Source organism: Harpia harpyja, chromosome 11 (assembly GCF_026419915.1).
Source record: "Harpia harpyja isolate bHarHar1 chromosome 11, bHarHar1 primary haplotype, whole genome shotgun sequence".
In the NCBI taxonomy this organism is placed as follows: Eukaryota; Metazoa; Chordata; class Aves; order Accipitriformes; family Accipitridae; genus Harpia; species Harpia harpyja.
Genome location: NC_068950.1, coordinates 8,991,353 through 9,121,578, shown reverse-complemented (window position 1 = coordinate 9,121,578; position 130,226 = coordinate 8,991,353). Strand labels below are relative to the sequence as shown.

General features: G+C 48.2%; 6 protein-coding genes across 9 annotated transcripts; 3 read left to right on the top strand and 3 right to left on the bottom strand.

The window, feature by feature from the left end:
• Positions 1-11,164: 11,164 nt before the first annotated feature.
• On the bottom strand, positions 11,165-31,163 carry UCK2 (uridine-cytidine kinase 2). Its single transcript, XM_052801727.1, has 7 exons — positions 30,840-31,163; positions 20,270-20,429; positions 19,235-19,331; positions 18,234-18,376; positions 14,286-14,383; positions 12,180-12,228; positions 11,165-11,613 (listed from the first exon to the last, which is right to left on the bottom strand). Exons 1-7 carry the CDS (start codon positions 31,104-31,106, stop codon positions 11,474-11,476), a joined length of 954 nt encoding a protein of 317 aa, XP_052657687.1. The 5' UTR covers positions 31,107-31,163; the 3' UTR covers positions 11,165-11,473.
• A 4,434-nt stretch (positions 31,164-35,597) lies between these two features.
• On the top strand, positions 35,598-54,461 carry TMCO1 (transmembrane and coiled-coil domains 1). 3 transcript variants are annotated; one of them, XM_052800607.1, is made up of 7 exons: positions 35,598-35,674; positions 37,058-37,135; positions 40,629-40,688; positions 44,249-44,295; positions 44,912-44,979; positions 48,556-48,700; positions 54,108-54,461. In XM_052800607.1, the coding sequence occupies exons 1-7, from the start codon at positions 35,605-35,607 to the stop codon at positions 54,204-54,206; spliced, it is 567 nt and encodes a 188-aa protein (XP_052656567.1). In that variant the 5' UTR covers positions 35,598-35,604; the 3' UTR covers positions 54,207-54,461. The 3 variants fall into 3 exon arrangements, with proteins under 3 accessions (XP_052656567.1, XP_052656569.1, XP_052656568.1); XM_052800609.1 differs by lacking the exon at positions 54,108-54,461 and adding an exon at positions 52,898-53,239; XM_052800608.1 differs by lacking the exon at positions 54,108-54,461 and adding an exon at positions 49,260-52,883.
• Positions 54,462-56,571: 2,110 nt separating this feature from the next.
• Positions 56,572-66,393, top strand: ALDH9A1 (aldehyde dehydrogenase 9 family member A1). The gene is made up of 11 exons (XM_052800606.1): positions 56,572-56,863; positions 57,569-57,714; positions 58,764-58,893; positions 59,218-59,352; positions 59,849-60,045; positions 60,890-61,030; positions 61,770-61,958; positions 64,104-64,191; positions 64,570-64,711; positions 65,268-65,380; positions 65,491-66,393. The coding sequence occupies exons 1-11, from the start codon at positions 56,683-56,685 to the stop codon at positions 65,583-65,585; spliced, it is 1,557 nt and encodes a 518-aa protein (XP_052656566.1). The 5' UTR covers positions 56,572-56,682; the 3' UTR covers positions 65,586-66,393.
• A 219-nt stretch (positions 66,394-66,612) lies between these two features.
• On the bottom strand, positions 66,613-73,926 carry MGST3 (microsomal glutathione S-transferase 3). Its single transcript, XM_052800611.1, has 6 exons — positions 73,838-73,926; positions 70,491-70,614; positions 69,194-69,267; positions 68,447-68,504; positions 67,199-67,271; positions 66,613-66,840 (listed from the first exon to the last, which is right to left on the bottom strand). Exons 2-6 carry the CDS (start codon positions 70,605-70,607, stop codon positions 66,731-66,733), a joined length of 432 nt encoding a protein of 143 aa, XP_052656571.1. The 5' UTR covers positions 70,608-70,614; positions 73,838-73,926; the 3' UTR covers positions 66,613-66,730.
• A 1,168-nt stretch (positions 73,927-75,094) lies between these two features.
• Positions 75,095-80,254, bottom strand: LRRC52 (leucine rich repeat containing 52). The gene is made up of 2 exons (XM_052802442.1): positions 78,878-80,254; positions 75,095-75,521 (listed from the first exon to the last, which is right to left on the bottom strand). Exons 1-2 carry the CDS (start codon positions 79,500-79,502, stop codon positions 75,268-75,270), a joined length of 879 nt encoding a protein of 292 aa, XP_052658402.1. The 5' UTR covers positions 79,503-80,254; the 3' UTR covers positions 75,095-75,267.
• Positions 80,255-80,570: 316 nt separating this feature from the next.
• On the top strand, positions 80,571-97,184 carry NUF2 (NUF2 component of NDC80 kinetochore complex). Of its 2 annotated transcripts, XM_052802334.1 has the most exons (13): positions 80,571-80,766; positions 81,890-81,964; positions 83,459-83,535; positions 84,223-84,284; positions 85,025-85,122; positions 85,726-85,799; positions 87,637-87,733; positions 88,664-88,726; positions 89,505-89,642; positions 90,611-90,751; positions 91,561-91,736; positions 93,583-93,718; positions 94,744-97,184. In XM_052802334.1, the coding sequence occupies exons 1-13, from the start codon at positions 80,644-80,646 to the stop codon at positions 94,891-94,893; spliced, it is 1,410 nt and encodes a 469-aa protein (XP_052658294.1). In that variant the 5' UTR covers positions 80,571-80,643; the 3' UTR covers positions 94,894-97,184. The 2 variants fall into 2 exon arrangements, with proteins under 2 accessions (XP_052658294.1, XP_052658296.1); XM_052802336.1 differs by lacking the exon at positions 83,459-83,535 and having other exon boundaries at positions 80,651-80,766.
• The last annotated feature ends 33,042 nt before the right edge of the window (positions 97,185-130,226 follow it).

Genomic DNA, 130,226 nt, shown 5'->3' with positions numbered 1-130,226 from the left:
GCAAGGAAGGTGCTGGGCCTTCTTTTAAGATTCTCGGCTGGTGAGGCACACGGCCATTTCTGTCTCGGTACCCAGCAGTAGCGCAAGGGAGAAAACAGCAGGCCTCTACAGGGTGAGAGTTAAGTTGGGTCAATCGCGAGAGAGAAATAATGAAACGCCTTGTTGCAAAGCGTGGCGTTTTGGCCCGTGCAGTTCTCTCTTTTGAGCAGAGGTGACTGTGGCTGCAGATGTACACGATTCTCTGATCTGACAGCTGGACGGCAGCCAGGTGACCAGGGGAGAAAGCCAGCCTCGTAAGGACCGTCGGGGAGCCCTGCGGACGCTGGTCTCAGCTTTAATCCCCTGCAACGGTCAGATCCGAGTAGCATTTCAATGTTCAACACAGGAGAAGGGATCAAGCTGGCACCAACTCACCTCCCAGCTGGACCTGGAGCACAGTGGCCCACCGGTGCCATCTACCAAGGCCTTCCAGGAGCCCAGTGTGGGCACAGGAGGGTCGTGCTTGTGACTAAGGAGGCCAACAGCAGGAAAGCCTTTGCATTTCTTAATGCTGAAAACACTTCACAATTCACGGAATGGCTGAGGTTGGGAGGCACCTCTGGAGGTCAGTTTGTCCAACCCCCTGCTCCGGCAGGGTTAGGATTTTTCTCAAAGTGAGTGCCTTTTTGGCTCTCCTCTTAACATGGGCTGCCACTTAGCCCCCAAGAGGATTTTGAGCTGAACCGTGTCACGGCTGCCCGGCTGCTGAACGCAGCTTGGATAGAGCTCTGGGCACAGCTCCTTCTCACTGACAAGTTCAGGGCATAGCCCCAACCACGTGGGACACAGTCCTGCTCCACTGCTGGGCTCAGTGTCCACCAATGGGCACAGCAGTGGGAGCAGCAGGCTTCAAAATCCCCCTACGCAGGTCCTCCCCAGCTCTGCCTCAGCCTTCCTCGCCTGCCAGGTGGGCGGGGAAAGGCTTTGTGACATCACAGAGCCTTGCGTGACATCAGCCCGTGACTCGTCACGTCAGCAACCCTTGCAAGCGCAGACACACAGGGTGGCCACTCGGTTCTGGTGGTCACTGCCTGCACTCTGCTCGGGGTGACAGCCCAAGCCAGATTGCGCGTTGAGATTTTTTTCCTCAGCAGAGACCACGATGAGGCTCAGTCCAGTTCAGTCCCTCACCATGGCTCTCTGCACGTTCTTTCTGTTCCCTGGTGGCCTTCGCCTTTGCAGCCACCCCGACAGCTTCATATTCAGGACAGAATTGCTTCCTGAAGACCTGAAGCAGCCACCCGTTGTCGCTGAGAGCGTGGCCTCCGAATGGACCAGCAGCATTGGCCTTCGCAGCCCCCGCGGCTGGGCCAGGGTCAGGATGGACGTCGCTCCTGAGGGCCTGAAGCAACCGCCCGCTGTTGCCGACAGCATGGCCTCCGAATGGACCAGCAGCATTGGCCTTCGCAGCCCCCGCGGCTGGGCCAGGGTCAGGATGGACGTCGCTCCTGAGGGCCTGAAGCAACTGCCCGTTGGCACAGAGAGCATAGCCTCTGAGCTGCGCTGCGCTCTGCACCGGCTTTGGGACCACCTTGTCCAGCTGGACAGGACCTGGCAGCTTCACAGGGCCTGGCAAACCATGTGGCTGCTCCACACGGTTTGGACTGCGCTTCGCCTCTGGAGAAATGCGAAGAGACTCCAGGGACAGGTGAGCAGTCGAGATCAGTCACACAGGAAGGGACCGGGCTGTGGGGAGCAGGGACCCACAACAGCCTTGGCCAAGAAGGCTTGCAATATAAAACCAAAACCCAGCGCGGGCAAGAAAGCCTCAGCAGGCCCCAAGAGGTCCTCTGCCTCTTCCCCAGGGACCCGCCAAGCCGCGGGGCTGAAACCCTCCGGTAGCCCCCAGCACAACACGGGGCCTGCCAGAGGTTTCCTCAGCCCAACGTGCTGCCCGGAGCAGTCCTGCGAGGCTGGAGTTCTTCCAGAGGAAGCCAAGCCCAGCAGGACACTTCTCGGCCCCCCAGGCCCCCACCTGCTTCATTGTGCCCCTGTCGCTCTCATTTCCAGGGAAGTGGACAGACGGCCTCAACTTCCATGGGGACAGGCCGCCTGGGAAAGCACGCCGTCTCCAAATACGAATTGCTCTGCCTACTGGAGGCCAAAATCCCCTTGCTGGTCAGGTGCCTGAGGCATACCTACCGCCTCCGCCTGAAAGAGCTCCGGCACCAGTACTCCAGGAAGGTGGCACAAGAAAAAGGTAATTAGAGGAGAGCCTTCTCTAGCTCCCCGTGCAACTCCAGCTAGAGCGTGCGCCCGGCAGATGGGCAACACGAAAGGCAGTGGTGCAAGTGGGTGCTGCTGTCCATGAAGGGTGGGACCTGCGGCAGGAGAGAACAGGCATCTGTGGCTGTGAGGTGACCCATGGGTGCCCACAGCCCAGGAGTAGGGGCCCATGGCCTGGCAGGGTGCCCACATCCCTGTGAGGTTCCCGGTGGGTGCCTGTGTCCCACTGAGGTGCCTGGTGCCTGCCCATGCCCCGGTGAGGTGTGTGGTGCTTGCTCCCCATGTCCCTGTAAGGTGGCAGTGGCCAGTGCCTGCCCATGACCCATTGGGTTCCTTAGGCTTTAGGAAGAGGGGCAGGTGTTAGGAAGTGGGTGGATAACAATTCCAACTGTAGCATTTTCATCCAGCTAACAGTGAATTCTCTTCAGGGTGGCAGCCAGCCGAAGGCTCGTCGGGTGAGGGCACCTCCACTGACTGCAACCTCTTCTACTAGCTGGAGGCCATCATCGCCCTGATGATCATGTTCCTGCATGGTGGCCATGGCCAACGGGTGGGTGGCCACGGCCTGGCGGGTTGCCCGTGCCCACCTGGCACAACAGCCAACAGGCATTTGGCAACTCTCTGATGAAGACCCCTGGGGAGGGTCCCCTTTTCCACCCTCCCAAAGGTGCTGCCAGGGTCCACCGGCATCCAGAAGGCCAGGGCTCATCCCCGTGTCTCCAAAGGGGACAGCCAGACCATGCCCGTGCAGCAGAGCCATCCGGGAAACTCGGCAAAACTCCTGCTGGGAGAAGCCTACTTTCTCCACCTTCCAGCACTCTTCAGACCAATAAAGTTTACTGTTCCTGTAGCACATGTCGTTTTGGTACCGAGGGGATCCAGGGAAGCGGGAACATGAAAGGCAGTGGTGGGAGCCAGGCTGCTGCGTGCGGGCTTGTGGAGCAGGCGCTCCAGGAGAAGCGGGAAAGCTGGGGTGAGAGGGAACGGGCATCCGTGGCTGTGAGGTGCCCTGCGGGTGCCCATGTTCCAGGGGGAGGGCCCCGCATCCCGGCAGGGTGCTCATGTCCCAGTGAGGTTCCCAGGGGGTGCCCGTGTCTCAGTGAGATCCCTGGTGGATGCCCATGTCCCAGTAAGGTGGCAGTGGCAGCTGCATGCCCGGGGCCCCGTGGGTCCTGTCCCTCCAGGAATAATCCTAGACTAATCGCACTCCTCACTCTCGACGGTTAAGAGCACCCGCGTGCAGCAGTGCTGGCTGGGAAACACGGCAAAACTCCTGCTGAAGAGCACCCCACCATCTTCATTTACTAGCACGCTCCAGACCAACAAAATGTAGGCATGCGTCACGTGAAAAGCGAGACGTTTTCCTACTGACCCACGTACTGCCCATCTCTGGGCAAGGAAGGTGCTGGGCTTTCTTTTAAGATTCTCGGCTGGTGAGGCACACGGCCATTTCTGTCTCGGTACCCAGCAGTAGCGCAAGGGAGAAAACAGCAGGCCTCTACAGGGTGAGAGTTAAGTTGGGTCAATCGCGAGAGAGAAATAATGAAACGCCTTGTTGCAAAGCGTGGCGTTTTGGCCCGTGCAGTTCTCTCTTTTGAGCAGAGGTGACTGTGGCTGCAGATGTACACGATTCTCTGATCTGACAGCTGGACGGCAGCCAGGTGACCAGGGGAGAAAGCCAGCCTCGTAAGGACCGTCGGGGAGCCCTGCGGACGCTGGTCTCAGCTTTAATCCCCTGCAACGGTCAGATCCGAGTAGCATTTCAATGTTCAACACAGGAGAAGGGATCAAGCTGGCACCAACTCACCTCCCAGCTGGACCTGGAGCACAGTGGCCCACCGGTGCCATCTACCAAGGCCTTCCAGGAGCCCAGTGTGGGCACAGGAGGGTCGTGCTTGTGACTAAGGAGGCCAACAGCAGGAAAGCCTTTGCATTTCTTAATGCTGAAAACACTTCACAATTCACGGAATGGCTGAGGTTGGGAGGCACCTCTGGAGGTCAGTTTGTCCAACCCCCTGCTCCGGCAGGGTTAGGATTTTTCTCAAAGTGAGTGCCTTTTTGGCTCTCCTCTTAACATGGGCTGCCACTTAGCCCCCAAGAGGATTTTGAGCTGAACCGTGTCACGGCTGCCCGGCTGCTGAACGCAGCTTGGATAGAGCTCTGGGCACAGCTCCTTCTCACTGACAAGTTCAGGGCATAGCCCCAACCACGTGGGACACAGTCCTGCTCCACTGCTGGGCTCAGTGTCCACCAATGGGCACAGCAGTGGGAGCAGCAGGCTTCAAAATCCCCCTACGCAGGTCCTCCCCAGCTCTGCCTCAGCCTTCCTCGCCTGCCAGGTGGGCGGGGAAAGGCTTTGTGACATCACAGAGCCTTGCGTGACATCAGCCCGTGACTCGTCACGTCAGCAACCCTTGCAAGCGCAGACACACAGGGTGGCCACTCGGTTCTGGTGGTCACTGCCTGCACTCTGCTCGGGGTGACAGCCCAAGCCAGATTGCGCGTTGAGATTTTTTTCCTCAGCAGAGACCACGATGAGGCTCAGTCCAGTTCAGTCCCTCACCATGGCTCTCTGCACGTTCTTTCTGTTCCCTGGTGGCCTTCGCCTTCGCAGCCACCCCGACTGCTTCATATTCAGGATAGAATTGCTTCCTGAAGACCTGAAGCAGCCACCCGTTGTCGCTGAGAGCGTGGCCTCCGAATGGACCAGCAGCATTGGCCTTCGCAGCCCCCGCGGCTGGGCCAGGGTCAGGATGGACGTCGCTCCTGAGGGCCTGAAGCAACCGCCCGCTGTTGCCGACAGCATGGCCTCCGAATGGACCAGCAGCATTGGCCTTCGCAGCCCCCGCGGCTGGGCCAGGGTCAGGATGGATGTCGCTCCTGAGGGCCTGAAGCAACTGCCCGTTGGCACAGAGAGCATAGCCTCTGAGTTGCGCTGCGCTCTGCACCGGCTTTGGGACCACCTTGTCCAGCTGGACAGGACCTGGCAGCTTCACAGGGCCTGGCAAACCATGTGGCTGCTCCACATGGTTTGGACTGCGCTTCGCCTCTGGAGAAATGCGAAGAGACCCCAGGGACAGGTGAGCAATCGAGATCAGTCACACAGGAAGGGACCGGGCTGTGGGGAGCAGGGACCCACAACAGCCTTGGCCAAGAAGGCTTGCAATATAAAACCAAAACCCAGCGCGGGCAAGAAAGCCTCAGCAGGCCCCAAGAGGTCCTCTGCCTCTTCCCCAGGGACCCGCCAAGCCGCGGGGCTGAAACCCTCCGGTAGCCCCCAGCACAACACGGGGCCTGCCAGAGGTTTCCTCAGCCCAACGTGCTGCCCGGAGCAGTCCTGCGAGGCTGGAGTTCTTCCAGAGGAAGCCAAGCCCAGCAGGACACTTCTCGGCCCCCCAGGCCCCCACCTGCTTCATTGTGCCCCTGTCGCTCTCATTTCCAGGGAAGTGGACAGACGGCCTCAACTTCCATGGGGACAGGCCGCCTGGGAAAGCACGCCGTCTCCAAATACGAATTGCTCTGCCTACTGGAGGCCAAAATCCCCTTGCTGGTCAGGTGCCTGAGGCATACCTACCGCCTCCGCCTGAAAGAGCTCCGGCACCAGTACTCCAGGAAGGTGGCACAAGAAAAAGGTAATTAGAGGAGAGCCTTCTCTAGCTCCCCGTGCAACTCCAGCTAGAGCGTGCGCCCGGCGGATGGGCAACACGAAAGGCAGTGGTGCAAGTGGGTGCTGCTGTCCATGAAGGGTGGGACCTGCGGCAGGAGAGAACAGGCATCTGTGGCTGTGAGGTGACCCATGGGTGCCCACAGCCCAGGAGTAGGGGCCCATGGCCTGGCAGGGTGCCCACATCCCTGTGAGGTTCCCGGTGGGTGCCTGTGTCCCACTGAGGTGCCTGGTGCCTGCCCATGCCCCGGTGAGGTGTGTGGTGCTTGCTCCCCATGTCCCTGTAAGGTGGCAGTGGCCAGTGCCTGCCCATGACCCATTGGGTTCCTTAGGCTTTAGGAAGAGGGGCAGGTGTTAGGAAGTGGGTGGATAACAATTCCAACTGTAGCATTTTCATCCAGCTAACAGTGAATTCTCTTCAGGGTGGCAGCCAGCCGAAGGCTCGTCGGGTGAGGGCACCTCCACTGACTGCAACCTCTTCTACTAGCTGGAGGCCATCATCGCCCTGATGATCATGTTCCTGCATGGTGGCCATGGCCAACGGGTGGGTGGCCACGGCCTGGCGGGTTGCCCGTGCCCACCTGGCACAACAGCCAACAGGCATTTGGCAACTCTCTGATGAAGACCCCTGGGGAGGGTCCCCTTTTCCACCCTCCCAAAGGTGCTGCCAGGGTCCACCGGCATCCAGAAGGCCAGGGCTCATCCCCGTGTCTCCAAAGGGGACAGCCAGACCATGCCCGTGCAGCAGAGCCATCCGGGAAACTCGGCAAAACTCCTGCTGGGAGAAGCCTACTTTCTCCACCTTCCAGCACTCTTCAGACCAATAAAGTTTACTGTTCCTGTAGCACATGTCGTTTTGGTACCGAGGGGATCCAGGGAAGCGGGAACATGAAAGGCAGTGGTGGGAGCCAGGCTGCTGCGTGCGGGCGTGTGGAGCAGGCGCTCCAGGAGAAGCGGGAAAGCTGGGGTGAGAGGGAACGGGCATCCGTGGCTGTGAGGTGCCCTGCGGGTGCCCATGTTCCAGGGGGAGGGCCCCGCATCCCGGCAGGGTGCTCATGTCCCAGTGAGGTTCCCAGGGGGTGCCCGTGTCTCAGTGAGATCCCTGGTGGATGCCCATGTCCCAGTAAGGTGGCAGTGGCAGCTGCATGCCCGGGGCCCCGTGGGTCCTGTCCCTCCAGGAATAATCCTAGACTAATCGCACTCCTCACTCTCGACGGTTAAGAGCACCCGCGTGCAGCAGTGCTGGCTGGGAAACACGGCAAAACTCCTGCTGAAGAGCACCCCACCATCTTCATTTACTAGCACGCTCCAGACCAACAAAATGTAGGCATGCGTCACGTGAAAAGCGAGACGTTTTCCTACTGACCCACGTACTGCCCATCTCTGGGCAAGGAAGGTGCTGGGCTTTCTTTTAAGATTCTCGGCTGGTGAGGCACACGGCCATTTCTGTCTCGGTACCCAGCAGTAGCGCAAGGGAGAAAACAGCAGGCCTCTACAGGGTGAGAGTTAAGTTGGGTCAATCGCGAGAGAGAAATAATGAAACGCCTTGTTGCAAAGCGTGGCGTTTTGGCCCGTGCAGTTCTCTCTTTTGAGCAGAGGTGACTGTGGCTGCAGATGTACACGATTCTCTGATCTGACAGCTGGACGGCAGCCAGGTGACCAGGGGAGAAAGCCAGCCTCGTAAGGACCGTCGGGGAGCCCTGCGGACGCTGGTCTCAGCTTTAATCCCCTGCAACGGTCAGATCCGAGTAGCATTTCAATGTTCAACACAGGAGAAGGGATCAAGCTGGCACCAACTCACCTCCCAGCTGGACCTGGAGCACAGTGGCCCACCGGTGCCATCTACCAAGGCCTTCCAGGAGCCCAGTGTGGGCACAGGAGGGTCGTGCTTGTGACTAAGGAGGCCAACAGCAGGAAAGCCTTTGCATTTCTTAATGCTGAAAACACTTCACAATTCACGGAATGGCTGAGGTTGGGAGGCACCTCTTGAGGTCAGTTTGTCCAACCCCCTGCTCAGGCAGGGCTGCATAGAGCCACTTGCTTAGGACCTTATCCAGATGGCTTTTGAGTATCTCCAAGGCTGGAGACTCCACAACATCTCTGGGCAACCTGTGCCAGTGCTCAGGTATCTTCACAGCTAAAAAGTGTTTCCTCATGTTCAGAGGGAACCTCCCGTGTTTGAGTTTGTGCCCATTGACTGGCTCTGTCCTCTTTCCCCTCTCCCTTCTGGTATTTATATATATTAATAAAATTCCCCCTCAGCCTTCTATTCTCCAGTCTGAACAGTCCTAGCTCTCTCAGCCTTTCCTCACAGGAGATGCTCCAGTCCCTTCATCACCTTCATGACCCTTCACTGGACTCTCACCAGTAGCTCCATCTCTCTCTTTTACTGAGGAACCCAGTTGTAGCCTCACCTGAGCAGAGAAGGATCACCTCCCTCGACATGCTGACAACACTCCCTCTAATGCAGCCCAGGATACCATTACCCCTCTTTGCTGCAAGGGCACATTGCTGGCTTGTGGTAAACCAGGGCCTTCAAGGCCTTTTGTGCAAGGTGCTTTCCAGATGGGTGGCCCCCAGCAGGTACTGGTGCGTGGGATTGTTCCTCCTCAAGTGCAGGACTTTGCCCTTCCCTTTGTTGAACATCCCAAGGTTTCTGTAAGCCCATTTCTCCAACCTGTCAAGGTCCCTCTGGATGGCAGCACAACCCTCTGGTGTACCAGCTACTCCTCCCAGTTTTGTGTCATCAGTGGACTTGCTGAGGCTACACTCTGCCCCATCATCCAGACCTTTAATGAAGATGTTGAACAGGACTGAACCTCATATTGACCCCTGGGGTACATCAGTAATTAATGGTCTTCAACCAGATTTCATACCACTGATCACCACACTCTTGGGCCCAGCCCTTCAGCAAGTTTTCAATGTATCTCACCATATGCTCATCCAGCCCATACAACAGCTTTGCTGTGAGGATCTTATGGGAGACCATATCAAAAGTCTGACAGAAGTCAAGGTAGACAATATGCACTGCTCTTTCTTCATCTACCAAGCCAGTCATTTCATCATAGAGGGTTATCAGATTGTTTACGCATGACTTTCCCTTTGTGAATCCATGCTGACATAAAGTGATTTGCCACAAAGATATTTACCCCTTTGCTAAAAGCAGTCTCACCCTTGACTAATACTCCACCATGCCTGTAAGGTCTTGATGAAATTCACTTGACTGTCATCTGTCCAAGAGATTTAATGGGAAGGGCTGAACTTGTCCATCTCTGTCTTGTCCTGAGAGCACAGAGGGGTTTCACAAAAGCACCCCAAGCCATGTGTGCAGCAGGACTTGCTGACAGCTGCCTGGCCAGCCAAAAGCCAGAGCCACTGCCTTAAGCACCTCCTTCTTCACCAAAGCAATTTGTGCTAGGAGCTTTGTTCCGGGTCTGGCTTTGACTTGCAGAACTACGACCATGTTGGTCAAGTCTCCTTCCACACTGGGACCACAGCCAGCAACATGCAGCACCGAACAGGAGACAAGAAACAGCAGCATCCATGTGTTTTGTCTTTATTCACAGGGGACAGGAGGCCACTGTTTCATCTTGAGATCTATCTTGGCTGCTTAAGCTGAGAGGCCTCACCAGTTCTGCAGGGCTTCAGTCCCTCTTACCTATGGCTGTTACCTAGAATTAGCCAGTGCTAGCCCTTGATTATGGCAGAGCTGACATGCCTTGTGGAGTGTCTGCAGACAGGGAACGGGATAAAGGGCTGCTATATGCTCCCATCACATATCAAGAGGGAATGAGTTTGCCCCAGCAGTGGTCACTGGGAGAGGCACTTCCTTTCTTGTTCTCTTTGTTAAAAAAAAAAAAAAAAAAAAAAAAAAATCAAAGCTTGTCTCAGCTCACATGGGGCTGGAGCATGATGGAGAATTGAGTGTCTAGGGTGTTCAGCTTTTAACCACGCAGAGCAAAACCAATGCTCTGGAAAGACTGAAGAATCATCAGAGGGAGCAAGGCTAAGGGTCCCTACTCCAGGCTTCGTGGGATGCCTATGAAACTTTGTTTTCAGTGGGGTGAGTCAGCCCAGCAGCATGGGCCAAAGGATCTTTCCTGGCTACCATCCCACCACATCCCCTTCCCTGGCTCCCACCAAGTCCCTGCCCCAGTCCAGCTGCCCCACCTTGCTCTCCAGGCATTCCCAGACCTGCAGTACAACCCCACCAGGCTCTCCTGGGACACGGCTGTTGCAGCACTACCACGCCAGGGGAGACTAATTCTCACCCTGGGCAAGGGAGGGCACTCCATGGGCAGCCCCGGGGACAACATACTGCAGGGACACAGTGTCCTCCACCAGGACACAATGAAAGGGACAGAGGCCAGGCAAGAGCATGCTCTGAAAAAAGGGGAGCAGAGGACTCCAGGGCATCCACTTTAATGCTACCCAGCTGGGACCTGTGGATGCCCCATATGGGGATGGTAGGCAGCCCAGGAACCACTACACACTGCTGCCCTGCCTCAGACAGGCTGCTCAGGAGCTGCCTTTCATCATCCATTGCTCATTTCTTTCAGAAGAGGCTGGTTCTCCCTTAACCTTATCTTACAGACCCAAAATCACCCATCCAAGAGCAAAACCGTTCCAAGTAAGATATGACAGACACACCTCTGACCTTCTGCAAGCCAACCTCCAGGCTTAGGGTTGAGCCAAAGGCTCAGCTAGGAGTCCCACCACACACAGGGCCACTGAGCACCAGAGGGGCTCCCCACCCAAGCCAGGCAGTGAGACTGCCAATAGATGCCAGCTGCTATGTTTATATAATCACATACCCAGTATCACCTACCAGGTCCTTGCTGACCCCCACCTGTGGTGGGAAGGGGTGTCAGACACAGAAAGGGATGCTGTTGAGGGACTGAGACCTGGAGGTGCAGAGACAATCAGGGGAGGTATTACACACCATTCTCCCAACTCCCAGTGGCACTGTGCAGTGCCTGCCAGAAAACCAGGCTGCTCAGACCTGAATAGCAATGGCAGGAGGAGGCAACCCCACCCCAGTCACAAAATCCATGCCACACTCAAGCTGCCACCTCCACCACAGCCCATCCCTTCCCTGGGATGGAGACCACTGTGATACTAAATCAGCTGTTGAATGCTCTTCCTTCCTTACCACCTTTGAGGTGAAGATCCTGACACCAACATCTCTCAGGACCCTCTTCCCAGCCCCCTCCCAGCAACACTGAGCCTGGCAAATACCTTATGGCAAGTAATTTTACGTTATTCTGCATTTACACAAAAATAGAGCAATTCTATATTTATAGAGATTTATAGCCGGTTCCGTGCTGGAGGAGTTACTGAGCAAGGCCAGGAGCTGTGGGCGGTCCAGGCTCCCGAGCAGCCGGCTGCTTCTCATTCAGCATTTCCAACATACAAAATTAAAGGCATTCGTCTCCGTCTGGTTTCTTAAATAGATAAGGGGGGAATGAACGGACAGTATGTACAGAAGGGCAGTGGCAGGGCCTGAGCGCCCTCTGCCCCCAGCCTCACGCCTGCCGCCTGGGGTCAGTGAGGCCGGCTGCTGGACTCTGAGGGCTGCCGCTGCCGAGGAGGAGTGTAGCCATTCAGGTAGCCGTTGCTCTGGCGTTTGCTGAGTCCTCCGTTAAGAATGTCCTGGATGTGCTGCACTATCAGATTTATGGCCACTGTGAGCAAAAGGGAGGGAAAGACATGGGGGAGAGATTGCATTAGGATCACTGCAGATAAACTAGAGCCAAGCCAGAGACGATGACCCTGCTGTCTCCCCTGCTCCTATCCTCTCCTATCATGTGGTGGGGAGCTGCAGCCCTGCAGGGAGAAGCTGCCCTGCTGGGACTTCATCCCTCTGCCCCAGCTGAGCACAGCCCTCAAGCCAGTATGGTCAGGCTGATTCCAGCCAGGAAGAGACCTGGCTGTCCCAGTTGCACATCTGGCCTTGGAGAAGCACATTTCCCTTTGTGTGGGATGAACCAGGAGTTTGCCTGGAAGCACTGCACATAGATGGGCTCCCAGGCTTTATCAGAGGAGCACAAACTCCCAGTCACTAATGCTCCAGGCAGCAGCAAAGGGGAGAGGCTCATCTCAGCATGTGTGTAGTAACAGTGCTCTCTCGGGTGGCAGTGGCTTGAGTCACGTCCATGGCAGGTCCTGCTACCTCCTACGTAACTCTGCCGCAACCGCAACAGCCCAAAGTTGGCTCCAGGATGTAATGGCAGGGTCTGGGTCCACTCACCTTCATTATCTGCTCCTCTGGGAATGATCACGTCAGCATACTTCTTGGTCTGGGAGGAGAGAAAGCACTGCGTTATGGGGAAAGTGGAAAGCCACCAGGCTGGGGTACTGTTCCTGTTTCCTGGGGCAGGTCCTTCCCCTCACCAAACCCAAACCCCATAGGAGGTATGTCATTGTTGATAATACATTTTGGATGCTCTTATTTGTCTTCTGCTCTGTGTTTTGAGGGCCATGCTTTGCATCTTTACTCCATCTTCAGGAGCTCATACAGATTCCAGTAAGAGGCAGTAAGAGATATCCTAACAAAACCTGAAATTAAAAAGCCTCATGATCGCAAGACTCCAGCAGCTGATGCTTTTGGGAACAACCTCCTCCCTGAATCCAGCCAGACTTGGTACAAGAGCAAGAGTTGGCATGCCTGGGCTGTGTAGACATGCAGGGTACAGCCATATGATCTGCTTGGGCTGCAGGGAGAATTTTCTGTGAGCATCGCTTGCAAAAAAGGTCTGATTCGGGACACCAGTCCTGACCCATTTTCACCTGCAGGTGCCAGTCTTAGTTTCCTCCCCTTTTTGTGTCAGCTTTTACAGCTGATCAGCTTCCTGACAGCCAAGCTCTACCAGCAGTAAACAAACCAGCCTGCTGGGTGAAGGGTGTCATCTGACACCTCCAGGTGCTTCCAGCCATATCAAAAATCACCAGGACATGCTGGACCATTTCAGTGCTGGACCAGCTGACCCAGAGCTGATTTAGGAGTCAATAGTGGGTGCTGAGCCTGCCCAACACCCACATGCAATTGCTCTGCAGCTGAGTGCACCAGCACATTGGAAGTGGGAGCAGACCACTGCAAAGCTGGTGGGTAGGGACAAAGCAGTTGTTTTCTACCCTCCTTGTTTCACATTTCATTCTCCTACAGACTCTTCAACAGAAGAGACTGATGCAGCATCTGCTGCTTTGCAAAGCTGCGGATTTACCTTGCTGGGGACTTGCAAGGAAGGGAGCCACCAAGCTGGACCTGCCTATCAGGAAAAGACTTTCTGGGATAACACTGGAATTGGACCTCGGTCCCCAGAGCCACAACCAAGTGAGACAGAGAAAAGGGTGCTGCCCAGAAACCAGGAAAACATCTTGTACCACAGAAAGAATCAGCCCCTCTTATGGGAAAGGGCAGAGCTGGCCACACAGACAGGCACAGAGATGTTCCTGAGGCTGGAGGCACAGGTTCAATTCCTGCCTGTGGTGCTGGCCAGCAGTTCCCAGGTTGCAGGACTCTGCTGGCTCAGTTCTTCCAGAATTAGAAGAAATTCCTCATATAACTACATCTGCTTGAAAAGCCTTGAGAACCAAGGCATGGGCTCCTCTCCATGACAGCCAGGAGAGGTATGCAATGGCTAGTCCTGCAAACGTACTATTTCGCCTGCAAGTTCTGCAGGACCGCAGTGGTCTCCCACATGCAAAGTCCCTGTTTGCTAGGGAGCCTTGCCTCTGTTATCAGCTCCCAAAGTAGCTTCCTTTCTCGAGGAAGACCTTGCAACCCTGGCCCCGAGCAAGGTCTGTCTACTCTACACCTTGGCCTCTCACCAGCCAGGAAATGCAATCTGCAAGGCCACATCCCACACCACAGAGTGAAGGAAGAAGCTCCCCTGCTCTCCCAAGCATCCAGCCAGCAAGAAGCCAGCAGCACTGCAGGGTGAAAAGGGCAGGCAAGACAGCTCAAAACAGGAGGCAGACACAGCAGACACTGCCTGGGGGCAGGGATCTCTCCTCCGGCTACATGCAGCCAAGGATCTTCCCTCCAGGGCTGCCATCTGCTGAGCTGCCTGGTGTTGGTTTGTCAGACTCTGTGCAGGGAAGGGTTTCTCTTGCCATGTCGGCCTTCCCATAGGGGAAGGTGACCTCACCAGGAAGGCAGTGGCCGTATAAATAGTCCCCATCTCACTCTGCCCGGCCAGCACTAGCACCCCCATTTTCGCCAGTGCCTGCAGGGAGGGAGCAAGGCAAGGCAGGCTGACCTGAGTTCTGGGGCACTAAATGCTCCTTTCTGAGGAACTGGGCAGGGTATGAGGCATTTTTGGCAGACCCCGTGGGTGTCACTCCCCTTACTTACTGGCAAACAGAACTCCTCGAAGGCAGGCTTGACGAAGGTGATGTACTGAGATAAGATCTGCTCGAGGTCCCTGCCTCGCTCACTGATGTCTCGTAGCACTATGGGGAAGACGCAAGGCACAGTCAGGAGCTGAGACATGAATCACTCCCTCCCCCTTCCCTTCAGTACAGCCTTTGGCCAGCCACCTGGGTATTTTGCCTGAGGTCTCTGTTCCTGGAAGCTGCTGCCCACATGTCCCAGCACACCCCAGCCCAGCTACATGCTTTTAACCCGCTTCCAAGCTTTCCCAGGAACCAGGGGCTGGCTGACCTGACCAAGGGCTTTTCTTGGCCTCCCTCCCTTCTCAGCTCTGCAAGCACATTCCAGCTGTCCCCAGTCCTGACTGTTCCCAGCCTCAACCCTCGCATCCCTCCTGTCACTCTGCCTAGCCCTTGGCCTAAGGATGGGGCTTTCTCTCAGTTATCCCAGTGCAGAGGTGCCCAAGAACAGAAAAGCAATGCGGTTCACCCATACACACATTAAGGCGCAGTTTAACTCAGGTCTGCAGAGGTGATGAGAGTTAAAGTCACCCACCTACCCAGCTCTGCCAGGCTCCTTGTGCTGTCCCCAGCTGAGTGGGATGGAAAGGCAAAGCAGGCTCCCACAACCAGAGGCTGAGGAGATGCTTGGAGGAGATCAGCTCAGGAGGAAGCCAGGAGGCAGGAGAGCAAGCTGGCCTCCTGCTTGTTCTGCCGTTCAGGCCTTGCACCCAGTTTGCATGAGGTATTTGGGCCATTGCCATCTCCAGTCCAAAGCCACTTCAGCGTGGACAAGTGCCCCAGTTCAGCAGGAATTCAATCTACGGGTAAGAGCCAAAACAGCCCTGTGGCTGAGCAGACAGCTCTTGGCTCTCCCCAAGGGGCTGGCTGGCTGGCTTCTCCCCAGCATGCTAGCACCTGGCACTGCATTCAGAGTGAGCTTTCTCCCCATGCCAAGCAGAGCCAAGCCAGAGCACTGCCAGCCTGCATGACCTGCTCGGCAGCCACTGCCCGTGTGCTTGCAGGGCCAGGACAGTGCTGTTCTCCCAGTGCTGGTTTGGCACCATCCCCGCAGCTCTGTTTGCCCTCAGCCAGCAGCTTCGCAGCATGCCCTTTCGCAGTCCCGTGCAGGGGAGGCGATGGGGGGAAGAAGGGGCAGGCAGCAGGATTTGTCCCAGCTCCCTGCCTGTTCCAGGAATGGCTCAGTCTGGCCCAGGCTGCTCTAGCCAGCTCCATGCCTTCTTCAGAGAGCAGGAGCAAGCCCCAGCTCAAACAATACAGAAAAACAGGCAAGGAAAATAAAACAGAGAGACTTTTCTTTCCCAGGTCCCACACCCTGTTTGTTGGCTGCTCTGGGGTGGGGACAGAGCACAGCGAGGGTGTATTTACAGCACACCCGGCCTGGGATGGCATGCAGGAGGCCTGCGAGCTGCACGGGGTGAGTGCCCAGGCTGCAGGGGCTGGTCCTGACAGGGCAAAACTCTCTTGCCTGCTCCCAGGGCAGACCACAGCAGGGCAATCACCCCACACACAAACACGAGTCAAGCACCCACTGTCTTGTACCTGGCCCCAAAGCAATGAGTCCCAGCAACCCAGACTAAGACCACACACCCTATCTGGAGGTATCACCCTCTACTTGCAGGGCAGGAAAATGTCCCAAGGACAGATCTGCACCCATCCAGAGCCAGCAGGCAGACATCACTCAAATTAGTCCCGAAACACGCACGTGACACCTGACTTGGTCTTTGTTTTACAGAAGCTGGCCGAGGACAGGGCAGCGAGGGACCTCAGCCAGAATAAGCTTTGCATGGATCAGGCTGTTTGAGGCACCTGACAGACCTTGCCCCTTGCACTCTGGTAGCAGCATTTTTCTTGGGAGAGGTGCTGAGATGGGGACAGCGTGAGTTGCATGTACTGAACCCCAGCACTATTGATTAACTGAGCTGTCAGCTACATTTCCAGGAACCTCATCTCCCACTGCTGCTCAGCTGGGAAGCCCATTGCTGCAACTCTTCAGGACTTTTGGGAGAGCAAGATGACTCAGGGCCATGTCACAATGCAAGATCCTGACTTTTGCTACAAGCTGCCTCCAGCTACATTCCAGGGACATGATTGTACCTTCAGCACCTCACACACAGGCTCTCCTTTCCCAGAAATGCCAGGGAGACATACAGTAAACAGATTTACTGCTGCAGTGGTCCTACCAACTCCTGACCACAGGCCAGGAGACTGCCAAATGGTCAGCTCCCTATCAGGAGGCTGATGAGTTGCCCTAAGTAGGAGACACCAGCACCTCAACCAGCCTAGCTACCCCTTTGCAAGGCTTTAGCGATTGATGGTGGGTGGGAGAAATACCCCAAGAATGGCCTGGGCCCACGCGGCTCAGGACTCCGTTCAACAGCTGCAGCACAACAGGGTTTAGCTGTGTATTGCGGTTGGCAGCTGGATGGTCTTGGTTCTTAGTCAATGGGATCTCAACCAGTTCTCAAGCTCTGAGCTCACAGTTCTGTACTAAGTCCGAAGGGACTGAACCACACACTCCAGAGTATGATAGGGATGCACACACAGTCATGCGGCACTGCAAATGCACAAGGCAACGCCTTGCCTTTAGACAGCTGATACAAGGCACTGCCAAAAATGTATTCTACCCCATGGCTGGGTGTGAACCCAAGTTCTTGCACAGCACAGTCTGCTTAAGGGATAAGGCTCACATTGCAGGATCTTGCAGATGCAAATCTGTGACCTGCTAATACATCTCCCTGCAATGACTGTGCTGTCACCTCCCTGGATGAGTCATGCAAGAACAGTGGGCAGGGTCAAGAAGGATGCATAAAAAGGAGATTTTAATCAGCACTGATGACATTCCAACAGAGGAGGAGGCTGTGTATCCATCTGACAGCAGGAGGGCAGGCAAGACCAGTTCTGTCGCAGCGTGGAACGGTCCCATGCACACGAGCAGTCCCAGGCTGATGCACTGAGACACAGAGGTCTGGACAGGACCTCTCCTCTAAGTCACCATCTGCATCCCCAGACACCCTATGAAGGCTGTCAGAGCCAGGCAGGGGTAGGGACAGTAGAACAGTAGGGGTAGAACTGAATTCTGCCCCAAGAGTCCCCAAAGGCTTTCTTAATCATCCAGGAGGCTCAGGTGCTACATCAGTGACCCCAATCCTAAAGGCTGCTTTGAAATGAATGGCATCTCAAGCCATGCAGACCCTGCAGAGCTGGAGTCCCTCCTATGTCAGCTGGCAACCCACAGCCAAGCCAGCTGGACATGGGGAGTCCTAGAGAGGGATATTCTGGTTTCTAGGGCTCTTTGTCCCCGAAGCCATCCAGTGCCAAGTACCACAAAGAGGCTCCACGCTGTGCTGGCTGTGCTTGCACAGACCAAGAGGTACAACCAGACTCCTTATCCGCACCATCCACAATGGACACCCTCACACCCAAATGCCATCCTCAGAGCACACCTATACTCCAAGTCCTGAGCAGATCCATCAGGCACTGCCTTCTGATTGAACTGTCGAGATGCTTTGCCTTACCCATTGCACCCTTCCCCTGCTGGTACCTGCTGACTGTCAGTAGCTGCCATTCAGCTGATGGCACAGGGCTGGTGCCACAGGGTCATGTGGGAACACAGCATGCTCAGTAGTCACACTGCTGCATGCATCAAAGGAGGAATCCCAGACAAGGTAGCAAAAACCCCACTGAATCCTAAGAGACATGGAGCAAGGTGCTCTCCACTGCCATAAGCTGCCCTATGTGACATTCTGCACTGGGGAGGAAAAACTCCCTGGCTCTTTGCTAGCAGCAGCACAACTTTGCGCCAATTCCAGTTCTGCTCTGGTCACTGTCACCTGCCTCTGCAACCAGCTTCCCAGATCAGTTAAGTAACATTTCTGTCCCTGCTGCACAAGGCATGTTCAGGCCTCACCTCTGCGGGACAGCCGAGTGTCTGCATCCGTGTCCACAAACAGCTTCATGCGGAAGAGATCCCGCACCTCCTGGCTGTAGAAGGCCAGGATGCCTTCAAAGAGCACCACGTCGGCAGGGTAGACAGTCACCGTCTCCTCTTTCCTAGCAGAGGGAAGGAGAGTCAGAATATGCTGATGGTGGGAAACAAGCCAAGAAGAGGTGGGGGGAAACAGCGGTGCTCCTAGGCACTGCTCCAACCCTGGGACATCACTGCTGCACCAGGGGGGCAACCAAGGAGAGAGCAGACCTACCCCACCGCGGTGAAGGGAATCCAAGGCATACGTACGCTTCCTAGAAGGACAAACAGCAGAGCAGGAAGCAGACTAGCCCTTGTCCCCCCACCTTGGCCAGCTGCTGCTTGCAAGTGTTATGTGCCAAGCTGTAAAGCCCAGAAAGCCTATGTATGGGGCTTGACCCATGGGAACCTGCAAGGGCCAACTCTGCTCCCCTGGGAACCAGGCAGCACTCCCCTGACACTGCAGCACTTCTGTGGGAAATGGAGCAGGGTCACACCATCCATGACCAACACAAGCATGCAAAAACAAGCCAAACACATGCAAGGGAAGAGTTACAGGAGCAAGAACTGTCATCCTCCTCCTTTCCTGGCAGTGCCAGGCCATTTGAGCCTGGAAAACTTGTTAAAGCTGCAAACACAGAGTTTATGGGGGGAGGAAGTGTGGATGGGGGAAGAAAAGGGGGGCCATAACCCCCCCTCCACTGATGCCTGTATGTTGCTGGATGCCACTGCATGGCTGCACAGCTTTCCAGACCCTCAGACTGTGCCTGTATCTGCACTGGATCCTCTAACCAAGGGGTCTGGCATAGTTAGGATTGAAACTTTCAGTTGGCACGTTAGGCGCCTAAGAGTGGTGCAAGTGGAGGGACAGGCGGTTTGGGCTGGCAGGTACTGCGCCGCAGGGCGTTAGCAGAGGCACAGCAAGGCAGGAGCAGCTGTTAGACCTGGAGTGGGAGACAAAGTCATAGACAGGAATCTGGACCGTCTTCCCTTCCGTGATCTCTTTGAGCGTTTTCACGATCAGCTCATTGTCAAAGGCATCTGAGGAGAGAGGAAACATTACCCGAGGCAGCCTTGCAACCTCTCCCACCCACCAGACACTGAGCTTAGCCCAGCCAGAGCCACTGGCACCCTGCACTGGGGACAGACAGGCACACAGACTTGGGAGGAAAGCCCTGCATGTCCCCATAGGCATAGCAAGGCCCAGCTCTCCTGGAACCCCCGGGGTTTCACTGCTTTGCACCAGCCTGGGATCTGGCCTGCAGAGATCAATACTGCCCTTGTATGGTGATGCTGACAGCCCAGGCTCGGGAAGGCATCTTCCTCCAGGGCTCCAGCCCTTGGAGAGACTGCAGCAGTGTTTCAGTCTCGAGTCACTGGACAGACAGGGCTCTGTTTGATCGGTGCTCACTGCCTCCAGTCATTGTCCTCGTGGGGACGAAGGGACAGCAGCTCTGGAATTTCCCCACCAAGCCCGGAGACAGTCCAAAGAGCCCCTGTTGTAGCAACAGGGCACAGCCCCCTCGGTAGAGGGGTTTGCAGAGCAGCTGCACAAGACGGTTCCCTCCTTGAATGAGGGACACAGAGCTGCTGGCTCCAGGGGGCTGTGACAGGCCAGATCTCCCTGGTCCCGACCCAGCTGCACCAGAAAGGTTTTCAAACTGGGGGATGCTTTTGCAGGGAGAAGAGGAGCGTCTTAAGGAGTTTGAGGGTTCACAACCTGCCCTTTCTCATCCCAAACCCTCCACCTGAGGCAGTTTCTCTCCCAAGAGAGACAGAGGCTGTACTGCAGGGGACACAGGTGGCTTGCCAGGGATGCACCCTGCTCCACAAGAGCTTAACTAAGCCACCCGCTCCTGCCCCATGAGGAGACAGAGTCCCAGTGTCCATGCAAGGCTCTCCACTGGTGGAACAGGGGGTCCCACTCCAGCCCTCACCCCCCACTGCATGGCAGAGCCCTGGTGCTGTTCTCCATTCACCTGGGTGGTCAAAATTGAACTGGCCTTTGAGTGCTTTGGATTTCTGCTCTGAGGTGAGGACCCTGTAGAAGCTGTCTTGACTCACGATCACCACCTGCTTCTGGCGGTAGTCCACCTCGTTCTGGCCCAGCAGCTGGACGATCTTGGAGCATACTGAGGACTGGGAAAGGAACAGCAAAGGAGGCAAGTCAGCAGCGAGTGGTGTCTGAGCCACACAGGGAGGATGTCCACAGGTAACAGCCATTCCTGGGTGCATGGGGCACTGCTTGCTGGATCTAACAGATGCTAACAGTGGCACAGCCACTGAGGGAAAAGTGCTCCAGAGGCATCACCATGGGGCCCTTCAGTGTGAAAGCAGCACCAAGCTTGCTCCCTGCCTTCCTCTTCTCCATCCCTATGGCCTGCCCACAGCTCCTATTCTGGGCACAAATGGCAGCAAGAAACCAGCTGGCTGCTGCCTGGGTTCAGCTGCATCCCCAGGGCCCCCGTGGCCAGCTCCAGCCTGCCCAGCAGCTCCGCAGGGAGCAGAGCTGCGTGTGGTACCAGGGCTGAGCCTCCTCCCTGGGAGGCGGCCTCAGTGCCTTGGTTCCCCCAGCTCTGGTCCAGCCCAGAAACCCCACCACATCATGGGCAGGGAGGGAGAGCGCCCTCAGAGAGGGAGAGCCAGGTTGTTTTCATACCCTAAACAAAGCCCAGGATGAAAAGACACTGGGAAGAGAGCCCTGGGACTTTATCAGCGATGCCTGCCACAGCTGCCAGGGCTGGGAGGAGCAGCCGCAAGCATATCCTGGTGCTTCTTGGCACAGAGAGGCTAAGGGCACTGCAGAGCCAGCGGCTGAAGAGCCACGTGGCTCTGGCTGCTGGTACAAGGTCCCCACAAGCACTGCTGGCACAGGGATCGGCACCTCACACACCACATGGAGCGGGCTGGGTGCCGGTGGCCAGCATCGACTCTCTGCTGGCACTGCAGCAGGCACCAGCTGCACAGCCGAGGGTCATGCCAGACCCCACCATCATGACTTGAATCAGAGTACAGCTTGGGGGACAAATCCCAACGCCTGCTTCAGTCCCTTCTCCTTAGTCATACGAGTCCTTGGCCGCTGCACAGCACAGCGGCGTTAACTGCATCACTAACTGGCAGCTGGCACGCCTGCCCCAGCCAGCGAAAGCCAAGGTCAAGCCGGCGGGGGAGTGCGCTGCTGCCTGCAGGAGCCATATCCATCAGCCCCGCTCCTGCCCCGCTGCATCCACTGTTCAGGGAGAAGCGGGTGCTCCTGGTGCCAAACTAAGCTGCTTTGTCTCCTGCGAATCATGCTTGCTGCAGATGCCCAGCTGAGCTGATCCTGGCCTCAGTTACCACAAATACTCCTCACTGAGCGCTCTGCTTTGCAAAGAGAGGTTTGCTTGCTCCAGCCTGCCTCCCACAGCCTGCCCGTGGTTCTTTCCATGCTCCCACCTCCCTGCTGGCTCAACCACCTGCTCTGTACCTGGCTGGCAACCTCCAGATACAGAGCTGAAAACAGTGGTGAGAGGGACAGGGAGGGGAACACATGCCTGGCAGAGGAGGTCACCCCAGCAGGCAGAGGGCAAGGCTGTTTGCCGGAGAAGCTGGAAGATTTGACGGCATTCCCGTCCCCAGAGACTGTCTCTTCCCCTCCAGGCCAGGCTGACCTGACTTGGCTGCGCTGTGAGTCAGCCCCAGCCCAGCTGGAGAGCCTCCGCACACAGCACTGCTGCAGAGCAAACTGGCTTGGGCTGCCTGACAGCAGTCCTTGTGGCCCTGGGCACAAGTTTGGGTTTCAGGTCAGGGATGGGGTCTCCCTGAGCATCCCACCTTCTTCTCCTGCCTCTCATGGCTGGCAAGTTGTGCTTCCCAAGCCACGTCGGCAGTCCTGCCCTGCAGCAAGCTGCTACCACCCAGAACAAAGCACTTCAAATCTGTGCCAGTCACTCACCCTTCAGCAGGCGCAGACACAAAGCCAGAGCCCATTCTCTGTTTCCTCTGTTTTCCCACTCCCCACATACTTCTCCAGCATGGTTCAGCCCTATTGCTTATCCAGCTGTATCCCATAGGTTTCACAAAAACAGGGCGCACACAGTGCCTCTCCTCCACTTTTCCTCCCTGCTCTCTCCCCCAGACGCTGCTGCCTTCCCGTGCTGCCTGTGCAGCGAGGAGATGCAGCGCAGCAGGGTTCAGCCTTGGCCACAGCTGCCAAGGACACCAAACTTCCCAGGCTCTTTGCAGTTAGGAGTAAACCACCTCCCAGCACAGCCACCCAGAGAGACCTCCAGCCTGTAGATCAGCAGGGTCCACATGGATCTGCACCAGAAACAGCTTTCCCCAGCCCAGGAGAGGGAGTAGGGCTGCTTTACTCTGGATCAGTGAAAGGAACACAACAGTTGCCTTCACACTCTCCCCTTGGACCTCAGCATGTAGATAGACAATAAAATAATTTGAGGGCATCAGACAGTTCCTGTCAGTCTTTCTTCTGCCTTACGCACACTAATCTCTGGTCTACTGATCCTGGAAAGCTGAGAAAAGAGTCCCCATCAGCTCTGAAAATCACCCTCCTGTTCCATACCCCACAACTTGAGACACCTGATGGTGAGAAAAACCCAAGGAGAAAGTAGCCTTCAGCAGCTGGAGACCAGAACACGTTCTCCCACCTGGGCCCAGGATGAGGATTGGAGCATATCCTGGCTGCATTTACCATCCAATGCTCTGGGGTGGCAAGTGCCTCTTGCAAAAGCATCCAGGCAGATGCTACGGACCCTTCCCTTTTCTCTGGTGGGCTTTGGAGAGCTATCAGAAGTGGTGGAGAAGGATGATCACAAGGACATCCTGCTCTCAGGACTGAGCTCAGGTTCAGCATACCATGTTGCCCAGGTGGGCAGGAATGTCACCTCTGGGTTCTAGGAAAAGGCACACCTGTCACCTTGGTCCCGCAGGTGTGGGCCACTGCACTGCTCACACATTATACCTGCATAAGTGCAGCAGGACACAGGGACAGTGGAGAACATGGCATGTTCCTCCAACCCAAGGGTTGCATTCAGCTTGCTTTACTGGGGCAGCAAACCTTGGCAAGGTCTAAGTGAAGAAGGTTTTTCCTTTCCTCAAGATCATTTGTGATGGAAACAAGAACGGTTCATGAGGGGCATTCTCTGATGCCAGTCTGAATACCTCCTACAGCTGGACAGGCAGTTTTTCCCCTTGGTTGATAAACACCCTATGTTAAGGAGGAAGAAAAACCAGAAACACAGAGGTTACAAATTCCCCTATGCAGTGGGAACAGAAACTCCCAGCCTCAGGAAGCGTCCCTCCAAATGAATGACGCATGTCCCCTGCTTAAACCCCCTTTCCTAAACCAGCACTGCATACATGCACGTGACTGATATTAATCAGAAATGTGAAAAATCCACTAATAACTGGAAATTATAGTAGTTAGGCTCTGGGGAGGCCTGCAGATGCCCAGAAAGACCAAGACCAAAGCATGACTGTGAAGTACTGTGCCAGGGTGCAACCAGCCTGGATGCATGGTAACCCAGGGGACACATGGTGCTGACAGATGCACTTGGCACCCACTTGAAGGGACAACCTGGGCTCAAATTCCTTCCTTTGCCAATTCCTAACTGCTTCTCCCAGCAGAGAAGATGACAATTGTTTCTTCTCTGAGAAGCCCAGGACTGCAGAGGCAAATGGAGGATGACTTGAGGAAGATGACATGATGCTATAGATGAATCCCAATACGGAAACCCTGGGATTTGAGCCTCATCCCTAGCTCTGCCCTGTGTGACACATCTCATCTACAGGAAGATGAGAGGCATGACAGGGCTCCTTGCCTCTGCTCAGCCCCTTCCCCAGACCTCCATTGTCCACACACCTCGCCATGACCTAAAGCAAACACTGATGGTGATTCAGCCGCAGCGCACTCCTGGCAACAGGAGGCTTTCTCAAGCAAAAGCCTTCCCCTCCTCCAGAACTTGTTTAAAACTAAATATAGACAGGACACAGCAGCCTCTGAGCCTCCATGGTTGCCAAGCAGACCTTTCCCATGTTAGCCACATGAAACCGATGCAGGACTTTCCAAGCATGCAGGCAGGGAGCCCCGGGCTCTCTGCTATTGTTCATGACCTTCCACAAGCTGCAAGGGGAACTCAGCTCCAGGTTTGAGCAAACTGGCTGCGACCCACTGAGCTACACTCCCCCAGATTTTGTGCTTGAGCTGCTCCCTGGGAAAGCTGTGCAAACCAACCCACACCACACACAGACGGTTGACAGGGAGGTATCTGCACATCACAGCACAAGAAGCAAACTCAGAGATGTTATTCTTGAACAGAAGCAGCTGCAGCTCCCCTTGCAGGATTCCTCCTCTGAACCAAGCACACAAATAACCAGTGTTTAAGGAAGAAGTACAGCTTTATTCTGCTGGGAGGGGAAGATGCAGAGGGCACCTGGGGAAGAACTCCAGCATATTTTCCCAAAAGGAGAGAGGTGGTGCACAAGGGAAGAAACTCAATGAATGGGTGTTTGGAGCCCTACCCCTGACATTTATTTGAAAGATATTAATTACATTACATATTTAATTCACATTCACTCATGGCCTATAGCCAGCTGCTCAGATATTCTTCAGGAGTTAACTAATTCCCCAATATTATTATGCAGATTATCCCACAATCCCTCTTGGGTAGCTCTGATCAGCCAGTGAATTCCAACTTCAGACAGGTATTAGAGACAAAGCTGATGGACAGTGCTACAGTTAACCATCATGTGAAGGTACCAGGCAGGACACAGCTGATGCTTTCAGCCCCATGTTTGCTGCGGCAGACAGGGCAGTATGGGTACTTCTGCCCCTGGCTAGTAAGGCCCGTCCTGGGCTAGGAGGAATCCATAAACCTTGTGCATATTGATATGCTAAAACCCACTTGCTGAGAGCAGTCCATCCCTCCCCAGGGAGCCTGGCACTGCAGAAGGACATCTACACCGAGCTGCTCGCTAGGCTCCCAATACAGCAGCATGGAGGACCTCCCATCTTCCCAAGGACTCTAGACTAGACACCTAGCAAAAGGGACTTATGCCAGATAAAGTGATTCCAGCACTAAATAAATACTGAAGCTGCCAGTCCCCTCAGGAGCAGCTAAAGGGACAAGGGCTGTGCCAGAAGCAAGACCTACCAAGAGAGGCACGTGCTGGGCTCCAGTGTGGAAGGAAGAGAGGCACAGACTCCCACCACTGCTGCAGGCTGCTCGCTCTGAGCCAAGACACTGCTCACCACGAGGACAGTCCTCCCCAAGAAAGCAATGCCCTTGGCCCACAACAAATGGTACAGCCAGGAGCAAGGACAGACTGCAGCGGTCACATCCCACTTCCCACCAGGGAGAGAAGCCCAGAGGTTGTATCTAGGGACACCACTGCCATAACCCCCCTCCTGTAGGATCTGGATGTGAGCAGGCTTGGCAGAGGCTGTCAATGGCTTTGCATTGGCAGGAGCCTGATTGGGGTATCCTCATCACATGCCTGTGGATAAAACAGTCTCCAGTTTGGGATCTGGCAGGATCTTCCCTAAGGTCACATCAGGGACCACTGGGTCCCTGTTGCGTTTCTCTGATGTCCCCTGTAGCATGGTTCCCTTTCCAGGCATCACAGGGGACTTTTACTCAACTGGGTCCCTGAAATCAGGAGCCATGGTAATGCTGCCCTTCCGTCCAGCTTATCTCCTCCAGCACACTAGTTACAATTTTGGTCTCTTTTTGTAAGGTTATGTTAATTATAGAGTATTAGGAAGTGTTTGGTGGACTGGGGTGGCACACAGAACAGATACCAAATTGGGAAGGGTCCCAGAGCATCTATTAAATGTCTGCCTGTGACTGCAGAGAGCTAGTTCATGACCCACGCAATCCTTTCCAGTCCTAATGGAGCACATCCGTATGGCAGCACTGGGACTGGAAACTTGCTATTCTTGTACCAAAAGCCTGAGCCTCCACCCAGAGCTTTCCCAGGCAGGTTCACCATTCCTGCCTTTCCCTTTGTGAGCCACAAGCCAACCAGTCCAGGACTGGGATAGCCAGGTTTCTGTTCACTCACCCTGGGATGCTGCACACATGGTCAGCAGTCCCGGGCTGGAGCATAAACAGGCACACACAAACACACAGGATCTGAACACAGATTACACGCAGAGAGGGAAGCAAACCCCCTAACACAATCCCTCCCAATCCACCAGTTTTGGACACAGGATATTCTTCTCAAGCCTCTGCTGCAAACTCCACAGCCTGGAGCTGGCTGAGCCCACAGGACTATGGTAAGCAGGCTCCATAACAAACTCACACATATTCAATCAGTAACAGGAAAGGGCTGACCCATCAAAACGTCCTGTGTATCAGTCTGATCAGGGGCTGGCACAGAATAATGTTCTAGTAGAAAGTTTGACGAGTCTCTAGCACACGTTGACACCAGCGTTTAACAAGTCAGACCTTGTGATTCAGGGTTCCTGCCAGCCACAGAACAAGCGTCACCAGGAAATGGTGCTGAACCCACACAGGACTACTGCAATCCCTGCTAGTCCCCCTCCCACGGCTCTCCCCTGGGTTTCTTTGCCTGGCATCCAGGTGGTGACATGGTGGCAGTGACCAACAGGCTGCTGTGGGGGACCTCAGGCCTTGCTAGTGTAGGGGACTGAGCTCTATCATGCAAGAAGCCCCATGTGGAGAGGGAACTGCCTCATGCAGAGATGCACTGCAGCTGGGGCCACTGCTTCCCTGAGGACCAACACACTGGCTGTCCCACCCTGGCTGGGTAATACCAGCCTTCTTCAGCCTCCTGGCTAGCTGACTCCTCTAGGCAGCCAGCTCAGCCTCAGACAGCATTTTTGGTGTTTAAAGCAGAAGTGTCTAATGGATTAACAGTGAAGAATACATCCGGCTGAAAACACACTGCAATTTTGGTGCTCTGCAGCCTGGAAACTCTCAGTCTGCATGTTCAAACAGACATTTCCAATGTTATGTGCTAACTCAAGATCCAAATGATGCAGCCACTGGGCCACAGTGGTACCCATATTCAGCCCTCACTAGTTTGGGGGCTGGGCAGCCAACAAAAGCTTTCAGCCCTTTGTAAATCCATCTTTTCTTACAACCTCCTGTTGGAAGGTAGCAATCAGCATCTCACTTTGCAGCACGTGGGGACAAGCAATTAATGCTTCAGCCTGAGTTCGAAGAGCTCTCCCCACCCCTGCAACCACCCCAGCACCAGATGGAGTGAGCCACTCCAGCCAGCAGAGCTGCAAGGTCCCAGGAGCTAAGCTGAAGTGAGGACACGTGAAGCGCTTAAGGAGGTATCCCAACACTTTCCAGCTCATCTCAGTAGTCAGTTTGCTGAACTTTCCTCCAGCCCGCAGCCTGGCTGCCTGCCTTGCATGCTGCAGTCCTTGGTAGTCAGGAATCTCTTGTGGGAGGGAGGGAAAAAGCTGTTAGCACAAAGACCATGGGTATAAGAAGGTAACAAGAACTTGAGCAAGGCACTTGAAAGCATATAGGATGAAAGAAAAGGCTACAACCAGCCTTGGGAATCCCTCTGAGTAAATAAGGCAGTTGCAGTCCTCTCCAGCTTTGACACAGGAGCAGGTCTTAATGCCATGTCATCTCCTCCACATCAGGAGACTGCAGCAAACTTTGCCCAGGCTGCACAGTGGTTGGATTTTGGGGGACAGTGAGAGAAATGCTGCCTCCCAGCAAGCTTTTGTGAAGAGCGTGTCCCAGCTGAGCCAACACAAAACAGCTACCATGCAGCTGGCACTGCCCTCATACAGGCTGCAGCGTCACAGCCTGCCCAGGACCTCTGCGGCTCCCCACTTTTGCTCCCAACACAGTCCAGATTTCCTTTAAGATCGAAAACCAGGAGAGTGCTCAGGTTTCTACCTCCTATTGAGTACAAAAAGTTACTCAAGCCTCTTTCGCTCACTAGGGAACAGCAGTCAGCCTTTGAATTTGAGTTCTCACCAGTCTGCCTTTAAGAAATACCAGCCAAACACTCCCCCCAGCTCTTTGGGGAAGGCTGGCCACTTCGGATGCCAGCTTCCCCAGGGCACCACACGACACAACAAGTCATGGCAAGCTACAAACAGGATCCCTTCCTTCCACAGCCTGACTGTGCTGGTACATCAAGAGGGATAGGGGGGGACTGTGGAGCCTTTTTCCCCCCATCAGCAGTGGGAGGAGCTGGGGGGGGCCCTTGGAAGGCAAATGCCCTCCGTTATCTTCAGACTGGTGTGCTGCCAAAGGGGTGTGTTATGACAACAACCCTCAATTGGCGTGAAGGCGAGTCGGATAGCTTTGTCGCTTTCCCAGTGGGAAAGGTGCCTGCTTTGCTTTCCCTCTAGGAGCATTTTGTTTTCACCCAGCGCCAGCACACGGGCACAGCAGACCATGGGCTGGATTTTAGCTGCAGGCAAGCCCTTAGCTGAGCAAACCACACCAGCCCCACCACTACTTTCCTGGTGCATGCTGAGGCACTCAGCATCACCTGGCACCAGGCACTGTCACTAGCCGGATGGGGACAACCCTGCTGCACCCCTGCCTTGCAGCTGCAACAAATGTGAATTTGAGGGTCTGTGTGCACAAGCCCCAGGTCCTTTTTTCCTACTACTTCTCCTCGAGCAAGCTTTTTTTGCCAGCATATTTCTTGCAGTCTTTTCCCACAAACTTTGTACTGATCTACTGGATTCCCTTCAACGGGCAGCACTGCACAGAGGTTTTTAGCAGCCAGCAGTCACCGGAGGGGGGGAAATCAAAGCTGAGAGACAGGAAAAGCCAGTCAGTATATCTCCCTCGCTAGAAAGAACCATTTCCCTATTTTTTTCTACGGCAGCCTGCCTAAGCATTTTCACTTTGAAGTTGAGAACAACTGTGGCATATTGTACTGTAATCACTGCTTTTACCTTGTGGGCCAGAGACACAGTGTTCAGAGACATAACAGTTCAGCAGCGCCAGACACGATGCTGTTGGGACAGCTAGAGAGGCAGACCCACGCATCAGAGAGCAGACAAACCGAGTGCGTTTGAGTCACCAGGAGCTGTACTGCAGGAACAATCCAGCTTTGGTTCCCAGTGGAGGAGATTGCATCCTCTCTCACCATCCCTCCCCTGTTATATCTGGATTTTTCCCCCTTGCAGTAGCAACAGCAGTCCAAGAATCAATAGGGTACTCAGAGATGCATTCTTAAAACACTGTTATTATGGGCTGAGGTACAGCAGTTGGTTAATGCCATCCTTTCAAGAGAAAAAGGGGCCCCCCTCCAAACACAAATCAACCCAGAGATACAAGGCTCTATCTTCCTCCTGTGGTGGCCCACATTCAGCTTCCTTAACACGAAATATTTCAAAGGTATTGCTACTTCCAAATCTATGAATGGTCTCTGAAACACCTCTTAAAAATGCAGGTAGAATGTCTTGTGCTGCCCTGCATAGGAGGGCTGATTAGCTGTGGATCTGGTTTTACTGCTCTTAAACAAGAAAACCAAGTAATTTTTCTTTTCATATTAAGATAGAAAGCAACCTACCTCAGGTTAAACAAATAAAGAAAAACCCACCGTATGAAATAACTGGGGGGGAGCCATAACGTTGCCGAAGTTGCCCTGCGCTGTAGTTTGGGTGTAGCAGCCCTCCAGAGAAAACCCGCATTAACCCCGGCCGGAGCGGCTCTCCCCAGCGCGGCTGGCCCCGCAGCCCTCCGCCCCGCTCCTACCTGCCGCTGCCAAGGACCATCCCCTCCCGGGCGCAGCAAGGAGGTCGTTCTGCCGCTGTGAGTCAGCATTTACTGCAGAATTTCCACTCCTGCTACCCCAAAGTTGGCCAGAAAAGGGCACCCCCATGCACGACCGACACCATTTAAAAAAAAAAAAAAATTAAATAATCGCATCGCACCCAGCGCGCCCTACGGGTCTGCTGCGGGGCGAGCAGCCCTTGGGGACACTGCAAGTGAAAGGGTGACGGAGGGGAAGCGCTCATTAAAGCCACGGGAGCGAGGATTTTGCAGGGGGGATGCCGCCTGCATCCCGGCCGGGCCGGGGCCGCCCAAGCCCCGCGCAGCCCCCAGCCCTGCCCGCTGCCCTCCGGCAGCCCGCCCGCCCCCCCCCCGCCCCGCGGCGAGGCGGAGGGGAGCAGGGTCCCAGCCGGAGCGGGGTAAAACCTGCACCCACCTCACACCCCCCTCCCTCCACGCGTCCCCGGGGCTGCCGGCCGCCGAGCTCCCGCAGCCGCCGCCCGGGCAGAGGCCTCGGCGGCCCCGCTCTCGCCGCCGCCGGCTCGTCCATCCCCGGGCCGTAGCGTGCACCGCCGGGGCGGTGAGCGAGCCCGCCCGACCCCGCCGCCGCCTCCCCCGGCCCGGCGGGGCCCCGGGGCAGCTGCACGTGGCGGGGCGGCCGCTCGGAGCCGCCGTGCTGCCATGTGGCCGCCGCGCCCGGCGGGAGGCGCGGGGAGGGGAGGGGAGTGTGGGGGGGAGAAGGCTGCGCCGCGGAGCTCCCCTTCGCGCCATCCCACCCCACCGGCGCTGCCCCCGGACCCCGCCGCGAAGCCCCCCGCACCTTGCCGCTGGCCGTGCCGCCGCTGACCCCGATGAGGAAGGGCTCGCCGCCGCTGGGCTGCCCGTGCTCCTCCAGCCTCTGCTCGCTGTCCCCCGCCATCCTCCCCTGCTCACAGCAGCAGCAGCAGCAGCGCCGCCGCCTCGCCTCCTCCGCCTTCGCTCTCCGTGCGGGGCTGGATTTATCTGATGAGTCAAGGGCCTTCCTCCCCGCCTGGTTCACATCCCCGGCGCTGCGGCTCCCTGCCAGGTGCCTGCTGCAGCTGCACATGCTCCGGCCCAGCCTGCCGGCGGGCTGCGCGCCGCAGAACGGCGCAGAACGGCACGGCACGGCGGCCACATGGGCCCGCACCTCGCCGCCGCCTTCCCCCGCCCGGGGACAAAGGTGATGCGACCACCCGGTGCACCGGCCCTCGCTCCCTCTCCCCGCCGGCTTGGTTTGCCCCTCTGCCCGATGAGTCCTGCCGCCCACTCGCCATCAGCCCCCGGCGAGCGCTGGGACCACACCAAGGTGGTCCCCAACAGGACCCCCGTTGTATGTCCCCCACCCGGGCCCTGGTCCGTGAGAACTTAGGAACGCTTATTAACGGCCCCAAACCAGGAAGAAAAACTACGCTTATGTCTTTGGCAAATGGGACCCGTCCGGGAGGAGCCGCGAGCGCTCTGGAGGCCAGGATTCAAAGTCAAAATGCTCTTGACAAAATGGAAAAAGGCTCAGCAAAATGTAGGGTGCAAGTCCACGCGGGCAAGTGCCAAGTACTGTACTTAGGTTGGGGTAATTATCCGTGAAAATGCAAGATGGGAACCTGCTGGCTAGCCAGCCCTTTTACAGATAAAGATCCAGGAGTACAGTGGATCAAAGAGTCAATGCCAATGCCCTGCTGCTGTGAAAAAGGCAAACATCCCACCGGGACTTATAAACGTAGGTAGGATGCGGTAGCTAACCCTCTGCCAGGTACCAATGCCACTGGGTACCGTGTTTCAAGAAAGGTAAGACCTGATGGAGAGTCTCCAGTGGGGTCTCGGGAACACCTTGAGGTCTGGCTTTGCGCTAAACTGTGTGTGTTTAGTCTGGGGAAGAGACGGCTGCGGGGACACATGATAACCGTTTCCAAATACATAAAAGGCTGCCACAAACAGGAAGGGAATACATTTCTCTTACCCATGGGGATTGGAACAAAATGTTGCCAGCTCAAATTGCAACAAGGGCAATTCAGGATAGACATTCAGGGACATTTTCTAAGTGTGAGAATGGTTAAGGCCTGGAATAGGTTGTTTAGGGAGAGTAAGGACTCTCCATTCCTGAGGATTTAAAAAAAATGCACTAGGCAAGCTCCCGTATAAAAAGTTTTTAGTAAAGTCGATCCTGCGTTGGGGCAGGAGATGGCTTAAGCAATGCCCTAAGGTTCCTCCTGCCCCTGTTCACAGGACCATAAGCTTCAGCAAGGTTTTTAACTTCACACTTCAATACAGCGAAACAGGTGTGGAAATGTTTGCCAGATGGGTCCCACGTCCCAGCCCTCATCATGCAGGATGTGAGAAAGGATCTTCTTGGGAAAGCATGGCCCCTCTCTTCCCACCGCTCCCAATTCTCCTCCAGCCGTGCCCCCGCGGACTGCGGCTTGTGGCATTGGAGCATGGCACTGCGCACGGCCAGTGCCAGGGGAGGAAGTGCTATATGCGGACGAGAACTTCCTGCGGGGATGAATTCCAGCGGATTCCCACGGCCTCATGCCAGTTTCCAAGCGCTGACTGTGGGCACGGCTCCTGCGCACACCGCCGGGCCCCAGCAGCTATTCACAGCTCTTCTTTCTTACCCCCACACCAACACACCCATATCTGAATGGCAAAACCCCCTCAGCGTGTTGTGACCTCCGGGTTATTTGGTTCTCAAGAGAGGCTCACTGCTGCCAGACTCTCTGCTGCCCTGCTTGGAGGCAGATCAAAACCTCTGCTGTGCTGAAGCTGTTTTGGACTGTGCTGTTCGTCCACCTCAGAGCTGAGCATCTCTGCAGGATGCCCATTGTGGCATTTCATCACCAGTTCCCCTTCTAAACCAGACGCTTGACACGTGGCAGGAGCAGACACACTTGTAGAGGGAAGGATAAGTGAATGCCTCTTGACGGGCCCTCGAGGGGTACGAGCTAAGGATATTCAGGGCTTATTTATACAGAACACAAGGAGAATTTGCAAGATCAGATTAACGGCTCTTTCAAAACCAGGCCAGGGCTGTAAACTGGAAGTGAATCAAATCCAAGTCCCAGTTAGTTTTAGATGGCATCTTTCCTCAAAACTTATCTGAGAATTTTACACACTCTTCATCTTAGCTGCCGGTCACTAACATACCGTGCAAAGCAACTTAATCTTTTGTTCGGTTTAAGTCTGGAGACTTCTGTATATGAAATGTGTTTGGACATGTCTCTCTCTAATCTGGTTTCAAGGTTACCTCTATAAATATTACCTCTGCTGTGTCTAGAATGTTTTTAGACTGCACTGGTCCCTAGCTCATGCATCCAGAGCTATGTATCATGCAAATGCTTTCCTTTTTCTTATATCTCAGGCTTGTTAGGTCGACTCAAACTGCACCCAACTCTTCATCTGTCCTTTACACGTTGATCAAAGCACAGAATGCTGTTTTAAAAAGGAAATGCCATTGAGAGTAATATGCCTTCTGTTGTCTGAAAAAAACCTGCTGATAAGGATCCTGGTGTGATTCAAAATGACGGCATGAAATTACAAAGAGCCCGTGTCACCTCTACCTCCAGCTCAAAGCACAGACACTAGAGAGGAAAGAGGTTCATGTCATTGACCATCTCCTCCTAGCCTGGCTTCTGCCGCACAAGTGTTCTGTGAAAGACCATGTTCAGTGTTGATAACTGATATCGTGGGAATCGTTTCCCATATTGGTATCAGAGAAACTATTTCCAAATATTGCCTTGATTGATACTGATACATCTCACAGCCAGTAAAGCCAGGGAGCTCTAAAGAGAGGGAGAGAGGGTGGAGGATGGCATATAGCACAGCAAAGTGCATGAGGTGGCACACAGCAGGGCATAGAATATTATCATGGGTCCTGCCACATCATCAGCTCTTAATATCTTCCTGCCGCACACCCTAAACTGAAATATCCACCCTTAATTTCATCCCTGTCTCCCTGGTGGCTCTCACTCCCATTGGACTCCCGTTGCTTACTGCCAGGTTCTACTCTCAGTTCTCCCCCAACGCTGCAGAAAGCTCCCCGTGCCTGGAGGCAACGCTGGAACCTTCCTTGGGGCACAGAGGGTCCTTAGCTGCAACTTTCAGTAATGCCTGACTCATTGCACAAGTCACCTGCACACATGTGGTTTTCATGTTTCCTTGTATGCAAATGTCACCAGGCTCCAGAGGATTTGTTTGCTGTCTAATCTCACACCCTCACTTATTACTTGTGCTGCTTTCTCTGAACAACGGTTTTGTCCCTGTCTTTCTGAATGGAGCGTTTAAGGGTGATGGTGGGGCTTTTTACCTTCCTTATTTTTCACTCAGCTCTGCGCATGTAATCCCACAGGGCATCGCTCTTCACTGATGGCAGACTCCTCTGTTCCGCAAGGACAGGCACAAACCTGCCCTTCCCTGCCTGCCCTGTTTCCTTTTCTGTATTTCTGCTTTCTAGGTCTCCTTACCCCATTACAACTTGTGGATTTGGTCTAGTTCTGTTGCTCCAGGTGTAACTGCCGGAGCCTCAATAAAAGTCAATTAGTCTCTCTGCTAAATCCTTGCCATTATTTCACTGTCCTCGTTAGCGTTCCTTCTTAGTCCCATCCCATCTGCAAATATTTTACGCACGCGCAGCAATGTACAATTTACTTCCCTGCTTCCAGCCCTTTGAATCACTGAATGCAGTACTCCGCTGCTGGCCATACGAGGAGCACATGGGCCAGCAACACATCCTGGTAAAGGGCAGGCAACAGTATTTATAAATATTTGACCCCAGAAAACGCCACCTGCTGCTATGCACTAACAGGACATTCATGCCATTGGCAAATTAACCCAGGGCACAATTTTAGAAACCAGGAAGGCTGCTCCAAGCCAACCCCTTCATGACTGCGAGGGGTATGGCCAACAAAAGCAAGCGCCACGTGCGTTTTCCCCTGGAAAGGGCCTCGGAGCGACTCAAGAGGGAGCCGTGTGGGGCACCACGGCCCTGCAAGACGCGGGGAGAGTGGTGCGGGCAGCAGGAACCCCACCCCAGGCCCTGCGCAAGGCCTGGGCACCCCCAGGCCCAGGTGTGAGGGTCTCGGGGGTGCTGGGGCAGGAGGACGGCCCCTCCGGCCGCAGGGAAGGCGTCTGGTCCCGGTCCCGGTGCCCGAAGAGCGCCGTTCCCGCGGACCCCCACCACCATTACAGGCTGCACGGCGGCACCAGGCCACACTACCCCAGGCCAGCGGGAGGGAGTAGGCTCCGCCGCCAGCATTGACAGCAGCCTCGCCCAATCAGAGCGGCGCCTCCTCGCGCTTTCCCCGCCCCTCGCTCTTCCCGCGGCTTCTGTCCCAGAGCCGCGTCGATTGGCTGGCGTCGTCTCCCGGAAGCGTGGGTGCTCGCTTCCGGCCGTTGCTAGGCGACGTGGCCCTCCGGTAGCTTCCGGGTGGCGGGGTCTATTTCCGGGAGCGCGGCGGCGTTACTGGGGGGGGAGTGTGTGTGGGGGGGGTGGTGGTGGCGGCGGCGGCATCATCATCATCATCATCATCATCATCATCATCATCATCATCACCACCACCACCACCACCACCATGAGCACTATGTTCGCCGATACCCTCCTCATCGTCTTCATCTCCGTGTGCACCGCGCTGCTGGCTGAGGGTGAGTGCCGGGCGGGTTGCGGCGTCCCCGCCTCAGCGGGCCGGTGGGGCCTGTCCCGGCTGGGCTCTGGCGGAGTGGGGAGGCCTTGGGGCCTCCGCGGGGAGGGCCCGGGGTGGCCGGGAGGGGGCTGGCAGGAGGTTGCTCCTCGCCTGTGCCGCGTCGCCGCTGAAGGCTGGGGGGTGAGCTTGAGTAACAGCAGTGAATAACTCTTGAGCAAAACTGGCCTATGATGCAAAGCGGTGGGGATTGGGTTTGTTTCCTCTAGAAAGAGGAAGGCTATGGGAGGATGAGCTAACAGTTTTCAGTGTGCCTGAAAGAGGACACCGGTGGCTTTCTGTAGCTGTTGGGAGAAAGATGTGAGGAAATCGCCTGAACTTGCAATGATGATGACTTAGGCTGCTTGAAAAGGCTTTTTAAATGGTAGGGTGTTGAAATAGGTGCAGCTTTTTAAGGATGGGTTGGATAGATGCCTTTTGGGGTAGTCAAAGTAAGAGGCTGCTCCCTGTTCCTGGCACTGCGCTATATCCCCAAATCTCCATCATCCCAGAGCTGCAAGACACTGTCTTTGGGCATTCAAGTTGAGAGAGAGTCCCAGGTACAATATGATACTTGCTTTTTAGGAGCCCTACTTCATTGCATTTGGGGTTAGATGGTGTACACATCCATTGCCTTTCACAGCATAAAGCTGTGTTGACCTCAGAAGCATCTACAGGGTTCCCTTCTCTGCAGCTGGTGATCCCTGGGACTCAGCAGCACAGCCCTGTTGTCAAGCCAAAACAAAAAAAAGAAGGGCCAAAAGCTTTGTGTAGGAGCTCAGATTAAACTGTTAAGAAACCACTGGTTCTGCATTTGTGGCACAACTCATTTTGATCATGTTTGAGTGCAAGGATTTAGACTGGAGAATCTCTTGAGGTCTCTTCTAGCCTAATATCTCTATTTGCCTTTTCAAAATGTGCTACTGCTAATGGGCAGGTCCTGGTAGGAGCAGGAGTTATTCCTCGGGCCTTAACTAGGTGCTATGAAGATGCAGAACACAAAGATGTTTATTGCCTTAATCAGCTTCTGGTTTTAAGGTGAGCAACAGCTGGTAAATATGAGCATGAAGGAACTGAATGGGTCCCACAAAACAACAGTGCTCAGTGAGATAGCTGGTAACTTCTAAAGACGTTTATTTTATAGGCACCATTGCTACATGGAACTTGAGAAGGGGATTTGAAGGAAAGTGATGATACAGCTTGCTGGTGCTTTGTGGTACCTTTGCCATATTATTATGTGGTTTTGTAGACATGACATGTATTTTTTGCATATGTATTTGCTAACTTGTATCCCTGTTATTGCAAGAGGTCTTTACTTATCTAGTTACTTGCTGATTATTTGTTTCAGGCATAACTTGGGTGCTGGTATACCGAACAGACAAATACAAGAGATTAAAGGCTGAAGTGGAAAAACAGAGCAAGAAATGTAAGTACTTTTCAGATATTAGAGAATGTGTCTTGCTGCTCCTGTTACATCCTGCTTTAGCAGATGTCAAATTGAATAGAGTCTGTGCTCTGAGAAATTCCTGCTGCCTTTTCTGCTGAGGGAGAGAACTTTCTTCAGCTTGGATTTCGTAGGAGCCTAATTTTACAAGTTACACAAATCTGTACTGAGGGGACTTATTTCTGTCCTTAATTCTTGCCTTTTGCTGGAGGGAAGGTTGGTACAAAAACCTGTTGTGTTGTCTGAATTGCCCCTCCTCTTAATGGAGGACAGGAGGGAGTAAGAGATCAGTACTGGCATATTTTTTCTGAACATGAGTAGCCAGTCTCTGTAGATTCCTTTAGGTGCCTGAAGTAAGTTGAAAGATGTAGTTTCTGCTTTTCAAGGGCAGTGGAGAATTTGAGGCCTGCAGTAAGAAAGAACTAGGGTCGAATAATGAATACCGTGAGAGGAAAGCATTAGACGTAAGGAGTAAAAGTGATGAATAATGGTGGGGTATGAGTAAAGACAAAGTCATGATAGAAAGGTCTGAGCTATTAGCTGATATAAAAATAAATTATACTAGTGTAAACTGGAAACAAATAGAATTGATTAGAAAAAAAAGTCCCAGGTTACTTCCATAGAGATGAGATCTGAGAGGCCTGGGAGGTGTTGAACAGAGGATGAGGGAGGAAAGGAAAAGAGAACTGAGGGTGAGCAGTCAGAAGGTATGCATCAGATGTTAAGAGGAATGGTAAACAGGAGGGCCTGGGCGTGGAGTGTTTCAATGGACCTGTCTATCGGAAGCCAAGGAGCAGAGGAGAAATTCAGCTGATCTTTCAAACTCAATTGTATGTACCCTACACAAGTTGCAGCAGTAAGAGACAGCACACAACTGGGGCCAAACGTGAGCTGGCTTTACCTTAAAAATATTTCACCATGATGTCAGCGCTCTTAGTGTGTGAAACAACAATATTATCAAATTGTGCTCTTTCCAGTCTAGCTTATGCCAGCCTTCCCCTGGGCAAAATAAACTGAAGAGTTGAAGTATAGTCATGCTTGTGTCACAGCTCATAAATTAGGGGCTTTTGTCATCACAGCAGAATCGGATGGGGGATTGCATCTCTGCCTGCCTGACTTTAATCCCACTTGGCTGACAAAAATGTGTAGGGTAGAATTACTCCCAGAAGAGCAAGTTAGGGAAGGAGTTGGAACCCAGCTGAAAAATTAGAGTTAATGTCCTAGTATGTTTGTGCTATGGAGCTCTGAGAGCAGTTAGCAGGGTTTAATCTCTGGGGCTTAATGATTGCTGTAAGAGTTTAATGCTGTTTGTTTTTATAGCTCTCCTCATACCTAGGCTATAATCTGTGAAGGGAAAGATGTGAGGTTCATGCATCTCAACTAGTTTCTAACCTCCTTGTTTGATTCTCCACCCCCAACAAAAAAAAGTAAAACAGAATAAGGAATCACTAAAAATTCAGCTTTGATTTTTGTTTTGTTGTGGGGTGGGGTTTTCCCCCCTTCCTGTGCTAAGGACAGCTGGCTGACCTGATGGCTTACAGAAAACTTGCAAAGTAGACCACTTGAGCCACACCGTTCAACTGTTATCTAACACATCTGAAACAGGAAAAAACACATTTGAGATATTTAAGCTCTCCCATGAGAGTCCTAGCAATCCTTAGGATTTGTAAAAACAAATGGGCCAAGTAGTGTGCTTGAGCTGACACTGTTACTCACAGTCCTTAGTTTCATCTCTTCCTGTCCTCTTGTTTCTATTGAGAGGCACAGCATTGTCCGAGACTGCTGCAGAGATTGTAGTAAGTTTTCTGGGGTAAGTGTAGTGGTAAATTTGCAAGGCTGAAGGCTATCTCTAGAATTGCTGCTGTTTTGTTGTGTATGTTCCCATGGACAGGCTTGCTAGACTGCCTGACAGTAGTTTGTTCTGCTCAAACCGTAAGGGAATTAGGGCTGTAGAGTTCCTCACTGTTGGCATAAGGCTCAATAGCTCTGTCTAGAGTGAAGCTATGGTTTGGAGGAGCCATCTTGTTAGGGCTGAGAGCAATAGGTAGGCCTGAGGAGAGTCAGTGTTCTCCAGTTGGGTTTAGAGTTGGGGGCCATGGGGCTATGTGGACTAGGGTTGGGATGGATTGATAGGGATCCCCCAGCTGGATTTGGCAAAAGGAAGGTTATGGAGAGAGCATTCTGTGAACACTGGGTGTGTTGTGTCATCTGGCACCTCTCTCCAGCATTCCCTCTGAGAAAGACTTCCATGTTTTTTCCCCTTGTGCTACCCTGCTCATCAGAGAGATGCTTGTTCTTTGGGAAAAACAATTGTGTCTTACTACATTGCCATGGAAGAGATGATGTTTCATTATCTTGTCTGGGCTAGTGTGGTTTTCTCAGCAGTTGTGACTGACTTGCATGTCACAGGCATTTTGGAAGGCAGCACTACAAATCCTTGTGTGACTTGGAAGGTTGGCTGTCTTTATTTCACCTGTGCTTTGAAATCAAGGCTAGAAGATCTTTGCTGAGGTAGTACTTCATGTGGGAGAGGAATCCTAATGCTCATGTCTCTAAGCTGATTCTGTGAGCTAACAAGGAGCCAAGTCTATTTGTTGGTAGAGTAGATATGGTACAGATACGTAGAGTTTAGAGTAAAAAAGGGCTGCTATCTGTTGTTAGACCATAGTCATGCTTTATCATCCTCACTTCTCGTAGTACTCTTGTTATAGGTCTTCAATTAAGATGTCTCTTACTTCTGGAAAAGCTGCTCTTGCTGTCAGCAGAAGAGTGTTTTCAGATGAGCAGCCCATTTACTGTGTTATAAATTCACTATGCTGGCTTTATGTTAGCTTTTTTTGCTGCAGTGGTAGTTGTTTGCAGATGCTTGGTGAGTGTCTGATTTGGGGTTTTTAGTAACTTTGAGCTTGGGCTCCTACTTTAAAATATTGGAAATGCTTCAGTACTAATTAATTGAAGAATGGAGAGGCTGTAGCTGACTGCTTGGACAGCATTTCCCCTGAGAATGCCTGCCTGTGAAGAAGGGATGTATGAGAACACAAGCTTTCCCTGTATTCTGCTTCCCACTGCAGATAATCGGGAGCAGAGCTTGCCACAAAGCTCTTTTCATTACACTTGCTGAATCAAAAGTACTGTCTAGTACTAATGACAAATCAGCAAGGGTCATTTGAGCCAAAATTGTCCCCAGACTGCTCAGTTAACAATGTAATGGGCTCTTGACAGACTTTAAAATTAACCCTTTAAATATTCTGATATCCAGGGGTTTGAAATTTTTTTTTTTATTGTTTTTAAGTGTTTGGTGGAGTCAGCCTTGGTGGTTTATAACTTGTAGATTCTGAATACGTTCTTAGTCATACCTGGCTTCCTTTTGTGCCCCTGTTCTCTAAAGGAATAAAATGTTTTGTATGGTGTGTGGAAAAGGAATGGTGGTATCCCTATGCAGAAATAATGGAATATGTTTCTTTTCGCTTGGCAGTGGAAAAGAAGAAGGAAACAATAACTGAATCGGCAGGCCGACAGCAGAAAAAGAAAATAGGTAAGACTGGGAGAGGAGTGCGGTGCCCTAAGAATGGGGGAAAGTTGAGAAACTTATGGAAGTGATTATCCTTTCCTTCTGTTCAAAACTATTTATTTAAAGTGGTACTAGAGCTGATTCCTGGCCTGATGACTGGAATGTGAACACTTCTGCCTTACTCTTCCAAGACAGGAGACATCTAGCTTCCTGATGGTTTTAGTCAAATGCAGAGAAGGGCAGCATCACTGAGAGGAGCAGCACTTCTTGCTGAACTGGTTGCCTTTCTCTCCAATTTGAGCTTTTATATCCATGACTGTTATTAACTTCTGTTGTCAAAGCTGCAGTGCACTGTCAGCTTGCAATACCTATATGACTGTATGATTTTTGGATCATGTGGTTTTCTCCTAATTTGAACACTTCAGAGCTGAAAGTGATTGCATGTTAACTGTGCTTGGGTTTATTTCAAGTTTGATAAATTAGTTTTGCTTGTAAGTAGCATTTTATTTTTCCATTCTTTTTCATTGTCAGTCAGCTTAAGTCTGGGTAAAGGTAACTCTTTAACTACTGAATTATGTAAGAACAATGTGGTAGATGTTTAATGGACATGAGCTTTAGAAAGTTCTGTTATCTGCAGGACTCTAAAACCTGCAGCAAAGCTCAGTTGAATTATTACAGAAATCATGGCAGGAACACTTCTGAGAGCTCCTGGGAGTTGGTTTCCTCATTCCTCTGTAACACCAGGTAGCTGGATTAGTCATTTGATCTGTACAAAGCTTGGGAATAATTATAAACATATCTTCAAAGAGTTCTTCCTAGGTATAAAACCTGTTATCTCTAGACTCTTGAAGGGACAGGAGCCAAAATTATTCTTCTTGTGCATTTTCAGTTCTTAATCTTGAATAATCCATGCATGGGATGAATACTACTTGGTGGATAAGACAACTTTTTAATGTTACATGCTGTCGTTACATGTCACTTTTTAATGTGTGGCAGTGACTTTTCTGCAGGGCACCATCCAAGCTATGTTCCTAGTAGAGAATATTTTACTTGTGCTTGGACTAAACCAATAAACAGTAGAATCTGAGGAATTCAGATGCTCCACCAATTTTTTTATACACTGAAATAATCTTGTTTTGCAAATTTAAAACAAAGCACAAAGGGACTAAGAACAGAACTTAGGAAATGACCACTGATTTTGTTTGCTGTGATGCTTGCTGGCCAAGCCTAAGATACTGAGAGTGATTTTTTTTTTTTTTTTTTGCAAGTGCTGCATAACTTAAGTGTCTCATTTGTTTTCAGGCAAAGAGGCAAAGCTGAATTCTTAGTGTTTCTGAAAAATCAGTCCCTAAATGTCAAGCTGGACGTCCAGAAAATGACTCACAGCTGTTAACTGCTTTTGAAATCTGATCCCAGTAACTTACGGGATATCAAATCATTCTGCAAGATGTAGCATTGTTGTAACAGCAAATTTACTTGTGCTGGAGTTCCTTTAAATACTACCATTCTAGTTAAAAAAAGAAAAAAAAAAAAAGAGCTAGGCATTACAGATAAGTCACAGGTGTGGTACAGACCTGCCTCAGCTGCCGTCTGTTTTGTGCACAGAGTAAGGCAGGAGGTGTGTGTATGATATTACTTGGTTACGTAAGGGATGAATCATGCATATGCACAAGGAGATAGGGTGAAAGTTGCATGGGAAGGCTTAATTTGATGTTTCCTACTTACAAAACTTTTTAAGTGTAAAGTGAACCAACTTCAGTCACATTGTGTCTGAATCACCTTTCACACTGCTGGAACAGGACACCTTTAACATCATGGTGCAGCCTTCTGTCACTTCAGCTTAAGGAGTGCATTTGTTAGCTTAAACTTTGCTACTGCTTTCTGCGTCCATGTGCCCCTAGAAGAAAAGACAGTGATGTTCCTAGGACTCCACATGAGTGCTGAGTAAACAGCAAAACAAAATCAAACAAAAACCAAAACACCAGTGCTGGCAAATAATATTGCTGTATCCCTGTATCCTTGTGGTTTGTGTTCCAATGAGCAGAATAAGAAGATTTTGGACTCCAGGGTGCTGCTTGTTGACCCAGTTCTCTTTCTCTGTGCCTCTACCCGGCTGTATAGCAAAGTACTTAAATGCTGCTTATGATGACTTGGACAGGAACAGAACATTTATGGAAGGCGATAGGACACCCAGAGCCTGTTTGTTTTGAATTTGTAGAAATGGGTGAGAAACAGATCAGGTCTATCAGGGGATCAGGGCTGTATTCTTTATCCCTATGTAACCTTTAACCCACCTAAATAGATGGTTAGTTATACAGCAGAGGGAAAAAACAAGTATTTGTGCCAAATGTGATTCCTAAAGAGCTGGCCTGTGGTTGCTTAAATGTCCCAGAACAAAACTCTCCACCTGGGTCAGGAAGCAGGTGTCTGGAAAGTTCCTGCCAGAGGGGATGGTTTGTAGTTAGGAGCAATTGAAAATAGCAGTGAGGATTCTAAGGAATTGGATAGAGGCATTGCTATTGCTTTTCATAACACTTACTGTGAGTCCCTGTATTTAGCAGGGGCTTGAAAGATAACTGTTGAGCTTCTGTGCCATGGGCCTCTTGTACTGAAACTTCAGCAGAGATCCACTGGACAACTCATGTGCTGGATAGCCCTTGACAGTTCTTTTGCATCCCCCCCTCTCTTCACTCACACTGTTCTCTGGATATTTCTTCATCATCCACATCCTTACTTCAGCTAGGTGTTGCTTCCAAGCCCTGGCTGCCCCTCTGGATCCTCAGTCTGAGAGGAGCACAGTGGACAGGGGACGATGGGGACGTGGGACAAGAAAGGTGACAAGTGGTGGATAATGCCTGAGGCCAGAGCAGTCCTCCAATGAGGGGCGTGGAAAATGCCCTCCCAGAAAACTGGGCGTCTTTGAAGTTTGTGATGACTTAAGGACAGACTAAATTTCCAAAGTAGTATTTTAAAATATTCTCTGCAAACCATAGTAATACACACATTACTGAAATTAATGTAGAAAACATCTTTCGTCTTTGGAGAATCTTTTAGGTGTGACAAGGGTCCAAGAGTCATTACTAAGACCATCAGGATCTTAGCCTTGCTGAGGTGCAGCTCCCAGCTCTGTGTACAGTTTCAGAGTCCCTTCTGACACCTCCAAAATAAAATCCTTACATAATGTATTTGTAATGGTGAGCCTGGTGTGCAGCAAATTGAGACTGCTCTCTTTCGGAAGTGTGCTATAGAGGCACTGTCTTTGTTTTCTGGCAACATTGCTCATGCTACTGTGTCGGTTGAGTTAGCAAATTTGGGATTCTGTGCATTTCTTTCAAAAGTGCTGAATGTGTGATTCTAGCCTCCTCCTCTTTTGTGCCTGCTTTGCTGCATGTTGCTGTGATGGAGAAGCAGTTGGCTCTGTACAGTTTTTCACTTTATACTCTCTGGCATAGAGAGCTGGAGTTGGTTTTGGAAGTGTTATTTGTTTGGAGAGCCAAGAAGGTTAAGTCTTCCTGGAAATGAAAACACTGTGGTTTCTAGGTTGTTATAACTGATTATAACTGTTGTTGGTTTTGTCTTTCCAGAGAGACAAGAAGAGAAACTGAAGAATAACAACAGGGACTTGTCAATGGTAAGAAAATTAAAGCCAGTTCCTAACTGCTGAAGATTTCAGTCAGACTTCCGACATAAAGACTTTGTTCAATTGGCAGATACAGCGGTTTTTCCTCCTGACAGGTTCTTTGGGATTATCTCTCATAGCTACAGATTTTAGTATGAGCCACAGAGTTCTCCAGCAGTTACTGCCTCATCTCATGCCCAACCTTAGCTATTGTCATCTTTATAAGCCTCCCATGATGTTTTCAAAGTAGAATTAATTTGTCTTACTTCCTCTGGTAAGTTCTGTCTTCATAATGATTGCCTGCTGATTGGTTGTATAGGCTTAAGGAAAAAACTAACCTGTGGAAGGTAACAGGACAATTCTTGAGCACTTTTTTTTTTTTTTTTCCCCCCTGAAGCAGCTCTTCACATCAGTGGTCCACTCTGTGGCTGCCTTTGTACCCACCTGTTGACCGAACTCCTCTTTGGGAGTTCTCCAGTCACTTTTACAATCCCTTTGGCCTTCTGGGTCATCTTATTTCCTTCTAGATTCCAGTGATGCTGTACAAAGCCTGTTCTTAAGGGTGTGAGCCCATAATCCCTCAGTGTAGAGATAATCAAAACAACAGGCCTGACCTTTCTGCTTGCAGGTTCGGATGAAATCCATGTTTGCCATTGGCTTCTGCTTCACTGCCTTGATGGGAATGTTTAACTCCATGTAAGTATCAACTTTCTGGATTTTTCTGAAATTTTCATGGTGAATATATTCTCCACCTTCTGTCTATCACCTGAAGCATTACAGTGACAGAGTCCCTCCAAGAACCATAACTGATCTGTATAAAATGGATCAATATTTTATATGAAGATGTGGTTATTTGGTTACCACATGCATGTTCTGCTCAACAGGGAACACTGTATGCTGAATGCAATCGAATTGAACAAATTCCATTCAATCTAGACACAACTCTGACATCCTTTCTGCTTGGGAACATCTTGATTAGGGCAAGTTTGGTAGATGTCAGGCAAGCAGCTACAGTCTTCAGCTTCTTTGGCTGTGCTATAATAGTATGACCAAAGAATGCTCTCACAAGCAAAACTGGGTTGGCTCCCTTGCCCTTAGAAATGAGCTATAATTGCAGAGTTTGTTGTTGCTCTACTTAAGGTGATCAGAGTCAAGGCACTAACAGGTCCAGGCATGGGCTGTAATCTTCGTTTGCTTTAAGAATGACCTGGGATAGGTCTAGTTTTAAAAAAACAAAGACAAAAAAATCCAAAACTGGTTTGCATGGTTATAGACAGCTTTGTTTCAGACATGCAAAACTGAAAGACTTTGCTTGACTTTTAAAACTTGATTCAGTCTTGAAATGTGAACTTCCCATTGGCTGTTAAATCTGAAGATGATGTGAATATGGTTAGTATAACCTTTGGGAGGCTGCTTAATATCTGGGCAATATACTTGTCCTGCAAACAGGAATTTACGTTCTTGGGCACCAAAACCTTTGGCCTCTGTGCTGGCAGTCCCCAGGATATAGTCAATTGTTATTTTACTGCAGATCTGTGAGTGGGTAAATTGCAAACAGGGGGCAACATAATAACAGAAGTGCCACTGTGTGGACTCTTTATTTATTCAGCTTAGTCAGACTTCAGCATCTAGCATTCTCTGGAATGCTGTGAAACTGAGCAGAGGAAACAGTGCTAAAGGACTTTAAAATTTGGGTACGATCTTGAGTCATTGATGTCTCAGTTCAGTGCAGCCCTGAGCAGGATGGAGGTGCCACGTGCCCAGCAACATAGTGTCTGTGGGGGATTTACAGTGCTGCACCTGAGGCCTTCAAGTGCTTGCCTCGCTATTTGGATGCAATACAAACACCATCACCACCTCTGCCCCTGAAAGAAACTGAAAAACAAACTAAAAGAACCCACCCTACTCTGCCCACTTTCCTAGAGTGGGAAGAGGCTGTTCAGAGTATGCTATGACTGACAAGTGTTACAGGACTGTAAGTTCATTAAGGGCTTTACGAAGGAATTGATCTTGGTTAAATCCTGTGTGGCTCCTCCTTCCATAGATATTAACCTGAAAAATCAGTTTATTGGTTTCTTCTCCTTTAAGACCACCAAGTTTACTTGTCTTGTTCCTCTTTTGAGGATTCCTGCCCAGAGAGGCCATGCTATTAGACACAGAGTTGACGTGAAGCTTTTGGGCATATCTTTCGTTTAACTGACTCTTTCTTTAGAGGGAACCTGAACATGAACAGCAGGAGTATCCAGAGAACTCACTGATTGTTCTAATTGAAATAGCTTTCTTGCTAATAGCCAAGGCTATTGAATTAAAATCCAAAGATTTTGCTGGCCTTTGGGGCTAGATAGTTAAATTTTTGCTCCTGGTCTCAGTACAAGCTACCTAGTGCATTTGTATCTGAATGGCAGCTTTGGTGGGTTGTATCTGCACTGTTTGAAGCTGATAGAATGGTTTGATGGAACTGGTTCTCACATATTGTCATTCTCTTGATGTATCATAAAGAGCAGCTGCTTCTCTCAGGAGGAGAGTACTTCAGTAAGGAATTTAGGAGGCTCTTAGGCTCCCTCTGGGAAGCTGCTGCTGTCAGGTCATCCATGGAGGCTTTGTGGGTGTGGTAGGAAAAGGAGGAAAAGGGTGGCTGACACCTGCAATGGCTGTAGCCTCATTTGCTTGCCTTTCCTGTTCTTGAATGAGTTCATTGCTCTGGGGGATAAAAGGAGCAGGAATTGCATGGAAGTAGCATGATGTGCCGCCCTTTGGACAAGTACTGTGCAGACGCTGCTACTCTGTGGCTGGACACCTCACCTTTGCCAAGTGTCAGCTTAGCCAAAATGGAAATTACTGTGATGACTGGCTCTCTTTCTTAGAGTGTCAGTAGTAATGGGGCAGCAAGGTGGACCATGCTGGAAGGATATGTAAGTGTCAGGAAGGCTGGTTTAAACCCAAAGAGCAGAATGCTGTGCTGAAGGTGACCAGCTGAATGACTGTTGTGGCTTAAAAGTTATGCTAGGGCAGCAAGATCTGTAGTGGTGGTGGCCTCCAAGCAGATGGGATTTGTCCTGGGAAAGAAATCGGCTTCTGTGTGTCTCAATTTTCTCTTGTCAGAAACTTTTTAATGCAGTCGGTTCTCAGTTTTACTCCGAGTTGTGCATTTCAGTATCCCTTCACGATGACTGTGAAAACCTGCTGGAATTAAAAGCAGGTACCTTGGGATGCTACTGCTGAAGTACTTGTCATTCTCACAGCAGGAATAACGCAGAATTTTAAGCCACTGGGGGATGTTACAGGGAGATAAACATCCGTTCCTAGCTCTTTTGCCAAACTGCCTGTGAGATGTAAACAAAGTTGGTGTGTGTTTGAGCTGTAACTGTGTGAATGCATCTCCACAGGAAAGAACGCTCATTTAGGATCTCTTGAAACAAGAAACACCTGTTAGAAAATCAGCGCATGCAGAGAAAATAACATCCAAATATGCACATGCTGATGAGGCATCATACACACTTACTTCAAAAGATTGGGTTGACTGTCTGGGTTGAGAGAAATCTTTGCAAACTGGCCAGAATTCACACTCTGCTTGATGCCCTGGAATGTGGACCTGGAGGAGTTCCAGGAGCAGGATAGCCTGCTTGGAATACACGGTATCATCCTGCATCTGCACTGCCTTTGTCTTCAGAGCTAATGCAGAGAAGACTGTTGATATTAAAAACCATTCTGTTGATGGCTCTTATGCATCCTTCTTTTGCTGAGAAGTATAGCTGCTCTAGGAATGGAAAAGGTGTCTTTGGTTTATGCTCTACTTAAAAAAAGCTCTTCTGCTTAAAGCAGAGTCTCCATCTTCTTGCAGTAACTGCAATATGGCAGGGTGATAGTCATCCATCTTTTATTCAAGTGTTGACTGTGTTCTGGGAAGTGATCTGCTAAATTTGACTTTTAAATAAAATGTACCAGTACACTGCAAAACACCAACCAAGGTTTCACAAACCAACAGCTTGTCCAGCTGATCACTTAAATCACTATGAAACACTTTGTGGCAAAATTGTTACTGAGGGAAGCCTACTTACCCTGTAGATAATTGAGTGTGGAGGGCCTTGTGAGAGAGGTGTAGCCTCCTTGGTGTAGTGTATGTAGAGGTGGGCTGGAGAAGGCAGCATGGCTTTTTAGCCTTCCACGTAGTCTTATCTGCTCTGGTGGCCTGTTGAAGATGCTCACTTGTTCTTTCTATAGTCAAAGACTCTTTTACTGTCCCCAGTTGTGATCCAGTGCTCTCTTTTCCAGATTTGATGGCCGAGTGGTCGCAAAGCTTCCATTTATCCCTCTCTCGTACATCCAAGGTCTCTCCCACCGCAACCTTCTGGGTGAGGATTATACTGACTGCTCCTTCATCTTCCTCTACATTCTCTGCACGATGTCTATCAGACAGGTGAGTACATTGCTCTGTCTCTTGCATGCCTGGAGCAGGGAAAGTACATCTCTGTACATAGAGGAGTCTATTACTGCTGTCCAGTTTTGCATGTATAATCTTTGATCTGTTTGTGGTTTCTGTGTTTGCCTTCATTCCTATGCTTCATATTCAAAGCAATTCTAGGTTGGGATCATAAAAACAGTCACTATCCTGGACTGGTATGGAAGACTTGACTGGAGACTTGCACCAGGGTGCTAGGGCAGAGTTGGCAGAAATGGGTTCCTTCCTTGTGTGTGTGTGTGTGTCTCTCTGATAGCTTTGCGGATTGCCATACCAAGAGATTGTCTCCATCAGAAGCCAATCTAAGTACTGCTTCTTAGTAATTATGACTTTTACAGTAATGTGAGAAAAGAGAAGTGTAGCATCTTTAGGGGAAACTTCCTTGGTGGCTTGAGGTTCTATAAAGGTTCAATCAGTCCATAAAGTTGCTAGAAAACTAAGGAAAGAGTTAAATGTGTACTTTTGGGTTTGTCCTTCCTGTTTTTGCTGACTGCATGATTTTTGTTTTTTTTCCCAGGGTCTTAAGAACTTCACCTTTGGTGTCATCCCAGTGTTAGGGATGTGACACAGAAAGGGGGTCTGGTATAAGGAGGCAAGAGTAGGCTACATATAGCTCTCCAGTAAAGCTGGTTAGTCCCATCCTTTGAAAAGAGAAGCACCAGTAAGGATAAGGGAAGTGCCTGTTCAGAAAGGTTCACTAGCAGCTTAAGTGGCAGAATGGCTGGTGAGGACAAGTGGGCTTTCTCAGTGCAACCAGAAGTCTACTTTGTTTGCCAAATTTCCCCAGAGAGTGCTGGGGATAAGTTAATAGACTCTGGGGGCTGGATGAATGCTGGTGCAACTAGCTGCAAATTACCTGCTCTTCTGTATTTATATTTCCTTTTTCTTTGATTCACTTCCTGAATTCTTGCTGCTTTTCTCCTTGACCGACTTGTTGCTTTTCCTCAGGGGGTGCCAAGGGACTTAGAAAGACTTAAAGCAGATCAGCAAAAGGAAGTGGCGTGTTATGCCAGCAGCTGTCAGAAGTTTGGATGAGCTTGATAAAGCAGCTTAATAATAGAGAGTTCCCTTAGTCACAAAGTGCACGCTAGTGAATCAGATTCTCCATAGCCCTCCATATTGGGTGCTTGTGTTGAAATGGATCCACATCTGGTCCTGTGCAAAAGCAGATAATGAATTGTAAAATAATTTAAGTTGAAAGGGTCACCCGGAGGTCATCTGGCCCACCCCTCACTCCAAGCAGGGCCAGCTTCAGAGTACCAAAGGCCAGGGGCTTCCTTATTCTGTTTGCTGCAAGACAAATCTTGTTTTGTTTCACTTCCCAGTAACTGGAACAGTGTTTGCTGCTTTGAAAGAAATGAGTCCTTTTTATGTCTTAGGATCATCTTCCTGAATTCCTGGGATACTGTGGTCTGATGCTGTTGTTTCAGGCAATCTCGTCTGGTGCTGCTCTGTGTTACTCACCTGTTGCATGAAAAGTCCCTTCTTTCCAATGTTGCAGATTATTATATGAAACTAAATAGCACCATCAGCAAGATTTTTCTGCACCCATTGGGTTGACTGGGGAACTCCCTTGCTGAAAAATCCCCTATGGATTTTTTTTTTGTCAAAAAATATAATTCCTGTGGTTAGTTCTAGTCCTGGGCATTTCCTGATGTTTCTGGTTGTGAAATCAGTAGATAGCATGAACTGAGTGGTGGTCCTGTCTGGTTCTGGGCAGAAATGCTGAGCTATTTGCAGTGGGTTGGGCTTTCAAGAGAAATTCTGGGAAAAAAAAAATTGCCCTTATGCTTGAGAGTTCATGCTGATGGCCTTGTGGAGGACGCAAGTTAGTTGATTGCTTTGGAGAAGGGTGTTTTTACTTTGAAGTGTTAGATTGCAGTCTTCATAGTGCTGCCTTATCTATATGATCTTGGTTAAGTATACCTGCCGTTCTCTAGCTGTTAGGCAGGTCAGTTTCTTCCTCCTTGCTACATGGAGGGAAGGGCAGAGACCAGCCACATTAGTTTGTGCAAGAGCTAGGAACTGAAGCTATGATTGGTGGCATCCTGCTCTTGGCTTTATTACTATTTGAAGGAACTTAAATGATAACAGCATTGGGAAGAGGACTTTGAAGGGCTGTGAGAGGCTGGGGAGAGGGGAAGAAAGAAATTAAGGGCTTAAAATGGTGCCAAAGACTTGCTTTTGGTGCTTCCAGTGACCTTGGAGGTGAAAGCTTTGTGACCCTTTCTGTTTCACTGTGTGCGAAAGGGGAAATCTTGCCAGGTCAGCTTCAAAACAGCTGCTAGCCCAAGGGAGGAGAACTGATTGATGTGGGAGTTAGCGTCTGGCTTGATGCTGCTGACACAAGAGGAGCAGGAGTGGAGATGTACCAGAAGTCAGGGGACAGGTTGCAAACAAACGGAGACCATGCAAGCCTCAGCCTTCCCTTAAATCCTGAAGCTGCCTGTGAATTGATCAAAGGCAGGGAAGAGAGGTGTCCCTGTGGAACTCAGAAGTAAAGGAATTCGTGTGTGTGCGAAAAAACAGTGACCTGGAGGGAAACGTGGGGGAGTATGTGAGAGGAGGGAGACTAACTGGACAGTGATTAAATTGACATTAGTGGGATGGGCAGTAGCAGCATCAGGCAGTCTCTTCATGTGGTCCTCAGGCATGTGGGGGTGATAAACTCTTCAAACACTGACTGGGAAGCTTGCTGCCTGTGACCTGGCCAGCATCTCCCAAAATAGTCAACTCACAGTGAGTAACTTCCTTTGCACTGTTCCCAGCTCTCCCTGGCACGTAAATCCTGTCCCCTAGTTCCTCCTGCCTTCCTGTTTGGAGAGAGGAGGGTTGCTGGGAGAGGCCTTCCAAGGGTCCTTGAGCTGTTGGGTTTCAGCTGGGAAAGTCTGCTGCTGGGCTGGGCGGGAGGCATAATGTCAGGGTTACATCCTCTGTCCCCACTCCTGTTTCTGAGCTCCCAGCCTTCACCTGTGCTGTTTGTGAAGAGGAATATGCTGCTGTTCCTCAGGCGTTTTCTCGTCTTCACTTCCTTTTCGCACACGCCTGAACTGTAGATTAGGCTGCTTCTCTCTGAAGTGTGTTCCCAGTGGGAAGGGGAGCCAGCAATTATCCCTACTGCCAGGAGTGCACTTTCCCACACGGCCTGATCTTGGGGCAGGGAGCAACTCGCTGCCTTGTCTTTCAGGTCCCTCGTGGGTTTGAAGACAAAAGCAGAAACAGCTCCTATCCTTCCTGCAGTCATTTGAGGAAAGTTCAGAAGAGATCAGATGAGGAATTTGGATCCTTAAGTCTTACAGGTTTCCCTCCCTTCTCCTGAAGGTGATGGTCTTCTTTGTGTTGGAAGTAGACTCTGCAGACTTCTTGTGCAATGTGGCCCACAGCAGACAGGGCAGGCTTCTGTTGGACCTTGCCCCAGCCCTGGTGTTTCGAGCTATGTAGACTTCAGGATTGCTGTCCAGCAAAACTTGCTTTGCAGCTAGTGCACAAGGCTAGCTACCTTCCACAGCAAGGAGGGAACTACTATGGAAGGATAATGCTCGAGAGTGACTGTAGTCTTGAATCCACATACAGACAAGCTGTCATTTCTCTTCTTAGAACTGTTCAAGCAGATGGAGTAAACTTTAGCACCACAGTTCTTGTCTCTCTGATACTTAAAGGAACAGCGAGGAGGCAGTGCACACTTCTTTGCTTCCATGGATGCTTTGTTAGGATCTCTGCTCTTCTCCACTGGTGAGCCAGTACTAAGCTGCTAGGATCCTGGTCCTGCCTGCTGCTAATGCTGCAGCACCCTCTGGTGTTGCTGAATCTTTCCCTTAGCTGCTTTTGTTTTCTCCTTTCTGACCATCTCTTGACTAAGGAAGCTATGAGAAGAGGAACCACACGAAGGAGTCTCCCACAGTGAAATGCTCTCATATATATTCAGTTACTGAATATCAACCAGTGGCTGATTTATGTAGGCCACAGACTAAACCTGATGTAATTCCTTTTCAGGTGTTCCCCTCCTTTACTTTCATGCTTGTGTGTAGGCTGAAACTTCCTCTCCATAGTCTCCACCTGGAATGATTCATGATTTTTTTAAAATTTTTTTTTAATTTAGCTACTGTGGAATTATGAAGCTCTGACTGCCTTTTTTTTTTTTTTTTTTTTTTTTAGTTTGTTCTCCTTCCATGATCAAAAAGTTCAAGAACTTTATGACCTTGCTATCTGACCTATCCTGACAGTTATTTTGGAGAGGACACTCGGGTTTGAAGAAAATCCTCCTTCTTCCTTTGGTTGTCTCAATAGCCAGGACTCAGCTAGTGACACGAGGGGGACACAGTTGTTTTCTTCTTTCCCTTGCATCAGATGTCCCTGTTTTGCCAGCACTGCATGAACAGCATCTTGACCTGTAGTTATTGACAGTGAAGGATGAAACTGAAAGAACTGGTAGCTCTTTGTAGTTGCACTGTTGCAAAATTTAAAAGGAATTTCACAAAAAAAAAAAATCAAGAAAAACATTAAATTTAAATATTCTGCTTTATCTAGTGCCTGGCTCTGCTACTTAATTCTTTCCTTGTTTGTTGTTTGCCACTGAAACACCCTGCTCAGATGCAGATGAGGTCATCTCAATAGTCAGTTTTTGGGTTTTGCTACATATGTCCTGTTATACTGCATGTCTCCACCAAACCATTGTTCTGTCTGCATCACTAGTATTCATGTTAATTCTGTGCCTAAGCTCCTGACTTGAACTTGGCACACACTCTGGTTGCCATGTTGCTGACCCAAATTCTGGCTGCATTAGGAGCGAGCCTTCCTTGCCAGCTTGCAGAACCTCAGGCTCTGATGACTGCCATCAATAGTGGTTTCTGGAACTTGTGAAAACCGAGGGCTGCTTTGGTTCTGCCTGTGAGCAGATGTTAGGAACCTGCTCCTGTGTGTGCACAGCAGTTAAATTGCAATGGTAACTATTGTAGGTTGATTTTAAACCAACCCGTGTGCAAAGACATTAATGAGGTACCTGCCAACTGACTGTGTGGTGTGTAGCTGGAGGTGGAAAACAACCTTCAACCAAAATGTGGATTTAAGGCTTTTGGATCATTTAAGGCTGTGGATCAGGCAGCTTTTGCTGAGGTGGGCAAGAGTAGCCCAGCTCTAATTGTAGCCATTGTGGATGGTTGTCTGGCTCTGTGCTAAGCTTTTTTGAATGTGTAGAGATAGAGGTCCAATATATAGTAGCCAGATTGGTAAGACTATGTGGTTGAGAACCTGAATCTATTGAAACTGGTGGCAAGTTTGTACTTGCAAGCAGAGTTGGGATTTCTTCCTCTTTGTCTCACTTGTCATGGTCTGACACTATTCTGCTCTTCTGTTCTTGTTTTTGCAGAACATCCAGAAGATGCTTGGTCTTGCTCCTTCCCGGGCTGCCACCAAACAAGCAGGGGGCTTCCTTGGTCCGCCACCTCAGGCAGGGAAGTTCTCCTAAAGCACAGTTACAGCCTTCAGGGAAGGTCTGACCAGTGCACAAGACTGCCTTTGGGAGGTAACCAGATGGGATTCTGCACCAGGCTTCACATGTCCAAAACCAGCCTGTGCAGTATTGGCTACAGTCTTGGAAGAATCTTCCATTTGGAGTATTCTACCAGCAGTTGTTTGCTCATCAAACCAAGAAAGTTCTCAGAAGATAACTTGACCTTTTGTTTCTGGTGTTTCTGAGAAATAAATGGCATGGGCATGTTTATTTAGATGTCTCTTAATTGTGCTGTAGGACAAGTAGAAATACATTGATGTAGTGCAGTTGATTTAGTTTGTGGCATGGAAATCAACTCAGAAAGCGAGAGATCTGCAAAGTAGACAGTTTGGAAAATTCAGAACAATTATGCTGCAAAGTGACTCTCTTAGCCACAAGACTTGGCTCTGGTCTTGTGTAGTAGCGAGCTGGGCAAGAAGGTGGGCTTACTTCTCCCTTAGCAAGACTTCCAGCATGGAGGGTGAGGTTTTTTGTTGGCTCGGGTGACTGCAGGCACTGGAACCTGCCTCTGTGCCGGGCTGCCCTTGGAGGTTGCAAGTGTTTCTGGATGTACTGTCAGCCTGTGTCTTCCTGGCAAAGTACAGCCCCACAGAGATTTTTGTGGCATTACACAGCTTCTGTTAAAGTTGCTTGCTTAGGCAGAATCTGCTCAATTACAGAAACAAACCTGGCCTTCAAACTTGAGTGAACTGTTAAATTATGTCAGTACCATCCACTGGTACTGAACCTTTTATTGCCTGAGTGGTTATGAGAGCAGTGTTTTATTTCCTGCTCCTTAGTTTACTGCTGAACAGACTGATGATCAGTATGCATCTTAAAAGGCTTCTTTCTTAGGCCAGGAAGCTCTTTACACTGTCTTCTGCTTCACCAGATAACTACCTTGCTCAGTCTTGTTGGCTGGAACCTGCTCACCTTGTTTAAAAGGGGGGGAATAAATCTTGCCACTCTCAAGTTAGGCTGATAGTTTTCCTGAAGCAGGCAGTACCCTTAGGGACTATTATTTCTTGCTTCTGTGACCAGAGGTTTATCATGTGGTACTTCTTACTGGGAGTTTTTGACTAGATGGATGGCAAGAGAGTAAATCTGAAACACCTTATGGCAGTGTGGAGCATGTGCAATACCGTATTAAATACTAAATATTGGACTAATTTTCACTAATAAGTATGGGGCACTTTTATAGGATTATTTAAAGATAAATCATGAGTGTGGAACTTCTACTGTATCCTGATGCTGCCTGGCTCTAAAGCTGCATTTTTCTACTTTTTTTTTACTTACCGTTGTGTCTGGTGTAGCTACAACCTTCCATAAGGAGCAGCCCCCGTTGTGTAATTCCTGATTCCCTAGCGTGGCCTCTCATAGTTCAAGGGCCTGATCCCACAGCAAAGCCAGAAACACCCCAGCCTGTGTTACCTGCATGGAGCAGCCTTGTTGAAGTAGTTTATTCTGCAGCATATGGTTGGTTGATCCAACAAAGACAGCCGCATCTGATCAAGCATAATGACAAACTTGCACCTTAACGGCTTTGGAAGCCTTAAGTGCAGTACAGTAACTTTTCCTGCTGCTGTCAGAAACTCCGCCCTCGGCAAATCTGTGCGCTGTTGCATCACACCAGGCTTTGTCAGCTGGGGAAGGAAGCGTTTGTACATCCACAGATTATCTGAGAATTATTGATCTGTTGCTATATTCTGGTTGCTTTCTGCTCTCATTTGTTTGATACTGTAGTTCCCTGGGGGTTGTTAATCATTATAATGAACTGAGGGAGAACATCTTTCCTAACCTCAGCCGCTGAAAGGTCTGAATTCCAAGAAGCTACAACATGGAATGAAAAACAACTTTATGACCACAGGAAGACTCTGGTTTGGAAGGAAAAAAGGATGGTTTTGGTTCTGTTTCATGGATAACTTAAAAAAAAATCTCAACATAAATTGCAACTGTGGTCACATCTTTGAGAAGGTTTAACTACTGCCAGGGGGTGGTAATATACATGTGTTGCTGCTCCCATCCATCATCTCGCGCAGCTGTAGACCTGTTCATTTGTGCTTCTTTTTGTCCTTTACACAATTTGCAGTGCAGTCTTGCGCCCCGTCCCTGGCCGCAGCTATTAGAGGAACTTTTCAGAAACTCTGCAGTAGATGGCTGTGAAATATACGTCCGCGGGCGTTTGCTTTCCTGCAGCTCAGCCGTTCGGTTGTACGTATCGACTCGTTCTTTGCCAATCTTAAAACAATTTACCGAAACCTTTAAAACTTCGGCGTCACCCGGGGTGGGACGTATTACCTCCGAACCGCCAGGGGGAGCCCGAGCGCCGGGCGGGGCGGGGCCCGCGGCCCTGAGGTAAAAGGCACCCGGGCGGGTGTGGGCTACCGGTACCTCTCCCGTGGGGTTTTCCCGGCCCACCGCTTTCCCGTTCTCCTTCCCGGCAGCCCAGCTGATGCTGGTGCGGTCCCGGTTGCCGAACCTTTTGCCCCGGCTCTGCTCCTTTCGTCCCAGCCTCGCCATGAGCAGCGTTACCGGTACCGTCACCATCCAGCAGCCCCTCAACTACCGGGCGGGCGGCCGCGTTCAGCCCGTCGATGGAGGCCAGGCCGAGGAGGTGTATGAGCCGGCCACAGGTACCTCCCCGTTGCCTGCTCGGGGTGTGGGGGGTTAAAGCTGCGCTGAGGCGCGGGGCCGGTGGCCGGGAGTTGCCTCCTTGTTATTTAACTGCAAGGGCCGGGTGCTATCGGCTTTTCCCAGCTGTCCACGTCGGATACCGCCTATGCAGGCGTCCTGAAGGCTGTGGTCTTTTGGTGGCTGCGTTTTGCCTCCTGCAGTGCAGGTCCATCATCAAACTTCTTAGAAGAAATCAGCTCTGATTCTTAGAAAAATCGAGTGGTGCCTGATCTTGGCAAAGGATATGATTTAAACATTTCTAAATTTTTTTTTAATTGGACATATCTAGGTTTCAGCAGAATCACCTCAAGAAAGAGTGTTTAACTATGCTGGGGAATATGTAACAGAGTCCTGAAGCTGGTGGTAGAAGTAAAACAAACTCTAGTGTGAAACAGAGGAATTTTGTAATAATTGGAGCTAATTAGTAACTAGAACATGACTATGGAGAATGGCAGATCTTGTAATTCAGACCAGCTGAATTGCAGCACCTCTTCTATAGCCAATTACAAATCAGTGGGAACCATAGCATAAAGTTCTGTAAGCCTGGTGTATATATAGGTGGCTGGACTGAAGACTTTGGGTTTTGATGCAAGATAAACCGTATTCTTCTGTGCCCCTTTTCTGAGATTTCCTGCCTGTTTATTTCCTGTTTAAAATGTGCCCAGGTCGTGTGATGTGCAAGCTGCTCTGCTCTGGGGAAAAGGAGGTCGATCTGGCTGTGCAGAGTGCAAAGGCTGCCTTTAAAATATGGAGTCAGATGTCTGGCATGGAGCGAAGCAGGGTGCTGCTGGAGGCTGCCAGAATTATTCGGGTATGTTGTGGGAGGTCGTCTCCTTTTTTGGAGAGGGGTGGTTTTGTCTCTGAGCTTTCTTGTGGGTTAATGTGGTTGTTGGGGGCTTCCAGCAGGACTTCCAGAGCTCCAGGAGGAACGCAGGAGTTAAAACCCACCTTTGACCAGAAGAGACAGTAGGCTGCCTTGGGCAGGGCTTCAGTCTTGTCACTGTATTCAAGGCCAGTGTGTACTTTCTCTGCTTAATTCTGTTAGAAGACATAAAACTGAAGCCATCCAGTCGAGATCTTGCAGGGCTTGTACTTCTTTTTACAAGTCCAAAGATTAAGCTGAAATTGCGCAACTGTCACATTGTTGAACTTCTAGCTTGTCAGACACTGTTGTCACGTGACTGGAGTGTGTCTTAGTTTAGCAATAAAAAAAAAGTAGGAATGCTGGTTTTTATCTTAGACACCAGATAGTACACATGGGAGAGAGAGGATACAAATCTTGGACATCAAAGTTAATCCCCATGGAGGCATGGATCTGTAAGAAACCAGACCTTCTTTCCCCAGTGCGTATATGTGATGAGAAAACTGTTTCCTTCTGCCAGACTTCTGCAGTAGGATATTATTCCTGTCAGGGAGATGGTCTGTTAAAGGACATTTCCCAGCTGTGTTGCTTTGTCCATTCTTCACTAAGTCCTCTGGTTCCATTTTGATCTTGCTGTTTGTTGTTCTTCCCAGTTTAGTTCTGTGAATTCTAATCATTGTTTGCCAGCCAGCTTCCAAGTTCATGTTTGCTCATCTTTTAGATGAACAGGGATGTTAGGCAAGACTGGACCAGCAGTGAACCCCAGCAGCAGCAGCGGCCGTCTATTTGACATTCCCCTGCAATTGGTTGCCACTGGGAAACTGATAAATAGCAGTTGGGAATGTACCTTTTAGAGATGACAGTTTCTCACAGCAGAGCCTGGCTTACTGATGGCAGAGCCTTGTTTGGGACCTGTATGCTTGAGAACCAGGTATCGCCTTGTGGAGTTCTACTACAGACTTCTCTAATGCATTATTGCTGTTCTGTGCCTCTCACAGGAGCAAAGAGAAGAAATAGCCACCATGGAAACCATCAACAATGGGAAATCTATCTTTGAAGCCAGAGTGGACATTGACATATCCTGGCAGTGTCTGGAGTATTACGCAGGACTGGCAGGATCTCTAGCTGGTGAGAACGTTACTGGAGTTTGCTCTTTACTCTCTGTCCTGCCACTTGTATTCCCTGGTAACTTCCATGGCATGAAACCATCTTTGCTGTTGATTTCTTAAGAGATGGACTACTCCTTTTTCTGAAGATCTTGGAAGGATTTTCAGAGATATCTACCTAATGCTGCCATGCTCTGTGGGCACTTATGTACCTTCTGTGAGCTTGCTGGGGTAAAAGCCATGTGTCTCTGTTCCCGGTCAAAGCAAGATCTGGCCCCTGAGGCTCTGATAAGACAGGAAGGGGCTTTGCTCTTCTCTACCTTCTGGCTGTTTCTTTTCTTTGCAGGTGAACACATCCAACTTCCTGGGGGATCCTTTGGGTACACTCGGAGAGAGCCCCTCGGAGTGTGTGTTGGGATTGGAGCCTGGAATTACCCCTTCCAGATTGCCTGCTGGAAGTCTGCCCCAGCCTTGGCTTGTGGTAATGAAGACTCTCTGTCTGTGCAAGCTTCTCTTTGAAGCCAAATGATCCTGTTTGGGAGAGTGATTGGGGGGATGAAGTCTAGGATTACCTTGAAGGAGGTGTTGAAGGATTAGCAGAACCTTCAGGCTGTTACTCTGGCAGGAGGGGAAAGAAAATGGAAGTGGGAACACGGCAGATGCTAGGAGGGCAGGGAGTGCATCAGGAAAAAGACTGATTGCTTGGCTTTGTACCAGATGGGGAAGGTCTCTGGAAATGTCTGCAGTGCAGCCCCATCTCCCCTGGCCCTTCCCAGTGGGAAGGTGCAGTTCTTCCCTTTCACTGGTTGCAGTGTTCAGCTGAAACTGTTACCTCCTCTCTTGGGGGGATCTTCTAGGATCTGTTGAGACAAACTTATTGTGTGGGTTGGGGTTTTTTGTGTTGTTTTTGATTTTTTTCTTTTTCCTAAAGCAGTTTGGCTGTTAACCCCACCTTGCCTTTGTCTGGGTTCCCCTAGGCAATGCAATGGTCTTCAAGCCCTCTCCCTTCACCCCTGTTTCGGTGGTGAGGTTGGCAGAGATCTTCACAGAGGCCGGTGTGCCCAAGGGGCTCTTCAATGTGGTGCAGGGTGGAGCGGCCACAGGCCAGTTCCTCTGTCATCACCCAGATGTGGCCAAAATCTCTTTCACTGGCAGTGTGCCAACTGGCATCAAGGTAAAGGCACCTTCACACTCGGGGACACAAGGTGTCTGTAGTACCAGCCTTCCTGGTGTGCTGCGGATGTCGATATCTCCTTGAGCTTTTGGGCATGAGGCTTGTAAAGATGGGGTGTGAGTCAGCATTTCTGGGTCTGAGCATGGAGCTTGCATGTACTGGGTTACACTGGGGCTCCAGTTAGCCTACTGGGCATGGGCTTGGGCACTCAGTCCTTTCAGAGGAGCCCCTTGGTCATCTTTATTTCTTTAGCCCCTGGTTGCAGTGAAGTCTCTGAGCTGCTAAAGGGTATCTATGTAGGGAGGAGGGTACGTAAAACAGAGCAGCACTGGGAAAATGTGGGAGCGTTTCTGGCAGTAATAGTTCAGTTTAGTTGTATACAACCTACTGTTTTTAAGCAAGAGGTTAGTTTTTGTGAATTTCTTACCCTCAATTTATTCTTCAAATAAATTCTTCAATTAGAAGTCCCTAAAAAGACTTTTAGAAATAAATTCTGATTTGAAAGAGGGGAAATGTTGCCCCTTGAATGCTCCCTACATGTGTGTACCTGTGGGGTGCAGTGACACAGATGCAGTTATAGCTGTCCTCAGCTTACGCTGAGCACGAGACTTCCTGCAAATGACTCCTCAGGTTTTGTTGGTTTTATCTTTAAAATAAAGAACAAACCCCAAACCCTCTGAGACTGTCCCCAGTCTGAACTAAACACATCTAGGAAACCCCACTTGCCCTTCGTGCTGTTTCTGTTGCTGGTGAAGGGCCCTGCAGGAGCTCTCCCTTTGGGTCTCTCTTGCCTCCCTCCACCAGCCAGTGGGTCATTTGTCTCTTCTGTCCTTGTTTCCCTCAGATCATGGAGATGGCAGCTAAAGGGATCAAACCAGTCACCCTGGAGCTGGGGGGTAAATCCCCCCTTATCATCTTTTCAGACTGTGCCCTGGAGAATGCTGTGAACGGAGCCCTCATGGCCAACTTTCTTACGCAGGGCGAGGTGTGTGTCCATGGGGCAGGAGTGGTCCTTCTCAGTGTGGTGGGGCGGTTTGAGAATTGGGCAGCAGAGCCAGCCTGTGGCCTTGCCTAGTGGGGGATGCCCTGAAGCTCCCATCTTGCCACGCATTTCCCTGTGCAGTGTCACAAGGGATCGGAAGGGATGCCCTTGCAGAAGCCAGTGCAGGGCATCACAGCAGAGTATGCCTTAGCTGATGCCCTGTCCTTCCCAGAAGTGGAGCCTCTCTAACACCCAGTACCCAGCTCCGAACAGTTGCTCCTGTGCCCTGGGCTCCAGTCTGGTGCTCAGAGGTCAGAAGAAGCTGTGCTGGTGTCCTCTGGAGGAGCAGCAGGTTCCAGTCTGGTGCACTGAGCCACAGCCCTATGGGGCTCTGTCCCATATTTGGGATCTCTACACGTGCTGCAGGTTTTGTGTAATCCTGCTGGCAAATTGGCTTACCGAGGTCATCTCTGGGAACTGGAAAGTCAGCTCAAGTTCTCTTCTGCTGGTGAGTTGATGCATTTTTGCCACCTGGTGGCATCATTACCACTGTGTCCAGCATGGACTGTTCAGTGCAGTCATGAGCAGCAGGATAATCTAGTCTTCTTTGTCCCCAAGGACAAGTTAGCTGTTTTAGCAGCTGTGGAGGGGCTTTTCTGAGAGCCTCTGTAGCAGGTCCCAAGCAGGGAAGGACTGTGGAGTGCTGTGTGTCTTACACTGAGCAGCCTGCCCTTTATCCCAGGTGTGCTGCAACGGCACGCGGGTGTTTGTGGAGAGGAAGATACTGGATGCCTTCACAAAGGAGGTGGTGAAACGCACCCAGAAAATCAAAATTGGAGACCCGCTTCTGGAAGACACACGGATGGGAGCCCTTATCAACCGGCCCCACCTGGATCGTGTCCAGGGCTTTATCAAGCAGGCGAAGGAGCAGGTGAGATTGTGATGCTGCCTTATGACTGCCCTGAAATGTTTCTCTTTCTTGTTAGACAGACTGGCAGCTGCTTTCCTGCCCCGTGCCTTCCCAGTTAAGCTGGGGTTTTTTTTGTTGGGGTTGAATTACTCGTTAGGTGTCTTGGGCCACTAGATACATAAATTTGATGGGTGGACTGTTTGGTGGATGAGGAATTGGTTGGATGGTCACATCCAGAGGGTAGTGGTCAATGGCTCAATGTCCAGATGGAGATCGGTGACAAGTAGTGTCCCTCAGGGGTCTGTATTGGGACCAATATTGTTTAATATCTTTATCAGTGACATAGTGGGATCAAGTGCATCGCAGCAGGTTTGCAGACACTGCCAAGCTGAGTGGTGCAGTTCACATGCCTGAGGGACGGGATGCCATCCAGAGGGACCTGGATGAGATTGAGAAGTGGGCCCATGCGAACCTCATGAGGTTCAACAAGGCCAAGTGCAAGGTCCTGCACATGGGTCGGAGCAACCTCCAGTATTGATACAGGCTGGGGGATGAAGGGATTGAGTGCCGCCCTGTGGAGAAGGACTTGGGGGTACTGGTGGATGAAAAGCTGGACATGAGCCGACAATATGCACTCACAGCCCAGAAGGCCAACCGTATCCTGGGCTGCATCCAAGGCAGGGTGGCCAGCAGGTCAAGGGAGGTGATTCTGCCCCTCTGCTCTGGTGAGACCCCACCTGGAGTACTGTGTCCAGCTCTGGAATCCTCAGCACAGGAAAGACATGGACCTGTTGGAGCAGGTCCAGAGGAGGGCCACAAAAATGATCAGAGGGATGGAACACCTCTCCTATTAACAAAGGCTGAGAGAGTTGGGGTTGTTCAACCTGGAGAAGAGAAGGTTCTGGGGACACCTTCTTGCAGCCTTTCAGTACTTGAAGGGGTCTTATAAGAAAGATGGGGACAGACTTCTTAGTAGGGCCTGTAGCAATAGGATAAGGGGTGATGGCTTTAAACTAAAAGAGGGTAGATTCAGACTAGGTATAAGGAATACATTTTTTATGATGAGGGTGGTGAAACACTGGAACAGGTTGCCCAGAGAGGTGGTAGGTGCCCCATGCCTGGGAACATTCAAGGTCAGGCTGGACAGCGCTCTGAGCAACTTGATCTAGTTGAAGATGTCCCTGCTTATTGCAGGGGAGGGTTAGACTAGATGACCTTTAAAGGTCTCTTCCAACCCAAACCATTCTATGATTAAAAGTGACCCAGTGCCTATCTCTGAATCAGCACTGAAGTTGACATGGCTTTTCGTATCCTGATGCTGCCAAGTTTTAGAGGTGGTGAGATACCCAGCAAGGCAGTGTGTAAAATGGGATAATCCATAAGGTTTGGGCTGGTTCTAAGTTGTGGTGCCACCTTGCACGCTTGGCTGTTATCTCATTTGGGTTCCAGTTTTGTTGGAGAAAGAGCTTGCTAAGGATCAAAGGCCAAATTTACAGGCTGCTGGAAACAATCTCTGTAAGAGCAATAAGATCTACCCAGGCTTTTTTGTTTTTTTTTCTCCAGGTTTTATTGTAAAGTGTAAAGATGTTTTAAATGTCAGTGTTGGGTATATGACTAGGTGTAGCCAGTTCAGGGATGGGATGGAGAAGGGGAACTGTGAGTGAAAGCCAGGAGGGCTAGACCAGGATTTGGAAACAGGAAGAGGGATGTGGAAGGAGATGTGGGGAAGGAAGGGAGAAATCCCCATCTCTAAAACTGGGCATTTGATGGAGGTAGGTGTTTCTTGCCAGGTGGAGTGCTAAGGGACTGGCTGACTCGCTAACGAGGGAATTCACACCATGTGAAGATGTGGAAGTTAATGTGATACCAGCTGAGGATCTGCTCCTAGTTGTAGTTGCTTCCCTCCAACCTACACTGGCTCCTGTGGCACTTGCACCCCAAACTGACATTGTTTGGACTTTTAGGATGGGTCTCACCCCCTGACCCTCATCTATCAGTGATGCTCTGTCAGCAGTCCTAACCTGGAGAGACGCCAGGGAGGGCACAGGCACAGTTTGTCCGATAGGACTTTAAACCCAGCAGGGATTATTGGCCAGCCAGAGCTGCAGCAGCTGGGCAGGATGCTCCTGGATGTGTATGCCTACCTTCTGCTTGGCTCTTTTTCAGGGGGCAGAGGTGCTGTGTGGTGGGGACCTGTGCGTGCCAGATGACCCGAAGCTGAAGAATGGCTACTACATGCGACCCTGTGTGTTAGGTATGATCCTTCCTATCATGGTACTGTGGTCTTCTATGTGGATGTTACTGAGTTTCTTCTAGAAAAAGCTGTGTTCAGCGTAACGTGCCTCTGTGTACATCCGCAGTGTAGACAGGCACTCATAGGTGTACTAGAGAGAGCTGAGGCACCCAAGAACTGCATCCAGAGAAATCTCTGCTGTTGGAAGGACTGACAGGGCATGTGCAGTTAGTGCCTCTGCTGCCTTGAGATGCAGGATGGACTTGCTCCACTGCTAGCCAAGTTGGGGGGGGCTGTGCAGTGCTGAGTGCTGTCTCCAAGGCTGTGTGGGTTGCCGAATGCACAGGCTGTGCCACTAGCTCTTCCTCCTGAAGGACGTGTTCTCTGCCTTGCTTCCAGGGAACTGCACGGATGACATGACTTGTGTGAAGGAAGAAATCTTTGGGCCTGTCATGTCCATTCTGCCATTTGACACGGAGGAGGAGGTTGTGGAGAGAGCCAACAACACTAAATTTGGCCTGGCAGGTGGTGTCTTTACCAGGTATGACTGGGTAGCGTGGCTGGTGTGGAAGCAGCCTAGGGAGAAGGGAAATACTGCAGCAACTTGATGCTCCTCTTGGAGTGCCTGGCACGGGCATGGATATCCTCTTCCAGAAAAGCTGGAGCAAGGGATTGCCAGAAGGGAACATTGTAAATGACTGCACATCTCCTCCCAGTTTTTTCCTGAAGGGTTAGGTGGGCCCAGGTGTCCTTCAGACTCCTTCCAGCCTGTGCTTGGCCTGCTGCCTGCCTTCCTGCATCTTGCAGAGACGTGCATCAGGAGCCTGCTATGCTGCTGAAAGCATGCAAAGACATCTGTTGGCCGCTTGCCATAGTCTGCTTTGCTGGTGTCCTTGTCCTGCCTTCTCAAATCAAATGCAGTTTTGAGTGTCCTTGAGAATAGGAGCTGCATCCTTTGAGCAGGCAACGACAGAGCAGGGCAGGTTGGGCTCCAAAAACCACTGCGACCTGCTGACCTTTCTGTAGTGGGATGTTAACTGGCAGGGAAGGAGGGAATGAATGGGAAGGGATCCAGCTGAATTGCCCTTTTCCTGCAGGGATATCCAGAAGGCTCACAGGGTAGTAGCTGCTCTCAAGGCTGGGATGTGCTTCATTAACAATTACAACATCAGCCCTGTGGAGCTGCCTTTCGGAGGATACAAGGCATCAGGTGAGCTCTGTTTGACCTTCACTGGTATGACTACATGCCAGTTACAGGGGATATGAGTGGTACCTGGCACAGCCTGCAGCTGTGTTCTCACTTCTGGCTTGTCCCTGCAGGATTTGGCAGAGAGAACGGGCGGGCAGCCATTGAGTACTACTCACAGCTGAAGACTGTCTGTGTGGAGATGGGTGATGTGGAATCTGTGTTCTAGTGGCTCTGGGCCCTGCTCAAGGGAGCAACAGCCAATTCTTGCCTGTCAGCCAGAGATGTGGATCATTTACACAGCAATAAAGTGCTCTAAAATTGTAAGTGCCTGGGTGGTAACGTTGCTGGAGCAGCATTTAGCCATCCTGCTCCTGCCAGGGGGAATGTACACACAGGGCTTAGCTTGTGGGCCTGCTCTGTCCTGTCTGGTACCTCGGACTAGGAGGCAGCAATATGGCTTTCAGCAGCAGCTCACGCAGCTACCTAGGTGTTGCCAGCGGCTTGTCAGTGACAGAGGCCTGGCCCAGACTGCTTCCTGTGCTGCGTGCCTTGAACCCCACTGCCTTCCACCCTCAGTCAACTTCATTTTTGGCTTAACAGGTGTGACCCTACTCAGTGCACACGTAAGCTCTTGGACACATTGATATCCTGTAGCTATAGGCTCTGTCTATTCTCTGACTACGTAAAAGCCTTAGGGGTAGGATTGTTTATTCCCTCTAGCCCCCTTGTAAACACAAGTTTTGTTTTTTTTAACTGTACCTCACTTCCAAGGTGGGACTAAATATTGTGGGGATGGTTAGCTGATGCTGCCTGGGACAGGCATGGCCCTGAGGATCATCTCCACACAGAGTATGGAGCACAACCAGGGTGGTAGCAAGCTCCAGCGTAGGATAGAGTGCTGCTGCTCTTAACTGAAAGCTATTTGACTTCCTTCCTATAGGTCTACTGTTCTTTATAAACATGATGAAGCAACAACTTTAAATGTTTGCCTACTACTTTTTTAGCAATCAAATAAATATTAACTCTGTCTGGAACATCTTATCGCAGAGTGACATGAATTGAGGGGTTCATAAAGAGGGCTGCTGCTGTATGGGTTGAACAGGGTGCAACATAGCTTTTTGGTCACTAAAAATCATAAAAGCTAGAACATCTCTGCCTGATGGGCAGATTTCTGTAGGCCTACAAAACCAGAGTTGTTCTAGCATTCTGCAAAACTTCTTAAGAAAACGCTCTATAACTTTAGAATGAAAATATAGAATTGACAACTTCATTTTATTAAATGAGGAGAAAAGGAAAACAACCAGGAAACGTTCTAAAAGAAAAGAAAACAAAAATGCCTTTAGTTTCCCAGGCAGCCATCATGATGGTCAGTTAGTCCTGGCAGATCCAGCCAAGGTGCTGGCAAGCTGAACACACGCCTGTGCCCACTAGCCCAATAAGTGCAACTGAACCAATGGCCCCTCTCCTTCGGTTTTTTGGATCTGGAAAAAAGACATGTTTTGTCAGTTCAGCAGGCCATCACTGAAAGGCTAGCCTACCCCATCCTGAAAATTAAAGAGGGAGCAGGAATTAGAGATATATCTCAAGGCAAAACAGGAGGCACCAGCTCAGGCCATGTACCTACCCTCAGTGTGTGCTATTATTAGACTAGTACTCTTCCTATCAGTAGGAAAAGCATACTCAGAGTTAGCAGCCTGTGGACCTGCACCCTTTTCTCTACACCCGTAGTGGAAGCTTTATGCTGCCTCCTTGATGTGAGCTGGAAGAAAGAGCCCTGAGGCCACTGTAGGAGATTTGAGTTTCCAAGTGCCTGCTGTGTGCTGCAGGGTGAAGACCCACCTCCTGTGTAGTAGCCATGGGCATAAAGGATTCTCCCAAGGATCCAGGTGAGGCCAAGCCCTGTGGCAATCCGCTAGAGAGAAAGGAGAAACATTAAGGTTTTGGAGACTTGCTGCTTGCATGTGCTTTGCTGTTACAGCAGCCCTGCTTCAAAGAAGTGACCACCAACTACTGTGTGGGTGCTGACCTTGCCAGGACAACTGGGAGTCAGCGTGGGGGAGACAGGTGACTGATGCAGTGTGCTAGGGTGAGTTTTGTATAGGAGTCACTTTCATGATGCCTATGGGGAGGAAGCATGTGATGCAGAGTCTTGCTCTTTTGCAGCACAACTCTTCCCAAGCAAGAAGTGGTTAAGTCATGCAGGCAGCAGGTGCTGAATCTCATTTTACCAGTGTCCAGTTAGTAAGCTAGACCAAGTGCCACAACTTTGGAGGCAGCTGTTGCCCCAAGCCCCACTCCACTGCCTGTCTCCAGGAGGTGTACAGGTTTTCCTGTTGCAAACAAGGTGTTACAAACTTCCACCTTGCCTCTTAATTTAAAGCTTGCTGCAACCTGGCTCCAGTTTGCCAGATCTGCCTATGCTGCTTCCTTCCCTCTCTGAAAAAGAATATTCAAGAAGGGCCTGACTTGTCTATTGGTGGCAAAGAAAGAGCTACTGGTTTTGGCCTCTCCCACATGCCTCCCTCCTCATGGGTTGTCTACATCTTTTAGTTAAAAATAATCCAGGCTTTTTTTGATCCTTTGCGCACCTCCTTTGGTGGAAGTGAGTGGGAAGATCACCATGTTCCCCATCTATTCTTATCAGACAGACTCCTCATGAAAGTGTTTTTAGATGGGGGAAAAAGTGTTCCTGTCCTCCCCACAACCAGCTGCTGAGTAGTACTGCTGTAAGCCCAGCAGGACCCTGCAGGGCTTGGAAGAACCAGGCAGGGTTGGAGGGACCCTTCCCACTCATGGACTGGAGGCTGTGAATGCTTCAGTTTGTCCAACAAGGCACCCTTAGGGGAGGGAAAGGGCTCTAATAGCTGAAGCAGCAGTAATGAATTTATTAAATACTTGTGATTCCCCTGCACAAGACCTTCTACAACTACATTTGCAGAAGGGGCACAGCTGTGAAGTGTGATGTGGCTAGTGAAGCAGCCTGCTGCCTCCAGAGGGGCTAGTTTGGCCTACTGCCCCCCACCCTCCCCAAGTCAGGGAGCAAGAGCAGAGTTCAGTCATGCAGACCTGCACTGTAGCATCACTTACCGGGTGGTAGACTCCACCAGTGGCTAAAAAGAACAGGAAGGCGGGATAAACTTCCAATCTGAAAATAAAAGCGAGGAGGCCGTGTTTGTGCTCAAGTTGCTCACAAAGAGGAAACTAGAAACACAGAAGCTGCGAGCATCCCCTGCCAAGGTCTCTGTTGGGCCTGACTGTTATGAATCTCTGTGCTCAATGCTGTGGCCACAGATGGAGGAAAGAAGGAATGTGAGCATGCACAGACTTTTAGGGACTTCCCCCGTCTGTGCCTCTCTCCAAGCCCACCCACCCACTCTCTCCGTTCTGTGCCCTAAGCCACTGCTAAATACTACTTGCCACCAGCTAACCCAGGAAGAGTTGTTCCTCCCAAGCACCCCTCTGATGTGCTGTTGCAGCCTGGTCCATAGTAGCTGGGTGGTCTTAGGCCTTCCCTGAGGGAGACCTGGGCAGCACAACAGATCAGCAGTCCCCAGGCAGCCTCTTCTGGAAACAAGATTTCTAGTGTCTTAAGATCTGCCCACAGAGGAAAAGAGCCAGGAACCAGGGAAGAGGAGGCTGCTTCACAGCCCTGTCTCCTGGTTTAAGGCATGGTAAGGAGCCAGCATGGCCTTACTGCTGAGCGTTACACGGCTGTGTGTTTTCCTCAAGCGTTGACCCTGAACCCAAGCGCTTGGCAGCAGCGAGTCTCTAGCTGTAGGCCCTGCTCCACAGCCCTGTGTATTTTCAAGGTCTGCATTCGTACGTGTTACTCACGTGTTCTGGTGTGCACGCTGGATGCAGTTGAATATACGCCCATGTTCAGGGTCTGTGCTGTACATGGTTGGATACTGCCAAAAAAAACCCAAAACCAGCAGCAAAACATGAGCAAGCACAGTCTGGGCTCGGGAGCCTGTTCTCCAGCAGTGAGGAGCGTGCCCGGCAGCACCGCTCCCCAGGGAGCCCAGTGCTGCCCGGGTGCTTGCAAGACTGACTTGCGTTGGTAAGTTAAGAGCCTGTCTCCTGCCCTGTGGCCCACAAATGCTTTGTTGAAATTACTGCTTGCCACAGGCCACTTACTGAACTCCCTGAGCAATCTGACTGTCCCCTGGAGCTGGCCCTGCTTCAAACAGAAGATAGCCAGGTGCTGGGTGACCTCCCTGTTTAAATCCCATCTCTCTGGAGGGGAGAGCAAAGCGGCGTTACTTAAGACATGCCCCCATGTCTTCTCTGGGGAGCTGGCAGCAGCCCATAACCCAGGAACAGGCTGAGAGGACGCTGCCTTCCTCACCGCTGCAGAGCTGAGCAGCCAGCCAGAGCTGCTGCTTGGCTGCAGAGGCTTCCCCAAGCCTGAAATCCAGTGCTCTGTGCACCATTACATGCTGGGTATGTTTGCTATAATCCTGACTTCATGCAGTAGCAATGGGATCCCCCCCAACAGGTACCCAAGGTCTGCAGCACATGCCCAGGGCTGTCCTTGCACCCACCCCTGCTTGTCACTTCCCCCAGTGACGTGGGGAAAAGAGCAAAGGAAGGTTTGTGCCTGGAGCCGAGTGGCACAGCAGCCTCTGCATGCCATCGCCCTGACTCACTGAGAGGACCGGCTGCTCCCACCCAGCCCACAGGCCTGCCCAGCTCAGAGGCGATGCTGAGGGAAGGTCACTTTGAAAGACTTCTTGTGATAGGGCTCACATGCTCCCCCCGAGTTTGAGAAACCCTCCTGTCACTTTTGTTGCACTACAATCCCTTTGCCCCCAATGCTGCATCAGCTGCCTTTGCAGGGAAGAAGGGCTGTGCGGTTTCTTGCTCATCAGCGTTTCCAAGCTCAAAGCCTTATGCTTTCAGCTGTCTCGGCTTGGTGCCAAGTGCCTGATGCCCCAAACCCCAGGCTCTGTCGTGCCATCTGCTCCAGTCTGGAGAGCCAGAATGACAGCTCCATCTCTTCTGCATCCGTGTGGTGGGGCAGGAAATGTCAGCAAGTCACCCAAAAATAAGCAAGGTGTCACCTAGCTTGTCTGCAACATCCCCTGCAGACTGGCTCCGACCTTCCCGTTCCCTCAGCCTGAGCACTCACCTCCACGTTGTACTTCTTGCGGGCCTTGGCCACTTTCACCGCGAGGTGCGTGACCAAGACAAAGCTGGCAGCACCCGTCAGGATGACGTAGCCATACTCCTTTGAAAGAACAGCCATCTCGGTGCTGTCACAGAAAGAGAGCCCATTACTATTTTGGGGTGTGACTAGAGAAGTGGCAGCTCACTACACGCAGCTATGTGTGTGCGGAAGAATCACTGAGCGTGGACCCAAGACCTCCCAGCACAGGGACTGGCTGAAGGAAGAAAGAAATGGTGAGTTGGGGAATTTTCACCTCTTGGTGCCTGCTGAGTATTAAGCAGCACAAAACAAGGGCTCTCTGCTCAGTTCCTGTCAAGCAAGCCTTCAAATCATGTTAAGTGTTGGTGGGAGGTGGTGTCTGGAGGACCTTAGTCCAGCCTCTGGCTCGGAGCAGGACTGCAGCCAACGGTAGGTCCCATCAGCTCTGGCTGTGGCTGGCTAAGTCCCACGACCTCACTGACATGGCGCTGTGCCTGCAGGGATGCTCCGGAGAGGTGGACAGAAAATAATTGTTCATGGCCACTTCCAACATCAGAGCTAAAGGTCACCAAATGAAGTCAGGAAACAGATTCGAAACAAACCAAAAGAAGTGTTTTTTCATGCAGTGGGAAACAGACCTGTGGAACTCCCTGCTGAGGGATGTTATGAATGCAGGCAGTTTTCATAAACTCAAGGGGAAAGTGAGCAAGGTAGGTAAATTGGGAATTATAATACAGACAAACACAAACTGGCTCAGAAATCCCAGGCTGAATGGAGCTGGGCTACGCGAATGGTTAGTTTGAACCTCTAACCTTACATAAAACAATAATAAAACCCACCACAACAATAGCAATAACAACTGAACCTTTTAAGCAAAGGGGTACTGGCAAGATGAGTGATGCTCACTCCCACAGCTTCAAGGAACCCTCTCAGAGTCACAAGTCAGTGAACAGCCCCAGCAACACACAGCTGCTGGCATTTACCAACATCTGCACATGCAAGTCTGCCAGCCAGGAGACACCAGGGCCCGTGTGGTTTGCATTTAATGGTTCTGCGCTTCCTTGCCCAGGCCCGTCCTGGTTTCGGCTGGGACAGAGTTCATTTTCTTTCTAGTAGCTGGTGTAGTGTTATGTTTTGGATTCAGTATGAGAAGAATGTTGATAACACACTGATGTTTTCAGTTGCTGCTAAGTAGTGTTTATACTAAGTCAAGGATTTTTCAGCTTCTGATGCCCAGCCAGCAAGAAGGCTGGAGGGGCACAAGAAGTTGGGAGGGGACACAGCCAGGGCAGCTGACCTGATTGGGGTATTCTGGGCAACGGTCAGCGAGTGGTGAGCAATTGCATTGTGCATCACTTGTTTTGTACATTCCAATTCTTTTATTATTATTGTCACTTTATTATTATTAATATAATCATTATTTTCTTCCTTTCTGTCCTATTAGACTGTTCTTATCTCAACCCCTAAGTTTTACTTTTTTTCCCCGATTCTCTCCCCCATCCCACTGCGGGGGGGTGGGCAGTGAGTGACCAGCTGCATGGTGCTTAGTTGCTGACTGGGGTTAAACCATGACAAGGCCTGACGGAAGCAGGGAGCAGAAGGCGCATCCAGCAGCCTCCTGCCACGCTGCCCCGCAGCAAGGCCGCGTTGCATGCTTCTCCCTCTTTCCTGCTCCCCATCTGCCAGACCTGCCATCAGCCTGCGCCGCTGGGAGCTGCTCGACACCGAGCGCTCCGGCACCCTCCCCGCCTGCAAGCGAGCACAAGGGCCCTTCCCCACAACCATCTGGCACGGGTCCTCTTGCACAGTCCTAAACCTCAGATGTTGTCTGTCTGCGTAACCCATGACGGTGCTGCATCATGCAGCACAGCAGAAGACAGCAAAGATCTCTCTCCAGCACTGAGCCAATTCCCTCTCCAAACCAAAATCCCAGCCGAGGCCTATCTCCCTCTGGTGCCTCCACGACGTAGCAAGGTTTTGGTGGCTCCTGCACTGTCCCACCAGCACAATCTGTCAGTGTGGGGGAAAACGGGCCACCTTATGGAACCGGTGCAAACAGCCTTCCTATTGCAGCAGCGCCAGCACCCCTCACAAGGGATCTTCAGAGACTAGAGGCTTTTATTTCTCATTTGCAAAGGGATTATCAACGGAGCAAAGTGAAGACAACAGCTGGCTTTGTCCACATGAAGTTTGGTAAACAATTATCAATAAGAACATTGAAAACTAAAGTAACGAAGAGAAGTCAGCTGCACCTACACGTAATAGAGGTTAGCACCTGAGAGATGACACACTGAAAATATAACACGTTCCCACCCAGTAGAGCAGGTTGATGGTCACGTTTCCCCCTTCAAACTACAAGGTTGGTGGAGAACCCCCGCCTGCCAGCAAGAACGAAGCATTTTATCTTCACAGTGCTAAATTATAATCTGGGGCTTTATCTTAGCAGCAAAGAGCACAGCAAAGCATTAAGCCAGGTGTATTACAAAGCTGCTACTCCTACACTACTGGTATAAAACTAAACCTCGAGCCTTTGCTCTAGTAATCTGGAGCCACAGTAAGCACTCCAAAGTCAACAGGACTTTCAGCCTCTCTCCGATTGCACGCCTTGCGGCTGTTTCCGGATTCTGGTGCCTTGTGCATATCGGCAACCTTTGTCTGCAGCTGCAAGGACTTTGCTAATGAACACTGGCCTGGTGCACAAGACTGAATTTGTATTTTCTATGCAGCAATGTTTCAGGCCGGAGCCACACGACCAAGAGATTCTGGAGTGTGACACAGCACAGACCAGGAGCTGCAGCAGAAGAGCTCCCCGAGGGTGCTTTTACTCCAGAATAAGGGTTCTTACCAAGTTTGCCGTAACGCTAGCGTTATTATGAGTCGGCAAAGCTGATTTAAGTCTCCTGGTGCAGACCCACGCTGGGATTCTGACTGCACTACCAGACCCAACAAGCTCAGACTTCCTCTCAAGCCCGGGGCGCCTTTTGTCCCCCCTGCTACCAGGCGAGCGAGCAGGCTTAGCTCCCGAGGCAGAGCTCCCCGCCAGCCGTGCGGGGTCAGACTCTCCCCAGGCAGCCCGAGCGTGCTGGGGTGCCGGCGGGGCCCCGCCGCCCTCTGCTCATCCCGCAGGCACCTTCCCCCGGAGCCTGCGCCCGGCGGGACAAAGGGGAAGTCAGGGAGGAGGGTCACGGCCCTTCCTCTACTTTCTTTACCATCCATCAGGATAATAAGCATAAGCACGCATTGGGAGCGTTCCCTCCGCCCGTACCCCCGCCCGGCCGCGTCCCCGGTCCCCGGAGGGGCGAGCTGGGGGGTCCCCGGCCCTCACTCACCCTCAGGCGCGGCGCAGATCAGCCCGACGAGCTGCGGGAGGGAGCCGGCGGCGGGAGCGGGGCCGGCTCTGCCGGCCGCGCCGGCCGCACCGCCCGCAGGCGGGGCCCCGCGGCGGCCGCCCCCGCGGCGCCGGCGCTGCGGAGGGATGGGCGGTGGGTGAGGTCGTGAGCAGCCTCGTGGGGTAGGGGTCGTGTTGTGGGAGGGAGTTTGACACGTGTGGATCTGCAGGGGGATGGGCCCTGCCAGTGTCTTCCAGCACGCCACGAGGGTTGCTAAGGGGGGGTCTGTCCTATCCAGTAGCTCCGCACATGTGTCCCCAGCATGTTTTATATATATATCTCTCTCCCTCTCCTTAGCAGACTGCGCTGCCATGCTCACTCTTAACCATTTTTGTCATACCGACTATACCTAAGACAAAGATTTCAGCTTTGATTCACAGTTGAATGGCTCTAAGACAGTGTGGTAATTTATACCATCCTTCCTGGAATCTTCTCCTGCTTTTCCCTTTTATTTCACCAGATCCTGCTAGTATCGGATGAAGAAGCCAGTGTTTCACACGTGGAGTTGCTGTACTCGGTCAGGTAAGCAGATACTTCTCTTGGCAATTACCAGCGTTAGTGATATGAAGGATCTTACTTACATCTCCCTTTATTCTGGTCTGTATAAGCAACTCTGGGACTTCGGCATCGAAACACAAGCCATTTCCAAGAATACTTGGATTGTGTGTAAGCAATACCTTTTACATCAAAAAACTCCAGTTTTGGGGATATGTGATACAAAACTGGAGCTGGACTTTCCAGTTCTGTAAATGTTCATAAACCAGTGGAGGTACAGGGGGTCCAGCCGCAGGGGGACAGATGGCGTCTGTTGCTGTCGCCAGCATAACGGGGAAGAAAGCAGCACTCAGTGGGATCCCAGGCCTCTCAGTCCTGGCTTTAATCTCTTTATACATACCTGCCTTTCCACAGTAGAAAGTTCTTGGACTCCCTGTGGCTCCAGTGAGCCATCTGGGCTGGTCCCAATACGCTCTGCTGGGTTTTCTGGTCAAAAAGGCCTTGGTGAACTCCCTGGCTACAGCACACTGCTGGGGCCTTTCCCATATTTCAGATCATACCTCCTCAAACCGGTCCCTGTGACCGTGCATTTATGTCATCTCATGGTCAAGCAGGAGTGTAAATGCATGGCACTATGCACACCTCTCATGCCCCCCCAAATGAATATTTTGCCAATGTCCTGAGTCCCAGTGGAAGAAGAAATGTGGAGGTAGCACAGTGAGTGAAACTGGAGCACAGAGACTTTTCTTCTCTTGCAGTTTTATTTCACTTCAAAAAAATAGCATCTAGAATGGGACATAATGTGGGAAATTGGGCAGGAAGGGCCTGCCTTCAGTTCCCACGACAGGCATTCAGAAGGATTTGTAGGGCTGATCCTAAGTGACTGTGTCATCCTCATCCTCATCCTCCTCCCCCTGTGAAGTGTGGACTGCGTAGATGACAGCACAGACACCAGCCAGCCAGGCTGCCACAGTGCCGGCAAAGAATATGCAGAAGCCAATGAGACACAGAAAGATGTAGTCTTGCTTGTACAGCCGGGTCAGGCAGTTGAAGTGGAGCTGTGCCTCCACTGCAGGCATTTTCAGGGCACGCAGGCCTTCTGGGGTGTAGCAGGTGATGTTGTCAGCATCTGCAGAGGGAAAAGCAGAAGCAAGACTCTCTTGCTTGTGTCTTAAGCATTAATGATCAGTAGTCCTGCTAAAAAAATCCTTGCTAAACTCCTGAAAAATATTTACAGACTTCACACCCCCCTCCCTCCGTGGCTTAGGTAAAAGCGGACAGGCAAACCCTTGCCAAACCGCAATTGCCCTTTTGCCAGAATGATTTCTGGTGGTGTTGCCTCCATAGGAAAATATTGCCTGTCAGATTATGCCACTGTGGCAAAATGCTGTCCCTGCACTGTTCATCTCTGCTGATTGAGCACTTTTATCTTAATATAAGAGCACTTGTGTTTGTTCCTTTTAATCTCAAACACCTTCTGAAGTGATATAGCCTAAATTATGCTGGAATAATGAGGCTTGTGCACAGGGAGTCAAGTTTGACAACAAGAGTGGTTTGCAGTTAGGCATAGCCTCACCTGCTCTGCGAGAGAAGAGGAGGAAACTCATCAGTGATTCATTTCCATTGAAATAACAACTATACCCTGTCGTATTGTAATATACGTGGTGATAAAACAGATGCTGGATTTTCCCTCTGAAGTTAGCAAAGGCTGAGTGAGTGTGGTAAAAAGCACTGTCTCCTTTTGGTGTCTGTAGAAGCACAGCGTGCTCTCAGCCATGGCCCTCTCCTTCACCTGCAGGTTTTGAATTCCTCAGACCAGACACAGTCACTGTGCTAGACACAGGCTGGTCACTGCATGATGTGCTGGATGGATGCGCCTGAGAAAAAGGGAAGCAGTGGAGAGGAACAAGCTACAGGGGATTTATATTATATTACATTACATTACATCGTATATTACTGAGGGATATAGCTACAGTGGTGTTCATGCTGATATCTCTCATTGTCCTGAGTATAACTGGAGAGCTTTTATCTCTCTATTACCCAAATCCATCTAGACCTGGGCAACTTCGTGTCGGCACCTAGACTGCACAGGTCCAGCTAAGCACAAAACACTCACACAAAGGTGTTCTGTGAATCAGCAGTAGCTTTTTAAAGGCCAGGATGGGGATCTGCTTGCAGCAGATTTCAGGGCTTGGTCCCAACATCTCTTTGCACTGGAGCTGTCAGCTCCTGTCACAACCCTTGGTTTTGGGCCACCTCAGTCCCAACGAAGAGGGAGCTGCCTTTCCCTGCCTAAAGGCAGGCGGGTGTTTGTGATACAGAGTGTCCAGCCTGCATACACTTACCGGCAGTGTGAAAATTTTGCACAGCGTGAAAGTTTTGCACAGCCCTCACACCAGTCCCGGGAGGCACACGGCCTCCTGTGGACTCACCCATAGCATCTTGCCAGGACACAGCAAAGCCCAACAGAGCAGGGAAGTGGAGCAGCCTCCGCAGGCTCCCTGGTTTCTTTGGCTTTCCCATTTTCCAGAGGACAGTGCAGGGATCCATACTCATACCCCCAGCCTTTCCTGCCACTGCCTTTCCTACTCCTACCCTCCCAAATTGCCTGCAGTGAGCTTTATTCTCCTGTTCCAGGGTTCGGTGAGTTATCTCCAATCTTACTGCTAAGAACAGTACTTTTTTACACTGTTCCATAACTGCCTGTAACCTGTATGTGGAAATTAAAAGACTTTACCATCTATAGGGAGCTTACTACACCTAGTAAGACACAGAGATGTCCTTAATTAGGTTCTGTCCTAACACCAGCTTCCATTTGCCATTCCCTTTCCTCCCCATGAGCTCTTTTGTGGCCCTTTCTTATTTGATGGACACTTTCTCAAACAGTTTTTCTTTTGCAGCTCTCTCACCATTCTGTCATGCATTACTGAAAACCAAGCTTTCTTTGTTAGCAGGTGCTGTGCTGTGTTCCTTTTCAGTTTGGAAAAATCAAGTTCATGTGCTGCAGCTGCAGAGCAAAGCTTTGCCCTTGGGACCAGTGTTTTTCTGGGAAAGGGAACTGGTGATTACCCTGCCTCATGAACACTCAGCGTCCATGGCCCAGTTGTAGAATGCCTCAATATGATGGGAAACAGCTGATTTTGTGATCCTAGATGATGTAAGGAAAGAAGTCTTGGAGACCCTGTATTCAAGAAATGGCTTTTATTCAGAAGCAAGCTGCACTCTGCTGCTGCAGCCTGTGGGACTCAGTGCTCACCTGCATTGCACATACATTTCTTATTTTGGAAAACTTCAAATAAAAGACAGCCAATTTGCTCTGGGGTTCTGGAGGAAGGGGGAACATATGGAGCCTCCCAGCCATAAGGATACAGAGGCTTTTGTGAGCACAACTTGTGTTCTGTTTCACTCTGACCATCAAATGTCAGCTGGGACCCAAACCAAAGCTCCCATGGGAACAGCAAAAGGTCTTTTCCTGACTTCTGAGCATTGGGTCACAGTCTGACACAGAGAATCAGTCAAATGTACCTGCTCTGAGGGCTGAGGAGCACCGTGACAGCTGGAGATTGCAGGATTTGTAATTTTTATCTATCTTAGAACAACAGCTGCCGTGCTCTTAAGGCAAAGGGCATGGTGTACACTCTTCATGTACAGAAATAGGTCAGTGGGGACTAGGGTGTGATCACAGCCCCACAGAAGTCAGCAGCTAAACTCTCAATGGCTTCCACACTACCCAAACTTTTCCCGGAGACCGCGTCAGTGAGGGATGAGAGCAGAAGAGGAGCTGACTGGCTTTCAACCCAGCTTTGTTGCCAGCATTGAGCAGAATGGCTGCTGTAGAGGTTGCACAAATGAGGTCTACCTGCCAGGCACGTTGTGCACAAGAGGCTAGCGGGAGGTGTTCGAGGTGAAGGGGACACTGGCCAAATGGTGGAGAGCTCAGGGCTGGAGAGGTTGCCCCGAACAAGTCAGAACAGAGGCAGGAGAGCATTTCCACGGGGGGGGGGGGTGGGGGGGGGGGTGTTACTGATCATTACAGACATACTGGTACTGCAGCAGCACCAAGCGATCAGAGCAGCTGGAGCCAAGGCAGGAAATTCAGAGCAGCAGCTTTCCCAGAGCAGATCTCCCCAGAGCCACGTTGGGCTCCTCATTCTTGACACTGCAGCCACGGGGTGCTGTGACTCGCAGGCACAGGGACACCTCCTGAGGCTGGAGCCAGGCGTTTTGGAGCAGCAGCAATGTCCTAGCTACAGGCTACACCTCCCTGACTGTCCTGAGGTTGTGAGCAACTGTGACCCTCTGTGGGTGGAGTGCGTGTAACCCAGCTGCTCTGATCCATGTTTTGTGCAACACCAGAAGATGGGACCCACAGTCAACGTGCAGCGGCACAGCCTTGTGAGCTGAAGTTTTGGGAAAGAGAACAGAGGGCCCCATCTTCCACACAGATCTGCAGGAGGAGGGAGGTCCTGCTCACACAGCTCTCACCTGGAAAAAGAACGTTGCTCTCTGTCATCCAGGTGATGAAGTCCAAAAAGGAACAGTTGCAGTGCCACAGGTTGTCACTGAGCCCCAGAAACCTCAGGTTGGGCAGGTCCCGGACAGTGCTGGTGTCCAGGAACTTTAAGCCTGTCCGGCTCACATCCAGGTGCCTCAGCCAGGTGTTGTTGGCAAAAGCATCCTTCTCGATGGCTACAAGGTTGGGATTGTCCGAGATCTTCAGCACCACGAGGCTAAGGAGGTGTGAGAAGGTGCTGAAGGTGACCTGTGTGAGGTTGTTGAAGCTGAGGTCCAGATAGACAAGCTTGGCCACACCAATGAAAGTGAAATCCAGGTCATCCCCCAAGAGGTTCTTCCTGCAGTCCAGATAGACCAAATCAGCCAAGAAGCTCAATTCCACTGCTGGCAGGTACGAGACGTTGTTTGCCGCCAGAATCAGCTGCCTGGTGTCCAGCGGGATGGCCGCAGGGAACTCCTGCAACTGCTGCCCTGTGCAGTTCACTTCCAGGTACTGACAGCTACACCTGCTTGGGCAGTTGATCCTCTCCGATGCCATCCCCATCCCCAAAAGAAACATGAGGCTCAGGGGCTGTGGTCTACCTGAAGGAGACATGGTCTAAGACCTTCCAGGCCACTCAGCCCTTTGGGTCTGCAAGCAGCCCTATGGAAGCTGCATTACCATCACAGCCATGCCGAGGAGGTGTCCGGCTGCAAGGCTGTCGGGAAGTGCTTTGTGTCCGTGACTCACCTGACTCCTTGGCAGAGTGCCTGGCTCGAAACCGAGCCCGGTTTCTACATTGGCAAGTGCGGAACGGTGGCTGGAGCGTCTCCATGTCGCACTCAGTGCCAGCTGACACCTCTGTGATGTCAACGGCTTGCAAAAGCTGCCCGGCTTCAGGGACAGTGCCGTGACCTCGCTGGCCGAGCGGGTGCCGCTTTCGGCCGAGTGGAGGTGCGGGGAAGGCGTGTATTGGGTGAGAGCATCTAAACTGTGCAGGGTGGGTGTGAACGGTGCAATTTTTTCCACAAATGGTGTCAAAATCCGAGCGGTGGTCACTTGTGCCCTGTGCAATGCGCTGGATTGGCTTTGTCTCCTTTCTGGAGGCCGGAGAAGGCAGCTAAGGAGGTTCTTCCAGAGGCATTTTTACCGAGGACGAATTCTCCAAAGCTGCCTCAGCTCCCTCTGCTGACTTGCCGTGGCGTTCCTCCGCCTGCCCACCCCTCAGCAGGAGGACCCGCCCTGCCCCCGACAGAGGGCCGCTGGCCGTAGGTGCCCGGGCAGCGCTTAGCACGACGAAGCCGGCCTGCGGGCGGCCTTCCAACGCCCCGGGGCGGCAAGGCGCGGGGCCCGCCCTGGCAGCGGCAGGCGCTGGCGGCCCAGGGGAGCCGCCCCGCGCTCCGGCTGGACGCGGCGGGAGCTGCGGAACCCCACAGCCCGAGCCCGGCAGGGGCGAGGCCGCCGCTCCCTCGGCTGCGGCAGCCGTGGCGACCGGGCCGTTCGCTCTCCTCCCCCCGCCCCGGCTCCCCGAGCGCCTCAGGTCGCCCCGCCCCTAACGGCCAACGGTCGCCGCGCGCCCGGGAGGGGCGGAGCCTGGCCAAGCCCCGCCCCATCTCCCGCCAGCACCGTCGCGGATAGGCCACCGGCGGGCTTGAGCGTGACGCGGGGCGGGGGCGGGGGCGGAGGTGGTGCCCGCCAGATTCAAGCTGCGGCCGGCGAGGGGCGGTTAGCGGCGCGGCCGTTGCCCGGCGCCGGGATGGAGACGCTGACCTTCCCCCGCTACAGCCCCGACGACATCATCAACTACCTCCGCAGCCACGTTCTGGCGGGCGCCGAGGCCCGCAACCTGGTGAAGGGCGACGTGTTCGGCAACCCCAAGGTGCGTGAGAGGGTTCGGGGGAGGCCGCGGCTCGCGCTGGCGCGGCGGGGCCCGGCCGCGCTCAGGCAGCTTCCCGCCCGTCGTGGAGGAAGGCCTTTGCGTGCCGTAGCACCAGAGGTTTTCTTGCACGCCGGGTGGTTTCTTGGGTGATCGCTCCCCCGGCTTGCGTGGTCTTTGGCGTACAGCAGCGCCTTCTAAGTAAAGTGGTTAGTTTTTCTGATGTGGCGGATTAGTCTCGTAGGAGTTACAGGGCTAGACCTAGAGCCTCTCCTCTCTTCGGCTTGAAAGAAGCTTGCTCAAGCCTCACCAGGAAGGGGGAGGGTTCATAAACGGGCACACATGAAACTACATTCTGTCTGTCTCGGTTCTGTGGAAACTAGGTTAAAATAGCCGCTGTGTATGGCCATAGAGTCATAGTTTCAACAGCTTTGTTGATCAACTAATGCTTTTAAACCAATCCTGTAAAAAGCAACTCCTCCCTGCTCCACCCCCTTTTTTTTCTTGTATTGGTCTGACCATTAATGTTAGTGCAGGCTTGCAGTGTCCTCAACAAAAGAGAAGTGGCTTTAAAATTGATTTGGTGCCTCAGTGTGATTCCTTGTGCTGCTATGTAAATGCTTGTGCCTGATGATGGAGGAGGCTGGCCCTGCTCTTTTAGGGAACGATGGGATGATCATTTTTAAGAAGTAAGATTGATTTGAATAGATCATGGATTAGTGCTGTAAATGAATAACCATTTGGCTTGTAGGTATTTTTTGCCCCTCTGTTTTAATAATGTGATGAAGGGCACTCTTTGCTAGGGGATTATAGTTTCTGTGACTTTTTTGGTTTTGGTGTCACTTGGTTTGAAAACTGCTCAGTGAGCAGCAATGTAATGAAAAACAATGCATAGCTGTGGCAGTTAGGACTGTAGTTGTCCGAGCTGATTGCTGTCTCTTGTAATTGTATTATGAGATAGTAATGCTTGAACTGCAAGCTATTGGAAAGTAAAACTTGTTAGTCTTGGTGACTCAGTGAAATCAGCCTACATGTGTTAAAAGCAGAACTACTTTTATGACCTAGTCTGGGAGCCCTGAATAATTCAATCATATGGAATACTGATTCATGTCCTTTCTTCTTGCAGCTTGAAGTTTTACACATGATTTACATGAGAATCCTGCAGAAGGTATATGGAATCCGCCTGGAGCATTTCTACATGGTACGTCTGTAGTGGCAGGTGTAATGAAATGTGAAAGGAAAAAGATATTGCACTTAACAAATTAAATGTTGAAGTATCTCTCTCTTATCTTCTCACTAGCAAATGGCAAGTAGCTTACTGTTTTGTATGTTGTAATTGCGTGAACGGGAGCTTAGAAATTCTGCCTCTATTGCAGAAAACTTGTGTGTGAAGTGCTATATACCTATGGGCATTTGTGTTTAGGGAGGCAACTAGTCTGTTCACTTAGGCAGGAGTGAGAGTGCAGTACTGCAGTGCAGCCATCAGCATGGGTCATTTACCAGAGGTAAATGAACCTGGAAGCATCATCTGTGGGTTGTTGCTGACGCCTTGCTGATTACATCTGAGAAGTTGCTTTGATCCTTGCTCCTGGTCTTGAAGTTGGCTTCAGCTGAAGATACTTATAGAAATAGTGGTTCTGTGGGTGCGCTGCCTCTGGGGTTTTTGGTTTTTTGGGGTTTTTTTTTCATGGAGAGGATACTTCCTTCTCCACTGTAGGAACTAGTGGGCATGAAGAGGAGCTCCCTTGCCACTGTAGGCTGTAAGGAAAGGCTCTGTGGAGAGCCTTCTCCTTCTGCGGTTAAGCTGTGAGTTGTTTTCTTTGAGATGCTGCGGGTGCCAGAAATGTCTGTAAGATCCAGGAGGGATTGGACAAGCTTATGAAGGGATGCCATCTCTGGCCTTAAAAACACATACTATCTTCTTGGGCATCTGCCCTTTGGCCATTGTTGGAGGAGGGTCTCTGCTTAGATGTTAGACTGGTCTAGAAGGAAAGTAAATGTTGCTTTTAATGTTTGATCATCTCTGCTTCTCCATTAACTGAGAGGAAAGTAAGCAGAAGTGTAGCTGGAGGTTAACTGATACCTTGTTGATTAATGCTTGATTTATCTTTTGTCTCTGTTAGACAAGAACTGATTCCTGAAAGTGAGAATAAATAGTGTTGTCTCGTGCCATTTTTGGATAAACTGAAACGGAAGATCATATGTGCACCAGATAACTCAGTTTTTCACAGGCAATGACATTATCTGGGATACTGTATTATGAGGTTTAATATAGCAGAAAAAGGTGACAGTATATCACTACCTTCTCCTTCTGACTTCTTCATAAAAAAAATTGAGTGTGTGAATTTCAGGGTGTTTAAAGGAAGAGCTCGTTGTTAGGTCTGTAATGTAGAGACTGTCCTTCTGCACTAGTTTTGAACAAATTAAAACTGAGTGTTTAGATCCAATTTCAGAGTTTGTGATGTTGCTGCTTTAGTTGTTATTGTCTTTTTGTATTTTGACCAGCCAAAACTGACACTTAAAATAGTCTGCTGATTAACTTGATGGCATTCTTCAGCCTCTAACATGTGTTCCCTGTGGATGGGGAGACCATCCTTAGTGTGTTTAACCTATTTGAATTATCTTATGTTGTGGAAACAAACCTGTGTATATTTAAGTATTGTCTACTTATGCATTGACTCTCTTTACTCTTTAGATGCCAGTCAACGTTGACATAATGTATCCACAGATATTTGAAGGCTTTCTACCTGTTTGTAATTTGTATATTCACATGTAAGTAGAAGATGCTGCATCTGTTCAGTTGCTGTTTCTTGTAAAGGTCCAATTTTCTAGAAGCAGTGGGGCTTTATGCCTTTTTGCTGATGGTGGTTCTACTGCTTGTTGGCTCTGAGCAAAGTGAAATTTGCAGGTGAAGAGGGGTCAGCAATGTTTAATAGAGTAGAATTCTCAGCAGGCAGCTATCTTGTCAAAATGAATGTGTTAACGAAATAATCCAGCCTCACCAAGGTGGAGCACAAATCTATACTTTGAATGGCTAGAGGGTCATGATTACACCTAGAAGAGGGATCTTAAATACCTGTTGTATAAATTTGCTGTCTGAATTCTATATCTTTGTTGGAATGAGGTGAGTATTAGACTTCAAGCTTCATTTCAGTCGTAAGGGGAGAACTGACTAACAGTTAAGCATAGGAGTTCCCTAATTAAGATGAAAAGTTGTTCTACAGGCAAGTATTTTTGTCTATAGAAATCTTTGTGAGATGCTGTAAGAATACAAATTTTTAATACTGATCTGTATGTGGAGTCCTACTGTGTTATTCTCCTGAGACTTACTGTTGTCTTGTGATTGCTGTACATATGCTCTGGGATGAGAGGACAAGATCTGTTTCGTAATAAATGGATATAACACAAAAACTGACTAATGGTCACTCCAGATAAGGTTGTATTTTGTTTTCTTTGCAGGGAGCGCTTACTTCCAGTGTGCCGGATTAACGATTTTCAAATTGCTGATGTTTTAAACCCAAGTAAGCAAGTGCATTGTAGTCCTTGTGCATTGTAATCCACCTGGGCTGGTGGGTGTCACTTGATATCCAGATGCTTTTTCTCATTTGGCATAGCCAGATGGGCATCTAGTACAGAGAACTGTCTGTGGCTTCCAGCTAATCTTCTGACCCTTGCTGTGTCCTTTAGACAAGCTGGTACTAATGAGCAGTTCTTCTCCTTATTCCTTATGTAGGCTAATCCAGTTAAATAACTGAGGGTAGTTTTGAATGCTATGAGTCTCTTGAACCTGCTGGTCTGGAGAGTGGACTGTGACATAATTGAAATAATGTAAGAATAGATGCTAATGAAAATTATCCTTGCAGCTCTGGAATAATATAGGAGCCAAATGTCCCTGCAGTACAAACTGCTGTCTTCAGTTAGCCTGATAGTTACAGTGAGGTTCTATCTTCAGAGTTGTATTAGAAGATTGACACCGACTTCTGTTTTAATGGGAGGCTGTATGTTAATAGTCTTCCTCCTAGGTGCCGTTTTCATTTGCTATATTGCATAGAATTGCTAAGACATTGTAAGTTCATGGCTTGGTGCTAGTTTTTGTGTAGTCTGTGAAATCTTTACAAGGCAAGCAGGGGAAGAACTGATTTGGATTCTGTTGTTTTGTAACTTCTGTCTCTTCTCTGAATTATGTTTTGCCCAACTTTTTCTAAACAATTGCGATGTATGTGGAAACCAGAATAGTGATGGCTTGCAATTCCTGTTTCAGAAACAAAGAGGACAGCTCGCTTCTTGAGTGGCATTCTCAACTTTGTAAATTTCAGAGAATTCCGACGTGAGGTCTACTTGGCGTTACAACTGAACTATGTAAGATTGGGTGCCATGTTACTCCAGATACCTACTTAAGTATAATTAATGTTAACCTAGAACTGGGAACATAAAGGTTGTGGGGTTTTAACTGCATGTTTACATAACACATTGGAATCTTAAATGTAGCCAAGTAATACAGGAAGGTACCAGTTTAATATTATGTAAAACTTGTACAACTATATTAAATGTTATAAGCATACACAGCTACTGTAAATGGTTTAAGAAAAACCTTTGCAAAGTCCTTAAGGAAACACGTCAGTTTAGAGGAGTGGATGAGCTTGTCAATATTGTAAAGGTTTCTGTATGACCATGACCAAGTTATTACTTAGGCTATTATCTGAAGTTTTTTTCCAGTAACTTATGTGATAGCTTAGCCTGGTAAATGAAGGTTTGACACCTTGCATCGTTTTGAGAAAAGATAGATGTAACAGTCAGTGGGCTGAAGCTAGAGTTGCAGGTGGCTTCTCTTCTGAATATTTCAAGTAGTTCAGAGATGGTGCGTGTCATGTGAAATAATGATGAGCAAGGCTCCTAAAAGAAGCCCAGAGAGAAATGGTATTCTGCTAAAATTAAAAATATCTCTGAATATTTAATTTGCAGAAATCAGCTATGGAGAAACACCAACAACTAGAGACTGCAAATCGGGAGGCAGCAGCGAAGCTGGAGAAACTGAAGTGAGTATGAGGAGTAAGCGCTGTGAGATGCGCTACTTGACTTCCCTGTTCAGTGCACACAATTTGGACAGGCTGGATCAATGGGCTGAGGCCAATTGTATGAGATTCAACAAGGCGAGGTGCCGAGTCCTGCACTTGGGTCGTAACAACTCCATGCAACGCTATAGGCTTAGGGAATAGTGGCTGGAAAGCTGCCCAGCAGAAAAGGACCTGGGGGTGTTGGTCGACAGCCGGCTGAATGCTGGCAGTATGCCCAGGTGGCCAAGAAGGCCAATAGCATCCTGGCCTGTATCAGAAATAGTGTGGCCAGAAGGACTAGGGAAGTGATGGTCCCCCTGTACTTGGTGCTGGTGAGGCCGCACCTCGAATACTGTGTTCAGTTTTGAGCCCCTCACTACAGGAAAGACATTGAGGTGCTGGAGTGTGTCTAAAGAACAGCAATGAAGCTGGTGGAGGGTCTAGAGAGCAAGTCTTGATGAGGAGCAGCTGAGGGAACTGGGGTTATTTAGCCTGGGGAAAAGGAAGCTGAGGGGAGACCTTATCACTCTCTACAACTACCTGAAAGGAGGTTGTAGCGAGGTGGGTGTCGATCTCTTCTCCCAAGTGACAAGGGGAGGTGTAGATTGGATATTAGGAAAAATTTCTTCACTGAAAGGGTTCTCGAGTATTGGAACAGGCTGCCCAGGGAAGTGGTTAAGTCGCTGTCCCTGGTGGTATTTAAAAGACGTGTAGATGTGGTGCTTAGGGACACGGTTTAGTGGTGGATTTAGCAGTGTTAGGTTAATGGTTGGACATGATCTTAAGGGCCCTTTCCAACCTAAATGATTCTATGATTCTATATGGGGTGCCTAATCAGGAACTGAGTAGTTTAAGCTGTGTGTTTTGACAGAATTGTTCGATAACTACTGCAGGAACTTTTAATTTGAGCAGACTTGACTTCTGCTTTGGCCCTTGTCTGACTTTGTTGCTGGTTAGCCTCCCTGGGAAATAAGCCACAAAATAGATGTTGCTGTTGGGTTGTGCTCAGTTACAGAAGTAGCTCTACTGGCATTAAGCTAGAAGGCTTCCTGGTAGAAAATAAAAATGTGACTTTGGGATTATATGGTTGCTTTGAGACGGTAGCGTATTTTGTATGTTGGGGATTATGGTGAAACTTTTTGCTGTTATCGTTAGCTTTTAGTGATATGTCTTTATCTCTCCAATAGCTGTAGGAAGCCCATCTTGAACCGAATAGATGGGTAAAGTTGTCTTCCTTAGTTATTTGACATGTTTGCCCCATTCTGTTTCAGGCCATTTAGTCCTACTGCTTGTGTCTTTGCACCATTAAGTTTTGTTTTTGCTTCTGGATAATAGGATGAAGAGATGGCTGGTTTCCAAGATAGCTTTCAAAACAAAGAGTTTTTTCTCTGATAGCTGCTCTTGGTATGTGTTAGACAGGAGATTCCCTAGCTAGCTATAGGCCTACTGTAATACAAGCTGTTTCTATGGCAGGTAATATTATGCAAATTTCATAAATGAAAATTGCCACAAAAATTGGTAGAAGTGTTGTTCTTTTGTGCTGTGCTTAACGTGATCTTTAAATTTAGTCCTCTGTTACGCTTGTACCACTTCTTGCCAAAATAGCTCTTTAGGTTATGCTTCAGCTACAAAATCTTATGCGCAAAGGAAAGTAAGATGTATTAATTTGAGACTGTCTTGCCCTGATTACTAAAGTTGCTGGTTGTAAACTCTTTGGAGACAGTGGGTTTTTTTGTTTTTTTTTTTTTTTTTAATCTATTGTACTCTGACCTGACTATAATGATGTTGAAACTGTCCAATGTCTTTATTTTTTGCTTAGCACTGTTCCAGTTGAACATCAAGCAGAGGTCAAGCAACTGACAGATAACATTCGAGAACTGGAGCAACTACTAAGGCAAGACTACCGTCGGAAACAAGTATGATCTTGTTATATATTTCTCTGAAATGCTGCTGTGGCTTCTGATCATGGGTGTTCCTTATTTCTGTTGATTTTGTTCCCTGCCACCTACTTCTACAAGGGATAAAGGGGACTTTTCTGATTTAAAACAAAGGTCATTGCAACACAATGTCTTGTCTAACCCTTAGCACGTTTCACTGTAAGGAATGTGAAACATACTTGAGATAAGACTTGGGGAATACAAAAGTGTATTTGGCTCTTTCTTTTTGAAATGCATTACTGCAATGACTTGGGAGGTACCTGTGTTATTGTTGAGAAGTGTGATGTGTACGTTTCCCTTCTTCCACCTGGATTCGAAGAACTGGAGGTGAGTCATGGCAGGAAATGAGGCCTAAGAAGGGTCACCCAAGGGAATGCCTGGCAAAAAGAGGAGGGTTGATTGCGGGGGTAACTTTCCAGCAATGGCAACTTGCCTCTAAGATTTCATAGGTAACCTTTTCAGCTGCTTTGGAAAAAAAAAAAAAAAACCCAACAAAAAAATTTGTGGTTAGGTTTTTTTTTTGTTGTTGTTACGTTAAGTCATGTCTCTACTATTAATATTATTAACCATGTGCTTGACTTCTATATTATTGGGGACCTTGTATTAACTTAGTTTTTTTTTCAAGAACAGTGCCTCTGGCAAAGGTTGTGTGTATAACGCTGCCAGGGTCGGTAAGAATAGAAGTAGTCTGTCTCTTATCCCTACTGCATCCCTAGTGCTCCCAGTGGCTTTTGCGACAATGTTCTCGTTCCCTGTCTTTTAAATCTTACAGGCTGCAATTTTCGTCTGCTATTTATGGCACTCCAAAGAAACCATAAATGGGATTTTTCTTGTAGACAGATCTATGATAGAAGGGTAAAGGAGGTAGCAGTTGTAGAGATGCTTACTTAAAATTTGTTGCTTTTTTAGACAGCATTGCAAGAAGTGATTTCACAAAAGAAGTCAGATATTGCAGAGAGTACCCGGAAACTGGTAAGTACACCTCTGTAGGTGTAGGCTGTAGCTTACATTTAAGATCAACTAATAGATCATCTTTCTTTCTAGGATCAAATTATTCTTGGAGCTAGGTAATGTTCAGGTGGTGATTATTAGTTTTTTAAAAAACTGATTTGGTTTCATTTTCCCCCATGGAAGCTTTACTGCACTAGCTTGTTTTGTTGTTAACTTTAAATACACAACACTGCAATGTAAAGCTCTGTCTGTGTTCAGGAAGCTCATCTGTAAAAGGGCAAGAAATCTGGACTTCTGAGGAGCCATCGGCTTACCTTAGGTGCATAGAAGAGCTAATTAGGTAGCCACTCACCTGGTGGGGACAAAACAGGAGGTTTTTGAGAGGTTGAACAGGAAGCTTGTTGCTCTTCTACCAGGTTGATACAGCTGGCTCTGAAACCCTGCAGTGACTGCCTCAGTTGTCCTAGGTGAGGGGTTCTGAAAGAGAGAGTATGTAATATGAGAGTAATATGTATTAGCTAGCAGGCTTTTTGTGAAGTACTAGTTAAATGCTGTTCTTGTGACTTAGTATTGTACCCCTGTAAGCATGTTCAGGGAGCAAAATGGACTGTTAACTGCTTTGGTTGGGAATGTTAATGCTGTTGAGAGGAATTTATTTTTAAAACAAACTTGCTAATGAGGAATGGCTTACAACAGAGAAGAGAACCTGTCTAGTCATAAGATCCTGGCAAACCATGCCTCACGATTCCTCTTTGTTCACCTAATTGCTAATATTGAAAGTGTTTCTCTTGTTAAGTAGAATGAGCTTAAAGTGACAATGGCTACTTTGAAAGAAGAACAAGAGCAGCTGAAATCAAAAATTGTGGAGAGTCCAGAGGAACTGAAAAATTACAAAGAACTGATGAAAGAGACTGTTAAGAAACTCAAGAAATCCAAGGTGAGGTTTTCCTCTGTCCACACAAGGAGATATTCTATTAGAAAAAGCACATTTTACTGAACTGTCATCGTCTAGAACTGCTTCTTGAATGACTTATACAGTTGTTAGTCTGAAATGAAATCACAACTTCAGAGAAAACTGAAGGTTGGTTGTAGGGGTGGAGTTGGGTTTTTTGTGTTGGTGGCTTTTTTTTTTTTTTTGAAAAGCAGGATTGCACTTACTGCTGCTTTGGCCTTGATGAGTGACTGTTTATTTGTGAAACTAGGTGTAGAACTCTTGAATCTATACTACATTAATATATAGTTAATATTTACTATATTAATATAATAATATATTACTATACTAAATCTGGCTGTTTGCTTTCAAGAGATGACAATATTTTAGCAGCTCACAAATGTCCTTGGATTTAGAACACATGCTTCATAGTGTCTCTGTTATCCTTCACTGTTTCTGGAATTGATGACTGTCTCCACTAGTATGCTGAACACAGAGTTCCCTTCCTAGCTTTTTGGGTTTTTTTTATAGTGATGTCCAGTCTTTAAATCTGTGTAGTTCATGATCGCTCATACATCAGTGAAGCTTGCGTAACTTTGTCTCTCTAGGTATTTTTGTTCCAAAGGTGTAAACTTTATAGCTTTAATTCCAGACATCTGTTTTTATGATGCTTTACGTAACTCCTGTTTTACCAGTATAGAACTTATTCACTGGACAGCTTTTTTTTCTGTCCTGAAAGCTCTTGTAACAAGCTAGTTAGTTCAGTGTAATAACACCTGCATGTCACTTTTCCTGTGCTTTCCAAATAAATGCTTTTTATACAAATTGAAGATGTCATTTCAGTAACTACTAAATAGTAATTCTAGTGTATGTTAAACAATGAAGGAATGGGTACAAAAGTCAACATGCATTAATGCTATACAAGATAATGGCTGAACTCCAAAGCTGTTTTCTTAAGTCTTTTCTCTTTAAAGCAAGAAGTTATTGAGAAATATGAAGGTTATAGAGACCTAGTTGAGGTTCTGCCATCATGCCAACTGGAGGTGCAGTTATATCAAAAGAAGATGGAAAGACAGGGAGCAAATGTGGAGAGACTGGCCGGTGTATTATCAGAGGTTTGTATTATTCCAGTTATATCTGGTTAGGGAGAATTTAATGTCTAAGCAAGATAGGTGATCATCAGTAAATGTCTGTATTCTGAAATTTCCCATCTCTTCTCTTCCCCAAAAAGAAAGAATTTGGATAACTTTAAAATCTTATTCTTAAAAACATCAGTAAAACATAGCTGTTGCTTTGCTGCATGCCACTAGCTAATGTACTATTGACCACTTTTAATATTCAAAGAAAGCCATTGTTGCCATAGAAACCTGACCTAAAATAGTTTGAACTGTCTTGGGGTTGCTTGTAGGAAATGATGGAAGAATAAGAAAAGTGAGATCCAGTTTCTTCTGCCTAGAGAGCAGAAACTAAGAGCAAAAAATTACTACTTCAGGAAAAGTCATGTCTTAAGTGCCTTTAACTTTATAACTAAGCCAGCCGTTCCGTGATGAAATGTTTGTCACAATACAGTACCTTGCTATTTGCTACTCAGTTTGGGGAGAATGCAATTGTTAGCAGCATTTGAAAAATGGTATGCAGTCTTTTTGGATATTTGTATAGCTTATGTTCAAATTACCCTTGGCTAAGAGCTATAGCAGAACTCATAGCAACTTCTGAAAATCATGGGAAGTGATGGGATCTTGTACATTTGGATGTATTTAAAATCAGATAAAGACTAGGGAACTGGGATTTAAATGGGAGAATTAGTTAGCAATCAGATCTTCAAAAAGCAGGAAGCTAGTTCTAATCTTGGTAAACTATAACAGGGTATGCTGTTTTGATTCCCCCCTCCCCCCTAATTTATTTCAATACTTATGTACTCTAGGTCAGAAATCTAGAAGACCAGCTTGAGAGCGCTCAGATAGAGCTGAAAAAGGGGAAGACAGATGAAATGTCCTTAAAGAGACTGGTCACTGCAAAACATGAGAAGCTGTCTACAGCTGAAATAAGGATAAAAAAGAAGCGTGAAGATGTGGAACAATATAAGCACACTGTATTTGAGTATGGATGGGCTGACATTTCTGCCTGATGCTACTTTATGTCTTCGTTATGTGCTACCAAAGTTCGCGTCTGGTACAAACACGTAGCTTAGCAGTAACAAGAAAATGAGTGATGTGGGATAGCTTTGTATGAAGACCAGTAATGCTGCAGGCAGGGACTTGGGGTCTCAAATCAATAATTGCAATGTGACTTGACAGCATTTCTTTTATTGGAGCACTAATTTAATTTATAATGCTTATTCTTGATTCTTTTATCTTCTTAAAGAGAATGTCACATTGGGATAATTTTCCAACTTATCAGACTTCAACAAAGCCCCATTTGCCTTTCATGAATTTTTCATAATTTCCCTTGCCACTTTTGCTCATTATCAAAGATGTTCAAGACCCATGGGGAAATGGGGCTCATATCTCAGAGGAGTATTATCCTGACATGATGCTTCTAAAACAAAAGGAAAAGTGTCATTTGATCAAAGGCTCTTAGCCCATCTTCCTTCCTACCATATGCTAAAGGCAAGTTGCAAGGCAGTGTTTAGAGCACAGCAGTCACTTCTGCAGCAGCAAACTGCAGCATTGTAAGGTCATGGCTTCACTGTGAGATTAGAAGTGCTGAACTGTTATGGAGACAGCTTATTCTATAACATTTTTTTTGTACATGGATAGGAAAAGGAATATGGAAAATTATTGGCTGGATAGATTAACTATGATGGAAGAGAGCTTTTTCCATGTGGCTGAGAGAGTCAACTAAGATTTAGTCATGCTGATAAGACTTGTGTGGTGTGTAGAATGGCAGCAAGATTCCTGGGCTTCCTTTGCTCCTCATTTAGTGTATTGTACCAGCTAAAGGAGATTAATTAAAAGCTACTTTTCCTTCCAAATAAAGAACGAAAATAATATAATCTAATGCTCCTTTATGTTAGAATTTGCTGCTGATTTATCCATTTTTAATGTGTTAGACATTTCCCTTAAGTGATAAAATTAGATGCTTTGATAAGCGAGAGGGGAAGGGAGGTAACCTTGGTTTGAAAACAAGAGTTTTTGCTGGTGAATAAGAGAATGTGTCCTGACTCTTCCCTTGACGTAGGAAGATCTAAGTAGGCTCTTGCTAAGTATGAATGATTTCAGCCATTCTTTAGAGAAAGCAGCTGCTATAGTTCCAACTGTAATTATTGTACAAATGCTTAGTATAAACTGGTAGGTGTTTTTTGCACTTGAAGCCAGAGTAGATCTCCTGTTCCCATGCTAACCCTTTGTTGGTTACATGGCAGCTCACAGCTGGAACTATGTGAATTTCCCTGCCAGCTGGGGAAATATATTTGGTCTTTGTTTGGAATGCAGTGAAATGATGGACTGGAAGTTGCAGATGATATATGTCGATGTATGGGATTAGAGCTCTAACTTGGTGGGAGGGGATCTGCGGCTAAGGAAAATTTGTGACTTTCAATTGTGCTGAAACATCCAGTGCAGCTATATTGCATTTAACCTAGTCCAGTGTCTGGCCTTTAGGCAGGGCTCTCCACTGACACCTGTACTGCATTACTCAAAGGCAAGAAGATGCAGTGTCCAGTTGTCTGTTGGGTTGGTTCCATTGGAGTCACTTGAGTTGCCTTGTTTGGCAGCCACTGAGAATCATCAACATACTCCTCTAAATCCACTTTGAATTTCACTTCTTGTACCTAAGTTCTAGTTTAACAATTGGATAGATTTTCAAGCAAGTAAATTCTGTACAGCATTTCTTCTAGAAGCTGCTAGTTTCATGCTCATAAAATGCAAGCTTTGCTTGTGGTGGGTTTAATTTTAATCTGGAATTAGTCAAATGGCTCAGTACTAACTTTTTTTCCCACCTTTAGATATTGTAACAAAGTTCAGGAGAAGAGGGGTGCTGTATATGATAAAGTGACAGCCATTCACAAGGAAATCCAACAGACAAGGTTCAAAATTCAGCAGCTGAATGAGAATGCTGAAAAAGAAGAAATGAAAGCCAAGGTGAGGTTTTTGGTTTGGTTTTTTTTTTTTCCCTAAAGGAATCCTCTTTGGTATTCTCAAAACCAATTTTTTTTAACTTGGGGTGTGTAGATAGAAGAACACTTATTGTCCCTAAAAACGAGTAGGCTGTGCAGGTGATGGTTTGTGTGAATAGTGGAAGGGAGAGCAATTCCTGCCTGTGGTTCCGCTGGGTTGCTAGGGCTTGTTCTCATGTCTGCAGGCTGTATAGATGGCCCACAGGAGAAGTGGGCTTTGCAGACCTGGGAGGAAAGGCTCTAGAATGGTGTGATTGCCCAGTATTTTGGGAAGTGAAATTAAACTTGTCTTCCCACCTGTGCCTGCAGCAGATACTATGCTAGTTCCATGATGTTTGGTTTTGTATCATGGTACTTCCAGCTCTAAGCAATTGACTTTTTTTTTTTTTTTCTTTTTTTGTTTGGCCCCTGAGACCTGACCTGTGAGGCTTTACATTCATGTTGTAGTGATGGGCAGTACTGTAACCCTCTCATCAGTCTCCCTCAAATACAGGACCACTTGCCATGTCACAAATGCTTTCTTCCTGGGGTTTCGGGAAGATGACTGTCCCACTTAGCTTTGGAAAGGGGCAGAAATCCTGATGGGTTGGGAGTAGGTGATCACAGTCTGCTTGTAGCATCTCATCCTATCTGTTCATTACTGAAGTACTGTCTGTGCTGGGAGGACAATGGTAGCAGTCACAGTGGCAGAGACCTTGGTGACACAGGTTAACACAGAATGGGGCAGTAGTAGTGTGAATACTGGGCTAGTGCTGTGCATGACCACTAGAATTACAACAGAATCAAAATATTGGGATTTTGCTTGTGGCTGCTCTTATTCTGATATTTTGTAACTTCCCTGTGTTCTGTGAATGCTGCTGCTTAAGCCAGGGACAAGTGATTTCAAAATGTACCTTAAGACCACCAGACCACTCTCACTTAAATCCTTATAAAGCATAAATGTTAACTTTGCTAATGGATTTCCCCCCCCCCCTTATCTCCTCTTTCTAGGAAATATACCTAAATCTGAAGGCTGGGTTGGAGAAGCGTCATGACTCTCTCGTTAAGACAGCAGAGACTTACGCAGCCTCAAGAGAAGATAAAATTGCTGAACTGAAGAAGGGGCTGCTTAGAGTTCAGACTCCTGGAAGTAGTTCTTAGACCTGTCTTCACTTGTATTCCACTTTCATTATGTTTATACTCATATCTGAACTCAAAAGCTTGTGCTTTGCATGTGATGGATAATTATTCCAGGCAAAAGCCAACTTTCTCAAAAACCATGTCAGAGCATATTTAACTTTCTAGACAGATCTGACATCATGAGCTCCCTAATGTGGCTAAGAAAACACTGTTTAGCCTGTTTGTATTGTTTCAGTTGGTATCTGATTTTAGTGGTAATAATGCAAGTCTTGCTAACACCAAATTGCTTGACATTTAGACAGAATCCTGCTTTTTGTAGAAACTGTTCTGCAAACTGATCTGGGAAGACCTGGCGCTTTGGTCTGGCCTGAATGGACACACTGTTCAAGATAAGTCAGTAATAGGTGATATTCCACTACCATTATTCAATTAAGATTAAATCCTGATTGAGCAGTAGCGTCCATGTAAATGCCAACTTTCTCTCATCATGAATATTGGTGACTAAACACTCAAGAGTATCATTTTAGTTAACAGTACAGTACCTCTAGATTCTTGAACTCCTTGTTTCCGCTCTGTGGGGTATTGAACCCTTATCTGTGCTTATTAGAAAGTCTGTGTTTGGGTGCTTAGTCCCATAAAAAAAAATACATAGATGAGTATTTTGTACCTTAACTTGTGATGGCACTCACTTTGCCACAGTGTTTTTAATTACTTCAAAAAATAAAATGTTAATTTTTAAAATAGTTGATATAAGGATATTTAACCCTATTTCTCTTACGTCTTTTCCATCCCCACTCTCCCAACTGACTTGGCATAACATTCCAATTTAAAAATTTTGGTTTGTGCATTTGTAGGAATGTGCACTACTAGAATTTTTTTTTAATGAAGGGAGTAGCATTCAAGCCTGTATAGATAATATCCTTCTGGTTTTGTTTAATTCTTCAACTTCTGTTATTAGCTAGAGGTGCTAGCAAGTCAGGAACAGCAGGTGATCATTGCTTCTAAAGCTCCTACTGAGACATCAGACCATTTTAATATTTTGCTTTGAGGTTTTTTCTTACACTGTAACACATGAGACATTTCAGTGAAAGTCCATGTTGATCTGCAAAACTTGACCTAGTACAAAGCTTCTCATACAGTTTTTCCATTTCCACCAAATATAGCCTGTGATAGGGGGGTGTGTGTGTAGCACAACTTTGTGTTAAGTGAGTGTACTCTTCATCCCAACAGTCTTGAAATGTTGTGCAGCAGCATCTGGTGTAGAGACTAGTGAAAGTCTAACTGCTAAGGTAGATGATTTTTCCAAGAGCTAAAGATGTTAAGTACATGCAAGACACAGAAGAATTCTTTATGGATTTCATGCACTAGGCCACACGTGGAATAATTAGTCATGTTTTGGGTATTGTGCTTTGAAAGTGAGTTTTTAATGAATCCCTCCTTTTTGTGCAGTGGGTTAAAGCATTATGTTCTTCACGTGCAGGTGTGCTCCCCTCCCTTTGCCATAGCATGGATTCTAGCTGATGACACAGACACTATCTACGGGAAGATGTTGCTTCTCATTGGCAGTGTTTGCTAATGAACTTGATGTCGGTGCAAAATGGTGTGATAATTTTTAGGTACTTCCAGAATTACAGTACTAGGAAATTATTGAAGACAGATGGCAAGGCTTCTGTAGAGTTTTCCCTGAGCTTTCTTGAGACATCCCTGCTTCCCATGTCAGTCTAGCCTATATCCCAGCTTGACAAGATACCAGAAGCCAAGCATTCCCTCTTTAACTTCTCTGAGAATTTTGGGGTGTGGTTTATCTTTTTTTTTTCTTTTTTTTTTTTGGTGATGCTATAGATATTCAAAGTAAACTCATGGGACTTGGTATTCTATAAATGTAACAGTAGTATCTACTTTCTCATAAAGACTGGTTGGATGTTGTGTTCCACAGCCTGGATGTTGCAGCAGCTCTTGAGAAAGGGATTCCCGAAAGCTTCAAATGGATACTGCGAGGGATTACTCCAGCCAGCAGATGATTTTGACAGGATAAGCTTACTGTCCTTCAGGAAAATGCATATCAAGATTCTTAGGCTTGTAGCCCAGTGATTAGGAATTTGCAGGACAAAGAAAATGCTACATTATGGTCCCTGCTCTCAGGGGTTTTGCAACACCAGCTGTTGGGTAAAATAAAAGGCTGCAATTCATGAAGAAACAAAACTTCTGCTTTATAGGGACAGGTTTATGTATTTCCAATAGGCTCTTGTGCCTTCAGAGTGGCCTGTCTGTCTGTACCTAAAATACCTATAAATAAAGCATAAGCAAATCTATATTTTATCTAGAGATAATTGATTCCTAGGTGTGAGTCTACTGCTGCTCTTCAAGAACTTCTACTGATCTTGAAACATATGGCAAGGCAGTGGGGGGAGTTTTAGTGTGACCTGAATAGCAGTGAAGGGAGGATGGCTTTGCTAAGCTGATACAGCTCAATTTCCCTCAAGACGGCAGTGTTATTCAAAATTTTCTTGTTTGTATTTTTTGTTACTACTTATGTCTAAGTGCCTTGAGCCCTCTGCCAAGGCCTAAATCGAACAGAACTGCAGGACTCCTTTATTTTGCAACACTGCTGTTAAGTAAGCAAGTTATGGATGGACATCTATCATGAAGCTGATAGAAGAGAATAGCCAGGCTAGACTTAGTGGAATGAGACTTTCACAGCCTTCTCTGTAGTCTACCTGTGAGAATAATTCAATGTCAGTAGCAGTTATGTAGCTTGGCATAACACTGTTTAAATGTGTGTTTGATTTTTTTTTTTTTTTTTAATGTGCTTTAGTGTTTCATATCCTACATAAAGCTTGTAGCAAATTTGCATTGGGCTGCAGTTAAGCTAGGTGATCTTTGGGAAACCAGGGCAGGATATAGCCCTGATCTGAGCATGCTAACCTATGTGTGAGATTTAATGTCTACTCCATCTTTTTATAAATGTTCTTTAAATGTGGCTCTATACCTCTGCTTATATGTTTGAGTAACCAGGCAACTTTGATGCCAATTCAGATTAATATAGAGCAGGCACTTGCTTTGTGCTCTGATACAGCACGGTCTGGGTCTTACTAGAGCTTTTGTTTAGGGAACCTGCATAGATGAGGCAGTAGCTTAGATCACCCAGAAGGTCAGTGTGAATATAGGTTACCACTCGGAAGGTCGCTTTCCAGGAGCAGGAAGTTTAAGATGGATTGTCCGTCAGCTTGTCCATAGCCTGTCCCCAAAACTCCTTTCTTACAGCTGAACAGTTTTATCCTAGAATTTTTAGAAAGTGTGTATGGGGGGAAGTGGGTAGAGGAGAGGGCATGGAGGTTGTCAGCACAGTTGTCGTATGCAGCTGGGAGTGTGCTGTACAGTAACACAGAGATGAAAATAACCTCTTACAAGCTCGACATATGAACATCCAGAATATATGTATGGATAGCACAGCTTGAACTTCCTGTTATTTGTAAGCATCCTTCCTTTGCACAGAGTCCATGCCATAAACTATTAAAAAGGAAGGTAAATGTCTCCTGCTCATGAGGATATGTTGTCTCAGAGGAAGGACAGGGCTTTGTTCCAATTTTTTGAAGAATTTAAACAAACTTTGGTATCTTTGCAAGTAGAAAAAGTAGTAATGGGTAAGATGGGAAATGGGTGGGCAACTTAAATTATGGCTTAGCACAGTATGTGAACATGAACAAAACTTTAAGAGGCTGCGTTACACCTCTTCCCCTGCTTGTATGTCTTGCTGCTCCTTTCTTTGTGAAGGAAGGAAGCCTTTTATTCACTGCCCTGTTTTGCCTTTACTCCACAGTCTTGCTGGAAAGAAGATCTTCAGAACTCTGTCTCGGAAGCCCTCTTTCTGTTAGGCTTTGGGCAAAGTGAGTAGGGTTGGGTTAGGTGAGCAAGTTTTGTATTTTTCAACAGTGCTTTGTGAGCTGTTTCTGCTTTGGTTGTAGGATGAGCTGGAAGAGATGTAGGTGTGTTTGGCCACTTGGTGGGGCTGTTGGCAAAGATAGCGGTGGTGAATTCACGTTTTGTTTCTGCCACAGCGTTGCTGAGGAAGCCAAAGGAAACTTGCTGAATCTGCGGCTCCAGAATAACAACTTTGCAGCTTGACATTCATATATTCTAGGACTAGTCAGGACCAGGTAAACTAAAAGTTAAAACTTTTTTTTATATGAAGATTTCAGACAACTGATGGTCAGTTTTGCATGAAGACCATGCAAACAACTGCAAAAAGCCTCTGTGTCCTTCCACAACTGGAGGATATGAAGGGTGTTTTGAGGTTGCCAGTACCCATGAAATCACGTTGCATTATACAGTAGTGGGACTCAGCTTTCAAGTGCCCTTTTACCTGTAGTAAAACTTGCTCAGGCACTGAAGCCACCTTTAGCTGGTGCTGAGCCTCCAAAGCTTAGCAACAGATGTTTCCATCTAAAGCTATTTCCCTTTATGTTGCTGAAGTAAGAGCTAGGAGAAAGGGGATAACAGAGCCTGCACTTGGTAGTGTCTTCCCTGTAGTTACTGCAGGTGATTACTCTAGGAGTGAGTGTGAAAGGCTCATATACATGGAGCTGTATTTTGATGTTGAATCATAGAATCGTAGAATCATTTCGGTTGGAAAAGACCTTCAAGATCATCAAGTCCAACCATTAACCATGCCCCCTAAACCATGCCCTGGAGTACCCTGTCCACTCGCTTTTTGAATACCTCCAGGGATGAGGTGAAGTATGTGTAAGTTAGGAGGCTGTGAGGCATGGAACAAAAACAGAATCTGGCAGATAAATGCATCTGGCAGATAAATGCTCCTGTGCATTGAAGTCTTGTATCTGGAGGTACATCTTCCTTTTGGAAATATTTTTCTTTATGTTTCCATCAGACTCGTTAAGGGTAATCCCTCTTATAATAGAGTAAAAATAAATAGCTGGAGATACCTGGGAATAAAAATAAGGAAAACTTTGAGCTGAATATCCAAATTCTCTTTGCCTGCAAAATGTGTCTTGTTCCAAAGCTAAAAAGGGAACACTCCATTTCTTGAGATGTTCTAAATGGGGACAACCATGTGACATGATGAAACTCCATAGCATTTCACGCTTAGTTGATCTTTCTTTGGCATTCAAGGGACCCTCTTAATTTGCGGTATTTTTAGTGCTAATATCTCTATGAAAATGCTTGCAGAATATTGATTATGGTGGACTTTATACCAGTTCATGAAAGAAAATAAATGGTAGGTATATACCAGTGCTGCTGCAGTACGCTTCTGTTTCTTCAGCCCCCAAAGGTTTGGGTGCTCTCTTGCTGTTCTATAGTCTGTTGCTCTAACAGTAAGTTGACTGCAGAGTGACAAAACCCAGTAGCAGTTCTTAAAAACTGCACTGATGTCTTGCAAGGTAGAGACCAAATTTTTGGTTTGTGTGTGTGTATGACCTGATGGGGATTGGATCAGGTTTGTTCCTCTCATTCTTTATCACCTTGTGTTGCTTTTGTTTTTGTAGTGCCAAGGGGCCAGATTCAGGTTTGGCTCCTGCTGTGCTATGTATTGTATAACAGTCCCTGATGGTCTCTGCCCTATGGTGCTGACAATCTAAAAGAGATAGTGTGACAGGTAAGGTGAAATGACCCTTCCAGGGTGTTGCCAGTGTCACTGCCTGTACGTGATTCTTTGCCAGTTTGTAGTAGTATTGCTAGATTCTCATCTGGCATCCTCAAGTTGTACACATATAGTCACTGATGAGGCCTGGGCTATCTAACACAGAAGAATCCACAGGACCTTGCTTTGTTTCTTGCTATGTTCCTTGCTTTGATGTGGCTATCTGACCCTACAGCAAATAAAAGTCCATTTCTAGGGGTTTTAGGTTGCTTTTAGGGTTTGGTCTCATTTGCTGCACGGAAAAATTCATGGGCAGAGCTGTTCCAATTTGGGAGTAAACACTTGTAATGCCTAGAGTGAGAACAGGTCCTTGCAAGTACTAAACCACAATCACTAGAGGTGCATGTTGCTGACTCTGGGAGAAGGGAGGTTGTTGATGTGCTTTTTCCCCGAATGAAGCCCAAGAAGGCTCAGTTTTATTACCATGAGACTTTTTTCCCTTTTTCCCAAGCAGAGAGCGAGCAAGGTGTTTAGGAACTGAGTTTGCTAATGGGTAGTAAATTATACAGTACTTATTGCAAAAGAAGCGTTTGGAGGTTATGATAGTGATGTTGTGAAAGGCAATGTACTGAAAAATATACTTTCAAACAGAAGTGGACGTTAGAAAAAAAATTGGTTTTGCAAGCTGCAAGACCAACTGGGGAGGACTTGGAGAGGCTAGTGTTTGTAGAAAATGAACAAACAAAAGGAGGGAAAACCCAGGTTATGTTGAGGTTTCCATAGCAACACAATACTTTTCCTGGAAATCTCAAATGATGAGACCTAATCTATCTGCTATTTAACTCTTGCATGCAAAGTCTTTTCCTTTTTCAACTTGCCTGCTGTCCTTCACAGCATCCTCTGGTGATGGGTGTACTCTCAGTATGCAATGGTGGTCTGCACGGGAAACGATGTTCCTGCAACAAGGCTGTTCCTGTTTTGTTCCCCCTGTTCCAAAGCACATAGAAAAGGCGAAGCTTATGAAGCTTATGTGTGCGAGTGGCTGTGTGTAGGAATGACCTATTGGCTGTGCTGATCTTGAGAAGCTTCTGTTTCCTGCAGATCCCGGAGAGGATGGGCTAAGCTGGCACTGCAAGCAGAGTTGCTAGACAGGTATGTTGCTGAGATGTTCCACAGTCTGCAGGGTTTACTACATAAGGATGTGTCCTCCTTGGAAATGAGGCAGCTTAGTGCCTGAGATCTGCAGAAAACTTTCCATGGATGTCTGGAGAGTTCATCAAAGTAGCCTGACTAAAATTTGTACCCAGAAGTCTACACTTTGCCTGAAGAGCCTCAGATTTGGGAATCATTGATGGCAGGGGAAGTTTCTTGTGGAGGGAGGTGGAAGGCTGGCAGTTTTTACCTGATAAAAAGGACAACTGAGAGAGTGGGTGGCATGACAAAAGTCTGTGAAGTTACTAGTGGTCTCAAAAATGTAGAAAGGAGTGTCTGTTCTTCCTTTCTTGTGGAGAGAAGCCATGAGTGGATGTGAAAGACCCTGTCCTGGTACAACATTGAGGAAAAAAATTCTGTTCCCTGCCTTCTGCCCATAAGAGCAACACCCTTTTGTCCATCATTCTTGCCTGTGATGCAGCCCATGGCAGGCAGGGCAGAGTGAGCTTTGCAAGATGGGTTACTGTTGGAGGAGGGAGCTGCCTGCAGCAGGAGACAGGATGGTGGTGGTGGTGGCAGCAGACTGGCATGAGGGTGGGTGTCCTGGAGGTCATGGCTCCTGCCTTAGAAGAAATGGCCACAATCCTGATGGCTGTGGGGATGTCCTACAATCACTGACCATTGTCCTGCTGCTTGGATCTTGCTCTCTGGAACTGACTGCTTTGCCCTTTGCTGACAGTGTGGTGTTTGTAACTCACTCTGGAAGTATTCATGAGACTGTGATGCTTGCCTGGCCAGGAAGAGTGCCTAGGGCTGCTTCAGCAGAAGCCAAGTGCAGCTGATTTAACTGTTCAGGTCATTTAGCTCTCTTCCTTGCATTCCTCCTGCTTTTTAGCCTGTTTGGCTGTTAGTGGAAGGTGGAAAAATTTGTTTCACTTTTTTTTCCACCCCACCATCTTGCCATTGTATCTGAGATCTCCTGCATGGTAACTAGTAACAAGGAGAGCATGGTGAGAAAAGATGGGTCCCCAGATGATGCTGTATGTATATTATGTGTATACCTTTAACTGCATTTGGGGTGGAAGAGTTCTTAACCTTCAAAAGAGTGAAATTTAGAAACTAGCTTGCAAGCTGCCTAGTGAAGGCACTTGGATAAGCCATGGAAAGAATCTTACAGCTGGAGGACATTCCTCTAGAAGGAAACTCAGTTTGGTGAGGACAAGGCTTAGAAGGAATTTGTGTTGCTGTTCATGCCGCGAGTTCTGTGATGGAGGATTTCTTCTGGTCACCCCTTGCATATAGAAAAGAGTCCCTTTCTACCCTGCCACTTTATCTATTGACTAAGCTTCTGAGGTTTTCTTCCCCAGAATCCATAGGAATTGGGCATGATACAGGCAGGGTGTTAGTACAGACCTTTGGTATTCCCCCATTAGCATGATATTATTTTGAGTGATCAGCTGGTGCATCCTGCTTGCAAACTCAGTGCAAAACTCATCACTAAATTTCAGAGCTACCATCAGATGACAATGACAGACACTGGGTTTTTTACCTCTTTCTAGCAGGGCATATGAGCTGAGGGCACATGAAGATCTGGGGAGACTTCTACTTATTTCTAGGAACACTTGACTCACCTTTTCTGCATTTGTTTTGGTGAAAGCTGGAGTGTTGGTGATGCTTTGTTGCATGCTATGGCCTTTTCTTTTACTGCAGGTCTTAGGACTTCGGGCGAAGTGCTGTGGCCTGTGGTATGCATGTAGTGTAGGCTATTTTTGGTCTCTTCTGTTAGAGACCTGTTGCCTGGCTGGCCATAAATGCAGCAGAGAGAGATCAATACCCTATGTGTTCTCCCTGGTTCTGTCATTCTTTGGCTTTGAGGGGAAAGCAGAGCCTACAGAGTATAATGTGCAGTATAACGTGTATTTAGATGTATTGTGTTACAGCCTTGTTAAGGGCCTGACTGTGGCCAACCCCTGCAATATTCAGCAAAAGCAATACTCTGTTTTAATAGGTGGGCTTTCACTTTTTTTTTTTCCCCCTCTGGTTGTTGTTCTGTTATTAACCTGTTAATGCTTATTGAGCCCTGAAGATTTGTGGATAGCAAACAACTGTCATTACAATATTAGAAGAAAACCAGTTCAGAGGGGTTCAAAAAACAGTAATCCAGGTATGTGCTAATAAACAGGAAGCAGTACTTTTAATATCTCTTAACAAACCATCCCCTATCTTTAAACACTTATTATATTGCCTAACATTTCTCCTGACAGCCACCTGTTCAACTTCTGACCTGTTTGTAAAAATCTGCACACCATCTATCAAAGGGATACATGCACTTACAAACTTCTGTTCTGTGGGCATTAAGTAAATTATTTCTTTAAGATCATATGGCAGATCTATAATTAATTAAACCCTCCATGATATTAGCGCAAAATAATTTAGCCTTTCTAAAAAGGTAAATGTAATTTGCCGATCTGGTATTTGGAAGAATGCTTTCCCCAAAATCAATTCCTTTAGTTTCCAGAGAATAGAAATGAGAAGCAATCTCATTTTAATTATATCTCTTTATTGCTAACAAAGGAATGATTTATGCAATTAAATTAACTGGCTAGAAAATTATTCTCAGCTGGGCTGTCCTAATTCTTTGCTTTCTGAATTGCAGGCTCTTACACTTCTCTATGTAGATTAATTTTTCTGATATGCAAACAATGCTCCTTGTGTTCATTTTTAACATTTTTTATTCACAGCTCCCCTTTTCTTAGTGTCAATGACATGAGTAATATTTGTGCACTGCTGGGCTCTGATTCAGGCCTTTTTTATGTAGAAAGATTGGAAAAAAATCTTTTCTTTTGAATCTCATTATTACCAGTGCAGAGCAAGGTTTTGAAGTTTTCTTATCTATTGCTGAGAAACAGCAGCAGGAACATGGAGGGACTGCAAAGATGTCAAAGGATGCAAACTTTTGAAGGAAAATGTATCAGCATTGAGGAGACAGGTGAATTTGCAGCTAGTGTTGAGAAAGCATTATTTTTTTGTTTTTGTTTTTACGTATTCCTCTTAAAACCCTGTCTCCTTGCAGCCAGGCAAAAAGCTGAAATTCAAGGGGAAAAAAAAAAATTGTCTTATGTTGTACACAGACTTAATAGAAAATCCAAAATGCTTTCCCTTTCTGCCTGGGATTACCTTGCAATGGCTGGCCAGAATGTTAGCTAGTGATATTTGGGCCGAGGGGAAAATTACCATGTAACAACACATTGTGACCATGTGCCAACACAGTCTGACATCTTCTGAATGGGGCATTGGTGTAATCTCCTGTTTTAAAACAGCAGTGAACATATTGCAGAGCACGTGTTAGCTCTGTCTGAGCTGTCCTGCCCTGTATCAGTAGAGATGTGTCAGCTGGTCAGTGTTTGCTGTGTTGGCACTCTTGCGCTGCTATCAGATGGTTTTGAAATAAAAAAAGCAGAGTTTTGTCTGGGTTGGTATGTGGTGCTTTGGGTGTGGAGAGGTCTATGCCATGGGGACTCTGAAGGCTTTTGAACTGCCAGATAGGAAGGATCAAGCTATGATGATTTGGATGGGACAAGAAAGCACTCTGAGCTTGTTTTCTTTCAGTGTGGATTACCCAGGAGGAATCTTCTTTCTGGGCTGGATAGCGACTGGGTGGGTGAGTGATGGGGTAGTTAGTGCAATGTCTGTTGACTGCAGTTGTTGGCGTTATCCTTGAGGACACCACTGTAAAAGCAGCATGAACTGAATTTGCTTAGAAAGTGGGATCACACTTATTGGAAGAACCTTTTTCAAAGAACAGTTGCCCTTGGCTTATTGAGAGTGATTTCCACCCCCTCACCCCCCTCCAGTGCTGCAGGCTCTTTGCACTAGGTGGTACACTTCTCCTCCAAGAATACCTTGGCTTGTACAGGAAAGGATATCTTACAATGCCTGAGGAGGATGTCATTGGGGGTGAGTTTACAAGCAGTCTGTAGAGCAGAATTTGAGTTCAAAATGATCTGGACTGAAGGAATGGTTAGAAATCAATAACATGAAATTCATGACAAATGTTACCTTTAGGGAGGAAACATCTGATTAAAAAAAATGAGAAACAACTGCCTAGGCAAGCAGTACTGCAGGAAAGGATTTGGGTTCATAGTGAATCATAGCTAAGTGAGTCAGAGTGATGTTCCTTTGAAAAGAAATCTTGTTCCTGGAAGTATTAATAGGAGTGTCATGTGCAAGTTGTGGGGTCAGAGTAGAGATGTGACTACTCTGTGTTACCTGGTGAAGTCTAGGCTGGCAGAATGTATCCAGCTTCGCATACTGCATTTCAAAAGCCAAAAACGGGAAAGAACTGGGAAATCATGACTTGTGGGCTAAGTAATGACAAGTCTTGGAGAAAAACAAACTTCACCTACAGCAAGGGAGAATTAAGCTGATACCAGGAAAACCATAAGCTTCAATGCTCATATATCAGCCTGCCAGAAAAACCCCCCTTGAACACAATGGATGTGTCCTTTAGTACCCCAACTCCACCTGCTTCTATTCTTAACTCAGCAAAACTGAGCTTTCTCCTATCCTGCAGTTGCCCTGTGTTCCTACAGCCTGTGTGGGTAGATGGGTTCATACCTCTTCCTCATCTTCACTTGGCTCCTGTTCTCTGCTTCTTGTTTCATTCTACTTTGCCAGAAAATTCCAGTGGGGGCTGGTACTGAAAGCTGCTTCTAGTGATGGCTAAGGCAAAGTTTCACTTCTCAGTGCTGGAAATCCTCCATTCCTTTTGGAACAAGCAGTGCATGTAAACATACAAGGAACAGAGTAAGCAAAAACATGTGCTCATAGTGGAAGGAAATGTAAGATGAAGAAGGGAATTTAAAAAAAAAACAATCCACAACACAAACCAAAAACCAAACCGCAACCAACCAACCACAAACAAAAAACCCCAACCAAAACAGAAAACAGCTCCTTTCCTACAGTTGATGGCAAGGTGATCCTTCACTGGCATCTCAGATCCCTTCTTTTATGAAGGGCATACTGGGACCACTAGAAAGCTTTTAATGAGGTGCAGCGTAAGTTGCAAAAAGAGGACAGTCCTTTGTTTCATCTTATTGAAATAAGGGAGGTGAATGCTGCAGTACCAGGAAATGTCCAGTTGCAGGCACATCTCTGTGGAGCAACTATGGGAGGGGAGGGAGAGCTAGAGCAAAGCCCTCAAACTTCCAAAATGTTAGGACATGCAGAGTTTAAAGTGCGCTTCTTACAAGCACAGCCATGTAATAGTAACCCTATCAATGAAAGTGACAGTTTCAAGGATCAGCTCCAGAAGAAACTCTGCTACAGTCTGAATTCTGGACTCCTTTTCTGTTCCTTAACAATGGATATAAGAGTGAGTTCCCTCCAGATCCTCTAATAGAATTAATCACCTCTCCATGGACCATTTCCCAAATGCACCAGGATTTAATTTCACACCGAGTGATACCCAGATGAAAAGCTGTCTTTGGCAATAAAGGGAATCTCCTGTAAAGTAGATCTCTGTTACAGGTGGCTGTTCTCCATGTGAGAAGATCCCTGCCTCTGTGCCTCACTTGTTGATTGATCCTACAGAGATGGCTGCCTGAGAATGCCTTTCCTCTCTTGGATAAGGTTTAGTGCTTTGTGAAGTAGATGTGTTCTCTGCATGCACATTTCTTCCAGATGAGATGTTGCTGGGATATTAGTAAAACAAACAGGGGATTAACCTGGCATAAGAAAGGCGCATGGACCAAGGAGGTGTGTGGTTGGGACTACGTGCTCTCTGGAAAACTGGGTGGAATTTGAGGACCTTGTACATTTGTCCATGGTTTCCTTAAAATAGGAGAAAAATCACTAGAAAGCCCCATTGTGCTCTTGCTTCATTCTTTACTGTTATGTTTTGCCCAGAATTTTTTGTTAACGTCTAATATCTTCTACTTTTATTTCTGTGCAGCTTCTCGTGAAGCAGGACCCAGCTAGATGGAGTTTGGACTTGCTAGCATCAGAGTGGTATTTGAATAAAAACAATTTTCATGGGTTTTTTTGTTTCATTATATAACATTAAAAATTTCATGAATATTTTAATAAATATTAAATGAATCATTAATATTTAATTTTAAATAACAATGATACTTTTGTTTATATCAGATTCTAGATATCTGAGTGCTAAAATCAGAAGTTAAAATCATCTGGCTCACTACACTGAAAGAGATGCAAGTACTAGAAAGCTTTACGTTGGCCTTGTATCTTCATTTCTTCCAACTTTTCATTTCTAGTCTTTCCCATCTCCCAGTAAATTACTGAGATAGCTCCTAGCTATATCTTATGAGCAGCAGAAGTGAAGCAATGTAAAATATAGATAATATATACTGAACAGTACTGTAATTAGACTGTATAGTCTAATATACAGAGAGCATGTATGTGCTCTGTCTCATTGCATGTCAGAGAAACACTGTGTAACAATAAGGTCAGGGGTTTTATACTGTGGCCTTTTAAAATCGGTTATTCTTGTCATCTTGAAAAAGATCTAGTTTGGAGCTGGGTGATTTCCTTAAGGTCCCTTCCAACCTGAATTACTTTATGCTTCTATGAAGATCTGTATGGTATTGTGTCCAATTTGGCAATAGCTGCATTGCTTGTGTGAAGCTTTGTACTGAAAAACAAAAATGAAACAGCTCAGTGAACGTATTTGCCTCTGAATGTCACAAGGTTCCTGTCAACCTGCTGGATTCTCTCCAAAAAGCAACCCCGTCCTCCAGCATATGGACTTGCCCCCACTGTGTTGGTGTTGTCCGCCTACCTGCTGAGACTGCTCTGTCCCATCATATAGGTTGTTAATAAGGCCATTAAACAATATTGGTGCCAGTGTCTATCCCTTAGGGCTGCCATTGGCCATGGACCATCAGCTGGACTTTGTTCTGCTGATCACTAGGCCCAGCCAGTTTTTTGCCCACCTTATTTCTTATTTCTGCCCACCCTGAATTTTCTTCTTGATTTTTTTTTTTTTTTACCCCCCCCTTTAGATCCAAGTGAACTTTCTACAGGAATCTTAGTTTCTAGAGCTGTCTTGGCAAAGAATTGGCCACTCCATTGATTCTAAAGGGCTTTTGCAAAACTTTAAATATGCAACTAATAATAATAATTATTGCTGGTAATAATGGGAGCAGCATGGGATTTCTTTATTTTTTTTTTCTGATTTCTCTGTCCTCTGCAGATGCCACTAATGCAAATCAAACTTTGCGGATTGTGTTACCTATTGAAAAATAGTTTCAATTAGAAATTCAATTACACTGTCTTGGGGGGATGGAACTGACAGTTTCTTTGAATTTTGCACGTTATAGAGGGCTCCAAAGTGCCATAAATCTGCTAATTGATTTCTGTACCTGTAATGTTTGATTAGGTGTATTTTATTGTCTTCTTGGTTTTAATTAACCCCAGGCTTGTCAAAATGCTTCCACTGACAAAGGATATATGATGAACTGAGATAAACTCTATTAACAGAGGCTGACTTTTGTCAGTAATTGCTATCATGCATAAGAGTTATTAGAAATTATCACACACAAAAAGAAACTGTACTTTTGGTAACAACTTTTATGGGCTGCTGTAAATCTGTTGATTGCCCCCTACACGCAGGAGATAAGCAACTGTGAATGACAAGGGGTCCTAAGGAAAATCAATCATTTTCTAGGTGTCTTATAAATATTGAGTGACAAAATGGGAAGAGTTATGAAGTCTAAGTGCTGAAAATTGAATGGATGCTAATGGACCCAAACTTGTTCCCATTAGAGATTGTGAGGGCTGTTGAGACAAGGGCACGACTACCTCAGGAAGCTCTTGGTTTTAGTGAAGCAGAACATGTTACCTTGCCTGTGGAGCTCTGAAAAACCAAAGCGATACTGAGCCTTTTGCTTCTAAGCCCTTGGTTGGAGTCCGAGTCTGGGCTGTTACCACTCAGCAGCTGTCCATCGCCTTAGAGGGCAGGCACCCAACAGGGTCACGTCACTAGCTTTTGGGGACAGAGGCAAATGGAAGGATTGATGAGCTGATGATGTGCAGGTTTTACTCAAGAAGCAATTGCAGACACTGTAGTTGACATGCTTTTGCTGAGTACAGAGTTACTTAGCAATGCTGCGTGCTGTTTGTATGGTCTGCTGTTAGAAATGTTTTATCTGGGAATAGAGTGTCAAACCATGTCTTAGACAAAACAGGAAAGAAGGGTTAATAGCCTTATTTTTACTAATGTATCCACCTCTAAGGACTTGGTTTATGTAAGATCTTTAGAAAGTAACATATATATAAACATATGCAGAAGTCTGCATAAGTATTTTTGGCTGAACTGCAGCTTCGTCTGTTGCAGATCTCTACCCTTGTTTGGTCTCTGGACCCTATGTTTGTCTGGAGCTCCGTATGAATGGGGTATTGATGCAGGTATAGTCCTGTGAACACAACTGATGTAATATTGTGAATATAAACAGAGCAGTAACTAAGCCATACAAAGTTGTATGAGACAAACTTTCTGCAACATAATTGTTGATATCACTACTTCCTAGAAACACTGTATAAACTTATGTTTTGTATTGGTAAGGAAATGTTTGTAAATACCTTTTTTTTTTTTTTTTTTTTTTTTTTTTTAAACTGTATGTGGGGAAAACACATACAGTCCTCAGGAGCTGCAGAGACCTGTTCTCTGTTTTCTGCCAACTTCTGTCTAAGCTTTGGACACTCTTGGCTGCAGCAATTTTATAGTTGCTTAATAGGTCTTCTGTCTTACTCAAAATGGTTAATTTTAGCTGCTTTTTTTTTTTTTTTTTTAATCTATAGCTGAGAGGGTATTTTAAACTGACCTTCATTTTCTTTGCTGCTTTTTCTAAGAACTGTCACAATGACTTAACAGTACGGTTGTGTGAGGGTACATGGAGAAAGGAGGAGCAGAGTGGAGCCTTCCCATGCAGAGGTCACATGCAGTCCTAAAAGCTGTTTGATCTAATAGTGTTAGGATATTTAGCTTATTATTAATATTCTGGGAGGCTTTAAAACACCTCTGGAGCTTGTGAGGTGTGAGATTTTCATTTTGCTATCTTAGTTCAGCCCCAAACAGATCTTCAAATGCTTGGGGCTTTTTTGAGCAGTCCTTTTTCTTCCTGGGCACTGCAGTGTTTGAAGTGCTAGGATTGGCTGGAGTGGATTTACTGCTGTGTGTGGGTATGCTGGGGTGGAGAGGCACTGGCACCAGGGAAGTGCTACCATGGGAATTGAAGGATGCATGTGCCCAGCAAGAGAAAACTACTTAGCCTGCTGATCCTCATGGATGAGGCAAGAAACCCTATTGTGCTTGAATCACAGTTCCTGTGGATCATTCCCATGTAGGACACACAGAGAAGTATTCTGCAGCATGCCAGCTTCCTAAGGACCATGTGTTTTTAAGTGAGTTGCTGGAGTGGTAACTGTATCACTGGTTTCTGCAGCCCAGCAGGGGATCTTGGTGCTGGATGCCTGGCATGACATAGGTGGGATTCCCTATGGGATTCTCCCCTCTCAGCTGATGTGAGAATGGGGAATTTGAGTAGTTGAGAGTTGTGACCTGGCTTGATGTTTTGTGGACTGTCAGAAGAGTCCTAGACATCTCATAACTTGTGATGTGGGAATGTGAGTTAAGACCAGCAGAGGAGAGAGGTGCGGAGAGGGCTAAGGATGCCATGTATTGAGGAGCTGAGACAGATCTTTTAGCCCTGGTGTGTTGATAATGGTTCTGCAGGCTGGACAGTTCAAACTGACTTGCTGTATGTGGTGTTGGAGTGCTCCATCGTGGCACTGCAGCTCTCCTACTACACTTGATAATTCCCCCAGCCTTCAAGGGGCAGCTGGTATGTTTAGCAGCTGCACCCTTCTTTTTGTTTGTCTTGGTTACATAGCTCAGAGTTCCATGCAAGTCTCGTGTGTGTGTGAGTGCACATATATCTATATTCCCTCTTGGGGTACGCTGAAAACAATCCATTTACAAACCAGGTGTCCTTGTCTCTCTTGGCATCTGGTTAAATATCAGCCAAGTAGGAGAAGGTAAATCCTAAGATGCTTTAACAACTGCTGGGGCTGTGAAGCCCTCGGCTCCATCTGATGGGATTTGAAGGTCACGGTGGTTGCCCACATGTGAAAGATGTGTCTTTATTCCCCATAGATAAAACAGACCCAAATGATTTATCTTAAAGTGTCCCTAAACCGAGCCGAGAAGAGACATGTGCGTTTCAGTCTGCTGAGACCAGAGGTCGCTGTTTAACTGGAAATGGAGACCCCCCCTTGCTTCTCCAGAACCACCTTCTCTCTATTGTGTCCAGCTCTTTACCTGCTCTGTAATACCTCAGGCTTCTTCTCCCTTACAAAAAGACTGTTCTCTCTAAAGCACAACACTAGGCTTCTGCAAATGAGGGACTGAATAGATGTAGCTGGAGGAGAATGTAGGACAGTGTGGTTGAGCTCTCTTTCTCTGGAGTAGCAGGCATCTCTTCTTTTAGCCCTGGTGACTGTCTGTGAAAGGAGGAATTTATGCAGTGTTGAGCAGTGTGATAGTGATGGTGTAAAGATGAGAGAGGCTTGGACTTGGAGGTGATGTGATGCCCCTTCTGTCTGCAAGTCTAGAGGAATGAGACTGGTCAGAACCAGACATACCTTTGGGTAACATGGCCATCCTGGAAGTGAGATGCTATAGGATGGGAGCACATACAGAAGCAATGCTCAATGTTTGTGTTTAGGTGAGCCATACAGTATTTTCTAATGGTGGGGTATAGGAGGCTATATGCCATGGCTCTTCTTCATCACACAATTGAACTGAACTGACTGTGCATGAGCAGGAGATTTGGTGAGGCTCACAAACCTCCTTGTATATGGGCTCTGCAGGTGAGTCCATCTCAGCCGTACTCTACTGGAATAGCAGCGTGTCAGGCATGCCTTGTTACGTGGACTAGTGGCAGTTGTGTGCGTCCTGGTTAAAACTTGGTCTGAGTAGCAGCACTGCAGGGAAACCTATTTTGAAGCTCATTGAGCCCCTTTTGGCTGTACTGGAAGTTAAACTACTGCTGCTACACACAAGTGCATTCCTGTAGAGGGGTATCATCCTCTCCTGGGCAGGCCTCTGGCAGGAGGCATAGAACTGCACCACTGTAACACCAAAGCTGAACCACTGAGCCCAGCTGATCCTGACCTGGCTGTGAGCATGTCTGCACCAAGTCCATTCCCAGACAAGGAGAGCTGGCTGAAAATGCTCAGCTCCTTTTACGAATCTCCATAAAATCCCATAGGTCACAATTTGCTGCAAGTTGCACAGGTGAATTAGCATCTTATGTCAGCATTCCTTACTACTTGAAAATGCCTCAGCTTTTAACTTCATTGCTTCACTCTATAGAAAAAGTGAATGAAAGCTTCCAGCAGAGACAATGGACGCTTGTGCCTTTCTTCAAGAGAATGGTCAGGAATGCCTGGGCTTGACAAAATGGGACATCCATGGCAGCAATGGCCTGGGAAGTGAACAAACTGCTTCATATCATTCCACTAATTTGGTATTCACAACAGACTGAGATCCAGCAGTATGTTCTCTATTGGTTTGTTATAGTCAATACTTATTACTAATAGATATGAAACAGACAAGATCTGAGCCTTTTGATGCTGTAAATCAATATAGATCTGTTCACTCCCTGAAACTACAGTCTATTCTCAGCAGAGCCACAAATCCTTAGTTAAAACTTCAGTCTTTTGCCTAGACCTGTAAACGTATCGTGGATACCTTTGTCTTGGCAGAAGCAGGTCGTTCATTAGTCCTGCTATTCCAGTACATGTGGGGAATAAACTATCCAGCAGAAGGCACTATTTGGCTAGAAAGATTAGCATGGTGTGGTTATTTTGGCAAGTGCCATGCAGCTAGCCACAGCAGTGCAGCTGTCATGTTGAGCATTACCCGTATTTGGGTGGACTCGAGCTATGCCCCTCTTACCTTGGGAGCAGAAATCTGCATTCAAAGCAGTGGGAGTGTAGGAAACACTGCGGTGTCTAAATGACTTGCAACATCCTGTAACGTTACTGCACAAAAGGTCCGAGTTAATGATCCAGTTGATTTACAAGTCAACTGCATGACAATAGAAATTAACATTCACTGATGAGCCAAACTGAGAGGCCTTGAATTTTTTTTCCTCTCTCATGGTTTTGTGTCAAATCTGTTGGTGAGTTCATATACCTGTGTATGGATCAGAGGGTATCTGTGGATAAGTAGCATTTGATCAACTTTTGGGCTATCCTGGAAAATACAGTGCAAGAAATCTTGTGTGAAACTCCCCAAGTACTGTGCTGTTCTGAAAATATCTCCTAGTAGAAGTGAATGAGTTGGTGGAAAAGGATATTCCTGATCAAATGTAGCTTTGTTTAGGGGGCAAAATGTAAGCAGCTGAGGCCAGGTTCTGCTCACTTTTTCTTCTGATTTATACCCAATTGAGCTTGCACCATTGTAAAATAACAGTCAGAGAAAAGCTGTGCTTATCAGGGGAAGAAGGTGGCACTTTTAACTGATTTGTATTTAAAAACAGGGTTGCTGAAAGCTGCTGGCTGCAACAAGCCCCCTCCCTGCAGCAGGAGGCTGTATAGAGGGGACTTCAGTCTAGCTTACCGATAGTCAGAAGTGGCTACCTAAACCGTGTGTTTAGCCCAAAGAACCATAGTGTCAGTCACCTGCCTGATACATGGATGGGTGTTGGCTGGCTGAGAGCAGTTCCTTGACACCTGCAAGAATGGCTTTGGACATCTCTGCTTTCAAGGTTTTTCTCCTTCCTCAGGCTGGGCTGAACTGACTAATGTCCTGTGCTGTGCCTGAGGCCAGAGGTGGCATGAACAGTTTCCCCCACCAACCCTGGGCCATGTGAGAGAGAAGGACCTCCAGGGATGTGCCATCCTTCCTCCCTCCTCGCACTGAACATGCCTTTTTCTGAGAGAAAACAGGGAGATGAACTTGCCTGATCTCTTTGTTCTGCTGCTCAGCATTAGCAGGGACTGGGTGAGGATAACTTGTCAAAGGGGCAGATGATAAGGAGCTGCTGGCCCTGCTTTCTTCTCTTCAAGGCCCAGTAAGGTCTGTAACATCCCCAGGCTGTCCCTCTCCTGTAGCTTCCCTCTTGCAGAGCCAGTACTTAGCAAAACTCCTCTTAATAGCCTTTATAATCTTAACACAATTTCCTTCAAAACCACCATATGCTGTGTGAGCTTTGGGAGGGATTAAGAACATGAGAAGGCTGCTCTTTTAAATCCCATGGAAAGGAGGAAACATGGTATTTTGAGTGCCTGCAGGCAAGGAAGAGAAGAATCCCATCACTTCTGGGGCAGAAAAAAACTTACGCCCTTTTCAAACTTAAGACCGCCTCCTTCAGCAAGCATTTTTCCTACTCAGGGGAAATGTGAGGGAAGTCTCGCTTGCTGTTTTGTTGTCATATTGGGTGATGCTCCAAGGTGCTTCTAAAACTTGTGAAGAAACAAGACCAAACAGAAGATGATGAACTCCAAAGAAGAACCAGATGCTGCAGAGATGGAGTTGACCCTCCTGCTGAGTAACCACTTCCCTCCTTATCAGCATGAGATCTATCCCAGCTGTTAGGGAGACTTTTGCAGGGTGCTGAGCCAGCCAGGTGCTGTCTTCTGAATCACTGTTGTGGCATGTGATGGGAGGTAGTATTTAATTTGGGAGTTAAACCACCTGGTACTAGGGATGGCCCTTCAGACTGGGCAAGCTAAGACAGATTTCAGATGCTGGGTCAGAGACAACCTCCTTGCAGCCATGCTGGTAAGTTGGTGATCCTGGAGTTAGGCTTGGAGTGTCTACATGTGATAGGCTTAATCTTTTTGGGATTTGTAGAGTAGTGCTGAAATCCATGGGCTGTCATGGAGTGGGGCACCCTCCTTTCCGGATGGCTCAGTGCTAATGTGTGCTGGTCCTCAGTCCAGATCAGCATGTGAGGCTCTGATGCCTGCCACCTGGAGTTAAGTCCTGCCTGGACCAGGATAGGGAGCAGTGCCCTGTGGTCAGAATGCTTCTATATGGGTGAGACGGAAGAGTCTGTCCCTAGCTATGGGTAGACTTCATGCAATGAAGCTGAAATACCAGAAGGTGGGCATTTCTTATGTATGTGTAGAGAGTCAGTCCACAGTGCATAAACAGATTAAAACTGGAAGTATTTCTTCACCTAGAACACCTGATCTTTGATCCTGTGGTTTTTATAGCCCTGTGCATGGGGTGTTGCATCACAGCACTAGGGTAATGAGTGAGATGGACCCTTTCTCCTGCTTTGGGTGTCTACAATAGGAGTTTGCTCTGCATTTAGAGAGTGCCTGAGATCCTTTGTTGCAAACTGTGGTTGAAGGACAAAGTGCAGTGATGGAAACAGTTCTGAGAGGCAGGATCCAGAGGTCAATTAGTGAATGAGCAGGGATAAGAAAATAGAGGTTGAAAAAGAGTCAAAGATATTTACAGCCTGCACGGCCTTCCCTCTACTGGTGCTTTATTTTTAATGGCTTGCTGCTTTTACCTCTCTTCGTTTAATGAATATGTTGCTGAGTTATTGGAAGTGCAAACTGCATCCAAAAGCAGGACACTCAGGGTTTATTATATTCATATAACTCAAAAACAGCCAAATTGATTTTTTTTTTTTTTCCCTCCCTCCATCTCTACCTCATCTTTAAATCTTGCAGCGGGTTTAGTGGTAGTGACAGGTGTAAGACTGACAGCACTGGAGATGGAGAAGCTGTGTTTAGGTAATGACCCCAGGCATGGGTGGGGAGAGCACCCTCTCCTCCTCACCTGATGCTTGCTTTGCCTCCAACCACCTCTCCTTGTAGCTTGGGGTAGAGGCAATCCTCAACTGCCTGCTTGATATTCTGGTCTCTGCTGCTGCTGCTGGAATAGCTTTGAGAAGCTGGGCCTGTCTTTTCCATCCAGTTACTAGCATGGCTTCATGCCAGCTCTTGTATGACCAGAGAGTGGAGATAGCAGACATCCTCGGTCATCACAGCACAGAGTGCGCACTTGCAGCTCTGTGAAGGCTGTTGGACCTGGACCCCCAAGGATCTGGCTTCAGCTCCCCTTCCTGTGGGAGAGGAGTAGCTTGTGGGAAGAAGTATGTGAAACACTTGCTCTGGGTGGTCTTTTTATCTAAGCATCTCTGGGAGTCTCCACTGTCAGGCTCAGTCCGGGTAATCCTGTGGAGTGGCAGAGGGGGTATATTTGGTGGCTTCTGCCCCCTTTAAGGCAGCCTGGAGAGACCTGTAGTCTGCCTGCCCTCTCCCCAGGCTATTCCCCTTCCTAGCACAGAGGTGGACACGGCAGCAAAGCGTAGGGCAATTCTTGGAGCCACGCTAGCTGCCGGACCCTGGGACTTTGTCCTGCGGCTACCCCACCTGTCTGATGGAAGTGTAGCATCAGTGGGCTTCAGAGGCACCCTTGCCCTGTCCTCCCAGGATGGAAAAAGAGCAGAGGAGAAAACTGGGCGGTTGGGAGATCTCTGCTCCTGGAGAGAAATAAAGGACCCCACCCTCAGTATGAAACAGCAAGAGGTTTTCCTCTCAGCCCTGGTTAATGAGGGCATTTTGATCTACAATTGTTGACTGCAGAAAGAGCCTTCCTGATAAAGGGGGAAGGGATGTCCTGGGGGAGAGGGTCGCTGAATATGCATGGCCCCGGGTCTCTTTGTTTAGCTGATATCTGACTATATTTATTCTTCTAGATTACACATTCTGACTGCGGAACAAAGGGCTGGCAGGAGCCGTTCTCTTGTGCTTAATAATTTGAGTGAATTTACATTTCAATGCAGCCCTGTGCCACTTCCCACCCCCCATGGAAAGAGCAGAATTTCCCTGTTGCAGGGAGGGGGAAAAGAAACTCCCACCCCAGTGGCCAGGCTGGGAGATTTATTGATATTCCTCTCTGAATTTATTCCTCGTGAATCCTGTACGTGTGTGCCCACCCAATGCAGAGATGTTTTCTTCCCTGCCACCCTACTCCATGACTTGCTCAAATAAGACTGTTTGCCCCACCTCCCTGCTGAGCAGTGTGATTCATCCTCAAGTAATTAACCATCAGCAGTACAGAAAGTACCTGGCTAGGCAGAAGTGTGAAAACACATCTACACCTAATGGGAACTGGACGGAAGATTTCCAGTTTGAGTGACACCCAGGGAGCTGCAAAGTGACACAAAGACAGAGTTAGCCATTGCCAAAACTCCCCAAACATGCTCTGGTTTCTATGTAATGTCCTTTTCACTCTACTGTGGGGCCCAAAAGTACAAAAAAAAAAAAATCATTTGCTGAGTCAGAGTCATGGCGGGGGGGGTCTAGAGGTGGCAGTTTCTCACTTGTCTGTCTGACCAGGCTTGGCTCCCTGCCTGTAGCAAACGGTTTGGCTCATCTCTTGCTTCTGAGATGAATTTTACCTGTTCTGCATCCCTAAGCTTATCTATGAGTATGATTTTGTGTCCCTGCACAGGATCCTGGGCCTTGTGTGCACAAGTGTCCTGTGTTAGCTGCCACCCAACACTTACTGAGCCACAATCCTGCAGTTTAACATTAGGACAGCTGCATACTTTCTCTTGCCCGCCTGATGATAACCTTGCAGGGACAGGGACTTTGTATGCTGATAACCCCAGTGTGCTACATCGCATTTGGGTCTCTTACCACTACTGCTCTGCATTAGCCCGTTATAACAAACATTTGATTGTAGGAACAGATCCTCATTGCTATTTCACAGGACATGTCTACTTTTCTCGAGCCCTGTAGGAGATGGGTTGTGAGCCCATGAGCACAGGACTTTGCTGGGTGGGATCTGTGTGTTGAAGTGTGGATCAAGTTATACTTTTCTCTCATTTGCTCTTCTGTCTAGTCCCACACTATCTCACATGATGCAAAATGAGATGGACCCTCGCTGCTTTTGAGACTGAAGAAGCGGGACACGATGGAAGGAGCAGCCTCAGACATATCTGAGTCCAGCAGCCGCCTCATCCAGAAGCTCGTTACATCTGCACTGGTTCCTTTGGGCAGCCAGAGGACAGGTACTTTTGTCTTGAAAGTGGTTTTTTGCCTTGTCTTTCCTCCTTTTTGAGTCTGTATGAAGACCTGTGCGTGGGAGATGAGAGTTCTTGAGCTGAGCTGCAAAGTGCTTCCATGTCCAAGGGAAGCCTGCTTCTAGCTGGCTCCAGAGGTGTGACCAGTGACCTTTTAACACATTCATTTCAGGCCTTCATTCCAACCTGAACTGCAGAAGAACTTGGAAATGGGGTTTATAGCTGGGTTGCACCACTTCTACGTACACTGGAATGTGTCAAGCTCTCTGTGGATGTGCTCCCCTGTGCTGTTCAGAGCAACAGGGCTGAATTCCTAGCTCTGCAGAAAGCAGCGCAATGATCCTAATTTATCCAGTGCTTATAAAGTAGAGAACTTATGCATGTGTGATGCTGCTCTTCTTACTACTACCTGTTCTAGATGTAGTTGTTCAGCATTACAGAATGCAGGATATAATGGCCAAGGAACACCAGCAAAACCAGGACCTTGCGCTGTGTCCAGCTGGAGCGCAACAGAGGGAATTTCCTGCCCTGCAGAGCTTTGGTCTAAAGGGTGAAACAGTGGGTGGTTGTTAGAAATTCTGTCTGAAACACCCGCTGGAACAGGTAGCTGTGTTTATTTTAATGGATAAATGTATACATTCGTTATTTTTCATTCGTTTTGCATTGTGTACGTGCATAAATGTGGAAACATACATATGTATGTTCCATATCACGCATATATACACAATCTGTAATATACATGAACACAATGCAGCATTAAATCAGGGGGTTTTGCTTCTCTTAATTACCTAATTATATTGATTTTTACATTCTGTACATCTTGGTTTTATCTGAACTTTACAGAAGGTGTAAGCAATACACATCCTGTCACATCCCATTTTCACACTAGCGCTGTTGCTGTATGAACCATTGCTAGAAATAAAACACGACTAGAATAGTCAGCCATCTGTCTGGAAAGCACATGCGGTCCCAGATGGCAGTTTCTCTCCTGCTCACTGGTAGCAAAGTCCTCTGTCTAAGGAACACAGCAGAAATGTGTAACAATTCAGCGGGGATATGTATAATGTGCAGCCCTCCCCCAGGCTGGGGCTGAGGGCCCTCCAGCAATGGAAGAGGAGGGAAACTTTGAGCACGGAGTCCATCCCTAAGGGGGGCAGGTGTTCACCTCCTGCTGAGCAGAGAGATCAGCATCCAGAGCTATTGAACTCCACAGCAAGCCCCTCTGCCACTCAGCTCTGTACGAATGAGGTTCCTCATCCCGTCTGTCTCTACGCATGAATATTCCTTTGCAAGGGTGCAGTGGGGAGCAGGCAGAAGAGAGTCAGCAGGACCTTGGCAGATGAAGCTGGAGGGAGATGAAAGCCCCTGAGCTGTTCTCCCTGGCATTGCAGGACCGTTCATGGGAGAAATGAGTCTGTGTCTGCTGGAGAGCTGGGTGCTTGGTTTGCAGACAGCTTGGCCACCAAGAACTGACACTTGCCAACCTCAAAGGCCCTCAAACTACCTTCAGAACCAGTCTCCCTCAACTGAGGAGTTGCTCTGTCTTGTGCAGAACAATTGCAGCGTGGCATTGCTGCCTGCCCTTAGTTGGTGCCACTCGTGAAAAGACGGCATGGGAATGCCTTTCCTGCCAACAGAGGTGAATGGGTGATGAAGCACCTCTAGTTAGCAAAGCATGGTCATTTCTGCTGGACTCAGCCTCCAAGGGTTGCTTTCACTGATCAAAATGAGCAGAAAAAGCCCAAGAATGTGAAAAACACCAAAGTCTGGGAGTGACTCAGTGAGAATGTATCTTCTTCATCCTTTGAACTCTTCATCCCTTCATGCAGTTTTGAATCTGGCCTGCGGGAGGGATAAAGGATAGCAGAACAGGTTTCTACAGAACTGAGGAATACGGAAGAACTAATCACAAAAAGAATGACAGCACTCCATGCCTTTAGGAGGGGCACCCAAAACCATCAGTCTCTTGGCTGTGGCTTTCACTCCTGCCTTCAGAAGAGCTGAACAGTGGTCCTGTGAAACAATGCTGAATTGCCTTATTTCCTAATCCTTTTGCTTTGCAAAAACATCTCCTTCGTGGGTTCCAGTTTTCTGGAGTGCCTTTCAAGCCTATCTTCTTTCCCAGAAAAGTCTTGGCACCATCTACTGACCTTTTAACCTCATCATACCTGTCCCCATCTGCTGTTTTTCAGCTGGGAGACTCACGGATATGGTGGTGTACTGCAGAGGCTGGCACGAGTCTTCTTGTACAGGGGCAAGCTGCTAGGTGTGCTCTGTGAAACCTTCAGGAGACAGAAGAGTTTTGCTTCAAAACCTGTGCTGTGCCGGGGTGTTCTCTGTCTGGAGATCAACCAGCTGTTTGCTCTCGGTGCTGAGCGAGGGCTGGCAAGGAGCCCTGTCACCGCAGTGGTACAGCAACGATGGTGTGTGCAGGAGGTGTAACGAGTGGTGTGGCCCTCTAATGCAATGCTTCCCTCCGTGGGGCCTTTGTGGGAGCACCAGAGATGCCCACCCTGTGCAGCCACCGGAGATGCTGGTTCCCAGCTATTCCCTTTGCACTCATGCGGTCAGGAGGAAAGACAGAGCACATCAAGAAAAGGTCCTGCTGAGGCTGTGCAAAGGGTAAGATTGTTTTGGAGGCAGGAAAAACCCAACTGCTCGTTCCTTCCTTCCTCTCAGAAATGATCTTGCCTTGGCCCAGCTTTTGCAAAATGGAATTAGAAGCCTTGCTGAGCATTGGGAGCTGGTGGGAGCCATCACTCAGCCAATTCATCATAACAGGAGCCTGGTATCTAATAAGCAGGTAATAAATGCGCCAAGTGTCCACCTTTAACTTGCCTGCATGCCTCCCTGCAGAGGCAGACCCTGGGCTGCAGCTGCTGACAGGGAGACGTCACCCTGCCTGATAAGCAGATGATGTCAGGCCTGCTAAAGCAATAGCTGTCTGGCTTTTCTCTCCCGGCCGTGGGCATGGCAGGGGAGAGCACAAGCTCTGCAGGGCAAGGTGCGGGGTGAGGGGAGCAGGTTAAGGCACGAAAGCCTTATCCTATGTAAATCAGCCCCGGAGGCAGCGGGGCCTGTCTGAGTTCTACAAGTCATGCAGCAGGTTGTGATAGGGAATGGGTAGGGTTTCACTTTGTTGTGAAAAACTTCACATCTTTGGTTGAGGTACTAAAATTGTGATCTTTCCAGTTTTAAGTGGATGAGGTGATGGACAAAGGGCAGCTAGAGGGAGATGCTTAGGAAGCATAAGAGGATGTTGAGTAGACAAGCATAGGGTGATGCTCGTCCTGCTCTGAGAAAACAGCTGTGGGGCACCCTGTGGTACCAGGAGGACCTGGGCCTGGGTGCATGGGGTCAGAGAAGTTCAAGGGAAGTCTGCCCCGGGGAATTGCCCATCCCACCTCCCCTGCTGTGCTGTGGTGGGTGGCTGTTCTTGCTGGGGGACCTGGGTGGGGAGAGGTGGTCCTGGAGGAGGTGACAAGTCCAGAGGAACAGATCCTCCTCTGACCTCAGGGAAGCGCAGATCCCAAGGAGCGGTCAATGAAGACGCGTGGAATTGCAAGGGCCTTTGATGGCATTGGGCAGCAGGGACTGGGCCACCAGAGCGATCTCCCTGGTGGGACTGGGAACAATCCTGGCTGGAGGAGAAAGCAGGAAGGGCAGGAAACAAGGAACCCTTTACATCCTCAAAGTGAGAAGGACCTGCTGGGACATAAGCTCTAGGACCACCACCTGTGATTGACAGGGCAGGAGGAGCTGTCAATCTTCTGTCATTGCTGAGGCTCTTCCCAGGGCACCTGCCAGTGTATGGGGGATGCTGTTCTCCCTGGTCTCTGCTGGTCCTGCCTGTCCAGGCTCCAAGCAGCCACTGGCAAGGAGGTCGTTATCGCAGGGCCCTGCTCAGCAAAGCAGGGAAGCCCGTCCCTATTTGTCACCGAGCGTCGGGGCCTTGGAGGTGAATCAGATGCACTGTATTAATAGATCTAATCATTGCAAGCCTTGGTCGTGCTGTATGTAGCAATCTGTTTCCTGGCTGACAGCGTGTTCACTGCTAGCAGGAGGGAGAGATGGAGGAAGAAGCATTGCCCGTCGGCAGCTCCGCAGGGCAGGACCTTGAAGGTGGCTGAACAGAGTTTCTTTTCACGTGTTGGGTGGGTGAAATCCTGGTCTCGTGCTCGTTGATGGCAAATCTGCTGACAGGAACAGACCACAGCCAGGGAGACTTTGGTTTCTGGAGAACTTGCCATGCTTTCAGGACAGGGGTTTCTCTTTTTCTTGGGTGTCCTTGAAAAAGAGGTCTGCTGCTCCTTTTAGCTTGCTGGCAGTCCCTTATTTTGCATTTGTCTTCCTTGCTAGTGCTAGTAGTTGGTGCCACTGCTGGCTGGTGTTTCAGAGCAGCCTGAGATCAATAGGGGAGCACTTGCTAGCATCATATTAATTGAGTCTTATGCTGAGAGCCCTTGTGCTATTGATTGTAACAGTAACTTCAGCTGGAATTTGGGAAGCACTTACTTGAAGTCTAAAAAATGAGAAGCAAGCAGAACGCTGGGTGATTGGATTGACTTCATTTCCAGCGGATTACACTGTAATAATTGCGTATGTCCAGTCTGCTTTCATTACTTGTCCCTCTAATAAAAGTACCAGGAATGCTTTCAAATTTCAATATGCAGGATTACAGGGCTTGCTTGGAGCAAGCACCAGAGTACACTGGACAGGAGCAATATGAGAGACTTTATCTTAATAACTGGCAGAAGATACCCACTCACCCTGCTGTCTGCCCCATTCATGTCCTTTTCTTTGCTTTCCTTCCTCTAAAAAAAGGAAACAAAAATGCCAATTACTGGCTGAGAACATGAATTTTTCATTGACCTCCTGTAATTCCCCACAAAGCTGAGGAGCCTGGAAGGTAATGAAATGAGATTTCTTCAAAGAACAAATGAATGAGAGAAGATGACTGCCTAACTAAAAGCCCAGTGAGATGAGGGCATAGTCAAGAGCCTGTCTTTGGGGCGAGGGAAGGACAGAGATGCTCTGGGGTCAGGAGAGATAAGAAAGGGTGGCTGGAGGCTCATCACACATCTTTGCTTTTCCTCCCAGCCCAGGGATAGCCCTCTCTCTAAGCAACTGCTCAGACTATGGGATGGTGTGGGATGCCCTAAGGGGTTGGGGCAACCCTAGCATGACTCTGCAGGGCTGTTTTGGTTTTGTTTTGTTTTTTTCCCCTGATGTACAGCCTTCCATTATTGCTTTTGGTGTGGGCGAAGTATCCTGAGTGCACCCAGGCTGAGGGTGCTTTGGCTGTCAAATGTCTTGGCTTGTTTTGCAGAGTTCTTTGCAGAGGGGCCCTGCTTGCTCGTGTCTCTAAGCTTTCTGGGGTCTTGCCACCATGCTGGGGCTTTCTAGGACTTGTGTTGTTTTTAATACGCTGCAGTAAAACCTGCTCTCAAACTCATTTATTATTTTTTACAAAGGCTCCTCCCCACTTTTTTTTTAAAGATGCTGTCAAATTGCACTTCTTAAGATTCATGGTGGATCTCCTCTGCCTGACTCTATTACCCAATTTAAATACACAACAGCAAGAGGGGTTGAATGCCACTATGTTAACACAGTGCCAGAGACCTCTGTGAGGTTGTTTGTTAAAAGCAAATTGTACCTGTTAAGGGGCTGGGAAGGGGAGCACAGCTGCTGTTAACTGCTTTACCAAATTGACTCTGACTCATTCGTTTCAAATGAAAATTGAAATGCTTTTGACTTCTTCTTTTTCTTCTTTTTTTCATCCTTCCACTGGCAAATTTGCTTTACTTAACGCTAAGTGGGGATCATTTCTTGTGATTACTGAAAAATGCATCATAACTTTTGATTACGCTGCTATTAAGGATGCAGAATGGCAATTGCTGCTGCTTGCAGAGAGGGAGAGAGAGGAAAAGCTGCTGGAAGAGCTGATGTGTAACCCTTTGCTATGCTGAGTGCTGCGGAGAAGGTGTAACTGCTGTTGGTCTGGGACTGCAGGCTGGTGGGGCAGGACCTAGGGATTGAATTCAGACTGGGTGCAAGTGAGCAATGAACACAGATGACCTCAGAGGGATGAAGTGAGGGCTGGAGCATCACTGAACTGCCATGGCTTCCCAGAAGTTTGCCTTTTGCAGGTGCTAATGATCCTCTCTTTAAATGGAAACACCTTGGAAAGATGGGCTGTTGTTCGGAAGAAGGCAACATTTTGGCGGATGGAGAGGGAATGCCCCTAGCAGCAGGATAAAGGACACACATCCCAAGGTTGTAGAGACCCTTCAGTAGGATGGAAGTTTCTGGCAGGGGGATTTGGATTTACAGTGGGGGGATGGGGAGAATGGTGTAGACAGCCTGGGATGGGAGATGCAGCGGGAAAGGGTTTGTGGAGTGCTCAAGGACATTGCCTACAGTGCTGGGGAAACTGAGGCAGGGAAAAGAAGGTGGGAGGATGAATTGCTTTACATTGCATTGTGTTTTTCATGCAGGGATTTCTTGTGTTTAGGGAGCACCTGCTATGCCATAGGAAACATTTGCCCTCCCATGTATGTGAAGATCCCCAGGGTCAGAGCAGAGCACAGGGAGGTGATGGAGTATCTGAAATGCTGTGTGTTGGAACTGGTCAGCCCTGCTTCTGGGGCAGCTGGGCTGTAGAGCAGCAGCAAAGACTTGACCTCAAGATAAGTGCCAGTGAAGCCAATGACCATACTGGAGGTAATACCCGCTTGGATGGGGAGAATGCTCTGGGCCACTGCAGAGAGCCCTTTCCTACCTTATGTCTTACTCCTGCTTCTCAGCTTGGTGGGCTGGAAACAGAGCATGCATAGACTGATGTAAACCTGTGTGTGTCCAATGTTGCGCAGGATTTGGGCAGTTAACTGACTTGGGAGTTGAGGAGAGGAGGGGAGGTACAGATTTTGTTCTGTCAGCCTACAGGCAGCTCATCAGAGGGGCCCCTAGGAACGAGGCAGGGAGTTGTGGTGGCTGGTGGCTTAGACACTTGCTCCTTTGCAGCCCCTTTCCAAGGGGTCTTGCTTCACTATTTTTACTGCCCCTGTTGTAGCTCTCCCGGGGCACCACCTGCCCTCTGTGGCTGCTTTAGCCCTGTTTTTCCACGGGGTACTACGTTTCCCAGAGTTCCTACTCTTAAAGGACTGAAGTGCTGTAACAGGCAGTGCTGAGCTGCCTCTGATGAGACATAACAAAAAATGTTGGAAGTGAGCCTGCACTTAAATAATAAGCACAAAGAGCAGTCATAGCAGACATCTGCAGCAGGTTTGGAAGATGAGGCTTCCTCTTAAGAATAAGGGAAAGAACCCTTTCCTTCTGCTGTAGTCCTTGTTGCTCTGGGGAATGCTGCGGCTAGCTGCAAAGAGCTGGTTCTGTCTCAGGCCTTGAAAAAGCAGAGTTGCTAGTGGGAGTGAAAGCACAGGCTGAGTTACTAAGGCTGTGTTTGTAAGCGAGCACTGTGAGGCTCTCGGCATACTCAGGAAGAGGTTTCTGCCCTAGCAATACTTGCCTGTAAGCTTCCTAAAATCAGGAGCAGTGCTTTGCTGATACTGCAAGGCTGCAAAAGTTAAAGATATATCAAGGACAGAAATGTCTGGAATGATCAGATGCAGAGATCAACCTGCAGAGCTACAAAGGAAGAAATGTAACAGCTACTAGTATTGATGAGACAGCCAGTGCCCTCCATGGAGAATTATGATTTCTGCTTTGTTTTTTTTCCTCTCTGTGCACCAAACTGAGCTAGAAAGCAGAACAGACTTGGCTGGTCTACCCAGTGAAATCTGGTTACAGGAAGGGGCCTGCTTAGAAAGCATTGGCAGCTGTGTGAATTGGATTTCTTGGCTATAAAGCTCTCAAGGGATCATACCTCTTACCAGCTCACCACTAAGCCCATCCCCAATTAGGAGGGACCTAAACTAGTCCTTGCAGCCCACCCACCTGCCACCTCTAACATAGACAAGTAGGGATTAGCTTTGTTTTGGGAGAATGGGGATCCTCATGGCCAGAGGCTGTGGCTTGGCAATGCACCGAAGGTCAACCAGTCTCAGCATTCCCAGAAGTATATACATGCATGCATACCTATAGATACACATATATACGTGTATATATGTGTGTGTATGTATATATAATACATATATATATTTTTTTGCTGGCAGCTGAGATAAAAGGGATATAATGAAAATGTAAACGAAAAACTTTACACCAGGCATGGCCTGACAGAGGGAAGATTGATATCCCATGATGCTTTGTCTTGATGAGACAATGAAAAATAACCACCACGGCAGCTGTGTCAATATCAGACTTGGTAATGCACCACTAGCTGTGGGTTTTTATTTAATCCGCTTTGCTTTAAGATGATAACGGTTGTTACTTTTCAATGCCTGTCTGTCAGCACCCTGGCATTGCAATATTCCTCCGCAGCTTTGCGAGCGGGTTTCATTTATTTTAAAATACCATTTCACACACTGCTGACTTTTAACAGTGTTCCATGTGAGTTTGGGAGATTGAATAGTGACAGAAACAACACTTTTTATGAGAATACAGAATATTAAAAATGGGGCACAATATACAGATGGCAGTTTTCACTACAGCTTGTTTTTTCCCCCCCAACCTGCTTCTGCTACTCAGCTTCCCACTGAATGCATTTGTAGTAACACCATAAATGTCACTTTCGCTGACTGCCTTTTGGCATTTTATTTAAATGGGAATTCGGCTCTTGCTGCTGCCACCACTGCATTGAGCTCGTGTTTTGCAGGAGTGCCACTGTGCACGGTCCTCTTGCATCCAGTGCATTTTCGATCAGCTCGGATCCAGGGGCTGCCAAAATAGGAACCCCAGCTGTGGCAGAGGAATGGTGTGTGCATCTGTGTGTACACACCTGTGTATCTCTGGGACGACTGGGAAGGTCACTGAAAGCCATCCAAGAATGGTTTCTACTTGGTGAAATACTTTTCTTTCTGCTTGGCTTCTCTAAGACTCTCATCTTGCCAGCAAAATGCAAAATCATTTGCTGCTGCGATGGCACCAAGAGGCAGATGATAACTGGAGTTAGTAACTCTTGCTTTTAACTCCTGGGGCTCTTTTGGCTGCTTTCTGCCTAAAATCTGGCTGTTTGCTTTAGCTGTGTTGCTGTGGTGTTGAAGGAGTCCTGTTCCCTCCAGGTTTCCTGGGGCAAATAACAGTGAAGTCTTCCTACAAGGTGATATAGTCACATGACACATCCCTCCGGGCCTGGCTGGTGCTCCTATAGCCGTGTAGATCTCAAAAATCTCAAAAGCTTGGCGTATGAAGAACCGCGATGGGTGACAGTCCTCGGCAGTCCTGATCTGTCTCCTGTCACAGGGCTGGAGACAGCTGCTGGTCTGCAAGTGCTTTCCTGGGGGACCATATAGATCAAAAAGCAACAGGGAAGGGGGTAAACTGAGGACTTGCTTTGATTTGCCCCCCAAAACGTTTGTGTCTCAGGGCGGCTGGAGATGACCAGTGACCTCCTGAAGCATCCCTTCTCAATGGCAACAGACAGTAATTTTGCTGGCTTTTACCCCATTGTGATGGCCCCGGAGGGAAGAGGGTGTGAACCGCTGCTTGTGTCCTGGATGCTACGGCTCAGCTTGCTGCCTGAAGCATCTCTGCTCCCTCCCTTTCCTGCACACTAGCTTTTTGGGCTGTGATTCTGTAAATGCTGGAGGACTTTACACCCAGTGCTGTACATATCCCCTATCGACACACAATTCCTTCAGTGTGGGGAGGAAAAGCTGGTGCAAGCCTTATCCTTGTTCCCTGTTCCCACTGCCAACAGCCCTATTGATAACCTACTCTCTGTGATAACTTGCTGTCCTCTCTAAACACAGCTGCGGGAAGGATGGGTTGCACTCCGGTCTTCATCTTCTAATTCTACAAGACACCAAAATGTTTTTGAAGACATGTAATTGCCTGGTTCTGCCTGTTCTTTGCATACCTTTGGCAATGTCTAAGTCTCTGCACATCTAGGCTGGAATGATTTGACTGAGTTGTAGGGGATGATTGTGCCAGAGCCAGGAATCCTGCAGCCTGATGGACAGAAAAATGTTTTTGTTTGAAAATGGAAATATTTGTTTTGCCTAACATGGGAAAGAAGATTATGTAAAAACTTTGGGGGGTCTTTGTCATTTTGAGGCAATGGCTTGTTGCAGGGAAGTATTTCCTTGCTTCCTACCCGTGTACCCTGTAGAGGTCCTTGACTTTGCCAAATGCTTCATAAAGTTCTTTTAGTGTTTTGGAAAATGATAGATGTAGGATTATTACTTTCATCTCTGTAAAATGTTTTTATTTTAATCTTTGAGCTGGAGGTTGGTTGTACAGGTATACAAGGACATTATATAAAATATAATGACCTGAAACAATATTGTTCCATCCTCCCTATAATATTTTGCTGTTACAGATTCTGTTACTGCAGGGCTAAGTGCACCTGCATACCTTGAGCCCTTCTGGGAGGCTGGAAATTTGTCCTTTTCTATTCCACTGGGACAAAGCTGCTATTTCTGGCTTTGTAGGTTGCAATGGCATCAGACTCACAAGTGGTGATATTTTAATGTACATAAAGCTGTTTTCCAGTGCAGTCTGAACCTTCTCCCCTCTTGGCCCCAAGGGAGCGCATAGTAAGGGGTGGGAGGAGCAGGATGAGCCATTACTGAACGGGTTGACTTTTTAAAGAAAATGTGAGCTGTTTGAAAATGCTTCTACATGTGCAATGTTCCAGGCAATCCTGGGAGATGGATGAGCAGCGAGAGTGCAGGTGAGGCAGGCAGAGGCACAGGAGAAAATGTTGCTTTCATGTCTCTGTCCCAACAGGAATAATTTCCACATAAATAGCACCTATCTGTTATTGAACACGTAAATCATCAAAGCGTCCATCAGCACAGGGCTCTTTTGTGCTGGGTCCTCCACAAATATTGAAGTGTGCGCGTGGGGAAGTGTGGAGATGGTTTATGGCTCCTGTTTTAGGGCAAGGAGATGGTGCAGGTGACCTCTTCAGAGCCCTCACACCCCATTATCTATTCATCATCTATTATAACTCTTCCTTGTTGCACAAAGTTTATCCTACATTTTATCAGGTAGGAGCCTGGTGCACACAAATCAGATCTATGTTCTGGTTTCCTAGAGTTAACTTAGGGAAGCTAAACTTTCCTCCTGGTGTCTAGGTAAAAATCACTCAACTACACTTGCGTACGTGTTGGCATTGTGTAAGTCGATAGTAATGCTCTGTTTGCACGATCCATCAGGAAAAAAAAAATAGCATACCTTTAGCCTGATCCTTTCTGGGTTCTTGGACATGAGGCAAGATGGATAACAGGAAGAACAATCTTCATCATTATAAGACAGATGCCAGCTCTGCGTGTTTTGGCCCTACTCTAGCATTTTCTAAAAATGTCGCTTTCCTTTTTCCCAGAGCCACAGTGTTTTCATAGTGCAAATGGTTGCCAGTGTTAATTTAGTGGTTCCTCAGCCTTACCTGGCATGGCTGTGCT

What these genes read in the sequence shown, in the direction of transcription:
- UCK2 (XM_052801727.1), bottom strand. Translation starts at nt 31,106, where the DNA reads ATGTGCAGCTGCAGCAGGCACCTGGCAGGGAGCCGCAGCGCCGGGGAT. An exon ending in GTTCAATTTTGACCACCCAG is followed by an intron (nt 19,332 to 20,269) that starts GTGAATGGAGAA and finishes CTCTCTCCTCAG; the next exon opens with ATGCCTTTGACAATGAGCTG. An exon ending in CAGAGGAGCAGATAATGAAG is followed by an intron (nt 11,614 to 12,179) that starts GTGAGTGGACCC and finishes TTTTGCTCACAG; the next exon opens with TGGCCATAAATCTGATAGTG.
- TMCO1 (XM_052800607.1), top strand. Translation starts at nt 35,605, where the DNA reads ATGAGCACTATGTTCGCCGATACCCTCCTCATCGTCTTCATCTCCGTG. An exon ending in GGAAAAACAGAGCAAGAAAT is followed by an intron (nt 37,136 to 40,628) that starts GTAAGTACTTTT and finishes TTCGCTTGGCAG; the next exon opens with TGGAAAAGAAGAAGGAAACA. An exon ending in ACAGCAGAAAAAGAAAATAG is followed by an intron (nt 40,689 to 44,248) that starts GTAAGACTGGGA and finishes TTGTCTTTCCAG; the next exon opens with AGAGACAAGAAGAGAAACTG.
- ALDH9A1 (XM_052800606.1), top strand. Translation starts at nt 56,683, where the DNA reads ATGCTGGTGCGGTCCCGGTTGCCGAACCTTTTGCCCCGGCTCTGCTCC. An exon ending in TGCCCCAGCCTTGGCTTGTG is followed by an intron (nt 59,353 to 59,848) that starts GTAATGAAGACT and finishes GGGTTCCCCTAG; the next exon opens with GCAATGCAATGGTCTTCAAG. An exon ending in TCAAGCAGGCGAAGGAGCAG is followed by an intron (nt 61,959 to 64,103) that starts GTGAGATTGTGA and finishes GCTCTTTTTCAG; the next exon opens with GGGGCAGAGGTGCTGTGTGG.
- MGST3 (XM_052800611.1), bottom strand. Translation starts at nt 70,607, where the DNA reads ATGGCTGTTCTTTCAAAGGAGTATGGCTACGTCATCCTGACGGGTGCT. An exon ending in GCAAGAAGTACAACGTGGAG is followed by an intron (nt 69,268 to 70,490) that starts GTGAGTGCTCAG and finishes TTTTTTTGGCAG; the next exon opens with TATCCAACCATGTACAGCAC. An exon ending in CCATGGCTACTACACAGGAG is followed by an intron (nt 66,841 to 67,198) that starts GTGGGTCTTCAC and finishes TCTTTTTTCCAG; the next exon opens with ATCCAAAAAACCGAAGGAGA.
- LRRC52 (XM_052802442.1), bottom strand. Translation starts at nt 79,502, where the DNA reads ATGTCTCCTTCAGGTAGACCACAGCCCCTGAGCCTCATGTTTCTTTTG. An exon ending in GAGCAACGTTCTTTTTCCAG is followed by an intron (nt 75,522 to 78,877) that starts GTGAGAGCTGTG and finishes TTCCCTCTGCAG; the next exon opens with ATGCTGACAACATCACCTGC.
- NUF2 (XM_052802334.1), top strand. Translation starts at nt 80,644, where the DNA reads ATGGAGACGCTGACCTTCCCCCGCTACAGCCCCGACGACATCATCAAC. An exon ending in TGGCCGGTGTATTATCAGAG is followed by an intron (nt 90,752 to 91,560) that starts GTTTGTATTATT and finishes TATGTACTCTAG; the next exon opens with GTCAGAAATCTAGAAGACCA. An exon ending in TATAAGCACACTGTATTTGA is followed by an intron (nt 91,737 to 93,582) that starts GTATGGATGGGC and finishes TCCCACCTTTAG; the next exon opens with ATATTGTAACAAAGTTCAGG.